The sequence below is a fragment of the Haliotis asinina genome, chromosome 1 (genome assembly GCF_037392515.1).
Source record: "Haliotis asinina isolate JCU_RB_2024 chromosome 1, JCU_Hal_asi_v2, whole genome shotgun sequence".
In the NCBI taxonomy this organism is placed as follows: Eukaryota; Metazoa; Mollusca; class Gastropoda; order Lepetellida; family Haliotidae; genus Haliotis; species Haliotis asinina.
The window spans coordinates 73,185,512-73,322,875 of record NC_090280.1 but is presented as its reverse complement, the minus strand read 5'-3'; the positions used below and the strand labels follow the sequence as shown (position 1 = coordinate 73,322,875).

The 137,364-nt window shown below is 39.2% G+C and overlaps 1 protein-coding gene across 2 annotated transcripts; it reads right to left on the bottom strand.

The window, feature by feature from the left end:
• Positions 1–62,579: 62,579 nt before the first annotated feature.
• LOC137296951 (BCAS3 microtubule associated cell migration factor-like) lies at positions 62,580–124,305 on the bottom strand. 2 transcript variants are annotated; one of them, XM_067828872.1, is made up of 22 exons: positions 124,141–124,305; positions 120,088–120,148; positions 119,060–119,135; positions 117,997–118,097; positions 116,869–116,950; positions 115,994–116,057; positions 114,904–115,014; positions 113,841–113,917; positions 113,557–113,633; positions 113,229–113,312; positions 112,669–112,836; positions 111,698–111,928; positions 108,044–108,137; positions 107,454–107,597; positions 105,211–105,495; positions 104,521–104,683; positions 104,052–104,149; positions 103,747–103,847; positions 101,205–101,395; positions 100,271–100,401; positions 96,476–96,649; positions 62,580–70,828 (listed from the first exon to the last, which is right to left on the bottom strand). In XM_067828872.1, the coding sequence occupies exons 1-22, from the start codon at positions 124,206–124,208 to the stop codon at positions 70,539–70,541; spliced, it is 2,871 nt and encodes a 956-aa protein (XP_067684973.1). In that variant the 5' UTR covers positions 124,209–124,305; the 3' UTR covers positions 62,580–70,538. The 2 variants fall into 2 exon arrangements, with proteins under 2 accessions (XP_067684973.1, XP_067684982.1); XM_067828881.1 differs by having other exon boundaries at positions 62,580–70,739.
• Positions 124,306–137,364: the final 13,059 nt, after the last annotated feature.

The window sequence follows — 137,364 nt, the reverse complement described above, 5'->3', positions numbered from 1 at the left end:
TGTACACACAGATAGTCAAACGTCTTCAAACATTGTGTATGACCGGACACACAGATAGTCAAACGTCTTCAAACATTGTGTATGACCGGGCACACAGTTAGTCAAACGTCTTCAAACATTGTGTATGACCGGGCACACAGTTAGTCAAACACCTTCAAGCATTGTGTATGACCAGAACCACAGCTAGTCAAACGTCTTCAAACATTGTGTATGACCGGGCACACAGACAGTTAAATGTCTTCAAACATCGTGTTGACCAGATACATAACTAGTCAAACAACTTCAAACATAGTCAGTGACTGAATAACCAGGTGCCCGGAACCAGTGTCACATTCAGAATATCAGGTATCGTGGTATTCATAAATATGAATAAGTGGCCACATCTTTATTGAAATGCTAGAGATTGCCACGTTGTTGTTTTTGTTCATCGTTTTACTGGACCAAGACTGAACTAAAACTTTGCTAGAAACAAATAACTCAAACTAAATTGAAGAAAAATGATACAGGGTGAGTTCAAAGTTTCAGAAATTGAGGAAATCTGGACTTGATTCATTTAGTCCTTTTGCATTGCAGATAGGTTGAAGGGAAGATAATGGGGTTCAGGGACTGTGAGACCTGGGGCCTAAACAGACCTAATATACATGTCCGATTTTATGGAAATGGCTACTATCTGAAACACTTCACAAATCTCCATCATGCTGGAATGCTGTTGAAATGAGACATCCATTCCACGGAAGCCGTCTTGTTTTCTTCCATTTCAGCCTGCCAGGTGTCAGCGTATCAAAGGGAGATAATCAAAACGGATTTTCTTCACAGGAAGGTAGTTATGGCTGCAGGGACCTTAAACCAACAGCCTCCATCATAAAGTAACAATATTCGCTTCGACTCGGCACTGAACCTCTACTTTTATTCTAAACATACCTTTTATAGTAAGATAAAACATCTTTCAACTTTTACAAACATACACGTTCCATGAGCCCTTAAACGGAGCACGTTCGTCCCTCCCGAGCATCCTGACATGCAACCGGCTTACCCAAACTCCATGAAACTGTATTAATGATAGACTTTGGCTTTGATCAACACTATGAGCAGAGGCTGCGCATTTTTAGAGGCGAGATGCAAGGAGAGAAAATAAAGTTTACGAGAAATTGTTACGTGGATTCTTGATGCCGTTGAGTAATGAAATTCCGTGTGGTCTCGAGGAGTTGCCAGCTTGAAGGTAGCGTATAGATTGTGGTGCTTGGATTATGGGAATATTGTGATATCTGATATCTTTAATACATATTAATCTATACTGGGGAAGGGGGAGGGAGAGACTGGAATGGGGTGGTGGAAGGTGATGGAGAGGCGGTGGGATGGGAAGTGTGTGACTTCCTGGCGGTCGGCGATGCATTTAAATTCCAAATTTTGTGGACAGAGCTTTTTAAGCATTATTTGTGGGACCAAGCACTGCACATTGCACACTGACATTTTCTACTAGTAAGTGAGTGAGTATGGTTTTCCGCCGCTTTTAGCAATATTCCAGCGACACCAGAAGTGGTCTTCACACATTATAACCAGGCAGGGAACCGAACCTGGGTCTTCGGTGTGACGACCCAACATTCTAACCACTGGGCTACCCTACACTTTCTGTGGAGACTGGACAGCTGCGAAGCCAGATGCTGTCTAAAGAAAACTAACTAGTCTGTCACACAAGCAATGAAACAAACATATCCAAGAAAGCACATTAAATGTGTGGCAAGTCCAGATATACAACAGTTTCTCGAAATGAAAACAATTCTCAAGGCTCCTTTTCATTATGATATTTTTGTTTTTATTACGAACTGTTTATTCTGTAAAATATATACATTTAAGAGACTAACTATTACTCTGTCTTGCAACCTAATACCCTATAGTCTGAAACATAATAATGTTTTTTTAAGTATGTTCTTGACAATTTACCCTTTTATGTAAACAAATCCATACACAACGGACAAAGTCTGTCATTATGTGTGTCCTACGATGTTCCATACGACGCCATACTGCCGACATATCTCTTTAGGAAATGTTCTGCTCCATAAACGGTTTTGAACAAATGATTTGATCGTAGCTTGCTATTATTTTGTGTAAGCAATCTGTTTTCTCCCACGTCTGAATGCGATGTGATTAAACGTCACAGGCCTACATTCCACGTGCAAAAAAGCAGTTCCTGGGGTTTCGGAACTCATCTCTCTGTAGGGTCAGGAGTCTGATGGTGCAGCTTGCAGACATATCTGTCTGGCAAATGGGAATCGTCAAGACATTTTTCGCTAATTCATTTTTGAAGAATCTTATCAACTGTCGTTTCCGGTATCGCTGTCATGTCTGTCGTACACTACTAGTACCTCCTTGACGTGAATGTGTAGTGTGACCTCCCTTGGTCGTGATTGGATACGGTGGTCAATGTTTCGAGACAGTATTTCTTTCGAATTGTATACCGGTTAGCGCTATATGTCCAGGGAACATGGACAGACATCATCACCGAGTGAACAGAAAGAGAGCAGAGCATTACTTGAACACGGGGCCGAGCAGCGACAGCCATGAATGAAAAAAGTTAGTGAATCCAACAGACATGCGGTACCAGGACCAAGTCGGGACTAGTCACCAGTCAAAAAAGGACCTTCAGTCCACAGAGGATGATCGCGGGACCATCAGTCAACACAGAACCAACATAGGCCCAACAATCAACACAGAGCCATCATAGGACCGCCACAACACCATTCGTCAACACAGAACCAACACAGGTCAATCAGTGAACCGAGGACTAACATAGGACCATTCGTCAACAAAAGACCAACATACACAACCATCAGTCAACACAGGACCTACATAGGACCACAACAGCACCATTCGTCAACATAAGACCAACATACACAACCATCAGTCAACAAAGGACCTACATAGGACCACCACAGCACCATTCGTCAACACGGAGCCAACATAGGCCAATCAGTGAACCGAGGACTAACACAGGACCATTCGTCAACATAAGACCAACATAGGACCATTCGTCAACATAAGACCAACATAGGACCACCAGTCAACACAGGACCAACATAGAACCATTCGTCAGCATAGGAACATCAAAGACCGTTATTCAACGCACTTTCAAAATAGCACCATCAGTCGACGATGTTGTCGACGTGGTACACGTCCATGAACTTTGCGACGTTAAACGCTCCTTCACCATTACACAATAATGAGATGCAAAATATGAAAAATACTCTGCCCCCTCCCAAATCGTATCCCGTACAAGAAGCCACACGTATACAGTTTTTTAGGTCAGTTGTCCTGAAAGGCGGACAGGGGACTGACGCATTCACAGGACGTTGCTACCACACCTTCCTGACCGCCCGGTCAGCTACACGTTTACTTGAGACTGGTGGTCACATACGTTCTTCCGTGCAATGTTATACAATTGCGCTTTTCAAAACTGTAAACTTGAGCTAAGGAATGAATTCAACGATTATCATATTATCTGACTCTACCACTTGTCATGTTGGTATTTGTTCCAGTTTCCGTATCTGTGAATCAGACTTGGTATATTACCATCCACATTCTCTCCTACAATTTATTTACAATGCACCTGAAAATATTTCTTTCCTTAAATCAAACACACGTAAATCTACGAGTAATCAGGCACATTAATACATATCAAATTTTACGTCAGTCAGGTGGGATAATACACAGATTATCTTGAGCCTATTTAACTTGTTAACTCAACACAAAACTTCTTAAACCGGGTGTTAAGAAAGGCCGCCAGCCAATGCCCCAAAGCTAACATAAAACACGAAATCTAAACGCCGTAAAACCAACAGCCATGAGCCTCAGCAGCCTGACTTTCCGCAGTTCTGCACAAACTTCAAACAGTCACTTAGGTCTCATCGAGTACAGATCTAAACCTTTGCTCCGTTCACTCAACCGACAAACCGTCATAAACAAATATTGACCTAGTCAAAGAGCGACGCGTACCCATATCAAGTCAACGTTTCTGTAGTCCGAAGGGCTCTCAATGAAGCATCTAGTCTTAATTATACTCATCACTGCGGGAGACAGTGTTATTCAGTAAGCAGTGTCACCACCATTCATTACATACAATGATCGCACTTTTTGACACTTGCACATGGATAAGTCAGAGTTTTACCTCCTTTATAAGTTTCAATGACGATGTTTTGGGTGAATCACATGCGAAAAGTGTCGTGGAGCGTTAGCCCCATTCACCCGTCTCCCGCCATGTTTTGCTGCGGTTACGTCTGGCCCCAAACGTGTATGAAGTCATTAACAGATTAGCGAGTCACGCCCGTAAAATGGATGGCTAAATGGTAGCACTGTCACTCTTAATATGGGTGATGGCACTGTCAACGATGCGGGGAGCTAGAAACGTGAATAGGGAACAAACCGCATGGCCTCGCCCCAATTGTGTATAACGACGGTGACAGTGACGGCAAGGTACTGACGTCTTCTGTTATTGCGGTTAGTAGGTAGTTGTACAGAACTTCACATGAGGACCTCCCTCTCGTGATAGTAATGTCAACTATCGGGGGTTGTTCCGTGCGGTTTCTGAGATCACAAACCCGTGTCTGTTCACTGTCACAAGTCCTGGCATAGACTGAAAATGTAAATCTATCTTGTAGGTTTTCGCATATTAATTGTAATTATATTTGAAAAAGGGATGCAGTATTAATAAACAGATTGGCAGTCTTCCAGCTGATGAGCATTATTTTCCGCAACTGTGAGCACTGTGTGTATTCGGTTGCATAATTTGCATCAGTTGCGTGTTTTGTATCAGCTGGATGAGGAAGATACACGTGAAGTGATGCTGGTGGTATTCAGGAACTGCTCTAACCAAACCCATGAGTTGTTTCTGCTTACAAACAAAAGATCAGTGCACGTGAATCTGGGATTCGAACGATATCCAGATCCTGACATGTTAAAGGGACGCAACTCTACAACATGTTCTGCAGCGGCACTGAGCTTTATTTCCTGATTGAACCAGTCCCGTGAGTTGTTTGTACGATATTCAGCTCCTGGCATGTTAAGGGACTCAACTGTGCAACACGTTCTGCAGCGACACTCAATTTTTATCTGCTGCTCGGTCTAAACAAAACAGTCGTTCGTGCGTACAAACGAACTATCGGGATTCGCGAATGTGGGATTCGAAATGCAAATCCTGACATGGTAAAAGGGGTATAACTCTGTTATCACGTCCGACCCGCAGTCTCAGACATGCTCATTTGTAAATTGTTGGAAAAGATACTTTTTTTACAGTTTCAAGACGGACGTTTCATTCATATTTACTAACACCGGAAACGGTTTACAATTTACAATTTGATGTATCACTGTGTACCGCAAGAAATGAGCAACCGGTAGACTAAGGCTTAGTCTCTGAATGTATATAATTGTGAAAGTAACAAACCCATTTTAATTAAAAAAGCGCCCCAGGGAGACCAGATATTCAGAACCTAAGGAAATCCAGACTTGCTTCATTTAAGGCTTTAGCACTGCAGATAAATTTGGCATTGAGCAAAATAATGAGGTTCAGGGACTGTGAGACAGACTAAACAACCGGGTGAATGTTCTTTTGCGAACATTTGATCATGTCGAACTGCAGGGAGTCTAAACATCGTCGAGTTAGCCTAATGATTAAAGCGCCCATTCCTCCCGATTCCCCACATGGGCACAATATGTGAAGCCCATTTCTGGTATCACCAGCCGTGATTTTGCTGGAATACTGGATGACAGAGGCGTAAAATCATATTCCCTCACTCACTAAGAATCGGTCTAAAACACTGCACCCATGCCGTGGATGTCATTTAATGAGGCACTAAACTTTTATTGAATTTTAACAACATTACGTTACAGTTTCATAACATAACTTTAAATTTATCAGTGAGATGATCTGGCATCCAGTCCCTGAAATAAATATGCCCAAGAAAGCCCGTGCAAGTCTATTATTTGTGACAAGTCTAGATTATGACAGTTTCTGAAAATGAAGAAGTCTCAGGACTCCTTCTCATTATATTTTATGAAATGAAATAATACAGATTTTTCTGAAAAATATTTTCATTATTGAGATAGGATGTTAGTCTACTGGTCAGGTCACACATACATTTGAAATGCACAAAATGAGATCATGATATATTCATAATGTCAACAGATGATAATAAAGACGTATTGGTCTCCATATGAAAACTAAGGGATTCCAAAAAGAGATATGCCCTTGTCCTCATTGTCGACGTATGCATACGGATGTACCAAACACTGAAGGCGTGGTGTTCTCAATGAAAGGATGTATGGTTGTACGCTGGTGACAGCATCACGTCAATGCTTTCAAAGTATGTCTGCATTTGATGGGGCGGGGAGGGGCGCCTGGATGATTACAGCGTGCTCGTAAGGCTCGACTGGGTTTGTCACATGAGTACGTACAGCGCGTGACACCCAGTTCCGGTGCAAAATCCTTCTTTCACTTACAATGATAGAGTTTACCATGTAAGTTAAACATGCTGATTTGTGTGACAGGAAATTGATTTTCAAACAAACAAAAATAAAACGTATGATGACAGAGTTGAGAAAGTGAGTTTTTAGCAATATCCTAGCAATGTCGAAAAGGACAACTGTAATGGGCTCTATACACTGTGTCCATGTGGGGAATCGAACCCGGACGCTCGGCGTGACGATCGATCGTTTTAACCACTAGTCTACCCGCCTCAAGACACATACAAAAGTTTTGCAGTCATAACACGTAAAAACACGTTTTCGACGCTGATTAAATCGGAAAGTCCGCAGTCAACTGAAATAGAAAATGAGTTTGCTAACATTCTTGTACTGGCATCCGGCGGTATAAATGAGATGCAAAAACAACTTCGTTCGCGATCGTACAAGCGACTGTGATAGAGATTAGGCACTACACGGTCATGTAATCATCCGCCATTCCGTACTACCAAAGTAACGGAGCCCAACAGAATTATGTCCCTTTCATGAGCAAGCATCCGTTGATCGGTCACATCAATGCCCTGATTATAAGCATTTGTCAGTGCGCACAACCCTAGAGTTGGGTCTTGGGTTCCACGAAACTTAAGAAATTTGTTTGGTTGTCTTTTTTAATTCAGTCACCACCAGTATCAGGCGTACCACACAAACGGTGAACAAATCATCAAAACTGAACTTATATACTCCAAAACTGAACTCATATCCACCAAAACAGAACAAAAATCAGCAGAAACGGCCACGATATCCTCTAAAACCGAAAAAAAAAACCTGTAACGGAAAAACTAATCGTTTGAAATGGAAACAAAACTCGCGTATCAGCTTCAATAGCGCCCGAGAACGGTCACCGCGCGCACAAAACGGCAGTCACAGCATCCAAAAACGGCAACCACTGCATCCTGAAACGGCATAAATTTCGTCACATTTCATCAAATTTCATCACTGACAGTACCACTCAATAACTCACTCACCTGAAGTACAGGTCTCTAAAATATTCTAATGGAAACGAATAAGAGCAAGTACAAGTGTTCCTTCATTCTTTTCCAGGCTTCCTCACAAGCTTTGTGTTCCCTTATTAGTTTCCATGAGTATATAGATTAAAACTCTACGTTTTAGCACACCGACCAACAACGAGCCCTTTAACGCCATACGACATAAATCCCTGGTCCCCCAAACCACCATCAATAATTAATTTGAATAATCACCTCACATGGCCAGTAAAACAAATAGTTGTTCCACTCTAATAAACAATCTGAGGAGATTGCGCACGATATCAGATAATATTTCAAAATTTCATGGACAAGTGTCAATAATTAAACGTTTAATGTCTTGTTAAACAAAGCTGCAAATTGTTCGAACGTAAACAACATCTCCGTGTAACCAGTACCAATTTTATGTGCGAACGGTTACAAAAGCCATTTGATATCGTGCACGTTTGCCCTGGTTATGAAACAGAATCAGGAATTCTGCTATACAAACGCGAAATAGATGTGTTGTATTGATCTGAGTTTGATGTACCGTTTAAACGCAATCAGCGTTTAGTCGCGATCATTGGCATATAAAGCAATATGAACGGGAATTACACAAATGGGTAGTTTTCACATTTACCAGTGTCATTCTTAATCTTGTAAGTTGATTCAGTTCACATTAAACCAATTTGAAACGCTTCGTAAAATTTACAATCCATGATAGTGTGGCAATCAAAGACAACCCTAACTGCTCTCACGTTTATGTAAGAGCGAATAAACGACTCATTTCAAGTAGCAAATCTTGGACCAAATTGCAGTACATGTTTACTAAAATACCACAAACCTACAGGTGCCAGTCTGCCATATTGAAAAATCAAACAATTTAGATGTGAGGTAGTGAGTGAGTTAAGTTTTACGCCCCTGTTAGCAACATTTCAGCAATATCAGGACGGGGGACTCAGGAAATGAGCTTCACACCTTGTACCCATGTGAGGAATGAAACCCGGGTCTTCGGTGTGACGAGCCAGGGCTTTAACCACTAGGCTACTCCACTTCTTCTTCAAACAGGGAAAATCAGACTCTGACAACCATCATGTGTGTGACGTGCGATGATTATATCTTCGATTATATGCCAAGGATCGGTACACGGTCCGGTTCAAATATCGATTGGATCGACATTCAGCCATGAGATCAGAGACATGTCAAGGATCGATAAACAGTCATGACATCAGAGATATGGCATGGGATCAGAGATATGTTAAGGATCGATAAGCAGACATGACATCATTGTCTGCTTGTATATATACCATGAAATGATAAACAGCCATATCAGAGGTATGTCAACGGTTGATAAACAGTCATGAAATCAAAGATAGATCAAGGATCTATAAACAGTCAAGGACATTACAGATATGTCAAGGGTCGATAAACAGACAGGGCATTAGAGCTAAGTCAAGGGTCGATAAACAGACAGGGCATTAGAGCTAAGTCAAGGGTCGATAAACAGACAGGGCGTTAGAGCTAAGTCAAGGGTCGATAAACAGGCAGGGCATTAGAGCTAAGTCAAGGGTCGATAAACAGTTATGATATCAGAAATAAGTCATTGATCGATAAACAGTCATGAGATATGTCTTGGATCGATAAACAGTCATGATATAGAGATATGACAAGGATCGATAAACGGTCATATGACACCAGAGATATGTCTTGGATCGATAAACAACCCTGACATATGTCATAGATCGAAAAACAGTCATGAGATCAGATATATGCCATGGATCGACAGACAGTAATGAGTTTGAACGTATACCGTGGTTCATAATGAACTGATTAATACTCAGTAACGGGTAAAATATATCATACTGATTGGTATTTGAAATTTTAAACTCATTGATATGTGTCAGTGTTGTAAACACTGTAGAACAGTGTCGCTGGCCTTGTACCTCGTTGTGGGACGTTGTGTTAGCCTAGTGGTTAAAGCGTCCGCCTATCGCGCTGAAGGTCCGGGTTCGATGCACCACATTGTGTGACATACTGGTGTTCCCAGCCGTGATATTGTTGGAATATTACAAACCGCATCACAAAACCATACTCACTCACTCACTCACTCACTCACTTTTAAGTTGCTTCTGTTACGCAACACCTCACATTGTGAGAAGATCAGCGACAGTGTGAAGATCACTGTTCTCACATGATCCCCGGTCTACGCCCAGTTTGAAAGGATGATAACTGTTGCAGATGAATGAATATTATTATCGTCTCTCATTGTTTTCATATTGCTTTGCCATTCTATTTGCACTGCCATTGAATTTTTGCTACCATCGTAATTCCTATCGCAGTGGTTTGTATAAGTCGGAAATTTTAGTAAATATTAACGGACGTAAATTAATTTACTTCTGTATCAGAACAACTTTGGAAGTCTGAAGTCGTCATTTAGCATTGAACATACATTCAAAGAGTTTACCGAAGAATGTTCTGTAGCTTCCAATTTTGAAAAACGACCACGTTAACATTTTCATATATCTATACGCTTGTGGACCCCTATACAACCAACACATTCATAACCATGGTACGTGTTGACTGCTATCTGGAGTAGTCACACCATTTGTTGACATTGTACGTTCAATTGATCGGGTGCGATGAAATATTTGCCTGTTTGTTTACTGCCCCAAGTATGTAACATGTCGCATTTATAACGAGTGAGTTTCAATCTTACCTCGCTTTTAGCAATATTCCAGCAATATTACACCCGAAATTTGCTTTACACCGATGTAGGGAGTCGAACCCTGACCTTTGGCGACATGAGCGGTTAAACCACCAGGCTAGCCCACAGCATTTGCTGACAACAGATATATACATCATATCTTAACTACACTGGTTCGCTTTCTGGCCTATTCACTGCTACAGGAATTCAAACTGAAAAGGTTATGGTAGGGAAATCCACTGTCTTATAATATTAGTTTAAAGATATATCCATAGTGGTGACGTATTTCGCGTATTTAAGCAGCTGGTCTGTTCATGTGAAGCCGTGTAGCATTAGGGATGCGTGGTCAACGATGACAGGGTCAAAGGTACTTTATTCCCCCTCAACACGAAAAGCCAACATACATAATCTCTGGTTCTCGTGAATACTCGTCAGAAGTAATTCACATCGGCAACCGAGAATATTACATGAACTTCTCTCCAATATATGAAAGGTATTCAATCACACGGGATGTACACATGTAATGATGACGTAATACACATGTCACTTTTTAACACTCAGTTCTGGCAAGGGGCACCGGAAGTACTTGACGTTCGTGATAACAAATGATAGCCGCGGGTCAAAATCGATAAATCTGAATCATTTATACCGATTATCGCCTTGTACGATACATATGTAACAGTATATGGCACGGTAGCTGATTGCAATTGCACTATGAAGCGTTTGGCGTCGCTCCCTTGTAAAACAATGAACAGTTGAAATAGTAGATTAATTGACGTGAGCATTATTGGGACGTTGCATGGGTGTGGATGCAGGTTGAAGAAACTGCTGTCACCGCAATGGAGCATTGTCATGTGTGTGTGGCTACATCATTCTTTAGCGCTATCACTAGGCTCGTGGGTGATTCTGGATAATGCTAAAGGCAAAGGAAAGTGTTTCGTATTCAATAAAGGTCCAGGACGACAAGTATATCACGTGATCCGAACAGAGGCTGAACGTCGTATTAGTTAATAATTAGCATTTGGCGCCAAAACAAGGTTTGTTTAGTTTGTTTGTTGTTAGGTGTGGGTTGGAGAGTGTATGGGGGTGGGGCTGAAGACCCGTATTCGATTTCATACCTGAGAACAATGTGACAGGCCAATTTCTGATGTCTCATGCCGTGATATTGCTGGAATAGTGTTAAAAGCGGTAAAAGTTCTAAAATCACTCACTCACTCACGCGCAAACGTATTGTTGAATCTACAGCAGATAGGGTTACGTGTTTAACATATTTATGACATGGCAGGGTATCGAACCTCTGAAATTATTCCTTCCAAACAATCTTGTTTTTTTGTGATCGTTTGCTTTTGTTTTGTTTTGTTTTGTTTTGTTTTGGGCAGCGGAGGCGGACAATAAGAAGGATACGTACGATTAATGACTATTTGCAGATATAAATGAATATGTATAGAGAGAACCATGAAGATCCGGGTTAGAACTAGTCTACAGTAGCCCAAGCTTGTCATGAGAGGCGACTCACGGAATCGGGTGGTCGGGCTCGCTAACGCGGTTGTCATCGCATCCCATTTGTGCAGATCCCTGGACTGTGAGATCCATACTTCATCAAGTACAGACCGCTGCCATATAGCTGGAATATTGCTGAGTGATAAACAAATAAATACGGAGGCAGTTTAGCAGCAGGTGTGGATACAGCTTATTTTTAAAAAGGTGGATGAGCAGGGGTGCATACTTCATGCTCATCGTTTTTATGAGAGTTTCAAAGGTCATTTAATAAACTTTCGGGGCAAAGGGGATGGGTCCACAAACCTACCCCACCCACCCCCGCTGATCCAGTCCACGAGCATTGATCATTACATAGATAAATAAATACACAAAATCATGACACAACACAGAGACATAACAACTAATACCATAATGAAACAAAAAATCAAATATTCACAGAGGGAAACTTGTCACTTTGATTTATACAGCTTCACTAACAGAAGATTGTAAGATTTCAGCTGACAAAAGAAACTGCTCCCACGGCATTTTCAAGGCAAACCAGTTTTAAATCGATGTAACGTACCGATGGAAACTTGCAATAGCCCATTTAGAAATAAAACATGCTATAGAATGAGACACGGTTCGCATTTCAGTGATATTTCAACTGATGCCAGGACGGAGATTTAATATTTAGTGCTTTAATATCTCTCGTTGTCAACTGCCGTCAAGTTATGTATTTCTAAGATTGCTTCCTAGCATCCCATCACAGCTTTGTCACGCGTTAAATGTTTCATTGAAGCTACTTTCTTTGGTAAAGTGGAAATTCTATCTCATCGTGGTTGGTAACGCAATTAATAACAATTTGTGTTTAAGCATAAAACCTGCATTGAGAGTCATTATGAGCCGGTGAGTTACCGAGAAACGGGAGGTGCGTTTGGGAATGACCGAACATTTTGAGGGAGTAAGCTAGGACTCCGATAAAAACAATAATTTCGCCAAGAGAGTGTGGTGAACATACGGCAATGTTAAAATAAGAATTGTTCAAAGAAAAAAGGATGTAAATTCCTTAGCCTGTTGTAACATACTACGGCTTGGGCTGTAATATGCTAGGTTTTCAAAAATGTGTAGAATAAATATTATGGAATTTTCGGAGAGTCAGTTTTAGCCTAAACAATGTTGTGAACGCTACTTCAAAATGGCGCTTATCGTTGATGTTTATAACTTTACTACAGCGAGTATTCTTGGGACTGCTGAAGCAAGGAATACTGTCACGTCAGATTCCGGCTTGGTGATACAATCGTAGGATTCTGACACAGGTAAGGGGGGCAACTCTGCACAATAATATGTGGTGCTGTAGTCGACATTTCGGAGTTGGGTGTGTGTGTGTATTGGGGGTGGTGGGTTGGGGGCGAGGGGGGTGGGGGGCTCGGAGAGATTATTGTTTAACGCTGTCTCTCCTGGTAATCTGTGGTCAGTTTACAGAACAAACTAGTGGTCAGGTGACAGATGACCTGACGGATAGTTCAGCTTGTATCAGCTGATCAGGGATTGTCATGACAAGATAATGAAGACGGGATCAGCGATACAAATGTCCACCTATTGTCCTTCTGTCCGACAGTCAGTGTAAGCAATTTCACGCCAGCTGAGTTCAAGTGACATGCCTCCATCTTGCAAAATGGCCGTGCCTTTTTCGTTATCCTTATGCCTCAGGGTAGGAGGCCAGGACAGCTAGATATGGGGGTCATTCGAGGACTTAATTGTTTCCAAATAGACGAATAAAGAGACATTTGCCGTTGTGTAATATGGTTCGGCTGATCTGTCAACTGTTTTGATCGACATTGTGATCGGATGAGATTTCGTCTCGTTGTCTGTGTTTCAACTCGTAGGTCGTCTACGTGCTTTAGACATGGGCCCAGTCTATGACTAAGCACTCAGTCAAACCAGTCGGATAGGTGTACACTTGTACTGGGTTTGACACGAAGGAGATTGATCGATGATAGGATAGGGATTAATTAAAGGTGAATTAAATGTGTTTGCAGCCCAATTTGACTCGCGAGTCGTTTGATGGACGACCACGCCGAACCGTGCACTGGTTACCGTGTTTGAAGTCGTGGGTTTGGACTCGTTCTGAAAACGAGGCTGGTGAGTGCTGCCAAAATATTCGGCTAATAAAAGGAAACAGAGAACGATGTGTCGGCAACGAATCCTTGGCTCATTAATCCCACCAGCGATGTGACTACATGAACCTCTCCAGTGAGAACAAGCCGCCAATGGGCGTATAAATTATCATTTCTATCGGATTCCTCTTGCAACACGTTTACCATTCTGAGAGCAAACCGCTATAGTACAATAAGTAGAGTAAAGCGATCCTTTACCCGTAAACAAATGTCTCATTGATGACCTCGACCTTCTGACAATATAAACATTGCAAGTTTGTTTATAGGTCAGCTATAGTTTCACAGAGCTATCGTTGCGCTACGACTGTCGTAAGTCTATATTACAGTAGGGGAGGTATGACCATGAGCTAAGATAGCTTTGTGAAACGGGTCCCATGTTAGAATTGGTCTTCAGGAGCCCATGCGGGTTCTAACGGGACCTGATGGTCTGACTCCCTCATTTAGCTGACACATGTCATCGTATTCCAGTCGCGTAGATCGATGGTCATGCTGTTGGTCAATGGACTGTCAGGTCCAGACTATTATTACTTGCAGACCGAAATCATATAGCTGCAGTACAACGTTAAACAACAAGTAAACAAATGGTTAATCATCGCAGGGATGAGAAAGTCGCAGCACTCGGTGCGCCCAGCGGCAGCAAGAGCTCTTCCCGGGGAGTAGAGATGTGGCGTTGAGATTGATATCCAATGAAGGAAATATACGCGCCTTGAGCATGTGGTAGCTGCGTGGATATGTGCGTTATATAAATATCCAATAACTAAACATAGGTAATAGCAATTCTAATAATTCTAAGAATAGGTCCTACTGTGTTGATCATAAACAACAGCCTACGCTTAATGTACCTTTGTGTTAAGGCACTGGTAAGGTAAAACACTGCTACGATCGTTTAGTATAGACGGACCCAAGAGGTTACACAGTCCAGGAGTGTTGGTGACGGTATTCAAGGTTAATGTACGTACAGGGCCGTGAGTGAACATGTGGGAAGATGTAGCCCGAGTATATCGCCCAAACCATGGATAATAAAATAAAAACATGATTCCAACTCAAACTGAAAAATGATTTGGCATGTCTGGACTGCATCAGATCCGAAATTTCCAAAGAGATTTCCAGGTTCCACCTTGGATGGTTAGCCCGTTAGTGGGTTCTTTCGTTCATTCATTTGTTCATTAAGCGTCCTCATTCATTCAAAATATATGTTTTAAATAAGTCCACTTAGTTTCTTGGGCTCCATGTCAGCCTGTTGTCGAACTTATGCTGCCCTCGAAGATCCTGGTTTGAACTGATTTCAGTAACCAATGACTACCGTAAGCGGTGACTAACGGAATCGGGTGGTCCGTCGGGCTCCCTGGCGTGGTTGACTACATGTCATTGTATCCCAAATGCGATTGATGCTCATTCTGTTTACCACTGTTTAACGCAATCTCAGCAATATTCCACCTATATGACGACAGTCTGTAAATAATTGACTTCGGACCAGACAATCCAGTGATCTTGGTCAAGCATCGACCTACACAATGGGGATACGATGACATTTGTCAACCAAGTCAGCAAACATAACCACCCGATCCCGTTACTTACAACAGGCATGCGTTGTTGATGACCAGTCTAATCCGGATTTTCACAGGTCCAAAATGGGGGAGGACTCTAAACTGAAGACTGGTGTTGAAGTTATGATGTTCTTGTAATGACAAGTCAGTCTGTTGTGTTTGCCTGTGTGTATGTCTGTAAACACCCACGCATGATTAACTTAAGGATTATGTCCCTGTGATAATCCTGACGAAGTATACTTGTCATGAAACAAAGTGGTGATCATAGATAATAGCTCTCGTGGCATGCGCGCTTCAATAGACCGTTTACTTAATCTTTTCTATCAAGTCCGTTTGAACAATTCCTCTCGTCAATTTACATTCCGAAGATTCTCCAAGTTTGGGGCGAGGAACAAGGGGGAGTTAATAATGCATATAGCTGTATAGGATTCCCCTGTCCTAGGATACAGGTTTCACGGTGCTTTGATTAATTTTTAAATCTCATTTACAGATCTCTTTCGCCAGATTGCACATGTTCAGATGACCAAATTCTTCTCATTCTCGGACCTGCACCGAGTAGCTTACTGGCTATAGGTTTCTGTCATTAACTGAAGATCCCGGTTTTATTCCAGTGGTAGGGGTGGGGGTAATATTGCTTTTAAAACATATCTGTTGTTTGTTTTCTTTTCTTTTGCAATGCGTTTTTTCTCCTGTCACTCTGTCAAACCAGTCAAACATAGGTTTACACTGGTACTGAGTGTGACACGCAGGCGATTGATTGGTCGGTGAATCGAATTGCAGCTCAGTTTGTTATGTTCGGTGGTGCTTTGGTTTACCCTTTGATGTTGTTTTTCTCTTTCTTTTTTTATTACTTTGCATTTTGTATTTTAGAATTTCCTTAGTTCTTGGTCCCAAATAACTTACTACCTACCTGCCTGTTTACTAACTATGTCTAACTAACTATAGTAACTACCTTGATCTGCAAATTCAATTCAGTCTGTGAAAGTCCATTTCTTGTGCCCTACGGGGCGGTGGGGTAGCATAGTGGTGAAAGCGGTCCCTCGTCACGCCGAAAATCCGGGTTCGATTCCCCATATGGGTACAATGTGTGAAGCCCATGTCTCATGTCCCCTGTGGATATACTGCGGGAATCTTGTTAAAAGCAGCGTAAAAACAAACTCACTCACTCACCCTTGTTCGCTCCGCCGTAATGCTGGAACACTCTCGTTCCTCATTGCAAAAATGTTAGCAAAGCGTTACCTGTTCATTTGTCGTCGATGCGAGTGACCCTAGGATACCACGTGACAACCTCAGAAAAAGCGAGCTGGAAATTACAGTGATTTCTTTTAAGATTTTAAGATAAAGGAGAGACATAATCGACACCAGGCACGCGAGTCGGTAGTAGAAGCCTCCAGCGTGGGACTGGCGGCATAGTCCACACAAAGTACAGTGTCGATCCTATGTCCAGATTAGCGTAGACTAGGAAATGGTTGTACATCTTTGATACGGTTTCCAAACACGAAGTACTTGACTATACATTCACAATTTGATGTGAACATTATCGACTTTAAGTCTATGTATGTGTATTCGTTGCATGCGTGTATACTACATATAGTACAAATTGATTGTGTGTGTGTGTGTGTGTGTGTGTGTGTGTGTGTGTGTGTGTGTGCTTGCGTGTGTTATTCTTTTGATGCCCAGAAGGATGCATTATATTAGTTACGTAACGACCTCAATCTCAGTCAACAATTTCCGTCATCATCATAAATGTGTGCTATTTCATTTTTTTACTCTTCTCGACAGTACCCTTGCGATGGTGCTTTTCATTTTCGTGATGACTTTAAACCTAAGGACGCCTACATTATACCTTCATAACGATGCCTAATCGCCATAACAATATCCGTATATCCAAGTTGTAGGCTAAATCAAGTGATATCTAGAGGAACTGTTTTGGGGGTTTTCTATTTCTCCTGAGACCATGTTCTCCTTAAACCTTCCACAAACTTCCTGCAAATCAGAACACCCAAATCAAATACAACGCAATCGGAAGAAAATATGTCCTAGCAAACACTTCATTAAATGAATAAATAAATAATCAGTGCCTCTATCCAAACAACCTTGGCAGCTAATATGTCGCCATGTTCTCAATCTGTCGGTTGACATTTACGATGTTCGAGACTTCGGAAGACCATATGCGAGGAAATGCTCTTTACATCCAGAGCTCTGCCGAATGGACGCTCCGCAACTCGTGGTCCTATTAGCTTTCGACGTCTTGCACGTGCAACACGAGAACATTGATCTCCACGCAACAAAGCCTTTAACCAATGACGATAGCAATTAGGCCTCATTATTTCGGCGTATATTGCTTTTAAGGAGGAAATTAGTCTATGGTTTTCTTGTCTGTAAAATGGTAACAATGAGATTTTAGCGGAGGGCGAAACTCGGTACATATAACTGTACTATGGTCGTAAACAGACATGTTCCTGAAGGCAGCGCGTCCTAAAGGGAGGAAATGACACGCTTCGCCTCATGTGTCCTACCAGGATAAATGGGGATGACAGACGTATCAGATCGTTCCTTTTGAGCCCCTTCTGGACTTATGGTCTGTGAGTGATAAAATGGCGCTGAAGTGACATAAGCGAGAATGGACGAACCTGACGCCATTTTGATGATGCAGGGGCCGTTTCAATGTCAACTTGAAGACTATATCATCATAATGTTTCTATGAAACGGATAGCCAAGATATATGTGGTTTCTGGTAAATTATAATGTTAATTTTATGTAATGAAGGTTCGGTTCCTTTTGGCTATTATCAAAGAGTTTTGTAATTATTGTAGTGGGAAGACTATGATACGCCCCACCGGTGGGCATGAAAATTAGGCAGGTGTTACAAAGCGATGAAACGAAAAAACGGCTACGGATTTAGACAAAATGACAATAACGAAGTCTGGATGGTATAAATTTCTCAAGATTCGCGAGAGAGATTTATGATCAACCGTGATAGGGGGAGCACAGGAAGACGTTTGATGAGCCATTTTGAAAAACAAAGTCTGGTCACAGAATGATGTTTTTATTAAAAGCGTTTTTGATGGCTATTTTACGTTTTTCTTTGCGGGCAGCAACAGCAGGAACCGCTTGATTTATTATCTACGCAATGTCTTGGTAATGTTGTAATATCCACGATAATTAACATGAAAATTAGTACAAAACGAGCTAACGTATAAAGTTGGCCTCTCCAAGGAACAAAAGCAATTCTCAAATTAGCTAGGTTCAATGGTTCATTCTGGATGTGATTTAAAGGATTTTTTATATAAACTGTTTTACTTCTTCGTGGGTGGGGACATGGTGATAATAGGAGGGAGGGGAGGGCTCAATGGGGAAGTGAGGTCGATAATTTGAGTATGTCGGAAAGTTAACGAGAAACCAATACGAGTGGAAGAAAACACTTTGTGGTGTATGTGTGTAAGCGTTCGATCTGAATGCACACATTTATTTTCATTTATTTATTTTTTTCCGCTTGAATCATTCCCATGTCCTGCCTTTGCAAGAGCTCTGTGTCCGCCTCCGTTGTTTGGAAGGAATAATTCAGAAGTTCGATACCCTGCTGTATCATAAAAATGCTAACACCTTGGCCTATCTACTGCTGGGATTCAGTGCTCCATGAAAGAAGGAAGAAGGTTAACAATATTTCAGCAATATCACGAAGGAGGACGCTACACATGGGCTTCACACATTGTGCCCATGAGGGAAATCGAACCCGGGTCTTCGGCGTCACGAGCAAACGCCCTAACCACTAGGCTACCCTACCCTCCTCTACATACGATGAATTATACCGTAAAAAACATTGTAAATGACTGCGTTACTTTCATCTGTCAGTATATCACATGTTACAGTACCGCCCATTGCACTGATGCATAGCAGGACAAACGGTGCTTTAAAGACTATCATTAATCACGCGCGCTGTTGACCAGTGTCCAGCAGCTTAAGCTGATGACCACGCCTGGCTCACGGACAACCTTTGATGTGGGCACGTGTGCACTAACACTGATGATAATGTGGTCATCTGGTCACTTAGAGTGACCATTACCGCCTCATCATCACCGTAAGCGCTTCTTATTGCATGCAATGCGTGACTCTAAACTATAGTTCTTGGATAAGCAGTGCTTCATTATCGGATTAAAGAGGGCAAGTGGTTATTGTAAACTCGGAGAGGGGACCTCGTTGTTACAAACAGATGGTCAAGTGGCACGGTCCCACCTATTTGTAAATAATCATTATTAGTATTAACTAACGTCCATGGTAATATAGGTTACATTGGCGTAACGACTTCATTGCAGCTTTGGAACACGAGTAGATATGCGATCACAACACCCGACACTTAATGCTTCACACCCGGCGGCTAAATTGGAAATCGGGTGGCCAATATGGTAGCTGCGTGATCCTGTTTCTGTGATCCGGTTGACAAGTGCGGGTGTAAATGGGCCTTCACACGGTACCCGGTACCACTAGTTGCCCCAACTCGTTGTATGCGATTAATTGTACAAACTCGGCATTAAATACACGAAAACACTCAGACAATATATAACAAAAGACAACAACGTTTGCATTTTTGTGGAAGGTTAACCATCTTATAATCACTGTTATTTTACAAAACCTTTATTCAAAGTGTTGTAACCTTTAATTTCTTGAGCTGGTTCGGGAACCTTTATGTTCATAATAAAAGCAAACCCTCAAAAAGCGTAAGCACTGTGTGTAAGACTACTGGCCTTACTAACGAAAGTGTCATTAGTTGCTATCAGCACCAAATTTTAAAAAGGCAAACAAAATTTTAAGTAATCCTACTCACATACTATTTCCGGAATATTGCCAATATCTGTGTTTTGCGTACTATATTGATGCATTTTTATCCTGATTATTTTAAACTATAGTTTTACGAATATCATTTGCAATCTTATCTGTGATGTCACTTATCTTAATATGGCGTCTTGCTGCAAACAGTTCTGATATCGCGAGATCTCAGACCAAACGCATGCGAGTCACTTCCTGTTCGGTGTGTTTAATTTCAAACTCAGGGTGTTGACAACCGAAAGCTCTGGCTTTGCAGTTTAAAGGAGTTGTAGAGTTGTAATGAACAGGTTTTTATCATATCATGGTATAAAATCAAAACTAATTTATATGTAGAAAATAATACATGTCGTCCATGTCTAGCTCTTTAAAAGTCATAAGGATATGAACAGAATTCTTAACGGCTTAATGGTTTTTGGGGTGTTTTTTTTTGTTATTTATTTTGTTTAGCTTGTTTTGTTGGGATTATTCATAAAAACAATGTTCCCGAAAAAAATAACTCTTAAACAAAATGTAACAGTGTGTAAATAAATGTCATTTTAATGTATTAAACTTCATTATTTTAAACTTAGGTATAAAACTTTATCATTTCTAAAATGGTCTGTGTTAACACTTGCACAGATTCACTAACGCACTGGTAAGCTCGTTGCAGCAGGCAGCTTGGGGTCTGTTGTTAAGAGTAAGTAATTTGTGTCAGGTTCAATCTCTGCACTGGCCTGTTGTCAAGGTTTCCATTGTTTCATAGATTTCAAGTTAAAGTTTTGTACTGCCTTTCACCTGAGGCAGTCCACGTTCTTCTCCTTGGGAGCACCATCGGAGCACACGACCCGCACATTACGCGGTAAGTTAAGTTAGATCTTTTCACATCAAATTACAGTAGGGCTATTAGGATTTAGTATGTTAGATTACATGTTTTAAGAATTAGTGACTCATCATATTTAGCACATTTTAAGTGTTTGTGTGTAAATATATACATATTTAGTATGTTAAACCAAATATATTATGTATTTTGTACCAGTATACTAGTATACTTGCATGCGATTATTTGTATTTTATACTATGCTATGATGTGCATCATGTATATATATCATGTATATGTATATATAGTAGGTATATGTATATTATTATGTACTAGCTATTCTATGACTGGCATGATACAGTAATGTGTATCATACATGTTTACTATAAGGTTTAGTTCACATATTTTATGTGTGTGTTAGTGTCAGTACGTTAACATTTTACGTGAACGCTGATGCTATTCATGAAGTATATCTGTATATACTAGCAGCATACTTAGGCAGTATTTCGTTTATTTCGCTTCACTGAGATGCATTAATTAACTGTTGGCCTAGTCTGCCTGCGTCCCTGAGACGAGGTGAGGTATTGTCTTTAGATTGCCATTGTAAATATTTGTACGTATAATTATCATATATGTCAGTAATGATCAGAGTACATGTCTTTGCTTAAATCTGCATGACTGCCAGTTATCAGACATATCAATAGTGATAATCATATGTGAAAGACACGAGGTAATTTATGTATATTTTATCATTCAGGGCGTTTTGTTAGTTCCGTTATCTGGACTGACAGCCAACTGGGGATCTCCAAGTCCCACATCATGCCAGGGCCGGAGTAAATCCCTGGAACCCCTCACAAGTGTCCGTCTTACATGAACCATATAGGAACAAAAAATGTTATTTGGGCATGCTGCGTTGTAAACCGCCGGCGACCGTCTGACTCAGAAAACAAAATTTCAGACCTCTGCCCAGATTTGGTGATTTCAGATAATGGCATATCATAGCCAGTGGTTCTAAAATGTTCTTCGGTTATATACTAATGGTCAGTAGTAACAACGGCACATTAGCAATAACTTTGCGAACTACGCAACAGATGGGACGAACATCTCGCTACTGGAATGAATTTCGTTTACTCATAACGTTGATATATTACATTATCAGAACATGCTCGATGGGCATACTTTTATGGATTATTTCTACAGTATACATCGCCATTACATCGGTAAAATTGACAGTGACCCAAACCATGAAGCAGAGATTTTTAAGAAACCACAGTACTCCGGACGTGCAGTCTATAATGTATGTGCATGGACTCTATTTAGTCTGTCTTACAATCCCGGAACCACGTTACTTTCCTAACAGCCAGCCCTCCCTGCAGTGCTAAGGCCCTAAATGCAGCAAGTCTTCATTTCAGGTTCTGAATTTCTGTGTGGGGCTCCTTTTCAGTTTAAATGGGTTTATGTGGTACTGTCAAAATCATATATATTCATATATATATATATATATATATATACTAAGCGTTCGTCTTGGACAATATTGGGCATAATTGATTCTAGGCTGTATAACAGATTACCTGAACACCGTGATATTGATTGCCAGTCCTTGGATCCCATCTGTCTCCAGGTGAACATATATGCCGTCAGTAGTTTCACAATACGCAATGCTTATCCTTGCATGAATAACACTTACATTGCGTCTGTCGCTCCTTTACCAAATCAAATTTAAGAGAAAATAAAACTAGCTTATTCTGGCTTGAAAAAATATCAATATTTCAAGAGGCATGAATGTATCTTCTAAACTAACATAAGTAAGCTCACTACACAGTTTCCGGATAAAGAATATGAAAACATCGCTTCGGAACGAGACCAATTTTCTTGGTAGCTAGATCTCGCCGGATGTTATTTATTCGAGAATTTGATGAAGTGTTTAGTGCATGTCTGTGCGATCACGTGACCGGTTCTTCCATAAAATTGATCATTTTGCAAAAGTAACACTCCAAGAGCACTCTCCCACGTCACTCATGTTCGTACTGGAACATCCACAGTGCACATCAACATGACCACTTTGAGCTGAATCACATTTAAAGGTAATATACTGAAGTATTTTACAACAGGATATGGCAATTGGTAAATTGAGATGGCGACTGGAGAAGGAGGTGGGAAGAATATGACCTGCTCACCACGCGCACCACTTCGCAGACCATCGCGAGAGATTCGTCGCCAAACTTTCCCAACTCACCACGGGGCACTCGCAAACATGCACCAGATGAAAGCCGATGTGATTGGCTTTTGGGGGAATGATAGGGATGTTTAATTAATGTAAGAGACTTCTTACTGAGCAAGAGAGGCCCAGAGCAGCGTCAACCCCAATTGCTTCCGACATGCATCATGGCGGACGTCATGGCGGTCATCCGGGTACTTATCGTCTGCTCTCAGTCTGCGCGTCTCCGTGAGGAGGGCCTGAAGGTTACGAAAGCGACGCCATAATTTAAAATGAGGGTAAATGAAGAAAATTAACTCTGTGAAAAATATCTAAGCAATCTGGACTGCAACAAACATAATCAAATGTGACCTGTAGGCGCTTCCGCGGATGCCGTAAGTCGGTTTAGGTGGTCACGTGATGCGTTGTTGTGAATGGAAATGCCCCCAGCACGCTTGCGCTACAAAATTAACAGGCGAATGCATTTATTACGCACATGCCGTGTCCGCAAAACTAAATTTCCTACTCTACAATGTTCCCAAGGGAAACTGTGAGAATCACTGTTGAATTTCGCAATCTAATCTAGCTCCCTTAACTCCTCTTTAACGCCCTGAAGATCGTACTTTCATTGCAGGTTCATGCAACTTTTAGCTGTTGGGCCTTGTAAAACTTGTACAAGTCTTCACTCTAATATCATCTTATATCAAATTTAGTACATGAGAAAGGTAGTCGAACACATATTGCTTGAAATACTATTGGGCATCTTTCTTTAGTTCTGATCGCTAGGTACTATTGTTAAGGTATTATTACCTGTTTCCTCATTTCCAACAGTGATAGTATGAAAAGAAGAATTCCACGCGATTGCACTTTGAAATATCTGCTTAAAGGTCAGATCTTTTATTCTCAGGAGAAAACGGTTAGATGGAAAAGATGAGGATGCGTTTTAATAATGAGGATTCTGGATAAACGAAGAAAATCTTTTTAAATATTTTTAAATATTCATTGTGAGAAGTCATAGAAACCGAACGAAGCCTTTTAAGCGATAAAAATAACATTGCTATTAGGTTTTTACAGTTTTCGTTTTGAATTAAAGTGTTTAAGAAAAATACGGACACTAACTATCTGGAATAAAGATTTTGCGTGAGATGACAGTGTTCTAAAAGACATTTTTATCTGATTTAACGCCAGAAGAATAAAAGGATTATGTTTCATTGCGCGATGCCTGTCTTTGACTCAATGCAAGACATCGTAAGGAGCGAGTCAGCTGTGACATTATCTTTCTGTAATTTAATGTGCTCGTTTGGTGTACTTAAATATGGTGTACATAAAATTGTACTGTCAAGATCTCTTTGGAATGGCTTTAACCGGTCATGCCAGGATGACCAGTTGCAAGAAACTAACGCCTTAATGGTTAAATAATGATGATGACGATGATGATGATGATGATGATGATGAAGTGTCTGGATTGTAGGAATATTCACTAGAATAGATATGGTCAAATGCTGACTTTTGCGCGTTATTACTGATAGTCTAACTTTAAAGCATTGTTTTTCCGGGTATGCACCGGTGCAATTGGTGGTACTGTAACATGTTAATCGTCATATGCTGACAGAAGAAAGTAACTCAGCCATTTACAATGTTTCTCTAAGGTGTAATTCATCGTACAGTGGGACTGTGGGGTAGCCTAGTGGTTAAAGCGTTCGCTCGTCACCCTGAAGGTTCGAGTTCGATTCTCGACATAGGTACAATGCATGAAGCGCGTTTCTGTTTTCCCCTGCTGGAATACTGCTAAAAGCGGTGTATGATCAACCTCACTCACCTTACATTAGATCCCCGTGGAAGAACAGTTTCTGCAATGCTAAAACCCAAAATGAAGCAAGTCTAGATTTCCTCAGGTTCATGTTCTGAATCTCTGGTCTACTGTACCATGCTTGTTGTTCAACACGGATATAAGGTTAGGGGCTAAACTCTGTGTGGAGTTGTCGTTCTCTGTCATCAGCGTCTGGATCGTCCAACACCTGATGACTGATGACAACCAAAGCAAAAAAGCATGCAGATTACACGTTTATTTTTCTGTAAGCTTGGATCACTTTGTAAAGTAACGCTCCACAAATTCCATCCCAAGTCACTGGTGTTTGGCCTTGACCGCCGGCGTTGCAAACTACGTGAGATTAGCAACTAAACTCTGAAATGAACATATTTTACAGAAACTATATTCATAAAACCGATCAAAGATACCCCAAACGTACTTCATTTTCATAAACTGAAACTGTGGTAATCTAGACTTGCACAGACTGCCTTGGGTATATTTATTTCAGGATCTCTATGAGAGAATATGCCTGGATGGCATAGTCATGTTAAACTGCGGTTTTTGCGTCTCAGTTCTCTCGGAGCGATAAATTCATCCACGCACGCACACGCACGCACGCACTGACATACCTCAGGTCGTTTAGAAACAAACATGTACCCAATAATTACTAAAGCCAATACAACTGAAAATGAAAAAGATCTTTGGATTCAATCCTGTTCACTGCATTTTATAAATATAGTATAATGTTAGTCTACCTGACACTTTGTAAATGATGTTTTCTTAAATATAAAAAATAACGACTTTTCGCAGTTCTTACTTAAGATTACTTTCCTTGAGCCTAAACTTGCACAACATTCTCGGAGGTAGTAATCAGTAGTTTAAATGATCATACCTAAACCATATAAATGATACTACTTACAGACTGGCGATCTGTACCTTTTATCTCGTATTGTCTCTTTAAAGGACAGAATTACTATACCTACATGGGCTAAGCATTAACTACAGCCTTGGAGCAAGGGTACTTTGTGTCCATCTCTTACAGTAATGTAACGGCATGACGTTAAACAGGCCCAGAGTTTCTCCACGTCTTAAACTCCAATCTCACTGGCTTTCTTTCCAGCTTAACTGTAGCCTCAACGCTTCTAACAAATCGTCAGACACTGAGAGTTGAGACTGAAAGTGGATGGGAGAGGGTGGGGCGTGTGCTGTGATATTTACAACAGGAAGCAATGGCCACAGACTCAGACGGGAAAAAGAGTTTACACATCCATTTGATGGTTGTTAAAACCGAAGAAAAAGCAGGGCATATTTATTCGTTGGTACTGTATTTTTACTGGATTCTTGGTTGTTTGTTTTCTCTGTCAAGTTTTGAACCTTAAGTTTACAGTGTTCCAGTGACTGTTTTCAGTAGAGGAATGGTTTTTTTTCGCTTGGTGAGTTTTCTTGATTCATCCTGCCTTTCATGACCATGTGTGAAGTGAATTTCAAGCGTCACTGAGCACTAAAAGGTGGAAGGAAGGCGCTATACAAAGTTTAGATGTTGGCATGAATAATTATCCCTATCGAAACTTGAGTAGTATATGTGTCTAGTTTCCTCGCCTAGGGGCTTCAGTTATTAAAAACCATTTCCAATTTGGATTCCTTACAAAACGTCTTCACTTCATATTGACATTATTTTCGTCAGACCAAAAGAGAACGCAATGTTTCCGATAATCGTCCTCATTCAAACGTCGTGAAGTACAACTAAACTGATGGCGTACGTAGCATAAATAATTCACGGAAGTGAAAAAAATGGTTATTGATGGTTCCTCCAAAGCCTTGGGTTCCACGTCGACCTGCAGCACAACGACGTAGAGACACAGACGGCGCCCGGGAAACAATATAGAGTCAGTCAAGACAAATTGGAAACGACATCACTCTCATTTCTGATGATTTCCGTACGGAAAGTAGCATCTACTGCGCGCACCTTTGGCAATAATACCACCAGGGGGCGCAATAGTGCAGAGTTCGGGTCGCGAACTTTTTCGAAATGGTCGCCATCCCTGCGAGGAGCTTTGACAGCCTGGATGATAGGTTCTGTAGTTAACTATGGCATGGCTAGGTCTGAAGTATTTGTGTCGTAATTTCTTACCAGGTTTCCTCAATATGCAAGGCGCCTTGGTAAACCAACGCCTGCTGAGGTGCGATTATTTTGGCGGGAAACCAATCGCAGGTTCCATTTGTCAGGGGCAATAACTCTGATGAGACCCAGACAACATTCTTAGCGCCATGCATCCCGGAGTAACGAGATTTTGTACATTTGGGACGAGATGAGGAAACGGGGCAATAACATGATTTCACCGTCTGTGAATTTGGGTTTATCATCTGTTCTCATCATTGTTTCTATTCCCAAGTTAAAATGCTCTAATTCAATATTTAAATACGTTTGTGCTGATTGGGGTATCTATCAGTTGTCAGTGTCCAAATTCAGACAAAACTGGGGGCGGATCAGCAAATACGTTTTACATGTGATTTAACCTCAATAACACTGAAACCAAACACATAGGTAGAACAGGGAATGGTTTTATTTTCCGTTAAATGTGAATGAAGTTGGGGAAACTTTGGGGAAAAAAGTCATCAAAAGTTCATTTTTGACATAGAAAATCCACAAATTGAATAACAAATGCAAATGATTTCAGAGTAAGTGACGAAGTGACTATCAGATTATGCCCATCACTGTACTGTGTCGCCTAAAATATTACCGTGAACCCAAAACAAATCTCTAACAACACAACATGGTTTTCACACCGGCGACACAGCTGGAGAAGATTGTGGTTATAGGAAACTGATAGGAAAGATTACAAAAGAAATGCTGCGTAAGGTCTTTGTTGTAAACTGTTTCAAAGTATTTTCGAGATTTCTTTAAGAAGTTCATCTAAGTTCTATTAAAGGCCCCTTGTCAATCAAGTTCCACTGTTATGAACTGCTTTTGCAACTTATACTGTGTAGCATCAGGTTACTTTTTGTAAAATATATTTAAAGGCTCATATTCGTCATAATGCCGATGTGACGTGAAGCCCAACTCAGCTCAACATTTATGAAACAATATATGAAACCTCGTTCATACATTTATGCCCATGACGTTGCTGATTGTCTAAGCAGATGGAAACGACGCTGAATTAGTAAACTAGTCGTTATTATTGACATCTGGGTGGAAAATCTGGATTTTACATATAATATTATGTGTGTCAATGTTAGCTATAATCACCCTTGTACATATCGGTTTGTCTCTGATTGCAAATAACGCACAAACAAACAATACTTTAAGTGAACGACATCATGTTTCCTACATTTCCAGAGGTTACGGAAAGAGACGAGGTTTACCGACTGTCGTCCCCGCTGGACTTTGACTGTTCCAGCCTGGTTCGCTAGGTCTGCTGTGCCTGCGCTAACGCTCCAACACTAACTCCCAGTGAACCAGGTTGGACCGTCTCGTTCCCAGCCGAGAGCGTAACGAATGTGTCGTACATAACGACTGGTGAGTTGTGTGGTCGTTATTGCGATCGTTTTCCACGAGTCTTGCGACATCATTGTGTTTCCTTACAAGCCCGATATCCTAGCATGGATATAATCGGTGTCATATTTTAAATCCATTTTGGGTTCGTGCGCAGCCACTCATGGACTCGAACATTCCTTTCGACTCGAGCTTATATATTCTAACATGGCCTTGAGAGCACTTTAACAGGACTCTTGTGGACTGGCAAGCATTATAACATAAACTCTCAAACGGACATGTGTTTATTGTAACATGAACTTGGCTGCATTCTGACATTGCTTCTCGTGGACTCGCATGCGTTCTAACATGAAGTGTCAGGCTAACTTGCGTCAATTCTAACACGGACTTGCGCGGATATATATATTTCAGTTACATATTTCACGCAGATCGAAACTCGCACAGAAAAAAATGATTATGCTTAAATTGCTACCGTTTCATTTTCTATACGTTGTTTTAATTTTCTAATTATAAATGTATTTAAACCTGAAAATTACCGCTAGTACTGACAAGCGTTTCCAAAACTACGTTGTTACCATGGAAACGAAAATATTAATGTCAACACACACTGTTAATTAGCACACTGTTTCTGTCATTCGGCGTCACCACAATACAAGGCCAACAAAACGGCTTCTATATGAAATTGACACGTAGCATGAACTAAACAAATGAATTTCATCTTAATCTCGCGGAGAGTTCATTGTCCAAAGGTACTCAACGATGCATCACGGGAAATGTAATGACCCATCCTAATCTCGCTTTATCTTGATGCTAACGTTCTCTACATTATTAAACCGGGATTATTAATTATTCATCTCTTCCGATGATCGCCCCGAATGCAAATGCCAGTTCCTTCGGCAAAGGTGTTGTGTCGTTCGCGAAATGCTCTGCCCCGGATTAAAAGGCAGTTCTTCAGCTCATGGTGTACGCTTCTCGTGGCTATGTACACATTATAAATGTTTCAGCGTTACCTGTGTCTCATGGGGATGGACTCCTCATCCCTCTCGCGAATATGAGACGTGCGACTCGTTGATTCATCGAACCTGCGGCTAATATAAACGTTTCGTTATCTCTTAAATGTGGCAGGTAATCTCCCTCTTATCTCCATCTATCTCAGCCCACGATAGCATTGCACCCCGATCTTGTATTTTAATATGTCTATTTATTTGCTTTTGAAATAGCTTTAAAAGGCTACTTGCGTTTTTATCTCTCATGGGTTTAAGACGGCACGGTATCATCGGCCGTTAAAAGCATTTTCTGCGCATCTTATGATTTATAACTATATTTCTACTTATCTGCAAACGTGGATATTTTACTAAACATTTAGATGTGAAGATTGTAAACACAATCAAGTCAAACAGTTTTAGCACAGTTTTAAGTTTAAGCAACGGTATCTTCATACGAAAATACGATCTCAAACTGGCAGAGCACGTGACATATTCTTGATGTCAGGTCATTCTTAATTTTTAACGAAATTTGTTTATAAAAATATTGCTTTTATCTACAGAAATTGTGGACAAAAAATCGAAGCTAAATTAACTATCTATTACATCTGGATGTAAATATTTGTTATAAGCCAGTGTTGACGGACTTCAGAATTTACTTTTGGATCATCATCATCATCATCATCATCATCGTCGTCGTCGTCATCATCATCATCATTATTTAACCATTAACCAAAGCGTTAGTTTCTTGCAACTGGTCATCCTGGCATGACCGGTTAAAGCCATTCCAAAGAGATCTTGACAGTACAATTTTATATCTTTTACAACATAAACAACAGTAATAATATTGCAATATTCGTGAAAAATGTCAAATTCGTGTCAAATGTTAAGAACCACCAAGTTATTGATGGGTTCTGAAAGAAGAATCAGAAATATATTTTCATTTTTATGAATTCATCATTATTTTATTCACTTTAATTTTTAGCGCTTGACTTATCATAAACATAATGTGAAAAGGAACAGGACCAACAGAATAGTCCTCGACTGTGCTGAACAGAAGGCTTACTCAAAGAGTACTTTCATAATAAATCGCCATTTTTTCACTGAGGAACGCTAGTATTTATGAAATATGGCCACAACAAAGGCTTTTAGTCGGCTAACATAATCCCCAGACTGTTAAAATTCCGTTAAACATTTTAAAATTAAATGTAAATTGAAATTATTGAATTGTGTTTCACCCGTTGAGAATTTCCCAGCTCCCGCTTGGCCCCTCTGGAGGCCTATTTCGTAATCAAAGTCTGTCATGCGCAGTGGCTTGAGTAGCCTGACTGTCCATGCAGACGATGGCTATATGGGGTTGTGTTAAACATTTCTTTCATTAATTTGAAACATTTAAGCTTTTTGCGGAGTCCTACTGGGTGATTCCTTTTTTTGTTTTAGCGAATTATGGCAGATTTGACGTACTTATTTAAAGACATAATTCTCACATGTTTCTGAGATGAAATAATGTGCGTTAAGATTTTCACGATCCATATTTGGGTTTGGAGGTTTGAAACGATCCCTACATGAAAAGCACTGGGTGCTCCCATTTTCGTGGCGTAATAATCACATGGATCCTTTTACGCACAATATTGTATTAGAGGAACAGATCCGCGTCTTTCAAATGCAGGGCTGTAGCATGTGCAACGGATCGGGACTACTTCTTGTAATGGCTGTCCGGGTCAGAGGTTATGTTAGTCGACATCAACTATTATTGTAGCAGGGAGGCACCGGTCGATCATTCTGCGCCAGACTCTCATTCGACATTTGTGATTGGCTTAGTGCTTCGTGTGTATAATGACATAAATATAATTGTCCAATCAGCGTCCGAGCGTGTCATTAGCCCGTTTAAGGGCCCCAAATGTGTATAAGCGCCGCGACCGTCGTCAACAGATGGTATCAAGGGTGTGTTTTGTAGATTTTACTGATTATGTAGCTTTCAGATTAAAGTATGACATTTAATCATCCCATTATCAAAATAAGGACTTTGTCATCAGTGAAATGACTTTTGGCTCGCGAGACAGTAATTGTTTCATCGTATCAACAGATATGCCAAATTATATTAACGATTAAAGAGAAGAGCTGTCAATGTTACGACGGTTGTAATTTACAACTTAACAACAAGAAGACTACAGTTTCTTCTTAATGCAGATTCTCTCATGAAAAGATTGTTGCGGATATTTGAATCTGTCAATATGAGAACCATTCTTATTCTTTATATACATTTTGGAAGTATCTATACATGGAATTAAATTTATGTTGATACTTGTCTCAGGTACCCTAGATACCGGATGAACGATGGTATCGTAAATTTGGATGAACGTATGTTTCCGTAGATACAAGAGAAAACAATTGCAAGATATCAGAAACAGTATCACAGATATCGGTCAGAACTAAGGCGCCATGGATACAGAATTAAACTAAGACTTCACAGAATCTGGGTGAAAGCATGGTGCTATGGATACTTGATTAAACCTCGGTATCATAGATACTCAATAAAACGCGATACTATAGGTACCAGATCAAACAAGGTACAATAAACCAGATGAAACCAATGCAACATAGATGCCGGATTAAACCGTGGTACCGTGGATACGAGATGAAACCAATGCATTATAGACCCTGGATGAAACCAAGGTATCATCAATACCGGATGAAAGCAAGGTGTGAAAGATAGCGGATCAATCCAAGCTACCACAGATACCGGATAAAACCAAGGTATGAAAGATAGCGGATGAATCCAAACTACCATAGATACCGGATGAAACCAAGTTTTCGTAGATACCGGATGAAATCAACCGTGGGTATTATAGAAACCGAATGAAACCAATGTATTATAGATACCAGATGACCCAAAGTATCACAGATACAGAATGAAACCAAGGTATCATAGATTCTGAATGACACCGATCTATTTCAGATACTGCAGGTGGATTAGACCAAGACTCATAGATACCGGAAGAAACCAAGGTATTATAGATACCAGACAAAACAAAGTATCAGAGATACCGGAAGAAACCAAGGTATTATAGATACCAGACAAAACAAAGTATCAGAGATACCGGAAGAAACCAAGGTATCATAGATTCTGAATGACACCGATCTATTTCAGATACTGCAGGTGGATTAGACCAAGACTCAGAGATACCGGAAGAAACCAAGGTATTATAGATACCAGACAAAACAAAGTATCACAGATACAGAATGAAACCAAGGTATCATAGATTCTGAATGACACCGATCTATTTCAGATACTGCAGGTGGATTAGACCAAGACTCATAGATACCGGAAGAAACCAAGGTATTATAGATACCAGACAAAACAAAGCATCAGAGATACCGGAAGAAACCAAGGTATTATAGATACCAGACAAAACAAAGTATCAGAGATACCGGAAGAAACCAAGGTATTATAGATACCAGACAAAACAAAGTATCAGAGATACCGGAAGAAACCAAGGTATTTTAGATACCAGACAAAACAAAGTATCAGAGATACCGGAAGAAACCAAGGTATCATAGATTCTGAATGACACCGATCTATTTCAGATACTGCAGGTGGATTAGACCAAGACTCAGAGATACCGGAAGAAACCAAGGTATTATAGATACCAGACAAAACAAAGCATCAGAGATACCGGAAGAAACCAAGGTATCATAGATTCTGAATGACACCGATCTATTTCAGATACTGCAGGTGGATTAGACCAAGACTCAGAGATACCGGAAGAAACCAAGGTATTATAGATACCAGACAAAACAAAGTATCAGAGATACCGGAAGAAACCAAGGTATTATAGATACCAGACAAAACAAAGTATCAGAGATACCGGAAGAAACCAAGGTATTATAGATACCAGACAAAACAAAGTATCAGAGATACCGGAAGAAACCAAGGTATCATAGATTCTGAATGACACCGATCTATTTCAGATACTGCAGGTGGATTAGACCAAGACTCATAGATACCGGAAGAAACCAAGGTATTATAGATACCAGACAAAACAAAGTATCACAGATACAGAATGAAACCAAGGTATCATAGATTCTGAATGACACCGATCTATTTCAGACACTGCAGGTGGATTAGACCAAGACTCATAGATACCGGAAGAAACCAAGGTATTATAGATACCAGACAAAACAAAGTATCAGAGATACCGGAAGAAACCAAGGTATTATAGATACCAGACAAAACAAAGCATCAGAGATACCGGAAGAAACCAAGGTATTATAGATACCAGACAAAACAAAGTATCAGAGATACCGGAAGAAACCAAGGTATTATAGATACCAGACAAAACAAAGTATCAGAGATACCGGAAGAAACCAAGGTATCATAGATTCTGAATGACACCGATCTATTTCAGATACTGCAGGTGGATTAGACCAAGACTCAGAGATACCGGAAGAAACCAAGGTATTATAGATACCAGACAAAACAAAGTATCACAGATACAGAATGAAACCAAGGTATCATAGATTCTGAATGACACCGATCTATTTCAGATACTGCAGGTGGATTAGACCAAGACTCATAGATACCGGAGGAAACCAAGGTATTATAGATACCAGACAAAACAAAGTATCAGAGATACCGGAAGAAACCAAGGTATTATAGATACCAGACAAAACAAAGTATCAGAGATACCGGAAGAAACCAAGGTATTATAGATACCAGACAAAACAAAGTATCAGAGATACCGGAAGAAACCAAGGTATCATAGATTCTGAATGACACCGATCTATTTCAGATACTGCAGGTGGATTAGACCAAGACTCAGAGATACCGGAAGAAACCAAGGTATTATAGATACCAGACAAAACAAAGTATCACAGATACAGAATGAAACCAAGGTATCATAGATTCTGAATGACACCGATCTATTTCAGATACTGCAGGTGGATTAGACCAAGACTCAGAGATACCGGAAGAAACCAAGGTATTATAGATACCAGACAAAACAAAGTATCACAGATACCGGAAGAAACCAAGGTATCATAGATTCTGAATGACACCGATCTATTTCAGATACTGCAGGTGGATTAGACCAAGACTCAGAGATACCGGAAGAAACCAAGGTATTATAGATACCAGACAAAACAAAGTATCAGAGATACCGGAAGAAACCAAGGAATTATAGATACCAGACAAAACAAAGTATCAGAGATACCGGAAGAAACCAAGGTATCATAGATTCTGAATGACACCGATCTATTTCAGATACTGCAGGTGGATTAGACCAAGACTCATAGATACCGGAAGAAACCAAGGTATTATAGATACCAGACAAAACAAAGTATCAGAGATACCGGAAGAAACCAAGGTATTATAGATACCAGACAAAACAAAGTATCAGAGATACCGGAAGAAACCAAGGTATTATAGATACCAGACAAAACAAAGTATCACAGATACAGAATGAAACCAAGGTATCATAGATACCAGACAAAACAAAGTATCAGAGATACCGGAAGAAACCAAGGTATTATAGATACCAGACAAAACAAAGTATCAGAGATACCGGAAGAAACCAAGGTATTATAGATACCAGACAAAACAAAGTATCAGAGATACCGGAAGAAACCAAGGTATCATAGATTCTGAATGACACCGATCTATTTCAGATACTGCAGGTGGATTAGACCAAGACTCAGAGATACCGGAAGAAACCAAGGTATTATAGATACCAGACAAAACAAAGTATCACAGATACCGGAAGAAACCAAGGTATCATAGATTCTGAATGACACCGATCTATTTCAGATACTGCAGGTGGATTAGACCAAGACTCAGAGATACCGGAAGAAACCAAGGTATTATAGATACCAGACAAAACAAAGTATCAGAGATACCGGAAGAAACCAAGGTATTATAGATACCAGACAAAACAAAGTATCAGAGATACCGGAAGAAACCAAGGTATTATAGATACCAGACAAAACAAAGTATCAGAGATACCGGAAGAAACCAAGGTATTATAGATACCAGACAAAACAAAGTATCAGAGATACCGGAAGAAACCAAGGTATCATAGATTCTGAATGACACCGATCTATTTCAGATACTGCAGGTGGATTAGACCAAGACTCATAGATACCGGAAGAAACCAAGGTATTATAGATACCAGACAAAACAAAGTATCACAGATACAGAATGAAACCAAGGTATCATAGATTCTGAATGACACCGATCTATTTCAGATACTGCAGGTGGATTAGACCAAGACTCATAGATACCGGAAGAAACCAAGGTATTATAGATACCAGACAAAACAAAGTATCAGAGATACCGGAAGAAACCAAGGTATTATAGATACCAGACAAAACAAAGCATCAGAGATACCGGAAGAAACCAAGGTATTATAGATACCAGACAAAACAAAGTATCAGAGATACCGGAAGAAACCAACGTATTATAGATACCAGACAAAACAAAGTATCAGAGATACCGGAAGAAACCAAGGTATCATAGATTCTGAATGACACCGATCTATTTCAGATACTGCAGGTGGATTAGACCAAGACTCAGAGATACCGGAAGAAACCAAGGTATTATAGATACCAGACAAAACAAAGTATCACAGATACAGAATGAAACCAAGGTATCATAGATTCTGAATGACACCGATCTATTTCAGATACTGCAGGTGGATTAGACCAAGACTCATAGATACCGGAGGAAACCAAGGTATTATAGATACCAGACAAAACAAAGTATCAGAGATACCGGAAGAAACCAAGGTATTATAGATACCAGACAAAACAAAGTATCAGAGATACCGGAAGAAACCAAGGTATTATAGATACCAGACAAAACAAAGTATCAGAGATACCGGAAGAAACCAAGGTATCATAGATTCTGAATGACACCGATCTATTTCAGATACTGCAGGTGGATTAGACCAAGACTCAGAGATACCGGAAGAAACCAAGGTATTATAGATACCAGACAAAACAAAGTATCACAGATACAGAATGAAACCAAGGTATCATAGATTCTGAATGACACCGATCTATTTCAGATACTGCAGGTGGATTAGACCAAGACTCAGAGATACCGGAAGAAACCAAGGTATTATAGATACCAGACAAAACAAAGTATCACAGATACCGGAAGAAACCAAGGTATCATAGATTCTGAATGACACCGATCTATTTCAGATACTGCAGGTGGATTAGACCAAGACTCAGAGATACCGGAAGAAACCAAGGTATTATAGATACCAGACAAAACAAAGTATCAGAGATACCGGAAGAAACCAAGGAATTATAGATACCAGACAAAACAAAGTATCAGAGATACCGGAAGAAACCAAGGTATCATAGATTCTGAATGACACCGATCTATTTCAGATACTGCAGGTGGATTAGACCAAGACTCATAGATACCGGAAGAAACCAAGGTATTATAGATACCAGACAAAACAAAGTATCAGAGATACCGGAAGAAACCAAGGTATTATAGATACCAGACAAAACAAAGTATCAGAGATACCGGAAGAAACCAAGGTATTATAGATACCAGACAAAACAAAGTATCACAGATACAGAATGAAACCAAGGTATCATAGATACCAGACAAAACAAAGTATCAGAGATACCGGAAGAAACCAAGGTATTATAGATACCAGACAAAACAAAGTATCAGAGATACCGGAAGAAACCAAGGTATTATAGATACCAGACAAAACAAAGTATCAGAGATACCGGAAGAAACCAAGGTATCATAGATTCTGAATGACACCGATCTATTTCAGATACTGCAGGTGGATTAGACCAAGACTCAGAGATACCGGAAGAAACCAAGGTATTATAGATACCAGACAAAACAAAGTATCACAGATACCGGAAGAAACCAAGGTATCATAGATTCTGAATGACACCGATCTATTTCAGATACTGCAGGTGGATTAGACCAAGACTCAGAGATACCGGAAGAAACCAAGGTATTATAGATACCAGACAAAACAAAGTATCAGAGATACCGGAAGAAACCAAGGTATCATAGATTCTGAATGACACCGATCTATTTCAGATACTGCAGGTGGATTAGACCAAGACTCATAGATACCGGAAGAAACCAAGGTATTATAGATACCAGACAAAACAAAGTATCAGAGATACCGGAAGAAACCAAGGTATTATAGATACCAGACAAAACAAAGTATCAGAGATACCGGAAGAAACCAAGGTATTATAGATACCAGACAAAACAAAGCATCAGAGATACCGGAAGAAACCAAGGTATTATAGATACCAGACAAAACAAAGTATCAGAGATACCGGAAGAAACCAAGGTATTATAGATACCAGACAAAACAGAGTATCAGAGATACCGGAAGAAACCAAGGTATTATAGATTCTGAATGACACCGATCTATTTCAGATACTGCAGGTGGATTAGACCAAGACTCATAGATACCGGAAGAAACCAAGGTATTATAGATACCAGACAAAACAAAGTATCAGAGATACCGGAAGAAACCAAGGTATTATAGATACCAGACAAAACAAAGTATCAGAGATACCGGAAGAAACCAAGGTATCATAGATTCTGAATGACACCGATCTATTTCAGATACTGCAGGTGGATTAGACCAAGACTCAGAGATACCGGAAGAAACCAAGGTATTATAGATACCAGACAAAACAAAGTATCAGAGATACCGGAAGAAACCAAGGTATTATAGATACCAGACAAAACAAAGTATCAGAGATACCGGAAGAAACCAAGGTATTATAGATACCAGACAAAACAAAGTATCAGAGATACCGGAAGAAACCAAGGTATTATAGATACCAGACAAAACAAAGTATCAGAGATACCGGAAGAAACCAAGGTATTATAGATACCAGACAAAACAAAGTATCAGAGATACCGGATGAAACAAAGGTTCCACACGCGAAAACTTTTACGGATGAAAACAAGGCACCCAAGGATCCGAGATGTCTTTTCCTATGTTTACAACTTTATCTATAGCCACAGTGGCTTTATTGTGGTGCGTTTATATACGTCACCGATACAGGATACGACATTGCTATTGCACAGTGTTGTCCATATGAACTGAGTGAATAGAGTTCACAAATACCTGTTGCGGTGAAATAAATGTATCTCGTTGTGTAACACATCTCTTTGTATAATTCCGGTTTCTCCACTTCAGAGTGATAATATTGTAAACAAAAGAGAATAAAAACATACAAGATTCGATTTTGCTTTAAATACCATTGATTATGTTAAATTGTTATGAAAATCTATAGTAAACTGCGCTCAATAGTTTTCAGCTCTGTATTGAAATTTGTCACGGATACGCACATTGATTTCTTCGTGTTTTTGATCGATTTATTCTTTTTTATTTATATTAGTCTAGAAGAATACCATGAAAGGTCGAAACCAAAGTAGCGACGTCCATTCGCGTGTTCGTATGTGCGGGCGAGTGCGTAACATTGAACAATCCCGTTTCAAGTGTGTTTGATCGTGTCGCCCATTGTGTTACCATGCAGTAGTTTACGATGGGTAACCCATTCTGTCCAGAGTTGCCACCCTTGAGCACACCGGATCTGAATCCGCTATGTTTTCTCTGAACATGTGAAACCTATCTGGGATTATAAGACCTGAAGTAATCTTTGGAAAAAATGCAATAATATTTCATGGCAATAATATCTACATGTGGAAGTAGCTTCACGAAAAGTCAGCTGTCAGTCTATGATTGTGTATTTCCTCTAGTGTCAACCTAACACCAAGGAAACGATTAAGATTTGTTGATACATTTCCTCGTGTGTCTTTGAAATGATATCAATAAGTATTGTGTGATCGCGGGATTTATATCATGTCCAGCAGTATATATTCTGTCGTCTTAGTAAGTGTTAAACAAAAAAAACCCAGCGTATTTGTGTATAATTGTTTTTTAATATCAAACCAATACGTCCTATGTTTTCCATGAGATGTATCTGCAGCATTAGAATTCGATAGACTATCGATTATGGAATATTCATATAGAAACTTATATGTGCTTTGAAGAGTGAGTGAGTTTAGTGTTACGCCGTAAACGGCAGTTTTGGAAGATCAGTTTGTCACACGGATCCTTATGACATGTATTTAATGTATTGCAAATAGGAAACTATTTCTGTTTAATTTAAGTTACGTTCATACCTTTGTAGAATTGATCTCCAGTAACCCATGCTTGTCATTTAAGCGACTAACGGGATCGGGTGGACAGGATTGCTGTCCTGGTTTACATCTGCCATCATATCCCAATTGCGTAGATCGATGCTCATGCTGTTGATCACTGAACTGCCTGACTCATACTCGATTATTTACAGACCGTCGCAGTACAACTGGAATATGGCTGAGTTCGGCGTTAAAACAAAGAAACAGACAAACAAACAAACAATCATAATAACACATTGACTTGAATCATGATGAGAGCGTACATGTATTGGCAATTGAGTTGAATCTTGAAGAAAATGTTCTGGTGCATGGGGTGTGGGGTGTATATCGGGAATAATAGAACTCCCTATCACCAGAACCCACGTTTCATCCTAGTTCCACCGTGCTCCTCTAGTGTGGATCGATCCTCTCTACGAAATCCAGTGGTTTGCCTGCTCCAGATTGGAACCAACTGCAAGTAGAAATGCATAGATTTGTATGTGTCCAGTGGGTTACCTGATGACATCACAACAAGAGGAAAGCGTATAATCGGACGAGGGCACAAGCTGTTTGGAACTGAAATAGAAAGGTTTTTGAAAATTCACAACTTACTGCAACAATCAAATCCGTGGAAGCATTTCCTTTTTCAGTGACATTTAGGAAATTGAGACGTAAAATACAGAACACACTTTAAGGATAACAACATTTTTATTCCGTGAGTGGGACAATCCCATACAGATTCTTGTACCGTTGTGACGCTGGCGCAGACCACTGAACTTTGTGTGGTCAACGGCATGGAAGTAAAGTTTGAGGGTAATTTTCAAAGCAACAAACATTAACACGGACCATTTAAAAATGCTACCGTGACTGTAAGCCAATTACGTTCTTTCTTGCATAATATTTGTCGGTCTGTGTTTGATACAAAAAAATCCCCAACTAAATCCAAGCTGGGAGTTTAACTGGGCTTAACTGTACAGAGCAACAACTGTTTAAAATCTCGTTTACGCTTTTGAGAAGTAGATTGTTTGTTGTAGTCTAAACAATACATCACGCTATATGTCTGTTCTCACGCACACACTCCGGAGGTGATAAAATCCACTTGCGTGAGTTGTTTTCCAAGCGTCTCCTGTTGCAAAGGAAACCAACAGTGTTCACAAACACGCAGGGAGCAAAGTACTGCTTGACAAATTGCATGCATATGAAACTGTTGCAGTCAACAATAGTGTTAGAAACACGTATTCATATGCTTACCAAAGACCAGGGGACGGTTTTGAATTGGACTCGTCCACGCAAGGAGATTCAAATGCGGAACTCTTCAGACCGCGAAAGTTGCAAATGAGCACCAAGTGTAGTTGTCGGCCATTTTGAAAAAAAAAACAGATCGGCGATGACAACACAGTTTTCCATACCCAACAAAGTTGGTTGAACTGTATGAAAGGTATCAAATCGAAACGAGGTGTGCTTAAAGAGCAAAGGTCATAATTGATAATTCTAAAGCTGGATTACGCGCCATCTATGGAAGATTAGGTATCATTAGGCATGAACGACGAATACTATCACAACCATCAAAGATACATGCCTCTACTTTGGTGGTCTTCCTTGTGCAGTGGTAACAGATAACGCATAAAGGGGGTCTTTTTTCACTTTGGGCTGGTTCGCTCCTCTGTATCGCGTTCGCGAAATAACGTTATCGGCGAGACTTGGAACGATAAGTGTAGTTTTACTAGACGCAGCGGAAATGTCACCTATAGGCTGATAATGCATGCTTTTAGCGTTTATGTCGCACACATTTATATTACAAGTTGAACATCATAATAATTCATTTTGACGTCTCGTGTGTACGCTCTCGCGTAAGTGCAAACACTCGCCTTCCACTTACAGAAATGGGTGTTAATGTTTTTGTATTTACGTGGTTAATATTATACATTATAATATAATATTGATGATTTGTAGGAAGCGCGAGCGCTCGATTTCATTGTAATCTATTTCTTGATTCAAAATGTTTATATTTAAATGTACACATTATCTAGATACATGTATTTGCCTGTGTGGCAAGCGAGCTGTTAAAGCGCTTGCTTGCCACACAGTATGCCACGGTTCGATTCCACCCACAGACGCATGACGACAGTAGCTGCCGCCCTATAGTATATTACTTGATTGTTCCAAAGCGGAAAAGGCTACCCGTGAAAAGTTGATTTGGATGTATATCGAAATGCATCCCACGTTTCTTTTATAAAAGAACTTTGAAATATATTTCAAAAGTAAAAATTGTTTCAAAACTAAACTCTAACCAACAGCAATCAAGACCGTGAACCATAATGCAACATGAAATCCCCAAAGATGAATGGTGGTACAAAAAGGTAGGACACGTTAACAACTGTCTTTCATGTTGATTTCATTTAGTCAGAAGCGCACGAAAACCCGGATTTCTCTAACGTATTCCGACAGTTAGTTTAAAAAATTAATTACTGTGTTATTAAATTACGATTATGAGACATATTTTAAGATCTCAGGAAGTTTGGTAAAATGTAAAGAATATCATCCTGGCCCAGTACCCTGCTTGACTCGAGAAATAAACGTATTGACAAAAAGTTTCAAATTTTCACAGGGATGTCGTCTTTCATCGGTGGAGAAAAATGAGCTTTGGTAATTATTCAAATCATACTTTTCTCGCTGCTGCTTCCTACAATAACAGGATCTTTCTGCATGGGTAGGAATTGGTAATTTCCTTATAAAGATTCTGCTATGATCAGAAAGCCTTGATTTTTAGCAAGTAATAAAAAACCACGACAAATGTCTCTGTCCATGGGGCTTGAAATAGGACGAGATTGCCGCGACATCAAAGTTGCTTCCCATCTGATCTCCGATTCCAGTTTTTCACAAATATGATTTTCGTGGTTTCATATTTCTGACAAAATGGTACCATTATGTCTCCCCGTGCCGTCAGCTCCGGGTAAAGACTGGCCGAACTCGAACAGAAGCTAGACACACTTTTTAAAACCCCATTTCCGTTACGTTAGCCGCGGTTTTCGCTTCATTTGATCATGTGATAGCTTCGCGAAACGCACACACTGCAGAGTTGGGAAAAGGATGTTCGTTTCGTTTGGCAGTCCACATTTTCAAAAGACCTCTCGCGAAAATTGTTGGTATCCGTAACCTGCTCAGGCCCCAGTTGCCCAAATCTGTCACAACGTACAGTAATTATTTCTCAAGTTCTTATGACACCTATAATTTTCGCTCTTCCTTCGATAGCGATATGAGTCCAAATTGTGGAAAGAAAAGGTTGGATGAGGGACTCACCGCGAGGTCTGTAATTTGAAGCGAGACAACTTCGAATTTTTACAATGGCGGCTCTAACTTACAGCCGGGTACCGTAGGCCTCGCTATCACCGCCACTGCCACCCAAGTTCCGGGTCACGTGACCTAAGCTAAACCTGACGCCAAGCTGATGTTTGAAGTGATTGTGTTATGGGTTATTGTTACTGAATAGTATTTATTTTCGGTTTTGTTTGTTTAACGATATCATTGTCAGTACTTTGTTCGAATATGAAAGCAAAATATTCCAGGAACTTATATGTGCTTAGGCTGTAAACTCCCTAGGGAGAGAGTGAGAATGCCATGAATAGTGATTTTAATCACTTTTGTCCTCCCTATTTACTTTAGTAGTAAGAGTAGTAGTAGCAGTGATAGTAGTAGTAGCAGCAGCAGTAATAGTAGCAGCAGCAGCCGCAGCAGCAGCAGTAGTAGTAGTAGTTGTTGTATTTGCTGTTTTTGTTATTAATAAGTTATTGTCTGTTTTCTAATCCATCTATTAAAGCGGGATTCACCATAGATATTGATACTGTCATACTTGCCTTCTGATATAATGGGTTTGGGCAAACATATACACATGATTAGCAAAAGGAAATATTATAATCGAACCATTTGTATATTCTGACAGAGATCATATACCGGTATATGGTCTCTGATTTAGTGAAAAATTCTAACTATACAGGCGATCTGTTTCACATGCATGCTTGCAAATTAGGTGCGCTACAGTTCAGAGAGTTTGCTTTGCCCTCAAATAACCCATCCTCATTTTTTTCAGCCTTCCAGAATCTGAGAAATTAGTGTAGAAACAGCCGCGTTCGTAGACAATGACTTCAAATTGCTGCATGCTTTCCTCACGATAAGATCAGCCACAGGGCTGATACAGCAGATTATCTCCCTTGCTCCCCACCTCCGCCGACCTCGCTGTCATCTGGACACAATAACACAGGCATCTATTTCAGTTTCTCAAACACAAGGTATAATTATCATCAACAGCGAAGAAACACACACTGCCGATTTACAATGACAACTTAGCAATCATTGGTTTCGGCTTTGTTGTCCGTTCGTTAGAAGTTGACCCGACACCCGTGTCCAAATCGGTGATTGGTTAGTTTGAGCGATTATCTCCCTTTAGAGAGCTCTTTTCCGTAATAGGTGTAGGAAGGTGTCAAAAGCCAAGGTGTCTGCGTAGTGTGAACAGGTGGTAGACAAGGGCATATACTAGGTGCAGAACCATTAGTGGATTAGGTTAAATTATTGCTTTGGCGCCCTTTGACCCGTCTTCATTTATCCGTCCGTTGGACCCACCCATTCGCTAACACCCCGCTACCCCTGCGTCGTAATCTTGCTAGGGTGATAATGTCGTAAACTACCCCATCACCCACGCTCTGTCTGGTTCCCATGTAACCCTGCACCTATGGGTGAGAGGTGCTCCCCTAGCTGCCTCCGTCTGTGGCCATTCTGCAAACGTATAGCGTGGCTTGGATTTTGCTTAATGTTTTGCTGGAGACCAAAGTTAACTGCAATTGCACAATCAGATTTTAATGAAGATTTACAGGGTTTGTTGAAAGGTTCAAAAGGCTTGCGAGAATATACCTTTATGTCGTGGGTGTACTGTTTCTGAAATATGCTGATGGAGGAGGCACCACGTGTTGACTTCAGTCATCAACCTGCAACAGCAGATGTTTGTACCACTTCCTGCACATGTACTAGCCATCGTGACGAGCCAGGATGAATGTATGTGAACTGATTATTGTTAAATCATTCAATGGACAACGCAGAAGCAAAACATATATCAGGTCCTTGAATGACATGAAGAAGTGATACGTAGCAACCCTTGCTTCGGAATCGGGTGGTCACGTTCACTTACCTGGTTGAGTTATATCATCGTATCCCAGCTGCGTAGATCGACGCTGAAGATGTGCGTCACTGGATTGTCTGGTCCAGAATGGATTGCTTACAGACCGTTGTCACATATCTGGAATATTACCGAGTGCGGCGTAAAACGTAGCTCACTCACTCTTTTAGACCAACAGATCTTCGTTAGATGACGATGAAACGCACGTAGGAAGCCTGTGAAGCTTCCCAAATCGGACATAACGACCTGAGGAGGACATGAAAAGAATTTACTGTGACCTAATTAAGTACCAATGATTTAAGATGATAAATCACAAAGGGCCTTTCTTTCACATACCCATATAATTACTTTAGTCTTGATAGATGTAACTGTGATTATGAATCATTCGTTTGTTACTGTGCCACCAACCCGTGTCTCTGCGTTTTAGAGAAGGGTATGTTTGGCGTTGGTTACTAAGAAAATAGTTTGAGCTTATACTTGACAACCAGTTGATTGAATACCTATATTAAAGGATGTTGTATGAATAATCTGTGTCGCTGAAAACATCTGGGTTATATTATCGTCCATTCAGTTGCCTTTACTATATTAGGACGTCTTCAACGCCAGTGTTCCACTTCGACTTCATGTTAAATCGACAAACGGTAAAAATAATGCACAAAGTGGTGTTAAACTTACTAATTGTACGTTTCCCGTCTTCCCTCGTGGATGGTATGTGTAAAACTGTCTTTGGAACATTATCTTTCAGTTAGTGGTGAACAGCAAATAAATAGGTGGATAAACATTCATAGACTTTCCCACCAAACTACAAGAAAACGCGTCATCCATTCTTTGGTTTCAGAAGGTTTCTTGTTTAATCTGCATTATTCCAGCTATATGGCAGAGATCTGTTAAAAAATCGAGTCTGGACCAGACAATCCAGTGATCAACAGCGTGAACATCGATCTCTGCAATTTGGATACGATGACACATGGAGTTTCTCAAGGAGCTTGACGTGCTCTCTCATAGTCATTTATTAAGATAACCCATTTGTCAATATTTCTTTGTGATAAATAAAGCCATAAGCTTCTGCTACTTTGTGAGTGTTTCTTGATGGTCCAATTAGCTCTAATTGATGGCATCATTTGGGACGTTCCGAAGAACCGTTGGACTAACGGACGGGTTGTATGGCGTCACGTACCGGACAACTGTTTGATCATATGCTTATTTCTCCACATAAATACATTAATTACCTACAAGGTAAACAAGTCTGAGGACCGCCAGTGTGTTTACCCATCCGCCGGTAAATACTTGTCAGAAGCCGGAGAGATTGTTCCGTTGTATTCAGATGATTTAATGGATGGTTCTTCTCACAAATGTTGGCTGTGAAACAGAAAGATTCCGATATGCCGTGTTCTTTTGAAGAGGATATAATATTTAAAGGCTACACGTTGTGAGCTATCGAAAATGCGTTTATCACTGAACAACCTGTGTCATTTTACAGCTCCGGTGTGTGGCCGACAGCCGTTCGCAGTGCGTTTCTAACAAAAGCACCGTGAGTTGAGAGACCAACTTTGCAGATTATCGGAAATGCCCAAATCTCGTATGATGTGGGTTCTTTGATGTGGACAAATATTGTTCTATAAAGAGTTACAGATTGTGCAGACTCTTGCCAGAAGAGAGCTCGCATTGATTTCACGATCCAATATGGCCGTTCATATCTGCGGAACTTCCCCCTTGGCGCCCCCTAGCGTCGCGACAATAAAGTCGTAAACGACTCGTAGATTCCCGTAAAACTCCTGCAAATGGTGTAAAGTACAGGCTGAGACACTCCGGTGACTTGATCGTTTTAGATGTGTTATTTTCAAGACAAAGTTTTTGCCAGAGAAATGGTTTTAATCCTAACTACACAAGGATCTATAAAACCATCGCAGTAAATATTTATACTTGCAGCCAGGACTGGTTAAAAAGGTCTTTAGCCAACCTTAAAGTACAAGAGTTTCTCCCCAGTGCTGTAAAGTTTACTGTTTGTGGGCAGCGCGTCAACAACCCCGACCGTTTCCATATCACAAGATCGGGAGAACATAACATAGAACGTGACAAGCATTGATGATAAAAACCATGAAAAATAAAAATTTTAGTATGAAAACATCTGCTTCAAGATATCAAGAATAAATGTCTAATTAAAGAATGTTCGATATCAACTCCCCAAATGTTGCTTTCTTCTGGCATGTTAATGGCACAGTTCCTGGGAATATTCAATATGGCAGCCCCCTCCCCGTAGACAAGAGCGCAGTGAAACTAGGAATCAGATAAAACTTGTTATGTTTATTCCTTTGAGAGACGTGTAAGGGTTCCAGGGGACGGTAGTGCCAAATGTTTTATCTGACACCTCTCCGAAATTATCTCACAGACGTATGAATATTTCAGGTATTATCTTAATACGTCTGTGTTTGCAACATTCTATATATAGGATACTAAAACTTACTATTTGCTACGGCTTGCAGAAGCATCAACGTTCTCTTTTCTGTCCTACGCAATAAACTCAAAATGTGGTTAAAGGGTGTTTTTGGACTAAGGCACCAGCTACACCATGCGAGGGTTGTGTCCCTTTGTAACTTCCATGAAACGTGAGTAAGGCTATGAATTTTCACAAAAATCCACGTTACGTGTTATAAGCTGTTTAAAGTGATGCCAGGCTCGGAACTATCAACAGTTTTAGAAAGAATTCTTCAAAACATAGAAAGTCTGTCTTGTGTGATTAATTCCTTTGGTGTCATAGTAATTAGAAGAATTATTTCTCAATGAAAAGACTCAAAGACTCGCAGGAAGTGACTGTCTATGAAAGGGTAGAATTATGCTATTTCTAGAACAACATATCACCAGGTATGTACAAGATATAATAGCTTGGTGTTGAATAATACACACACACACACACACACACACACACACACACACACACACACACACACACACACACACACACACACACATATATATATATATATATATATATATATCATAAACAGAAGCGACAAATTCCTGTCAACATCAGTATCCAAGGCAACGAGGTCCTGCAGACGAAACGTCTTTGATTGGATAAGCAGTTCATCAATAGAGTGAGATAACCAGATTGCATTGTAAGATGTCTTACTGAACGTTAAATGAAAACCAATAACAAAAATAACGGTTGCGCTACTGAATCCATTAGATATTTATCATTTTTAAAATCTCTTATCTTAAACCTGAAAGAAGTGCTCTAAAATTGTATAGATTTGTTTAAACTATATACAAATGTATTTTGGAAAATTGTTCTCTTTTATGCGTGAATACATTAAGAATAACAAGATTTCTTCGATGACCTTTGACCAACATTGTTTTACGCTGTGATTCTCAGACAGCCAGTCGCTGTGTGTCCTACTCCCCCAGTTAATCAACTCTCCATTTTACTAGTTTAAACTCCCATAATCACACACTTCAACGCTATCCAGTTGCGCAATCAACGTAAAGCACCGCCATTACTGTGTTTAACGCTGGGCCTACTTTGCAGCGCATGACGAAATAAGCGTGACAGGGCACCATATTCTTACGCGGGGCAGTTCACATGGAGCCAAGCGCGCGCCGGCCAATCAGATAGCACCAGAGATAATAGAGAATCTTAAACTTCAATAGTACCACTGTAATTATTGAATTCTTTGATTTCTCAAATTTTCAATTGGATCTTTACTTTTCGTTTAACTAACTGAAGTACAAAACTGGCTTTGGCTTTGTTACTGCGCTTTAACGATAAATTCTTCTCGATGGCGCCGGGGAAGCTTGAATTCAAAGCGAATTTGAAACCTCCAATCAGGATATGGAAGTTGTATCTTTTTCTTTTAAATGTCCTTTCTGCCTGCGCTTTGTTGCACGTTGAAAAACGTGAAGCAAAATTAACTCCTGATTTCTGTGATTTAATTGGGTTCCTTGTTCATGTAACAAGACAGCGTCTTTCCATGTAATGAGCTAACGAGAGCCTGTTACTGGGAAAGCATGGAAGTGGTTGAATGAAACTTTGAAGACGCCTGAAATAAAGTTATAATTTACTGCCCTATTAGGCTCGCTCCCATAACCATGTTTGTACATTGTAGCAATTTATCAGTGGATTAAATGTGTTGAGGTGTTCGGATCCGATTGTTCTGTGAAAGAAACAACTGCTGCATTATTAACGTTTGAATATCATAAAGATAACAGAGCATACGGTATACTGACATTACCTAGTTGCCGAATCCTGGTGTCTTTGGGGGACTATTAATATCGTGAAGTGGGAAAGGGTGGCACAGTACACTCAAGCTTTTCAATGCGATGTGACCCGCAGTGATACCATGATTATTCCCATATATGTGCTTACATGCAAACAGTAATATTTTACATTAAAATAACACCAATGAACATTCATGATTATTCCCATATATGTGCTTACATGCAAACAGTAATATTTTACATTAAAATAACACCAATGAACATTCGTGATCATTGCCATGCACACAATGATAATCCACAAGGATGCAATATATGTATCAGAAAAATATCATTCAACAAAAGTTCGCTGTAGACATAATTTCCCTTGACTCATCAACCCTGCATATGAAGCTATCATTCAGCAATAAGCCTGTGCAAACATCAGTTCCCTTCATTCAACAACAAACCTGTGTATAGAGCAAACGTTCAATAATAAGCATGTGTAGGAAAATAGCTATCATGCAACAATAGGCACGTGTGTGAAAATACCATTCAACAGTAGGCCTGTTGGTGAAACTACTATTCATCAATAAATATGTATGTGAAACTATGCGCATTCATCAGTTCCTGACATTCAACAATAAGCATATATATCAAATTATTATCATTCAACAATAAGCATATATATTAAATTATCATTCAACAGTAAGCATATATATTAAATTATCATTCAACAATAAACGTGTATATGAAGCTATTATTCACCAGTTCATGTCATACAACAATACCAAATGGTATACGCATGTATATCAAACTATCTTTCAACAATACGCATGTATATCAAATTATCATTCAACAGTACGCACATTAGGCTATCATTCAACGATAGGCATGTATATGAGCTATCATTATACAATACACCCGCGCATGCACCTCCTCCTGTAATTCAACATTACCCACGTATATGTATTAATTCTCATTCCCCAGTAGGTCTACACATGCATTAATTCTTGTCCTTCAACAGTAAGCATGTCCTTTAACTCATATCTAAATGTTCACAAACAATAAACATGATCATGCATTAATTCTTGTCATTCAACACTAAGAATGTATATAAATTCATTCCTACTTTTTCACAAACAATAAACATGTTCATGCATTAATTCTTGTCCTTCAACAATAAGAATGCACATACATTCATCCCTGCTTTTTCACAAACAATAAACATGTTCATGCATTAATTCTTGTCATTCAACAACAAGAATGTACATAAATTCATCCCTGCTTTTTCACAAACACTAAACATGTTCATGCATTAATTCTTGTCACTCAACAACAAGAATGTACATAAATTCATTCCTGCTTTTTCACAAACAATAAACATGTTCATGCATTAGTTCTTGTCACTCAACAACAAGACTGTACATAAATTCATTCCTGCTTTTCCACAAACAATAAACATGTTCATGCATTAATTCTTGTCCTTCAACAGTAAGCATGTCCATAAACTCATATCTAAATGTTCACAAACAATAAACATGATCATGCATTAATTCTTTTCATTCAACAATAAGAATGCACATAAATTCATCCCTGCTTTTTCACAAACAATAAACATGATCATGCATTAATTCTTGTCACTCAACAACAAGAATGTACATAAATTCATTCCTGCTTTTCCACAAACAATAAACATGATCATGCATTAATTCTTGTCATTCAACAATAAGAATGCACATAAATTCATTCCTGCTTTTCCACAAACAATAAACATGTTCATGCATTAATTCTTGTCACTCAACAACAAGAATGTACATAAATTCATTCCTGCTTTTCCACAAACAATAAACATGTTCATGCATTAATTCTTGTCATTCAACAATAAGAATGTACATAAATTCATTCCTGCTTTTCCACAAACAATAAACATGTTCATGCATTAATTCTTGTCACTCAACAACAAGAATGTACATAAATTCATTCCTGCTTTTCCACAAACAATAAACATGTCCATGCATTAATTCTTGTCATTCAACAACAAGAATGTACATAAATTCATTCCTGCTTTTTCACAAACAATAAACATGTTCATGCATTAATTCATGTCATTCTACAACAGGCATTTGCATTGATACCATTCAACAATAAACATGGACACGAGGCAATTCTCACCTTAATCCCAGAGTGGAAAAGGAAAAGGTGATGTGATGCAAAATGTAAATGCAGAAACATTTTAATCGTTGATCGAGTATATGTTGACAGACATTTCGTTTTATTTAAATTTATTTATCTAATCCAAACTATTGTTTTACTTATCTATTTTGGAACTTCTACTTCAGTTAGTTAGTTAGTTAATTAGTTCGCTAAAACTACTCTCAGATTAATGTTTGAAAAACAAAACAAAATATTGAATGTCATTTTTTGTTATATTGTGTAACTTTTTGACTGCGATCTTCCTCTCAGACACCCTGAAACCAACTCAAAATCTGAAACATGAGCCGTAGAATATACTAGATACGAAAAGATTAACCAGTGTGACATAGCATAATGCATATGGAAAGCTACATTATGCCAAAACATATTTATTAAAAAACAGATATGGTCAATAGTCAAAGAATTTTCAAAATCCAGAGAAATTAAAAACAAGAGAATACTAGTAGAAGGCAATTAAGACCACTCGATACGCAGACTTTAGCTTGAAGCACAGCATGCGGTAACAATGATATTCAGCATGATGGGTTTCTCAAGATATTTCTTATTAAGAAAAACTATGTAAAAACATTAATTATAATAATCGTTATAATATTTGTCATATTTGTTTTTTCATGGAGTTGTGTATGTCTGTTCCATTGATTTTCTGAAGAAAAACACGAAAATATTGCAACCCTAACAACAATGGTGCCATTTTTGTACGTGCTAAAGTCCATGTAGCATTATCCTGAAGGTACACTTAAAGTGAAGCGAAAATTACAAACTGTTGAGAAGAGCTGATACATCCGAAATTAACTGTCACATAATCAGGCCTCATCCCAACGCTATAAATCATTTTTTTCAATTTCGGGGCGATGTGACATATGTCAACTTTGCCGAATCTCATGCAGAGCACCAAAAATTAACAAAAAATGATACCTAGCTGTAGCCCGAATGGTCACGTGATAGGCTCATAAACTTCCCAAGCTGTCATCAGCGCGACAGGGGACGAGATTTTGCGAGAGTTGTGGTTTTACACGAGACTGTTATCAAGCAACGGCGCTTTCGATGTCTTGTAGAAAGCCTTTTATTGTTTGCGAATAACCTTACTACGTAACGAACACAACACGCTAATAACTATTATAAGACTATTGGGAATAATACTAGAATATCTGGCTTGCGATTTTATATCCATTTTATCGTCTTTTTGTCTCCACGCGAAGTGCCATAGGAAACAGCGTCTTCCAACTTAACGCTCAGGTGGGGATAGCTAAAAGAGGATATTAAGAAATGCCTCCAAACGTAATTTCTGGGATTATATTCAAAGAGTGGATCACGGAGAGATGTTGTCAACTTGTGCAACTTTTTAGCGATGTGTTTATTGTCTTGATTGCGTGTTTCCGTCCGGTTAATTCTCGTTAAAACATCATACGTTCTCCGGATTTTACAGTTACAACGTCTGACCGTCTCGACATTTTAGAAGATGGAAAATTCTGAGCGATGCCAATGGCAGTTTATCACAGTTTTAAACAAACGAGACAAAGAGGTCAGATTTTTTCGGATTAGGAGGTTCTATATTTGACATGGAACCCAACAGTGACATGATGCCATGGTCTAAAAAATCAACTTCACGAAAAAAATCTTAGTTTAGAAAAAGCACAATTTAGGATGACGTCGATGTTTTAAGTAGGATCTGAAACGTGAACTTTAAAAAAAACAAATCTCTCTTATTGTAAACAAATATCAGTAGCAACAGTAAGAGCTGTTGTAAGAGTTGGGTTGTACGTATGACCTTTAAAAACGAAAGAAATCTCAACTTTGCCATTAAATAAAACAGATACTGAAAAGGTTTTGTTCAATATTTTAGCGTGTGTTTTTGCAAATCCTATTTTTCTATGTGTTTATGTGTCTAAACCAATAATGAGTAATGTTTTTATTGATTGTAAGTGAAACACATGGACAGTACATCAGATGAATCATGTATGTGGGATTGCTTAAAACAGTGTCATATTCAAGTGATAGATCAGAAATTGTCTATGTCTGATTGATATTTTTTAAGTGATGTGTTTACCATTAGGACCATGTGCCAGGAAATCAAGTTCTGTTCAACAGACATTGTACATTTACTTTATATCAAATCCATACAAATTTAACAAACGAATGTTTATACTTATAAGCAAAGTACGGCAATGTACGACAGCGCAACAGTGAATTATATAGACCAATATTTGAAAGACCAGCACCCAGTGTGTGAAATAGTTTCAAATTTTTTTTGCCAGCCGCCGGGCTAGCCATGCCTGAACGTTACTAGCCCACACAAACAATAATTCAATAGCCAGAAATTTGAATGTTGAAACTAAGCAAAAGATTACAAATATAGATGAGAATCAATTTTCTCGGCATGATATGGAATTCATCAGTGGCTTGCTAATATGATTTTTTTTTCTTTTTTTTTTTTTCTTTTTTTTTCTTTTCTTTTTTTGAGGCCATAATCTTTCATGATTTAAAGTGTATTTTAACCGAACATGTCGAAGAGAGTGATATATTTGGAAAATTATCCTATGAAAATTCACTAGACTGTCGTGCCAATGACTTACTGACAGATCAGACAGACAGGTCAGATTTACTGACCCGAGTTTCTTTATCTAGCCAAGGCATTGCGGGCCTGTGGCTATTTCGCACATTGCCTTTACTATTTGAACCTTGAACCTATTTTATTTTAATTTAATTTCAGAAACTTGTGGTCCAGGATAGCTATCCACAACACGCTAGTAGCGCTACGATATTCTAAGTCCGTGATAAACTATAGAGTTACAACAGGTCCTAACGTTACGAAAGCTTTGTGGATCGGTACACAGGAACATTGAAGTGATACTTCTTCAGTATGATTGTTTGGGATTAGTAAAATTACCGTTTTCTATATATTTACGATTCGTCTCACTAGGGAAGCTACGAGAGGACCGCACAAGAGTAATAGGCTTCACGCATAATACCCAAGCGGGAATCGAACCCAGCTCTTCGGCGTGATAAGCGAACGCCTTAAACATTAGGGTACCCACCGCCCCATAATGGTTTGTAGGTGCCATAACCTTGATTTCCATGACATCAGGCTGAGATCTACGTATGTGCTGGTTTGTACACATGGAGCTGACACACAGCAGGAAGAATGAAAGCCTGTTGCAATGGACTTTACATCTTGAAAGACTCCGGGTTCTGTTGTTAGAATGTATTGAACAATATGAAACGACAATATGTAAATATTGACGAAATCATAAACAAATTCCATGTTGTATTTTCCTTCCTTATGAATACCTTTTTACATATTTCGTTGGCATAAATTAAGCCAATTTCGGTACTGAGTGATGTGGATTAACTACCTTTGATGAAGTGGCGACTAACAGGACAGGGAAGTCAAGCTGGCTGACCTGGCTGACCTGGCTGACCTGGCTGACACAGGTCATCGTATCCCAACAGCGCAGGTCGATGATCATGATATCATAGACTTTAATTTCTATATTCGAATATCTGCAGACCACGTCGGTTGGGGTAGATGTGTGGTAAAAGCGTCCGCTCGTTACGTCGAAGACCTGGGTACGATTCCACACATTGGGTACAATGTGTGAAGCCCATTTCTAGTGATATAGCTGGAATATTGCCAAGAGCGGCGTAAAACACAGCCAGCTCACTCACTATTTGCAGACCGACGTTGGGTTTTATTATTTATTGAACAGCAAACATACAAAGGTTTATTCGTATAAACCTTTGTGATCGCTATATATCTATGCAGAAGAGGTGTGGAGGTAAAATATCCATTATATCACAGGAAACATGGGAATTGAACAGTATTTACATAACCTTTGGGGAACAATAGACATTTTGGTTGATGAGCAATTACTTGAGCTTCCTTCAACATGCGTATGCGATTTAATGGACTGATATCAGTTCCCATGGTAAATAGATGAATACATTACAGGAAAATCAACGAGAGGTTGATTCCAAAACCAGAAATATAAGAATTGCTAAATACCACCCTTTCCAAACGCCGTATGACTTCACCCAACCTTCCACCACCTACCCCAACACTCATTACTCACCCCCACACTCTTACCTATGGATGTCTATATACTGAGGGGGAAAAATAAGGGATCATATGAAGGGACATGTGTTCGATTACGTTTTTCCAAGGTTTCTCCTCAAGTTTTGTATCGCACAGCTTTGTATCAACTCTAGTAAGTTAAGGATCAATGTCATGTTTCCTACTACCCCTGCAGAACCGGGTTGGAACAGGTCTTCAGCAACCCATCATTGCCCCAAAAGACGACCGTATACTTGTCGTAAGAGGCGACTGACGGGATCGGCTGGTCAGGCTCGCTGACTTGACTGATACATGTCATTGGTTCTCAGTTGCTTAGATCGATGCTCAGGCTGTTGATCACTGGATTGTCTGGTCCGTACTCGATTATTTACAGACCGTCGCCACATAGCTGGAATATTGCTGAGTGTTGCGTAAAACTAAACTCACTCTCTCACCCATGTTTCATAATTAGATGCTAGAGGTTGTTATGCCGAATATGTTAATTCAATCCCATTGTTACTTCTGACGACTGAGCACCAGAAAATATCTTCAGTTACTGGTTCAGTACATAGGAATGTTTCTCTGCAAGCAGGATCCAAACAACTTCTACTCCGTCTCACAAGTCCTCCATTAAACAGTGAGGAATTGTTCCCTTTCCTTGGAATTTATAGACGCCGGACATGACATAGGGACGCAACTCTTCAGGGCAAATCAGATACATCCTTGAAATGTTAGAAGACAAATTATCATCTATCATTTCAAGAGATTACGTACAAAGCACCCCAAAATGTACAGAATGTTTAAACTGATCATGTGTCAGGTTGGGTCAACTCATGTTTGGCTAACAACCCCCCCACCCCTACCCCCCCAGCTGTAATAATGCTAAATAATGCGCGACGTAAAACTCACTCACTCACTCACTCAACAAAATGGCCATTTTCTCTCCATTTTCCTCGACTTCTAAGTATAAATGACCCGTCGAGTTCAAACTGAAATACTTCACAAAACGGCGACTAAACAGCTTGACTTACTTAAACTGCGCGGCAGAAGATAGGCCATACACATGCTAATTCATTGGTGGCAGAAACCAGAAAGACATAAGGAAAGGGTATGCGATGGCCATGTGTATGCTTTGTAGCAATTTGATGCATGATTCTCGTGCAATTCATGTGCATACAGTTTACAGCTGGTTCCCCGAGTTAGTGGAGAAATTCATCTTCGATGTAATCTTTCTTAAGTAGTATACGGCACGCGCATTAAATTGTGTTTTGGACTCGAAGATTGTAGCATTTCGGTGAATGCGTTCAGCCGAGTAGCCTTTGATTGGGATTATTTGTTAGCATACTAGTATTTAGTGCATTTAAAAGGCACATATCATCTCTAATGGCGTCGGGGGTTATCGGGAATGATATAATAATTTATTCATTCAGATCATTCCCTTAGAACAAACGTAATAAATTGCCCTAAATCGCTGGGGACGTTGCTTGCTTGTTAATATATGCACCTAGGTACCAAAACAGCCATTTAGATAAATGTACCAACGTGCTTTTATCGAATAGCAGATTAATAACTCTTTTGCATGGTAATCAGGAGATTATCGACAACGCCATCGATAATCATATGGTTATTACCGTGTTGGGCTTTGTGATTGGTGGATGTGCCTGATACTATCACGACTGGTCTGCCACAAAGCTGTCACCTGGCACCCCTTGTGTTAACTGATTGATGACACCCAGCACGTGTTTGGGCTCCCGTGAAATGTCTTCGTTTTTCTTAAGGTCAAGCTATGAAATATTAAGAAAAATGAGATAGTGGAAACTGAAGAGAGACCTAGCTATTAGGCAACGTAGGTGATTACTGTACAGAAAGACTACAAATGATAAAAATGAAAAATAAATGTGTTCGAGAGTTTACTTTTTACGCCGGTTTTAGGAATATTCCAGCAATCCTGGGGATACCAGAAATGGGGTTCAAACATTGTGTCCAGGAACGGAATCAAACTCGGGTGTTCGTCGTGACAAGCGAACCATTTGAGCACTAGGCTACCCTTTCGAGACTAAGATGAACTACAATAAACTAAGATAAACCTATTCAGCTATGGAGGTTATTTTTTTTTTTTTTTGGGGGGGGGGGGACTATTTACGTGTCAGATGAACTATTAAATACATTCTCGTTTGAATTAAATATTATAACTAAATGTTCCTATATGTCCTGTCACTCTAAGATGGTGACCACTTCATACTTGTGAGTCAAGAATTTCGAGATTCCCATCCATATACCAAATATAAGCCCTGCCCCTATCGTAGACGTCTCTCTTCCGAAAACTGAGCTTGGGCCCTTGTATTCTAAGAAAATATTAGACAACCGACCATTTCAAAGTTGTGAGTGAAAATGTGAGACTCTCCCATCCCCACCGTCACCATCATCCCCACTCCCACCCCTCTCTGTTCCGAGAACTGAGCTTGTACCCTCCTTCTCTTTCCACAGACTCGGTACTATCATTTCACTCGTCCGTTTATCCTTTTTTTCCATCTGTCGCTGTCTTCTTTGTCTCCTCAGTTTTCCGTTCTTGGCAACTGTAAAAAATCGACAAGCCTCACAGTGAGCCAATTAATAACTACAAAACGTTATCATCTCCAGGTTGGGTCATGTTACGTCTTCAAAATATCAAATCTTTCAAAGAACACTCTCAGACGACATCTTAAAGGTTAGGGGTCGCGAAAATACCGCTCGGGGACGTTAATGTGGATAGAGTCTTCTATTCATGCAAAATAGATGTAAATTGGCAAGTATCTCGCAATCTAACCCTGACCGCAGTTGAAGCTGGAGGGGGTTCAGTTGCTATCCAAGATGTCATAGACCACAGACCAGTGACGAAATCTAAAGACCTTTCACTTTCACACATTTCTAATTGACTGGCGTTATCTCCTCAGATTCATCAGATCAAATCAGTCAAGAAAACCAGGATGCGGTTTCATCCAAAACCTTCAAGCAGACGACAATTGGAAGAAAATTAGAACACCTATTCATACACAATAACTCTACCCCATCGCAAACCAGACATGGCATCTTTCCTCTCCATATATTATATTTTTGCAAAACACCAAAGCAGCGAAATTCTAAACAACTACTTATTGCGGTGTAAGAATTGTTTAGATGATCAAGATATATGTATAGGCTACGTTCGAACAAATCCGGTCTTATTTGGTACATCCCCTACAATATCTGTCATCAGCTGCACTAATCCCTTGAGCTCTTTTTTTTAAAAAAAACGCCACCCGACAAGAGAGACCGTCTGCGTTCTCTGAGTGTATGCCTTGTAGATCGCGTATCACATAATCATATGCACTGCCGACGATCTGAAAATCGCGTTTGTTCGTAGTGTTGGTCCACCACCAGCCCCCATCCCGCCAGAAGTCCCAAACAGACGACAACAAAGCCCGAGGTATAGAGTTTCTGGCCACCGTCTGCAAACGTGCCTATCCCCCCAGGTTTGGCCTATTGTTGTCGACGCCTTCCATAATAGGCATATCGACAAGGGGCTCTCAATGTCTTTATCGCACGACACACGAAAATAAGACACCAACGAGCCAAATAGCTCCTTTATCATCAGCCCTTCATCGATACACAATCAAAGCTTTGGGGAAATCATATACCTCCGGCCCCTTTGTGCAAAGGTGTGCGGGGTGGTATCTTGTTTAAAGACAAGCGTTGGCTTTTCGTCCCAAGTGCCATCTTCGATTTAGCGTAAATGCTTTGTTTACATCAATATAAACAAGCTAACAAGCAGATACACATCTTTGTCAATGGTGGCACGAAGTGTTTCTCATGGTATGGATTATATGGTGTTCCTTCGGAGATGGCAGTCACTGCATCTGTATGATTATATTGTTTCTGGGCGGGAACTTCCTCTGTACGACTATATGAAGCGCTTATCATATCTTGTCATAAATCATATCGATTCGTGATAAGCAAGCATTACCTTAAAGATGGTGTATTGAATTGTCGTCTCTCCAAGACAGGTACGTCGAGGCACTGGTTTATGCGTGACTTGTCTCCGGGTTGGAAAAGATCTGATCAGTTATAATGCATTAAGTCTCAGGATGCATCTCAACAATAGTTTACTAGTTGCATAAGTTACAGACGTTCTTTTAACCTTTACTCCTTTTGTCTCAGAGTATATGTAGTCTTAAACCAGATGCATCTCAATAGTAGTTTACTAGTTGCATAAGTTACAGACGTTCTTTTTACCTTTACTCCTTTTGTCTCAGAGTATATGTAGTCTTAAACCAGATGCATCTCAACCGTAGTTTACTAGTTGCATAAGTTACAGACGTTCTTTTTACCTTTACTCCTTTTGTCTCAGAGTATATGTAGTCTTAAACCAGATGCATCTCAACAGTAGTTTACTAAGATCTTTTATGGATAAATCTTCTTTTAATCTTTGACACCAAACGTTTCGGGGTTATTTCAGATCACTTCATCCAATGACCCCGAAACGTTTTGTGTCAAAGATTAAAAGAAGATTTATCCATAAAAGATCTTGGTCATCTGTAACAACGTCTAAATGCTGCTAAATGACATCAACAGTTTACTAGTTTCATAAGACACACGCGTTCTTTTAACCGTTAATCCTTCTGTCTCAGAGTATATGCAGTCATAAACCAGATGCATCCAAACAATAGTTTACTAGTTTCATAAGACACACGCGTTCTTTTAACCGTTAATCCTTCTGTCTCAGAGTATATGCAGTCATAAACCAGATGCATCCAAACAATAGTTTACTAGTTTCATAAGACACACGCGTTCTTTTAACCGTTAATCCTTCTGTCTCAGAGTATATGCAGTCATAAACCAGATGCATCCAAACAATAGTTTACTAGTTTCATAAGATACACACGTTCTTTTAACCGTTAATCCTTCTGTCTCAGAGTATATGTAGGTTCTGGTTTGAAAACAGATGGTATTTAATTATATTGTTATTCCTTGTCCAGATGTCAATAACAGCTGATGTGACGATAATTTAACATCTGTAAGCAACAGCGCTATATTTCGAATCCACTGATCGTTGACAAGTTTAGAAATCACCAATTTACGTTGTATGGAAGACGGCACATTTAATGAATGAAACAACAAAAATGTTAACACTTTAATCAGTTAAGTTTAAGAAACAGTTTGTGGACAGATATTAATCTAGAGCAAGAAATTTACAAGCTGATTAATCTTGTTACATGTTTCACTCGTGGTCGGCCAGCCTGTTTTTGAGGTGTTTTTTCGTCACGCCGAAGACCAGGATTCGATTCTCACTATTACCATATCCACTGACCGTAATGTTTGAAAAATAGAGGTCGCGTATGTTTTATTGAAGGCGACGTATTTACTGATTGAAGCAATAAAATGTGAACGTGTTACTTATTTATGACCTACAGACATTGTGCGGACATATAGTAATCTAATACAAGAAAATGTTCTGGCCATAGGGCATCAGATCTTGTTACATGTTTTAGTCACGGTCGGGTACCGTAATGGTTGAGTTGTTTATAGTTCAAGCCGAAAACCGGATTCGATTCTCACTATTGCTGTTGTATACTTGTGCCTCATTGGATGGCGGACAAGTGTGTATGGCAATCCTGGTTTGGTACGCTGGAAGTCAAGCCCGGATAAGTGGTGCTCAGGACGCCAGATGACACTGAACGCTGATTTGATATACCATTGTGCAGTGTATGAAATAAGGCCCGACCGCTCGACCGCCCGATACGGGACAGATTTCTGAGGGGTGGTCGGTCTAACTATTCAGCCAGCTAGTCCGATTACAAATAACAAGTTCCAGTAAATTCACTTTATCTTAGATTCTATTTAATAAAATTCTATTTAATAAAATAGAATCTGGACTCTGACTGCAACCCAGAGTCGGATGTCTCTGAAAATGACCGTTGTGAGTAGTTAGACAGTAAATGCATGTCTCGGGTGCATGAAATTATTCACCGTATCACTAAAAACTGGAGTTATTTTCTTAGGACTGTTTGGTCCGGTTAAATGCATTTGGGGCTGGTAATATTTTGAAGTAGTTACCCCTGATGTCTAGCTGGGTTTTCGGCTTATTTCATACACTGCATTGTCAATATGCGGTTTATAGCCAGGTGAAATGAGTATTACGTGTACATTGTGCTCATATAACGATGTAGACAGGTTAACTTGTACATAAGTAGACGGTATCGAACTAGCGAGCTGTCCCCCATGGCGGACGCGTACCAGCTGTACTACTGGGGAAGTGAGTTCGTTTTAACTGCCCGTTTGTGACAATGAATACATCAGATTACACCCTAGTGCCAACAGTTGGTGAAAACCATTTACACAGACATGCCTCCTTTATCAGAACATCGACATCCTGGAAACTCGACAATATTAAGCTGAAATGAATAAAGTCATACATGCAATGCTTCATTTATCGAAAACCAGGATACAGCAAGTGAACTTGTTACCAGCAGTGAGAGCTATACACTGTTGATTCCCGCTTATACTGGACAATGACCATATCTGGTGGGATTTTTCTTGGCTGTTTTTGTTGTTTACGTTTTTATACTTATTGCTATAACAGGCCTAACTGTCCCTATACAATATCATGGTAGTCCGTCATACGGACACAGAAGCAAGTATATCCAAGAAAGCCCATGCAAGTGTATAATATATGGCAAGTCTAGATTTCCAGTTTCGAGAAAGTGAAGAAAGACTTTGGCTCCTTTTTGTTATACTAGTATTTTAGGATTGTTTTTATGATTTTCGTTCTATAAACATGTTCATTTCAGAGATTTGATGTCAGTCCGAGTGAGGCAGCATTGCAAGGCGAGTCCTTGGCTGGGTAATGTGTTTGATGCTTCTGCGAGTTTCTAGGACTTCACTCCTGCCGCAAGCACATGTGACCTCACCTAGGGAAGTGAGTATTGCCTCTGTTCACCCAGCAGAAAATGGGTACCTGATGGGATAAGTCATGTGACTATAACCTTCTAGTGCCTGACAGGCAGCTTGGACTGTTCAGGGTAATAATGCCAAGCTGTTTATTAGCATTTTGAGCATGTCCCTTTGTGGTGTGGGGTATTGCTAGGAATACTACACACTTTTATCATTATTATAATGCCATGACCAAGAATTTAAACATGTCTTTTAAGCAATTTATCTATAACCTTGTGTTTCTGAAAAGAAAAACTGTTAGTAATCATGGACAGACCCATTATTTCTGTCCAACAGCCAAAGTGACCTAATATACCTTCAACAAGTTAAGTACTATCTGAAAAGTGATTTATTTCACAAACAGTATATACAATAAAGTGCCTTGGTCTAAGAAAGCACAACAAATTCACATTTTACAAGAATAGTGAGCTGGAACTCATGAACAGCCTTACAGAAACCTGGGAAAATATCATGGTATACCCGTTTGTACAATAGCCTGGTACAAAAAATCAATAAATAAATACCAACTCGTCACACAAATATATCTTCCATGTCCTATGTAGCACAAGACATATTGATCAACATACAGAAACAGTAAATGCAAAATAATATTTTGGTAAGAAGGAAATGGTTCCTAAGTATTCTCTGGTTTCAACTGTTACTGACTTTTGCATCAATGTACAGCTTTAAGGTAGAAATTATTCAGGAATGTATCAAAATCCTTGACTTTCTCCAAGAAAGGTACAAATGGTTCCAATATACAGAATGGTTGAAGAGGTGGGTTTAACAATGTACTGTACTGAAAGATATACCAGGGTGCCCTTGCACAAAGCATTCTTAGCGTTAAGGTGACCGTAACTCTCATGCCTTAACATGAACTTTAGGTAGCCTTAGTGCTAAGGTACCGTAACTCCCATGCCTTAACATAGACTTAACATAGTCTTAGCACTAAGGTTAACAGCACCCTGGGCATGAGAGGTGGATACTAGACTTTGAAGAAATACACAGTGTCACTTTAGAGTATACTTCCTTGTAACCTACAAACCCCTACTAGGGTAAGATGTTAATTAGACCATGGTTAAAACTGGTCATCACATCTTGGTACAAGTAAGGGAAGTAACCACTTGCCATTGCTATACCCCAGACCAATGGCGACTATCCTTCTCTCCTCAAACATACATCTTAGACAGGTTCAAACCTGTCTAAACACTTTATTATTAAACATACTCTCTGCCAGACTTCTCAGTAGGAAAGGGGCTGAGCAAATGGTCATTTCTGTTAATAGTTCAACGTTAACAAGTCATCAATTTTCCAATTTTACTTCTGCGCTACAATCTGAAATAAAGCTGAAACTATATCCACATGAAACAAATATTCAATATACATGTGCCATGAAAACATGTATGTACAATTACAGTATAGTAATATCATATTTTAGTCATTTCAACATCGTAATATTGTGTCTTAAACACGTAGACCGTCGGAACAGAAAGTCTTTCACTCTGACTACATACATTCACATCATTAAAATATGGTATTCCTGCAAATAGAAACAAAAACATTGCCATATAACAAAGATCACAGAACTTAGCACAGATATTTACAATTTCTATCAAGCAATTTTGATTACTTGATGGACTTTATTAAAGTATAAAACCCATCAATAAAATATATCAGTCATAACAATATTCACTAAAACATTAATCATTGTGGAGTCAATTAAAAAATGTTCAGGATGTTAAATCCAGTTCTGATGTTACAATATGTCCAATTTGTCCAAGTTCTGATAAAATGTTCATATTTTAAAGAGAGTTATTTTCCTTTAGCTAAACATTTCTACCTTAGTACTTAAAACTTCAATTTGAATTAAGTCACTGGTATTCACTATGATTTCCCTCTGCTCAAGAGGGATATTTGTGAAAGGAAAAGGAAATTTCAGACGCCTGTTTCACACAAAGATGGTTAGAGAAGAATCAGAATTCCAATATTTTACTGCTGACTTACAACACAGATCAATTTGTGGAAATGGGTGAGCTAAAAACATGTTTACATAGCATCTGTATTATATTAGCCACTGACTCAGTGTGTGGAGAGTAGCCTGCCATGTTCACCTAATCATTGTGAAGACAAACATTTGCTTTCATGGCTTCACAAGAAAACACGAATTAAACCTTGGAAGTGGCTGATCATAAAATTCATAAGAAACATGCATTTGCAAGCAGGACTTCTCAAGTACATCAGAAAACACTGGCATAGCTTAGCAGATACACAAGGCATACATACCTGGGAGATTACAGTATGCAACAGGATTGAAATTTGGGTACAGTTCTGAGATCATGGGGGATGCTCTGTTTTAAATAAATGGGACCATTTTGACGTTTAAAATACTGGGGCCTGTTTCACAAAACTCTCGTAAGCCTAAAATCTCGTAACTTTTCTCGTAGGTCTTGTACCTGGCATACTGTAACATAGGAGGTGCAAATGCTTCGAGGAAAGTTACGAGATCTTAGGCTTACGAGAGTTTTGTGAAACGGGGCCCTGAGCAGTACACAGACTGGTCTTTGGACACAGATATGATTGTCACGTTCATTGTGAGACTAGTGTTTAAGGTGCAGGCTATGGTTAATGTAGTGTTATGTGGCTGGACTAAAGTTTGGGTTTAGCTTTGATGCAGCTTGATCAGACACTGAGATTAGACTATCACTTAAGCCTTGGGATTGGTACTATAGTAGATCTAAGGTCTGTGTTTGAGGTCAGGATTTGTGTTCCAGGTCTTGGTCTGTGCAAATATCTTTGATGTGGATGAGATATCCAAGTTGTTTCCTATATGTTGTAAATAACATTCTCATATTTGTCATCTTGATCAACCTCTGCCTTAGATGATCAACGGATCAGGATGCAATGGTTGATACCAGGGGCTGATTCATGATTTTGGAGAAGGGGGTGTACATATATCACGAATTCCAAAGGATAGGTGAAATACTCCTCAGGGAACATTTTTTTGGGGGGGAAAAGGGGAATGGGTGAGTAGGTTGTAAGTAGGGCTGGATTTGCATCTATTTTCAAAACAAAATAATATTCATAACTATAATCAGCTAACAACAGTATCTGGTCTCTGCATGTTATACATATACGGATGTTTCTGACATTTAGTTCATGTTGACATTTAGTTCATGTTGACGTTTTAGCAGTGGCATTTGCTTGCCAACTGCTTTCTGCAGATTGCTATCCAACTGACTACAGCCATCAATAATTCAGGAGTACTCCTCTGATCAAGACTGGGCTTAAAACGTGCTCAGATAGAACTGCATGATGGCTCATACAGTGTTAAATACCTTCCATTCAGTCATTTACTTTCACTCACTAACTCATTGGAAACCTAATCACAAAGTACTGTAAGATTGCTGATCCAGCTCGCTCACTCACTCACTCACTCACTCAAAGGACAAGCAGTACATCATACTGAATACATCAGCTAGAGGAACCCTGTAGATCCAGCATCTTCTATAGCAACACTTACCTCTAGAACATAATGCAATGGTACTCTGCAAGATGTTGAGTATACTACCTGAGCCTAGATTTTCGAAGCTCTCTTAGATACTTTGCAGATATCTTAGCTGTAAGAGGTTTTCGGAAATCTAGGGCCTGCTCTTCATGCTGTATTTCAAAGGCATAAATCTGAACAACGTCCATCATTTCCCACATTTAGTAGATCTCTAGGGACATAAAGACTGCAACGAAGTTTCTCTTGAGCTGTTCTGATTAAAAATGAAGGTAAAGTGGTGGTTATAACAGAAATGTTTTTCACTGTATTACATCTCATCAAAAATTTCAATCATTTACTGTGAAACTTATCTGTGACCAGTACAGTTACAAATCAGTCACCTAACATCATTTTAAGTTAATCTACATAGCCTGGCTCACTGAAACAAAGGATCATGCTATCCTAACTTGTAATTAATGTGTTGATCCCGTTGATCCATGCACCAATTATCCAGGCGTAAAATTTGTTGGTTTGTTGTTTAATGCATCACTCAGCAACTTTCAAGCCACATGGCATCAGTGTGTAAGCAATCAAGTGATCAAAATCATGAGCATCGATCTACGCAATTTGGATATGATAACATGTAAACCAGGTCAGCGAGCTTGACTACCTGATCTGACCAGTTGCCTCTTAAGCCAAGCATGGGTTGCAGATGATCAATGCTAGCCTGGAGTGTCATGCATAAGTGTCATGCATAAATAGTAAGGCAACATTTTTCAGATATTTCAGGTTCCACTTTCACCAGTGACAAAAGCCATGATGAGAAATATAACTAATATTGTTTGACTTATATTTATAACTGACATATATTTATGACTTACTTGCATAGCATGATATTCGTAATAAGCAAACAAGCCTTCCTACTTATTGTTTCATGAACTTTCAACAGAATCTGCTTTCTTTGGTTCATAAACTGCCTGACCCAATAACTTCATGCTAAAAAATATATTGTACATAGCAAAATTATTAACAATGTTTTGACCAATCCACAGTATCAGTTAGGTTCCCAGTTCATATGGGCTCAATAATAGAATTCTGGGAAGAAAAATGTTAGCAAAGCAATGAATATCAGACATTAATCTTAACAACCTAATCAACATGACATGGCTGACATGTTGCCGATGTGACTATTAATATTAACTCACTCACTCACAAATACCTAAACTCCTGGATCATGTCTTGCTTAATAACTGTATCGAAAACGATTGGCACAAAGCTGTCAGGTGTAATATTATTGAAGCAGAAACAAATTTTACAAAATAAAATAAAAATGAATTTTGAAATCAAATTCACAAACCACAAATTAAACCATATGATACATCTTTAGGAGAAGTCAATAAATGTCTCAGTTTGAAGCTGAAGCTATTATCCAAATCATATCCTCGTTCTTGTTCATATAGCCTAAATCATTTTCAGTGTACGAGAAACTTGGCAATATTTCTATGAGAAAAAGCTAAAGAACAGCTTGACGGACTCAAATAAGTTGCCTCACAAAACATAATTCACCTGACATTAAAATCATTTACCAACCCATAAACTGGCATATAAAATATGAAACTATATTCCCACATACATATTTCGATACTTTACAGGATATTGACAGGTATGGAGCATTTCTTCACAAGTTCAGTTAGAGAGTTTAATGATCATAAAGTCACAGAATCACTCATTTCCCAACCCAAATCCCCACAGTCATCAATTTCAATGAAATTGACACAAATCATTTTGAAATGAACAACGTTAATTTCAATTCTCAGAACCATAAGAGCCAATTCCTCCGGTACCATAAAACAAAATGTATCAAAGACTTGACATCAGTAAATCATTTTTTCTCCTTGTAATGACCTTTCAATCAGTCCGAAGATATGAGAATGTTGCATTTGAAATAGCATTTGTGGAAAATAAAACTCCACCGTGATAAGCACAGCGCAATTGAACTGATGTCTATTTCTGAATAATACAACAGATGAGATGGCATGGGTTGACAGTGATGTGTTGAGAGAGCTATGTCACCGATTCTTGGGAGAAAACGTTCATTTGAACGTACCTGTCAAGTGCAAGATGGGCTTTTTACACATCATACTTCTTTAAGTGATTGTCATTAAATTCATAATTTATAACTTATCTCAGTTTCTGCATTAGGTCTGTCAGTTGAAGTGATTCCTGCCATTTAATTGTCCTTGTCGCAACAGATTTTAAAGACGCCATCAAAAATGTAGATACTCTTGATTGTAGATCTGCTGACAAAGTGGTCATAAAGTCTAAGGGTATGCTTGTTATACATGACTGATGTTTGGTACTTTGTTCGGACATGTTGATAGAACTATTGGTTGTAACATACAAAAAGTGCAGGCTTATCACAAAGTATTGCTGGTTTGATCAAAGCAGGTATCAGTGTATAAATCTAAGTGCTTCTTAAAAGTACTTCACTGCTTGTCATATTTATGACTAGGATAGGGTATCATTTAACATTTCATAGTCAGCATTTACCCAGCGAATCAGTTCCACGTAAATCGGGAGTAAGTACTAATCAATGCAGGCTTTTGTAAGTAGAAGTGATGTGGCCATTTCTTATATTTTTTTATATTGATTTTCTGAGGTATTAGTGATTTTTTTTGCTTCTGTTTCAGGACAAAGAGGCTTTTTGGAGTGTTAGGTTCAGATGTCCTAGAAAATTGTGATTGTGATCAACTTAAACAACTAGGAGTAAAGTATTCTTCAAATGAAAAAAATGAAAAAGGAAACCATAATTTGAAGTATTCTTCTGAATGACAAGTGAATGAATTATCTCCCTTCCTTTAGGGATCTGTACAGAGCAGCAAAACTTCGCGATTGAGTGGGCGAGTGAGTGAGTGAGAGACAACAGAGAGGAGAGAGTGGGTCAGGGACAGAAGGAGGGCAGGAGGGAGAGGGAGAAGAGAGTGAGTGAGTTGGTTTTACTGCTATTTTGAGGAATACTCCAGCACTATCATGGCGGGGTACACCAGAAATGGGCTTCACATATTATCCCCTGTGGGAAATCAAACCTGGAATGCTTTAACCACTAGGCTACCCCACCATCACCCTAATCCACTTTAAGACAATAAAGTCCCCAACGTCACCACGCTCCTTGTGCACCATACAGACCCTTGAACAAATATACCCAACGTAGCCCAGGAAAGTCAAGAATATGTGGCAAGTCTAGATAAACCACCGTACTGAAACTGAAAAAAAGCCTGTTTATCATTATATTTTAGGCCAGACCAATTTTATTCACTGTTTCACAAATGTTTGCCCTCAGAAAACCTAAAGGCAGGGGGGAGATGAAAAAAAAAATCAAACATTAGTTTTTCAAAGGAATTGTGTTTCAGTTTCACACTCACTGAGGTGCCCGAAGCACTGATTTCTAACACACATTTTGCTAAAACATTTCAGTTTCAAGTCCAAGAACAGACACCAGTGTTTTAGTGTCCAACAAACTGCCTTGCATAGTTAAAGTCTCATCCATGTATATCTAAACATTAGGTTTTGATTTTTCAAGCAGACAAAATATAAAAATACAACCAGCGGATCCATAAAACAAGACATAACATTAGTCTGGCCTTATGAAAATAATTTAACACTGATTTATTTGTAAACTATGTCCACATCCAAGACAAGGTGCTGGTCTACAATACTCCAAGACAAAATGGTTTTGAATCGAACAAGCAAGGTGTCTATACCAATGAGGTGATGGAAGTGGCTGTGTGCAAAGTAACTGAAACGTTGGGATTAGAGAAGCTCAGTCTGTGTCAACCTTAATCTTAATATTTTGCGTATTTTCCAGATACTTCGAAGTACTTTCTGTGATATGTGAACATCTCATTCCTGAAATTCAAATGTCTGACTGCCTGCTAGCTATTGCTGTATTGTTGTATTGATTTCAATAAAGGTCAAGATGTCTGGTTCAGAGCTGGAGAACATGGAGGAAGGCAGATCATGTTGGTGCAGTCAGATGATTTTAGAAACAGAAGGTCAAAATAACTGACATCATAATTCAATGACAGTCATACTGAACATCTATCATACGCCATCCTCATGTGTATCTATACAAATCCACTAAAAATTAAAGCATCTATCTCGATGATGCACCCATGGGAGTGAGTGAGTTTTGTTTTACATACAGTCAGCAATATTAACCTTAGCGATGGAAGCACAGTAGGGAGGCGTGAAGTCTCTGTTATGTTTGTTTGGTGTTGCTCTTGGCAATATTCCAGCTACATTGCCATGCTCTGTAAATAATCAAGTCTTGACAAGACAATCCAACGATCAACAGCATGAGCATCGATCTATGCAACTGGGATACGATGACATGTGTCAACCAAGTCAGCAAGCCTCAGACTACCTGAACTTTTTAGCAGCCTCATATGACAAGAATGGGTAAAGTCTCTGTCAAAACCATAAAGTTACCACAACAGAATATTACAATTAATGCAGATCATTGGATATTTGAGACTTTCCCTGCATACTACTGAATCTATGGACCTCCCATATTTTCAATATTTAAACTAAGGTTATGACTAGGACCCTTCAAGTTTTACTCTTAAATTTCATCATTCAAGCAAAGGTACCCTTCAGTTCAGTGATACTGACTTTACATCACATTGGCAAAAGACACACAGCAACTGCGCCAAGGTATTAACACTGAAGCCTTAAGTACCATAAACTTTGAAGACTGAAAGCTACTACTTGAATCACCATTGATCACACTGTAGCTGTTATAGAACATCAGGGAAACACAATAGTCTCAGTCGAGTTGACAGCTTTCAGGGAGATGAGTGTCCGCTTGTCAGCCCAGCAGGTCTGGGGAGCCAGAACCACCGCCTGGAAACATGTCCAGTCCAGTTTCTGTGAGTCCTCGTGGTGGCAGAGGACATCCGCTGGACCCAGAACTTGTACTGAGAGTCTCATTGCTGCCATGGAACACATCTGTAACAGGACAAGTGTCAGGATTAGAACATGTGGACTTGTGGACCCGGAACTGGTACTGAGAGTCTCATTGCTGCCATGGAACACATCTGTAACACGAAAAGTGTCAGGATTAGAATACGTGGACTTGTGGACCTGGAACTTGTACTGATGATCTCATTACTGCCTTGGAACACATCTGTAACAGGACAGCTGCCTTGGAACACATCTGTAACAGGAATATGCATGTGATCAAAATGACACACCAGCTTATGCCAAACAGGTAATGTGTTCAAAGCCAAATGTTTCTCATGACATCATACCACATACAAAATGATGTTGACACACAAGCTAAGCAACCAATACAGAACATTGCACCGTAGCTCATGTTTGTTTGTTAATTTTACATCTAAAAAAACAAAACTTAGGGAGAAACACTGTTATGATGTGTGATTTATGTTCAGGAAACCTGACACAATGAATGTAAAGACACGGGCCAGCACCCATTGAGATATCCCCTTCCCACCTTGTGATCAGGGTTAACAATGTTACATGCAAATATTTTGACACAAATAACACAAATATTTGCAAAGAGAGATATGCTTGAAATCATACCAGAAACTTGTGACCACTAATTTGTGTTATTAAAAAACACATTCGGAGATCATCCATTTTATATTTCTTTTTTTCTTTGATCTGCAAACAATAAAATCTGTGGATACATAGCGACTGCAGTAGACAGTCCAGTGATCAACATCATGAGCATCAATAAATGCTGTAGGGATAGGATGACATGTTTCAAACAATCACCAAACCTAACCATGTGATCACTTCTAAAGAAGCTTTGATACACTGGAACTCACAAATAATTAAGCATCCCTGTATTTGTTTTCAATGATAGGTTTTCAACATCTACATAAAACTTCTCACAGTGACTTTTTCTGACCCGTATGACCCTTTCACTCAACAAAATGATTAGAGTATATGTTGATTTTATGAAGATACTTGCTCATTTAAAAAGACAACACTGATTTTCATACAAAACGATGTCTGTACAAGTATGGCCCTGAAACGGTTAATGTTGAATTTATTGGTGAATGTGAACAATCAAAACTAACCTATCATCACACAGCATGGTCTATACACCAACCTCCTGCTGGCTGGCCAAGCTACCTATTAAGAAAGATATGTATATCAAGATGACTCAGATATCACACAATGTGCCATGTCCTGAGGCTGGCATATTTCAAGACCCCAAGTCAGAATTAAAAAAATAATGCTATTACGGACATACTCATCATCATTACCGAAATGAACAACATGAAACTTAAAACATTCTATTAATTTTTTTTTCAGGAGCAATACTTGTTTTATTCTCATAAATATCAAGGTCATTAAGAATGTCATTAAAAATATCCTTGTGGTCAAAATAAGTGGAGACGTCAGCTTATGCAGTAGAACCCTGATATTTTGGACAATGGTCATCTATTTTCAGATAAGCTGTATAAATTAACAAATTTCTAGATCGCCATTTCATGGGTACATAGTCCTGAAAATAAGATTACAAACAGACTGACGAAATAATAGTACTTCTGAAGGGATGCTTCCTGCACGGGTAAGGTTTCTATTTTGGTGACATTTCTGTATTGGCGAGGTCCCTGGATTGGTGAGGTATATGGATTAGTGATGATCTAGGATAGGTGAGGTTTCTATTTTGATGAGGTTCCTGGATTAATGAAGTTTCTGGACTGGTGAAGATTCTGGATTGTTGAAGTATCCATTGTTGAGGTATCTGGATTGTTGAGGTTTATGAATTGGTGGAGTTTCTTGTGAGTAATGAACTAATGAGTTTCTAAACTACTATGCTTCAAATGCTAACTGAGTTTTAGAAGTACAACTCCACAGTGTCATATCATCCACAATGGCATCACATTAATCTGTGTGGTGTCACATCTCATGGTGTTACACTAGACTTCATCAGATGTCCCATCAACCTTCAGCATTTACAATAGATCTCCATTGCAACACACTTCACAGAAATGACAGGGTTCGAAATTAACACTTTGAGGTAGCAAATTTACATCCTATGTGCAGAAGTATAACATTACTGCTTCATAATGTCTGATAATGGACAGTCATCATTTCCTGAAGCGCAAGGGTGATAAAACATTGTCTGCTAATACAAGTAAAGGTATTATTTTTTATAACATGATAAATACAAGTACGCAGAGGTACTTAACACACTATAAACTGATTATATCATGTATATTACGCAACAGGAAAAAGTGCTGCTACCAGATAGCAAGTACTTGTTACTGCACAAAAATGTTAATTTCGAACGATGCATGATGTCACATTAGACCTTCATGTCAAACTGCACCTCTGTGATATCACATTAGAGCTTCATCATGTCAAGCTAGGTCTCTATGTTATCTACCCTTGAAGGTGCGGGGTAGAATAGGCCTGTAGCAACTCATGCTTGCCATAAAAGCCAACTGTATGTTTGTCGTAAGAGGTGACTAACAGGATCAGCTGGTCAGGCTCCCCGACTTGGTTGACATATGTCATCGGTTCCCAGTTGTGCAGGTCAATGCTTATGATATTACACTGGATTGTCTGGTCCACACTTGATTATTTACAGCCCACTGCCATATAGCTGGAATAATGCTGAGTGTGGCATAAAACTAAACTCACTCACTTACTCACTCTCTAGTATCACATTAGGGCTTCATGTCAAGTTAAATCACCCTGATATCACATCAGAGCTTCATATCAAGCTGGACCTGTATGATATCACATCAGTGCTTCATATCAAGCTGGACCTGTATGATATCACATCAGTGCTTCATATCAAGCTGGACCTGTATGATATCACATCAGAGCTTCATATCAAGCTGGACCTGTATATCACATCAGAGCTTCATATCAAGCTGGACCTGTATGATATCTCATCAGAGCTTCATATCAAGCTGGACCTGTATGATATCACATGAGAGCTTCATATCAAGCTGGACCTGTATGATATCACATCAGAGCTTCATATCAAGCTAGACCTGTATGATATCACATGAGAGCTTCATATCAAGCTGGACCTGTATGATATCACATCAGAGCTTCATATCAAGCTGGACCTGTATGATATCTCATCAGAGCTTCATATCAAGCTAGACCTGTATGATATCTCATCACAGCTTCATATCAAGCTGGACCTGTATGATATCTCATCAGAGTCTCATCATTTCAAGCTTAACCTCCATAAATAAACCTGATATGTGCTTCTCACAATACATTAGGTCACCTCTTGTTTTCCTAGAAAAAAGCATTCAAGGTTTTGGTTTTGTTAGTAAGACCTCTTCACAGGTTTTATTTTTGTAATTATATCCTCCTAACTAATCAACATCAATATTTAAATGATATATGAGTGTTTGAAATCAATTGAAAAACACTGTTTAAGATTAAGTTCAAAGTGCAAATTTTTTCCCAAGCAAGATTCGCACTGCACTGTTTTACTCTCAGTTTTGTAGACAGACACTCTACCACAGGGCCACTGGGTCAACGAAGGAAGTAGGGTTGAATTATCTATTTTATAGTTACTGTCAATAAATTGATTTTACTTGCGTTTCAGTTATTGTTATGAAGTTTCATTAAATAATGATCTACATTGTAATTATCCATCATTGACGGTATATATGTTTGAGAAAACACTTCTCGGTTTTGGTAAACAATGCCACCAGGCTTGGGAAGTCCCTCCCCTCTGGTTTTACATTGTCTGCCAAAACCTCAGAGGCATGTTTTCTCCAATACATCACATCAGACCTTCATCATTCCAATCAAGACCTCCGTTCCACATCAAACCATCTACATGTGGTAGTGTGCCGTACTGTGTGTAGAGCTCAGATCACTACACAACGATGGGCATGGAGTGAGTGCTCTTGGATGGGTGACCATGTTTGGCAGCTGACTCCTGAGAGTTTCTAAAACTTGAGTCCTGCCCCACAAACAAATACATGTGATACATGTGGTCTCACCTTAGGCAACAGAGTTTGCAAAATTGCCTATGTCCACCTTGAAGTAAAACTGGGTACCTGGGCCCACTTGCACAAAGTAATCTTAGCACTACAATGATTGTAACTCCCATTCTAAAACATTGGCTTAAGACAGTCGTAGAGCTAAGATCACTTTGTGCAAGTGGGCCCTGGGTGTGATATGATGGCAGTCTGAATTTGAACCTTCAGTTTCTGACAGGTGACTGGTTGTATTCTCCTCTGGGAGTGTTCTGGACTCACTGACCAGGGGTAATATGTGAGCACTTTGAGCATGCAATATGCATGGATAAAAGTGCAAAATAAATGGGCTATTATTAATATTATTAAAGGTTACATGCAACCAAAAAATCAAACATAATTAAAACACAATTATCACTTATTCGTGACATACAATATACATTGCTGTTTGTAAAAAAAACCAAATAAACAAAATCATAATTACAATCGATTCGTGATTCAAAAGTGCAATATTTTTTACTTTGGCTTACTTCCCTCGAAACGAAGCCCTCGGGAGACCAAACCCAGTCACTGTGGGTGGGTGTACACTCAAGTGAAACGATGGCTTCCGATTGGTCAGTTCATTTGCTGATTTGCTGAGGGCTCATTATGTGTACAGAAAGATGATGTGCATTTTAGAAGTATGGTGAGTCACAAGAAAGTAAGATTCTTTATGGATAACAACTTTTATTGTACTTGATGCATCGTTTCAGCATGGATTCATATACCGTTGTGAAACAAAATCATATACACTCGAAGAAGCTGTTTTCCATAAAGAATGTATATTGAGATGTTGGGTTTTGTAAATACATGTTCTCTGAATTTGCATTCGACCAAATCAAAAATCATCTCAGCAGAGATGGTGAACTACTGCATGGCTGGAAACTGTCATTCATCCAAGTACAAAGCAGGACTTGAAACTGACAAAAGTTTGCACCAGTTTCCGTCAGATCCAGTCATCCAAGAAAAGTGGATGTAGTTTGTTTGCAACCCACAGACATAAAAACATGTCGTGTACAAGTATCACACCTGCCTTATTGCATAATGTGGCAGAGACAGGACTCAGGTGCACTGGTCATAGATCAATTCATTTTGTTCATGGCGTATAGCCTGATAGGAGTTAAGTTCAAATTGCATGTGGTCAATGATTGAAGCTGTGTATTGCATATTGTCTTTAGCAGACAGGCAGGCAGACATATAGGTGTCATTAAACCAGACATTGAGCTTTCTCTCTGACAGAGGCTGCTTACCACAATCAACAAGTTTTTTTTTATGTAACGAGTAGATTATTTACACATCCCAGGTTAGACTACTGCTCATGACCTCATACTCCGGGCATGCATACTGTTTCAAGCTCTGCAAACCTATTCACTGTGCATGCATTATGGGCGCAGCGCAGCACAGCTGTTTAAACCACTTTTCCCCCAGTGCTGGGGGAAACTTAGTGAATCGTTTGAACTCTGATTTCGCTAGCTTTTTTTTTCATCGTGTTTTTTTTTCAACTTTATAGGTTGAATTGGCATTTAGATGATTTGTTTCGGTAAGTGCATACCGAAAGGTATGAGAATCTGCAAAGTTGTGTTTTACGTTGCATGTGACCTTTAAGCTTTACAGATTAAAGACAGTATGCAACAGAGAGTCAGGCTGATAAGGCTCATCATCAGCCTGGGGTCCTCGCCAACTGTAAGGAGCTAAGATGACTGCAGTATGTGACAAAACACTGCATTCAAGTTTGTGTCCGTTTCACACAAATAATCAGCTTTATGTTTGATTGCTTTAATCTTGCATAAAAGTGTATGATTTGCCTCAACACTTCAACAACACTCAGAATGCAGCATCGACTTAATGTCTGAAACATTGTTATATGCGGTAGTAAACTACATAAGTATTGAGTCGATATCATAAAGTACTATTCCCACCTGGTTAACTGTTGAAAGAAGTCTGAAACAACACACCTTTTTTGTTTATCATGGAAAGGACAGTAATGAAAGGCGTCTGCATGTGATTAGCAATGGTCTTGACCTTTTCAATAACTCAAGGGCTGCTAGTCTTAGTTTTCACACAAGATGGGAGTGGTTTCCCTTGGCAAGTTTATATCGTTGCCATAAGTCTGCCATGCCCAATGTATTTACTTTTGTGACATAGCTCCACATACGTAATTGTCCATCTGGATTTTGCCTTAATCTATGACTAAAATAATCAACAGTTAGATAATGTGCAAGAACAACTTTCTTTCTGATTCTACTGCTATAATCGAGTCGGTATAGAGATGAGGGGTTTTAATCAATGCATTTAAGAGATAAAATAAGTATTCATCGAACAGGAAAATGCACTTGCTCAGGCAAGTGAAATTTGTGTGAAAAGGATTTTCACATTCAGAAAAATATTTATCAATGGTTTGTTATCATTTATCAAATAGGGTTACATGCAGGTGCTATATCATAAGGAAATTTTGTATTAATTTTATGTTTTAATTTTCATAATGATTATATCACTAAATCTAGCCCCAGATGTGTTAATGTATTTTTCTGTATTTCAATATTTTCCAAAAAATGGATTGGTATTTCTGTGGTTGCAGTATCACATTTTTGGTAAATAAATCAAGACAGTAGGAATACAGAAAAATATAAGTTATATTCCACATATGGTTTTGATTAAAGATTTGTGTTTTGACGGATTTTTTTCAAGCAAGGTGCAATCAAGGGAGTTGTTATGTTGTGTGCAGTAACCAGTTCCACATTTTATTTGCACAGCATGCTATGCGCACTAGCAGACAACTGCAGACAGGAGTCGAGTTAAAGACATTTCTACCTCCAACATTGAAGAGTTAGTTAAGATATCATCTTAAAACCATGCTGTCTTAAGATCGTCTTTGTGCAAGTGGATTAGGGTAATTGTATGGTGATTGTAAAGTTGATTGATTGATTGTAACTAAGATTGCTCTGTGCAAGCGGGCTCAGGGAGGTTTGGTTTGAGACCAGGGAGGTTTGGCTTATGAGACAAGGATTTGAGGTGAGACTGGTGTCACCCCCAAATTGAAATCACATGAAAAAACATCCCAGTCTCACATCAAACTACCCCAACCCAGGTCTCACATCAAACCACCCCAGCCTCACCCAAAACCCTCCTAGGTCTTACCCCAAACCTCATGTAAGATCTCAATAGGGTCACCACAGGAGATATGAATGGGTGAGAGGATTTCAGATCAGTAATACTTCCAGATTAAAGTGTGTGGGCATTTTAAAAAAAATGGAACATGTATAAAAGATATTGATGTGAAGAATGGATTGAATTCTTTGTAATTTGTGACTTTTGAAAATTAATCTAATTTCTATCTTTCTTCATTTCCTTGAAATGTCTTGTTTCATATATGTCATTTAGCAAAGGCACATTTTGAAAATGCTCATGATCCTTTTTTAACTTAACATAATTTTTAATATGCTTAGACACAGAATTATTCTTGAATATCAACCACTTTCCCTGCCAAAGTCCAAATTAAGCACCATGAGAGCCTAATCTGCCAAAACCCTCTATCCACCACACAGGAAACTCATAACTTGCACCCACCAAACAATGGAACCAGGTGCTGAGTGTCACTTCACCAACATCAATTACAAAGAGTCAACAACCTGTTTGAATGTTGCTAACAGTAAAAAGCCCTGCCAGTGGCAAAAAACCTCACCAAATATTAGACAAAGGCTTTGTAAATTTAAGACCATTCCCGAGTAGGTGTACATGGACAAAATACATCTGATATGGATTAATAGCCTGCGTAAATTTTAATTTCTCTATTTATTTGAAAAGCGTATTTTCAGGGTAAATTTTAATTTCTCTATTTATTTGGAAAGCGTGTTATCACAGCAACTGTTTCCTCTGTAAATTAATTCAAATGAACAAAACGGCTTGAAAATGTCAGCAAAGAGGCGAATGTGTACTGTCAAATCTGTTCAATTTGTTCCCTAAATCATTCTTTAATGTAAGGTAGATGCCTGGGGTGATACTCAAACAGGATATTTCAGTGTAACTGTATTGATTTCCCCGAGCACGTAATGAGGTCCGAAACTTGCCTATTACATGAAAAATACATCTGGAAGAGAAAAGAAAATAATTCCTACATGACGAATGTCAGCCGTGACACAACACAAATATGATTAATCCGTTTAATTCAGAATCTATTTTATCTGTATTTGAACTTTGACAAACATGACAAGCGAACTGATGTTTCAGAGCAAAAATCATATCATCCGAGTTGGAGAGGAATGAGGAATGGTGCACTGTGTTAGGAGAACTGCAAACAACTTAGCATGAAGTCTGTCCATTATTTCAAAATTACTCACGTTAGCAGGAGAATTATATGTGTGTTGAGAAACGTCAACACTGGGCATTGATAGACAATGTCGAAACCCTAATCATTCCTTGATTAAAGTCAAACATTAAAACAATAAGAGGAATCGGCGTAAATCACCAAGCTTTCTACATGTTAGAATACGAGCTCTCTACATTATTATTTCCACTCGTGCAAAATGATATTATCGCCCGAGTTGCATTATAATGTCGCAGGCTTGTCTAGGGACTCGCGGGAAACTTATCATTTTGAGCACTTCACCATGCTATTACTACACGCATTACTTTACACAATGACTTTCTGCTGGCTGAAAAGCTCACTTTAGAAAGAGAGAAGGTATTCTGTTTTTACACTCCATCCTAAACGGCTAAACAAATACCATGCACGGCTGGCGACCAGTTGACTTATGGAATAATATCACGCGAGTCCGGCGTAAAACCCAGCCCTTAATATCTGAAGCAACTTAGTTGCAAACTAGTGCTCTCAAAGCGCTCTTTAACTCACGAGTGGGTCCTACAATTCTCCGCATCCACACAATACCTTGTGAAGGTGGACAATACCAATTATCTCCCTTTAGCAGCGATGGTCGGTAGATAGTTTCTCCCTAAAGAGGGCCTGAATCTCATATGACAGGCCGATCGTTGAGCCATCATTATTTAGCTTTTATGTCAGTGATGAGGAGAACAGGGCTCCGGCCCCTTTCTTTGTTGACGAGAGTGCGACCTTTGTGACACAAGTTGACAAAAAGATTGGGACAAATTATAGGTTTCATCGTGTCAACTCAAGATGTCGCAGTTTGATGACTCTATCTGTGGTGGGAAGGGATGGTGTCCTTAAGTTAAGACTGTTTTGATGAACGTTGCTGGCCTTATGGCTGAAAGTTTTATGCATCTCACAAAAAAGTATTTTTTTATTCATGGCAGGCATTCTTTAAGAATGTTGTTTTTCTTCTTCTGGGGTTTAAGGACTGGGGAGAGAGTTTGGGAGTGTGTATTTTCCTCACAAACATGATAACATATATCTCCATGGAAACAACAAGGCTGACTGGAATGGCCTAAACAGGAATGAGATGGGTAGGTAGGCTTTAACACATCGTGCAAGAGGCCACAAGAAAATGGATATATTCCTGAACTCATGTGAGGAAATAAACCCAGGATTTCTTCATGACAAGCAAACACTTTCACTATAAGGCTACCCAATAGGCCTAATAATTAAACAGTGACCATATTATGTTGCACGTCATTTCAATTCGAATGAGTGAGTTTAGTTTTACACTACTTTTAGCAATATTCCCTTCATATCATGGCAGGGGACACCAGAAATGGGCTTCACACATTGTAACCACGTGGGGAATCAAACCAGGACCTTCAGCATGATCAGCAAAGGCTTTAATGAGAACGGTACCCCAAATTTCCCTCGTCAATGTGGACAATGGTCGCAAACACATATAAGGGATCAGGAACACTGAAAGTGAACAAGGTGATTGATTTTATCATTCAATCATAATTAGAAGATTAATATTAGTATCAACAGGTCACAACATTCATGCTTAATGATTTAACACACTGACATTTTTTTTAATATTTCTGATAGCCGGACATGGCCATAGTTTCACTGCAAACAAAATATTTATCAAAGAGGAAAAAAAAATAAAAACTTTTGAAAAACTTTTGAAAAACTTTTTAACTAATTTCTAACAGATCTTTTCGGTCACTGAGTTTTGTAATCGCTTGCGTTCTTTGCGTACACAGAGAAATTGTACCTACCTCTCTCCAACTCAGTTGGATATTCTGCCACTCTCCAGTAATTGTAAAACTATATTAAAATTCAAATGTTGGTTTTACCTGATTATTATACATTTGATCTGTAATTTGAGACAGACTGCAAGTTGCCATGTTCATGTGCTGAAACAGAACCTCTCAATATACATCAGTTATTTTATCTATCCTCTGTAGCCTTTATCTGTGGCACACGGGTCCGCTTACTTCTAATTCTAGTAGGATTGGTGACAGGAAATAATTCACCAGTACTCAAGGTATGATTTGACATTTTTGTATGCAGCCATATAAGATCAGAATTATTGAGTATTTACAAAACTCCAAGCATACTTGTACACAAAAGAGTTAACAGGGAGTGACTTTTCACATTAAAATCTGTACCTCTGTCCTAATGACATAATACACGCTAATATTTTGTTTGCCAAACAAACCAAAACCACCAAAATGAATCTATATTCTCTGAAGCCAAAGAACATTTTCGCTTGGCCTTGCATAATATTACATGTCAGCTTGACAATGCATGTTCACATGACATTATAGTGAAGCTGTAGGAATCCTGTCATTTGTAATGCATTGACATCACTGTGGAATGATGAAATATTATCATCAATAATAAACAGAGTTAATTGCTACCCTAAATAACTAACTGCCATATCCATGACAACTAGCAAAGATTGTCCAGAAAAACAACATGGAAGAAGTTTTCATTATTGATTAAAGAGAGCTTTGTATAAATAAGATATTAAAGATGTCCACTGATCAGTATTTAGAGTATTTAACATTTTGCAGGATAGATACTTTTAAAAATCTGTTTGATGAAATCTAACTTTCAATTGAATAATTAGGGTATTTTCAAAATCTATTTCATTTAATCCAAAATTCCAGTTTAATAAAGAAGTGGTTGTTTTTAAATACCTTTCACATAATCTGTCTTTCCATTTCAAAGAGAAAAGGTACTTATTAAAATCTGTTTAATTTAGTTTAAATTTCAAGTTGAAGAAAGAGAGGGTTTAGTATTACCAGTCTACATTCTGTTCTACTTGATACACTTATTGCATACAGATCAAAATACATACTGTACTATCTCTCGCTGTCTTAAACCTGATGGATAAAAATACCATAGTTTCTTTACATTAGCGTGCAGTGTTTTGAACAAATGGATGAGATATTTCAGCTTTAGCCAGCAGAAAATGGGTACCCAGTGGGATAAATCATGTGAATGTTACCATTCTAGCTCTTCCTAGGCAGCTTGGGTTATCCAGGGCAATAACACGCTGTGCTTGGGTGTTAGCGTTAGGAGGATTCACCTAATGAATGAAGTTTAGTGTATTATAAGTGTACTTATTCTTATTACATATTTTACTCAAGTCCAATAGGCAGCTACATTCATTGTTGAGGTCAAACGGTACTGTGACATGACAACGATGTTGCAACATAATGATGATACACACCCACATCAACTTTTGACAAAAAACAAAACATAACCTGTAATTAAATTTGAATTCAATGTGTGCTTGCTATTTAACATCCATCCTTCTTTGTTTGGCATTCTAGAGGTTGGGTAGATGAAGAATGAGGACTATTTTTATGGACATACAACTTCTTTATTCTGTATAGGCGACATTTGGACATGGATTCTAAAGTCGTTGTCTAGCAAGTGGTTGACAACATTTAAAATATATGTTGAAACATCACCTTTTCAGAATAAAGAAGCTGTATATCCATCAAAATAGTCCTCATTCTTCAGCATCCATTCTCCCTTGATAAATTACATTTTAATTTTAACTTCAGTTTTATTAGTTCATTGTGGTGATAGATGGAATTAAGATATGTTGCTGAAGGACTGGACAGGACAATAGTGTTGCACAGGAACATATACTCAATCATATACTGGTCTGATTCAGCACAATCTTCAATACTCCCTAGGGTATATGATGAATCTCCACTAGTATCCTTGAGGCGTCTATGGCTCGGCCTGATAACTGTATTAGCTCAGTTGCTGGCTTTTTATCCAATCAGGTGTGTAAGCAGGGAAGTTGAACACATCAGTTACAAATCATAACTCACTTGTGCTTCTTCAGTAATCAGTAATGTCAAGTGGTAGAAGGAGTTCTTACATGGGTTTTTGAAGATTTCAGACCTGTCAGTTTGTCCGTGTGACTTAAATCTTTCTGTTGGCTGCCACCATCCTTATTGACACTGGTAAGTGGAGATTTATCGGAATAAATGCCCAGGAGATTATTGACAATGCAGCTGTACATGCATTTGTACACCTTGTGTACACCTTCCAAGAGAACTCTATGGATCCTCTGATCATTGATCCAAATCTCAGATCCTCCACAGATTTAATAATCCATCAACCCCAAGCCTCATGATTCCACCCAAGTATTCGACATTGAAACTGTGGTTCAAATCAAATGACAGGACTATTCTGTCTGCTACACTGGCACCCAACACAGGGCTGAGTGGGTTCACTTTAAATGTACAGTTAAGTAAGTCTCTGTGACCTACTGTCCCTTCTGTTGATGGGGGATTATGTAGATGACATCATTACCATGTCAGTTTGCTGGTGGGAGTTGATTCAGTCATGTGATCAAGGTGTCTGACTTCAGATCAGAAGGTCTGTGGTTTGAATCCCAGCATGAAACTCAGAATTTTACTACCCATCCTGTTGTGCTTTCTTCCCAATACGACTTCATATACAACTATGTATCTGATATATTTCAAGGAGTGTTGAATCCGTCTTTCTCTCTCATTCAAATCTTAGGAATGCTCCTACCAAATAAATATGAATTATCACAATTAATGCAATATGTGAGCGTGATTTTAATGACACTTTTAGCAATTTTCCATCAACAGCACAAAAGGGGACACCAAAAATGGGCTTTACACATCATACCTACGTGGGAACTGAACCTGGGTCTTCATCATGACAAGTAAATGCATTAACCACTGGGTTACCCCACCTCACTCAATAATACTGCTTCGTTACGTTATGGCCGAGATAATGCCGATGTGACGTTACATATTGTCACTTACTCAATAATAGTGCTTCGTCACAATATGGTTGAGATATTGCCAATGTAATGGCACTCACTCACTCAATAACAGTGCAGGTAGTTATGTACAGACTCATAACATGTACCTTCCATACCACTGGCAGGTGTCATAGTGTAGCAGCATTCTGTTAACTCTATGATCAATTATTCACCAACTACCCAAGATGAGATTCCTCACTGGGGACAACAATACTGAGTCCTACATCCATAAAAACACATGAAGACGGACAAATATTCATGGCTTGCAGCCAAACAAAGGATACACATGCTCAAAACATATTGTGCTATATTTATCTTTCATAATCCAGCATCAATCATAGATTGGGTTTTCAAAATAAAGATTGATTCCTGAAACTTCCCATTATACAACAAAAGGCAAACTGAAATATACATTCAAGAGTGAGTGAGTGAGTGAGTGAGTGAGTGAGTGAGTGAGTGAGTGAGTGAGTGAGTGAGTGAGTGAGTGAGTGAGTGAGTGAGTGAGTGAGTGAATCCACAAACACTGGTCTTGTACTGACAGACCTAGAAACAGAACTGGGTAAATCAGGATTCGAATCTTGGACCACAGGCTTTATGGCACACCCAAGGCATGTAACTCTGTACTGCGTCACCTCAAACGACATGCCCACGAATGCCCCTACACCACACACATCTGTTCATCCAAATTCATTCTATTTGAAATTATATGACACAGTAAAACTCTTTTACTGCAAAAGAATACCTTACATATTCCAAAGTTGCCAAACCGATTAAAATAGCAGTTTGTGGAATGGCAGAACTCAGCATACTTGCTGCATTCTCCAAACAGTTTCTACACTTGTGTACCTTTTCACATCCCCCACACTGAGGTACTATCAAGATGTACTGGAAATCTTTTGGGAAGTAAATAGAAGCAGGTGACTGGCTAAGCCAGAAAAACTAGGTGCCAATTCCATTTAAATTTAACACAAATTTATCAGATACAAATATGTCTTTCTCACCAAGAGCTACCATTGTTAACTCATTGTGCATCTGTTGGTGAGCCTCATTATGACAAGTGTCACGTCATTATCTTCCTGTAATCATGGTCTAGAGGCAAGCTGTCATGGTTAACCAGCTCAGAGCAGTTTGATTCTGTATCTGTGTCTAAAGTAACAATGATTTCATCTTGAAATCTGAACTTAGCCATTTCAATCTCAACATATCATAACACTCATTTCAAAAGGGCCTGGAACTAACAAAACTGAACTTAACCACTTCAATCTTAACACTTATTTCAAGAAAGACTGAAACAAATAGGATGGTATGTTAGATGAGTGGAGAAAAGTTCATCTGGTGCAGGTCACCGATGCTTTAACACTTTGGAGACATGTACAAGTGAGAGAGTGAGTTAAATTTTACACCCCTTTAAAACATATATCAGCAATATATCATGGCTGGGGGCACCAGAAATGTGTTTTCATCCAAAGCTACCCATGTGGGGAATCAAACCCAGATCTTCAGCGTGACGAATGACCGCTTTAGCCCCTAGGCTTCCCCACAGCCCCGTTCAAGGAGGGGTAGGGGGTGGTGAGGTAGCCTTGTGGGAAAAGCATTTGCTTGCCACACCGAACAGAGCCTGCCAGTGTCACACAGACAAACTGATGGGCCTGAAACATTATAAAAATATCTGCATGAACTCTTTATACCTCCTCACATTACTGTTTATCTGCGAGTTATGATAGAAGCTTTGTGTTTAGTATGCTCAAAGTTCCCTGTGTTGACACCTGATTAGATGAAGAGCCAGCAAAGGGTGATAATACAATGATGTATCCAGGGCACTAGTGGAAATAATCAAAGATCAATTGTGTTCATTATATCAACCATCAGTTTACAAGTCACTGTCATATAGCAGGAATAATGGACAGTTTAACAGAAGACAAACTATCACCTATCAATAGCATTCAGACTCATTCTCTTATAATTCCCTACCCTTGCTTAGTACAAATCCCTAAACAGCCTCCAATGAAACCCTTTCCCTGCTTTTCCAATACCCCTTCACACACCTTTACCAAGCCACCAACTCAACCCAACCCACCAACACTCCAACAGAGACATCAAGAAACAAATACAAAATGAAACATATATGTTCACAGGTATAAGAGATCACAGTTTAATATAGCAATTTAGATTTTCTCAAAAGGGTTAAATGAATTACAAAAACCATCAATAATACATTTGATCTTTATCCTGATTAAAAGAATGATATGTATATACATCATTTCGAATAATGACAGCAAAGTGCTGTTTACCAGCAAGATGGAGTAAGGGAGGTAACTCAGGCAACTCAGCTTAGCCGTCTGTGGACATGAAATTGTTGCTGTTTTATGTCACTTGTTACTGTTTTAAATATACCAATATCCTTCGTAAATCTACATGATAATGATTAAGAATTTAACAATACAATAAAAGTATGTTTTCATCCAAAGCTGGATCAAGTAATACAAATGAGTCAGCATTCAGAAAATTACACTGCTCTGAGAGACAAAGAGAGAGTTCTCATATCAGATCTAATATTTCTTGCTTATTTTGTCAAAAAATTAATCAAGGTTTTGGGTTGAGAAATAACAGCTACCAACAGACACAGCAAAGATAAAACCTGACCAAGTTATGTTATTTCAAATGACATTTCAGAAAGCATCAAAAGTTCACTAATACTTACTGGTCTTTATGGAAGCTTCAACTAATACAAACTGTTGTCAGGAATGTAAACGTTTTGTCTCTAGGTCATATTTCATCTTCAAAACAATTCCTTGAAGTGTCACACTATTAATTCCAGACATTACCGCCATTTGTTCTTGTGAATATTCATATTCCTGTCTTAGTACAAGGACACTGATGGGTCATCTCAAACTGACTTTCTCCACTCATGTTGTAATGGTCTCATACTGGATAAAATCATTTCAAGAAATGGATCACAAAGAACTAATGTCATTGATGGCATTACAAGAAAGAGTTTTATCTTCTCAATCATCAGTCTACATGTGTCCTTACCTTGCAAACCTTGTGATATGTTATTACGTTACAATGTATGCCTCAAATCATCCCTAATACATTTTTCATTGTTGATTAGTGTTTTTCTGTTGTTTTGTTGAGGTGTTTATTGGTAGGTCAGTGTATTTAATAGGACTGTTATGATTCAGCAGTGAAGTAAGTGAATATTCATGTTTTAAGATGACTATAATTGAATGTGTTTGGATTTTTGTAAAAAACATGAGCCAGTGAGTGTGGTTTTAAGCCACTTTTAGCAATATTCCAGCCATATCACAGCAGAGGCACCATAAACTTGCCAAAAAGTCAACGACCCTGGTTCGATTCCCATCATGGGTGCAATGTGTGTAGCCTATTTCTGGTGTCACCTGCCACAATATTTATGGAATATGACACTAAAGAAAAATGTAAAACCATACATAAACGACAACCAAGCAAACAGTTAGCGTCTGTCTAGTTACTTGTTTCTTCCCCCATTACAATGCAACCCTAATTTTCTTCATGATAATACAGTATTATCTTTTTTTCATCTAATCACGCCAGTTTAAACAGTGCACTGAAACCCTGATAATCCAGATAATAGCATTATCAAGTCTGTGCATGGCATTTAAGATTGATACACATCAATGTAAAGACTTACAGATGTCAAGTACTGTAATGTAATCACCTTCTAGATAATGGTGTTAGTAGTTACACTGAACATGGCTCATACTGAGTTTAGATGTATAAACATAGAACTTTCTCACCTTGTTGTTCAAAACACCAACTTCTAAATCTCACTCAAAGCAGTCAGTGTTTCAGATTAAACTACCCGATGATGATGATGATGACGATGGCGATGAAGAGGAGGAGGAAGAGTAGGTGGAGATGGCCGATGATGATGATGATGATGATGACAAGGAGGAGGAGTAGGTGGAGAAGGATGAGGAGGAGGAGGAGGAGGAAGAGGAGGAGGAAGAGTAGGTGGAGAAGGATGAGGAGGAGCAGGAGGAGGAGGAGGAGGATGAGGATGAAGAGGAGGAGGAAGAGTAGGTGGAGAAGGATGATGAGGAGGAGGAAGAAGAGGAGGAAGAGTAGATGGAGAAGGAGGAAGATGATGATGATGATGATGATGATGATGATGATGATGATGATGATAAGGAGGAGGAGGAAGAGTAGGTGGACAAGGATGATGATAAGGAGGAGGAAGAGTAGGTGGAGAAGGATGATGAAGATGATGATGATAAGGAGGAGGAGGAAGAGTAGGTGGAGAAGGATGAGGAGGAGGAGGAGGAAGAGAAGGATGAGGAAGAGTAGGTGGAGAAGGATAATGATGATGGGGAGGAGGAAGAGGAAGAGGAGGAAGAGTAGGTTGAGCAGGATGATGATGAGGAGGAGGAGGAAGAGTAGGTGGAGAAGGATGATGATGATGAGTAGGTGGAGAAGGATGATGATGATGAGGAGGAAGGGTAGGTGGAGAAGGATGATGATGACGATGATGGTGATGAGGAGGAGGAAGATAATGGTGGAGAAGGATGAAGAGGAGGAGGAGAATGAGGAGGAAGAGGTGGTGGAGAAGCATGATGATGATGAGAAGGAGGAAGAGGAGGAGGAGAAGGAGGAAGTGGAGGAATAGCAGGTGGAGAAGGATGATGAGGAGGAAGAGTAGATGGAGAAGGATGATGATGATGATGATGATGATGATGACGACGATGATGATGATGATGATAATGGTGATGATGAGGAGGAGGAGGAAGAGGAGTAGGTGGAGAAGAATGATGATGATGAGAAGGAGGAGGAAGAGTAGGTGGAGAAGGATGATGATGAGGATGATGATGATGAGGAGGAGGAGGAGGAGGAGGAAGAGGAGTAGGTGGAGAAGGATGAGGAGGAGGCGGAGGAGGCGAAGGAAGAGTAGGTGGATGATGATGATGATGACGACGGTAATGATGATGATGATGATGACAACGATGATGAGGAGGAGGAGGAGGAAGAGTAGGTGGAGAAGCATGATGATGACAACGATGATGAGGAGGAGGAGGAGGAAGAGTAGGTGGAGAAGCATGATGAAGACAACGATGATGATGAGGAGGAGGAGGAAGAGTAGGTGGAGAAGCATGATGATGACAACGATGATGATGAGAAGGAGGAGGAAGAGTAGGTGGAGAAGGATGATGATGATGAGGTGGATGATGATGACGGCAGCGATGATGATGACGATGGTGATCGTTTGGAGACTTAACATGTGCTTTCTGACATACTGTGTATTTCCCACATTGGATCACCGGGTCATTTAGTGCTTCATTGAAGAGGTTGATTTGACCAAAAGGTGGGGCAGCTTGAAGGGTGTGTTAGCGTTGCAAAGTTAAATTTGTCTGAATTTTAAATTTTGAAATTTGTCAGAAATTATAGGTTGGATGAACTATGGGATGGTTGGTAGTTGTTTTGTTTGAACTTATGTTTTGTTTTTGTATTAACATCATTATTTTTATGTTTTCGTACTACTTGGTTATGGGGTATTACAAGCAATCTAAAAGGAAAGTTTTAATAAGAAATGTGCTTCAGACTTTGAAGGTTTGGGTGTGATTTCATGGACGATGTTAGTCTTTGAATCTTAGGCGTGTGTTTGTGTCCACTGAATTCTGGAGCACTAGTAAGTCATAGTATGTATTTCATATGAGGCAACATTACTGATAAAATGACTAAGGTGGGCACTCAGAAGTTTGACGCCTGGATTGCTCCTGGCATCTATTTCTCCACTGCTATTACCAATCAGTGCCAATTACCAACGGTTTGCAGCCATTGTTTGATCAGAGCAGACTGAGTCACTGACCAGGGTACTGATGCTGTGTCACTTTCATCATCATCATCATCATCATCATCATCATCATCATCATCATCATCATCATCATCATATTGTTCCTCATCTGAATCAAATTCAACATTCATCATCATCATCATCAGCCACCTACTCTTCCTCCTCATCATTGTTATCGCCAGTGCCATTGCCATTGTCATCATCATCATAATCATCGTCACTTACCTCATGCATACTCAAGACCCATGACACCTAAGTATTAACATAACACGAATTTCCATGTGCAGTTGTTACTATTTTAACATCCAGATGCAGTGTTAAGAATGTAAACTTATTTCCACCAATGAAAAACTCTTGATGTAAGCAATCTATAACGAGACCCTGAAGCTTTTTTCGGTGTGAATTCCATAAACATAAAAAATGGTATGCTCTAGTTCACAAGCTGGAAAATTTGCTAATTTCTCCTAAAAAAGAAACTTGAACCACAAATATGTTAATCTCATAAAAAAAACAACCTGTACAGATATGCAATAAAAAAAAAGAAAAATGTGTACATTTTTTTCGACATGGGTTTTATCTATCACCAAAAAGACTGACATTCGGCTGTGTAATAAACACATTCAAGTGTAACTATTTATGTGCCATTAACACTGAAGAAAACTACATGTCAGTCTCTCTGTAAAGGTCTTTCCTCGTTCTGCTCAATACAAAGTAATTTTCAATAGTCCTGTACTGAGATAAACTATGCTTTGCACCAGAAGTACTGACATTCCGAACTAAGCACTATAACTAAGTTGTTCCACGATTAAAGTGATTTCACTGTTAACAAATGTCATAATTGTGCAACAATAATCGGTAGGTATTTGTGCTATTTTGTGAGACGCCACCGTACTTTGAACGAACTGAATGGTCTCGACAAAACGCTAATATCCTACGATTCCCTTTTCATCTAGATGCCGTTTGGGGCTTTCGACAAAAGTAGGGTTTCACCTTTGACCTGAGGCTCTCATTACATCACATTGATGCCAGCTTGGAACCCTTGCATACTCGTCTATATTAACGTGTCATAAATTAATAGGTGCTTGGGGTTTAATATTCAATTGAGACAAGGGTCAGGCATGGGGTGCATGTATTGAGGGTTTGGGTTTGAAGGAGATAAGATCTGAACACATGAATGTATAGTCCTGCTGGGCTTCTTCCCAAGATGCCGTTCTGCTGTCGTGGCATAATACACAAGCTCTAATTCCCTTCAATACTTTCTGCTGTAGATAAAACCAACATTGTCGTCTCTGTCATTGTCGATGTCAATATAAGTACTGAAAATTGATCATGATTCATAATTACACTGAACCCTCGTAGATCTACGTGTGGAAATACTTCACGCATCTAATGCATAAAACCTGTTCCTCAGTTCATTGTCCACACCCCCGGAGACAAAACAATCAGACACTAGCACTCGACAGGCATAATGGCCGTTCAGCCGTGGCACTCAAGCACTGTTCCCTTTCAATTTCCTTTAGAGTTTGTCGAAAAACATAGGAAATGTTTCCAACCATTGAGCATCAGCACTGACTGACTCAAATGTCCCTTGTCGCCTGGGCATCTGTCAAAAGAATCTGAGTCAAAAAGTTCGAAGGTCGAATAAGATGAGCGGGAATGACAGAGGTAAAAGGACTCCTCTCGGCTCATCCGCATGAAAAGAACTGTCGGAAATGACAAGGTGTCAGAAGTTTAATAGAGCTGGCAAGTTAATCTCCCTGGTACATCACACATAGGGCTTTGTTCAGCGATAAATGGAGGCGTAATATTAGGTAGCAAAAGCACAAATATGGCTAATAATCCGAATGGAAATATGTCAGAGCTGAACCTTTGCTAGATAATATTTGACTCCTCTTTTCTAAACAGCCTGTAATTAGTGTCACAGTGTGCTCCCCCGCGGCTTGTAAATATATGGGAAGGTGGAAGTCTTTTCATTCATATCTACATCTATTGTTGTCAATTTCATGTCATGTATATTCTGACACATGCTTGAATTTCTCAATGATTTTTCAAGAAAAAAAGCTTTTTTGTGGTTTACAGAACAGCAGTAATGGTAATAAAAGGTTTAATTGAATTTATACAAAAAGACTTTTATAGTTGATCTAAAAACATTACATTCTATAAAAAAATACTTGGGAAAATGATCAATATTTCAGCTTGTGAAAATCACATGCACCAAAGTTCTCCAATTATATTTTCTGTACACTGACTATTTTAAAAGTACATTCTCATATTTTTATTCACCCTCCACAAAATAAGTTGAATAAATATTTTTAAAAAATAAATAAATTAGAACACATTTCTGAAAATTGAAAAGTGCAAACTATTCAAGGGCATGTTTCATTATAAGTACGTTGATATCAACAATAAAACGAAAATCTCCAGAATAATTGTTTTATTTACACAGTGACTTCAACCGTACTTCCTCATGTGATTAATTTCTCAATATTTGTATGAAGTTTTATGGACAAGCTGTTGCTTTTCAAAAGAGCATTGATGTCACAGGACACCCAGCTCGTAAAGCTGACACAGGGACTTGTCATTTTTGTTAAGTGCTTTTGACCAATACATAATTACAGCCTAATCTTCCCCGTGTGTTGACTCATACATAATAACAACCTCATTTAGTTATTAAAAACTGGCAAAGGAAATTATCTGGTATTTAATTGACATGTGTGAGCAAACCAGATTTTGAAACTGATGAAAAAAAATGCCACTGCTGTGATCAGAAAATCTCGACTTGGATGTTTCGAGACTGTCAACACGCATTTTAGAATAAATACACAACAACCCTCTATAATAATCGTGAATGTCGTCAAGCAACGTTTTGCCTCCGATGACAGGTTGAGGGAGCGTTGAAGCTCTATAATTTAGTTAACGCTGGTTGATTTCGCAGGGAGTAATCAGTAGAGCAATGGACGAGCTAGACCTGCGTGCTTTGTAACCCATGGCTCATAAACTTTGGAACAAAGCAAAGGATTGCGCGGGTTAATGAATGCTGCACTATAAGTGGTAATTTCAGAATTAACAAACATGGGGAAATCATCAGCGCTCGTTTCAACACAGGAAAACATAAAGTGAAAATGACAGGCGTACACTTTCTGTCACTCACGAGATGGAAGTTAATGATGAGACAGCTCAGGTCAGATACGACCCAGGACTTGTAGCTTTCTTTCAACTACCTGTGTTTAACGACATGTTTGGATGGTACACTTCAAACGCACCCAGTACACAGCAGGTCACCTTCAACCAAACCAAGGTGATTCCGCGCACATTAACTCTCATCACGGAAAATGATCAAAATTAAAGTTGTCTTGTTGCCGATTTAATTAAACCCAACTGTGCAGAAAACAGTTATCATGAAGGGCTGCAAAATACACCTCGGGCAGATGAAATTTCAAAAGTGCAAAATTTATGTGCCAAGCCTAGTTTAAAAGCATTAAACACTTCTTGTGGAAAATGACATTTATTCTGATTTAATGGAAAGAAATCACTGCAAAATGATTACAAGTAAAAGGTAATTTAAGTTCAACTCTTCCAGAAATGATTTTCACGCATGAGATGTTGGTAAAAATAAACTGTGAGGATATTTGAAAAAAAATTGAAACATGTTGAAAAGATAAATAACAGAATATGAAATTGAAAGTTTAAAAACAAACTGCTTTGTGATGAATGGAAATGGGTAAATTCATTCTGAAAATAAGTTTGTGTTTACACAATTTTAGCAACATTCCAGCCATATCAGGGGCCCCTTTCACTAAACTCTCGTAAGCCTAAGGTCTCGTAACTTTTCTCGTAGCATTCCTACTTCCTATGTTATGGTATAGGAGGTACGAATGCTACGAGAAAAGTTACGAGATCTTAAGCTTACGAGAGCTTTGTGAAAGGGGCCCCAGATTAGAAGGCACAAGAAATAGGTGCCTTGTACCCATTTGGTGAATGGAACCTAGACTTTGATGTGAAAACCTATTGGGCTAACCCGCTATCCTGTAATGGTTAATTGTCATAAGAGTATAAACAGAAAATTTGAAATTTGGAAATAGAGACAACTGCTGAGTTTTCTCTAGTTTCTTTTCGAATCATTTCATAAATATTGAAAACAGCTTAAGTTAATGTTGTAGCCTTCTGTTTTTGTTTCTGTTTTTAGAGGGATGGAGCTATAACTTTTCTCCTCTGTGCATGCATTAATGTGTGGATTATAGTGCTCAACAAAGGGCCATCATTACTGTCAGCAGTATTAGTGGCAATGGCGGTAATAAGATATTACTCTAAAAATAAGAATAGGAGAAGTATGATATTTGACTCATAAAATGTGCTTGCTAAACAGTGCCGCAGCCATATTTACATTGGTCTTTTCAGACCTAAGCACCAAGTTATAACATTAATGGAATCTCATAGTGAAACTGTATATTTCTGGAACCAGCTTATTTCTTTGGAAATTTTAAATAATGGCTGCATATTTTCTAAGAAATCAGGGGAAGCTTTAAAAGATTGATATTCATGAATACTTTTGTGCTGAATCTGTAACTTCAGGTACTTTCGGACGATAATGATTGCACTTACCATTAATGAAATAAAAAATGTTTACATTTGGTAATGAAATTTGGTATTAAAAATTGGTCAACTAATCTCTAAAACTATGACAATTAAATGAACAATCAAAATAGCACTTAATCATGACGATGAAGCAATACCAATCTGGTACAATTGGAATCAGTGATGTTAGGTGGGTGAGTAGGTAGGTGGATGAGCGAGTGAATGAGTGTATCTGGACCAGTTAGACCAGTATTGTATTATGCTATTGTGATGACCCAATATCAGTTTTGCAACAACCTCATTTTGCAGCAAGTGTGGGGAGACTAAATGATTTGGTTCTCCTCAAATACATAATTCCAGAACCCTGTGAGAATTACATTTCCTATAGCATTAGGTCAACAATATTCTTCAAATAAAACAGTAAATACCTGAGAGTTACATGAATCAGAGAGACAATATAATATAGTAGATACTGCAAGCAGAAACTGAAATTACTAAACAGTTTTTTATGTTTATCATTTTTCATACAACATTTAATAAGCTCCTGGCAACTGCTTTTCTCAAAAAACATTTCTTACATCTTTATGATATTTTTTTTGCCTCAAGTTAAATCTAGAACACACTCAAGAAATCATCTGAGATGCTGCAAGGCTGAGGTGTAAGGGAAGTAACTCTGCCTGTCTCTGACCTCAACAGAAAGTTCAGTGTGAATGGAACGAGAGTTCAAGTCCATGGTGTATAGGGAGAATAATAAACAGGCTATTTCTTCTAAACCTATTTTGCAAATGAAACTTATGTTATGCAAAGAGCTCACTTACAGTTTGTGGGAGGCTTTTTACAAGTTAAGACGCTTATAAATCTGTCTAAAGCAAACATTGTAAAAAATTAGCATATTTTTTCCCATCAAAACAAGGCATATCCTTTAAAGTGTGAGATCAAATCAATAAATGGTTCCAACACAATTCGTTTTATATACAAAAGCAAAGATCAATGCTCATGATGTTGATCACTGGATTGACTGGTCCAGACTCAATTATTTCCAGACTTCCATCATATAGGTGGAATATTGCTGAGTGTGGCAGAAAACAAACACACAGAGACATAACCATGGTGATGCTTAGATTTGGACCCACAGTTTCTGGCACTGGAAGTAAGCAAACTCTGTAGAGCAGATTATGCCACCTGAGAGGATGGGACCATCCCTAAATGTGTCCATAGTGTAGGTCAGATTTCAGGTAGATTTCAGACATAAAAACATCAGCATTTCGTTTCCTGTTGTCTGGACTTTAAAGAACTCTTAGACCATTGAAACAAGAAAAACACATTCCAGCTACAGTAGAAGCTATGTGGCACTCATTGGGATTGAGGAAATAATCCGTTTTAGAAAATGTGCTGGATTGCAGAGGTGATGATAAATGTACAAGTCGTGGATTTTGACTTGGATTTTATGCTGGTGATGACAACTTGCTGGATTAGACAGATGCAGGTTTTGACAGCTTCTACTGTGTCACATGTTTTCAATATACCTTTATAGCTCACACTCAGAAAATATCTGAAATCATTTTTTGATGTCCACAATCTTAATACAAGTGTTTGTCATAAATATGGCAATGTCCTCCGCTGCTAAAGAACCATAAAACATTGATAATACTGACCTTAAAAATAAGGTCAAGCCCACCAAAATGGACTGGACAAATTTCGAAGACATTAGGTACAATAGTTCATGAGATATTGCGTTAACAAGAATCTGAAAAGTGACCAAAGTGTTGTGGTGACCTTGAAAATAAGATCAGGGTCAGGTGTTTGTGTAATGCCTTAGTGTAGGCTGTCACCAAATTTAAAGATGTTGTGTACAATAGCTCATGAGATATCACGTTAACAAGAATCTGAAAAGTGGCCAAAGTGATGTGATGACCTTGAAAATAAGGTCAAGGTCACCAAAACTGACTGGTGTCTGCATAATCCCCAAATTTTAAAATATTGGGTACAATAGTTCATGGGATATTGTGAAACACAATTGGGGCATAGTCCCTGTTCCACATTGTGGCAGGGGACAATAAACAAAACACTGATGACAGTAACATTCAGCCAAACTAAAAACATTATTAACTTAAATGAAAATTGGTAAGCATTGAAACCCTGGTAACTCACCTTCCCTCATGCTGGTGGGTCCACAGTCCTTGACAGGAGATTCCACCATGGCATCAGCCAAAGTCTCCCGGAGACGATCTTCTTCCTCCTCGCTGCTCCGGGGCTGGCGGACTAGGTTCGACTCCGCCCACCCGCATAGAACATCACTCAGATTCGGAGACTGGTCAAAACTTCCTGCATCATGAAGTCATTGCTTTACAATCAACTTTTGAAATATTTGAACCAAACATAGGCATGCTCCATACCATTCCAGCTAACCTTTCTAACTGACTAATCAGTACAAAGCTTACTTAATCATGCAAGGTAGCATTTGCACATACCGTTTTCACCTCAAAGTTTGTACTTTAGTGCTTCTTATCACTATCTACCACACGATAACTTCCGAACAATAAATATGGTGAATGCTATTACTCACAACAGTGAGTAAAGAGTCCATGAAAATAGTGTTTTTGTTAATATTCCAGGATGCCATTTTGCGGAAACAGTAAAAAGCACATAGTAACTATGTCAACAAAAACTCCTAAGTATATGTACTGCAGGTCAAATATCTGTGTTTTATGCAGATTTTCTTTTATTGAGAGATCAGTTTCAGTGACAGAGTACAGAAAATCCAAACACATTTTGCCAGTCCCGCCAAACCAAAAATAGTAGCTGTTGCCTGTTTGGTTATATCCGTTCGTCAGTCTCACATTTGATTCGATGGTCATTTGTCACTCAAAGGTTAACTGACATGACCTTCTATTCACAGGCCCTAGTATCACTGCAAGGATTAAAGATTTTTTGTAAAGATATAAAACTTTTGAGATGACCCCCAACTTGAAACTCTTCACAGTACAATATATCTCGACAAGGCCGAACACTTCAATGTACCCTACCCGCATGCTTTGCCGATTGCTATGCTTCCATCACATGCAATCGATCTAAAACTTCATCTAAACATAATCATGGATGATTATTAGCCTATCCATCGCCCCTCAGGACACCTACCAGTTCTTTATTGTTATTTCTACAAGTCGACTAAAAGTCGATTTTGACCCTCACCTGAACGATCTTGACACAAATGGTGAACGATAACAACAAGGACAACAAGGCCACATAAAGGGGGTGTGGTCAAAGCAAGCCCTCTCATTGGTCCACGCTTGCTATTGTCTGCCATTCGTATCAAGATCGTCAGGGGTCATCTCAAAAGTTTAATATTTTCAAAAATAATCCTCAATCCTCTCAATGACACAAGGGATTGTGTTTCTACTAGATTTCGACTCAGTATGGCAGTGTAACGAATAGCACTGAGCCTAAGTTTACTTAGACTACATAGCATTCAGGACAGATTGTTTGAATCTGACTCATAAATACTCCAATGCACCATCATCCTACTAACTGAACTATTGCTTCCATGAAACATTCCCTTGATCAACTACTACTACATGGCGTAGGTCTATAGCTGACTATCAGGCCATGACATTATAGCTGCCACGAAAGTCCTGAGTTTCATATTGAGATTCAAACTCAGACACCATGTCCACATCACCCAAGATGTCAACCACATTATCTGTGTTATGACACCTTGCCCTGTTACATACTTCCCAGCCAAATGAAGGCGCATTCCGAGCCTCATGGTGAGGTAGTGAGATATTTTGTTCAAATTCAGTTTTAAAGAAAACATTTCTCATTCCTTTACTGGGATTCAAATCATAGGCCCAATGGAAGTTGTTTGCCTTGTTCACACAACCAAAGAGGTCGGCCCCTTCAACAAGCTGACCTGCTCTCTATGGAATCCATTAGACTGACTGATTGCTGCTTAAAGCTGCATTCAACAATATTAAGCTATGAGGCTGTGGTCTGTAAACAATCACATTAAACGTCTACATATTGTTTTCTTGTGAAATGATACAATATCTCATTATCATTTGTAATATATGCAAATGATTATTAATAGGCAGGGTGCATTAATGTGTTAATGTTAAATGCCAGCTATTGTGTCATTGATGTATTATTCATGTTGACTAATGAATATGAAAGTAGGAAATTACACTGTGAGTATCACATACAAAGGAACCATTGAATTGTTCGTATTTGTGTAGGCCTTCATGTGTAGTCTATATTATACCATCATATGTTAATGAATTATATATTTTAATTTGGCACAAAATATTTCAGATTTTCGAAGTAAAGAAGTTGTCTATCCAAGTGTTCAGGGGTTCAAAGTACCATCTCCCAATGCCCGGGAAAAGTCAGTTTTTATTTCAGGCAATCAAATAATGGTATCTAACTTGTCCATGGGCTACTAGACAATTTCTGTTTACAGTTTGAAACTGCAAATAAACTTTTATTTTATTTCATAACAGCTCAAAATGTAGCTATTAAATTTCACAATGATCGTAAAGTAGAGTTACCTTTCTTTGCTGTTTATCACTTCTCTATAAGTAGTCCACTAAACATTAACATCAAATACCATGTTGATGTATTCTTTCATAATTAAATAATCATGATTATGTCATAAAAATCAGGACAAGTTACTTTCTTAAAGTCATTTGCCCCATGGCCACTGGCCGCTGCAAAGCAGCGAAAGTACCGCCCTGGGTGACCAAGATGAAAATACAGTTGTCCATCAATGGAACCAAGAACCAAGAAAAGTTGGTACCGCTTAATCAACTCAGGAAGCACAAAAGCAAGCGGTCAATTACATCACATCATAAGCTGACGAACTTCCTACTTCACCACACTGCATTGCACTGCCCAGTCTTCAGAATGCAAATGAAATGAATGCAATACACATACAGTATTTGCATTCTCAAACTACATCTCAAAACATCATTAATTCTCCACTAGGGAGGTTCAACACATGTTCACTGTAGATGAAATGACGAGATTTTGCTTCTGGCACATACCTGCACATGAGCTATAGGGGAGGTAACTCTGGGTGCTGGGGCATAAGACATCAGAAAAAATACAGGGGTGTTTTTTCAACGGTTCAACATTTTCATGAAAATGTTACCAACAGAATTTATTAAAACAAAGTTCTACCTGTCACAGGATATTTGTAGCAGTAGTAAATGCAGATATGTAACCCAAGGAGGACCTCTTCAAAAAAACAATGATCTTTTGTGCCAAGTCCAAGATTTAGCTCCCTTGACTTTACTTTGATTATCACTGTATTGTGCAGCACATTTACTTATACGCTAAAGCATAAGAATCTAGAGTGCACACATTATCTTGAACCTGCAATGCATTACTAATATGTATATTAGTTGATGTAAGTTATTTCTGGTATAAAAGGATGTGGGTGTGTGCAGCTTTAATTATTATATCTGTTATTAATATATCATCGTGTTTCCTGGGGCCTTTGATTTTATCGTAACTAACTTGTGCAAGAAACATATCACATGTGCTGAGGGATTGCCATACTGTTATGGATGTTTTTTTTGTTTTTCCCCTATCTATACTTGCTGCTTTGTTAGTTTCACTGACCTGTGAAGATCTAGGTTAGAACTGATCTTCAGTAACCCATGCTTGTTGTAAGAGGCAACCAATGTGATCGAATGGTCAGGCTTGCTGGCCCGTTTGACTGGTGTCATTGATGCTCATGCTGTTGATCACTGGATTGTCTGGTCCAGACTTATTACATATTATTTACATATAGCTGGAATACTGCTGAGTGGGGTGTTAAAAAAAACCATTAGTTTCATACTATAAAGATGCTGTCAGGAACTTGATGTGAAAATCAAGTGGAATCAAGTCTTATAACCCCATCAAGTGGGAAGTGCAACTGTTACAATAGACAAGAGTGAAACTAACCTGCTTCTATAAGGAGAGCCCCAGCAGTGTGGGTGCGGCCAGGAGATGGGCTGTAGTCCGTGGTGGAGGATCGCCTGTAGGCTGGCCTGGTCATCGAGATGGCCACAGGGCTGGATCTGGCTTGATGGATTCTGGATAAGTCAGTGAACCTTCATCATCCTGCTATGTTTGAAACCAGCATAATGCTGAACATTGAGATTTTTCTGGGCTACATCTTGTTTTACTCTGGACCACAGCATTAGCCTTACAGTTCAGTTTCAGTCTTACTGTTCAGTTGTACCTGATGATGGGGGTAGAACAAGCCCCGAAACGTTATGGTCCAGAATAAAACAAGGAGTTGTAATGCAGTTTTAATGCCCATTAAGCATCCAGTATAATGCTTCCTTTGAAAAACTTCATCATCCTCATTATAATGCTGCTATTGTTAAGCTTCATTATAAAGCCATCTATGTAACTCCTCTGTGTCATGCTAACTTTGCATACCCCCCATATCATGCTTAAGATACCCTAATCACAATGCCAAATTAGGAAACCCTCAGTACAATGCCAACTTTGGAAACCCTCAGTAAACCTTACATAATTCACTAAATTTTCCACTTTGGTCAAATTCAAGGTAACATATCAAATTTTGAAACTTGGTACGTTGTTGTTTAACACCGCACTCAGCAACATTCCAGCTATGTGGCAGCAGTCTGTAAATAGACAGGCAGGTGTGAGTCTGGACAGGCAATCCAGAGATCAACAACATGAGCATCAATCAACGCTACTGGGATTCAATGATGTGTCAACAAAGTCAGCAAGTCTGACCATCCAGCAGTCACCTCTTACAGCAAGTATGGGTTCTATAAGACCAATTCTAACCCAGATCTTCACAGGTTTAATTGTGAAGGATTTCCAAAGCTAATTCGAAATCATTGCATTCCAAGACACTTACTTCAGACTTTCAAGATCACATTCGTCTGCAGCTATGTCCATCCCAGACACATGAGCTTGTGTCTCAGGACTCTGGGACAGGAGGGCAGAGGACGTAGAGGACAGAGTGGTGGTGTTCTGATAGGTCTTGAAGGAGAACTGAGGACCCATCCACAACCTCCTGTGGGGCCCAACATGGGTGATGATTTCAACCTGCAACACAAGGGTATGAAGTACATAGAGTTCCAAAACATGTATAAGACTAACAAGAAGAGCTCTATGGATGTAGAACTTCTTTACTTCTTTACTATTACTGTGAAAGAGATTTCATTGAAGCTACTAACACTGCTATCAAGCAAGTGATAATCTACACACTCTACCGTACATCACCTCCCTGTCGTTAAACAGTCAAGCAGTCTTAGTCCTATTGCTTTATTGACTACAAAATCACTGTTTTCCCCATTTAATCCTTCCCTACTTAATTCTGCTTGTGTAAGAATTGTCTTCTTGTGTAAGCATCCTCCAGCCTTGTACATCAGCCTTACAACAATCAACTTATCTTTAAACTTTACTATGTATACCAAGAGAGACAAACAAAGGATCACAGGAAAATTCAAGCGTTCCTTTAATATACTGAACATCATTGAAAACGCACCACCTGTAAATTTTGAAATAAGGCAATAGAATCTTTTGGAAATGGAAAATTAATGGTGGGAATTTTGATAATAACACACTAGATCGTAAATAACGCTCTACAGTAAAAAACGGATCGTTCGAACATATAATCGAACACATCACATGAAAACAACAAAATTCATGCACATCACACACGAAGGGCACAAATTGCATGCAGAAAGCATGCTGTTCAGGGGTATAAATGACCTTCGGCACAAAACCGTTCTCATTTTCACAGTACTTTCGTAAGTAAAGTTTTTTTCACCATGCCAAGATTGTCACCAGAGGAACGAGAACAGGCCTTGGGTATGTTGCAGGTCGGCGCTTCAAGCAGAAACATTGCACGACGATTTGGGTGTCATCATTCGACCATTCTGAGGCTTGCTAACAGATACCAACAAACAGGAACCAGCAGGGACCGGCAACGCCCAGGTCAGGCACGTGTTACCACCCCTCGTCAAGATCGAGACATTGTACGGCGCCATATTCGGGATCGAACTTTGCCCGCTGCCAGAACCGCCAACGCTGTCCAGGGTCGACGTGGTTTGATCAGCGCTTCCACCGTCCGACGCCGTCTCCGTGCGGCAGGGTTACGTTGTCGACGCCCTTATGTTGCACCCATCCTGACTGACAGGCATCGCCGTGAATGCCGACAATGGGCTGAACAGCATCGTGTGTGGTTGTTACGACGTTGGCATGGTGTGGTGTTCTCCGACGAGTCGCGTTTTCACTTGCGAAATGCTGACGGGCGTCTACGGGTATGGCGTCGACGGGGTGAACGTTATCATCAGGATTGTGTTGTGCAAACCGATCGGTGGGGTGGAGACAGCATTATGGTGTGGGGAGGGATAAGTTATCACCACAGAACCGCTCTGATTGTTTGTCGTGGCAGAGTGAATGCCGTTTACTACCGTGACAACATTCTTCAGAACAACGTCGTTCCCTTCTTTCACCAGCATCAAGATCTGCACACATTTCAACATGACAATGCACGAGCCCACACTGCACGTGTTTCGATACAGTATCTGGCTAACAACAACATTCCTCTACTTCATTGGCCTGCATTGTCACCAGATTTGTCACCCATCGAACACTTGTGGGATTACATCGGCCAACGCCTCGCACGTTGTCCGCAGATCAACAACCTTGGGGAACTCGACAATGCCTTGCAGCAAGAGTGGAATGCAGTGCCTCAGGACTTTATTCAGAGACTTATCCGTTCAATGAGGAGACGTTGCACAGCTTGTGTTGCTGCTAACGGGGGTCATACACGCTACTGACTTTCCATTTTGACCCCATCTTTATTTCATTGTCAGCTGCATTAAATCTTCACTGTTTTGCTTAATTGTTTTTTGCTTCTTTTCTTTATCAAACATTGGTCTACACAAATATGTAAAATTTACATAGATTGCTCACTTCTGCTCTTAGAAATCCACAATTTTAGGGGTGGTGCGTTTTCAATGATGTTCAGTATATTTTCCAGTTTTCATCACCAGCTTTGAATAGTGCTGTGGTAATGAAAACTGAAAAACATTAAAGGAACACTTGAATTTTCCTGTGATCCTTTGTTCGTTTCTCTCAGTATATATACATAGACTGAAACATAAATCATGAAGAATGTGGCTCACATGATTATTTTTCAAATTAATTTCACTAATATTCATACATGTCTTCTAACGCAACATAATTTGATTGCTTGTGTAAAGTAAAATGAGGATTCTGAGGATTTCTAAACACTATCAACAGAGATATTCCATATATAAAACACTGAGCCAATGGGTGATACTTGACGGAAGTCAAATTAAAAAATAAATGAATGAAAGTTTTTTAATGAAGATCATAACTAAGTTGTGTCGCTTTTCAGCTTCACTTCACCAATGTCTCAGTACCTGGGACAGCCACTGTTCGTCAAGGTCGTCCTTGGTGCTGTGGTCAGAGGAAAGGCTGTCTCTGGAGTCATGGCGAGATACTGGATCCATCTCGGACATGTCTGACAATTAGACAGAATTATGTAAATAGGGCTATCTAAGATATACCATTCTACATTAAATACAGTAAGTAGGTGTTTGGAGATTGTTGACAGGTGGAGGTTACAGGGGTGTGAGGGTGTGTGTTTGCTCTATGTAAAGACCATTAAATAGGTGACAGATGAGGCAGTACATCGGATGTATGTCAACACAGGACAGTGACTGACCTGGGAAAAGGGTGGGCTGTTGACTGACCACAGCTTCACTGGCCACCACGAGGGGATTGCTGGGCTGCTGGGGCTTTACTTCTGTCGAAGTTTTACTTCTGAAAACAAACACAACTTCAAAAGTCTTCATGGCTGACACACAGATGCATGGCTGCTCCCTATCCAACACTCCAAGTATGATGACAAGATGGCTGCTGTTGCTACTAGACATCTGTGTTTCAGAACACGTTTCTGTTCAGTACACCAGCATCATGTATGTGTAAGTCTGCATTATTTATGCACAACTCTGCATCATTGCATCATTTATTACTTCATTAAATTGGTGCTAAGTGACCTAGGATCAACATTGGGAGAATCTAACAAACTGAGCCCAGGATCAGACTATGAAGGCATCATCCTCATCAAGTGAACCAGTCAGTTTTCACACTTATATTTGTAAAATATCAAGTAAAGAGACAAATCAGTTCACCTCTGCAACAACCACTGCAGTCTGCCAGATACGCCCAGATCTAGAGGACTGTCATCTGCGACCCGATCCCCACCAGGCCGAGCCCGGGGTTCCAGACTGTACTCAATCAGACTCCCATGCTGCCCCATGATAAACAGGGACTCAGCTGGTTTCTTTGTACCCTCTGGAAAAAACAACACCAGTAGCTTATCAAATGTATATATTCCAATAATGGTAGCCAAAGAACAACACTGAAAGACTTCCAGACTCGAAGAATCATGTAAGATAGATATGTCACAATATAGTCACAATGAAATTGCCTTTCTGTTCACATGACCTACGAGTCATAAGTTCTACTTACTATTCCCCTCACCTGCATATGTCACCCTTACTTAGTACTGCTTCAAAATATCAGAACATCTAACCACACTATTATATATATGTGAATATGACACACTCGGTACTTAATTAGAGTATGCATTTTGAGTGAGTGAGTGAGTGAGTGAGTGAGTGACAGAGTGACGGAGTGAGTGCGGGAGGGAGGATGGGAGCCAGCGAGCGAGCAAGCATGGTGGACACCTGAAATCAGCTTCATACATTGCACCCATGTGGGCATTTGTAATAAGGCTTTGTAAGAAGACTTTGTAACAAGCTTATAATTGGAAACCAACACAAACCACTTGATTGATCCTTATTTAAAGACTCACTCACCTCTTCTCTCCACAGTGAGATTCTGTGTACCAATGGATGAGACCCTGGGTACCGCAAAGAAAGCAGCCACACTGAAAATGCTGTCACTACTGGTGGCATGGGTCGGGCTCTGTTGCCTGCCCCCTGTCCCCACCCCAGGACCAATCCCTGGCAGACTCAGCTGTTGTTTGAGCTGAGCCAGGGGGTAGATGGTTGTGGGGTGGGGGTAGGGGGGTAGGCGGGGATTACCCATGTTGTTGTTCAGGGCGTTGTGTCGGATCAGTGTTGGGTACTGGTCTGGAATCCCTGCAAATTTGGAAGTTCCATGTCAGGAAGAACATGTCAAGAAGAGTATAATCTGTAAACCATAGCTTGTCTGTTGTTTAATGTTGTACATAACAATATTCCAGCCATATAAAAGCAGTCTATAAATCTCTAAGTCTCAACCAGACAATCCATCTAGAGATCTTTTGACCAATAACTCATACGGTTAGCTTGCCATTTGATAAGACGCCAACAAAGTTCATCACTTAGCCTTACCATCTGGCCAAATTTTATCACCAGTAACAAGCACATGATTAACGAAGGGCCATTACTAAAAACAGGAAACTAACAAGAAAAACGAAGAATCCAATATCATGGAGAGAACAAAACAATGCCTAATATTGGGCAACAGCTGGCACCTTTGAATAACTGTTTGAAATGCCATGACATTCTGTTAGGAATAAGTTGAATATCCCAGTTCAAGAATAAATTTACGTAGATCCAGTACATCTTTTACGTCAGGGATAAATTATAATAGCTCCAGGGGTAATGATGATTTTAAGGGGAGTTCACCCATTTTGTTCTGAAGTCCTCAGTTTTATCTTACCTCACTCATAAATGTCATTTACTGACTGGACTAAGCACTCTTCTACTATTTTCAATGTACCCCACTTACAAGCAAGGTACACTGCAGTGTACCCCACTGTCAATGACAGCTCAATCGATACTTAATGGTACTTCTTTATCTCGAATAATATTGAATAACACATGATGCACAGAAATTACCAATGTTTTGCGAATGCAAACTGATGGAAAAAACATTTTTCTTGTTTCATCTTCAAAATCTAGTGATGGCTATGAAAACTGCCTCGCATTCTAAAAAATAAATTTTGACAAAACGTTTAAATGTTGTCCCTGTGAATAGGAAGGGATGGGAGGCTTCACTGATTTCGTACATGATGTAGGGGGGTCACTTACTTTGTAAAACAAAATTAGGGTAGGGATGTCATTCACATTGCACATCCTTCTCCATAAAACTCATCATCAGCCCCAGGAGTCATAAATTATGAACAGTCCAGAAGCTCAAACTGTAACTTCTCCGTAACAATTTTTACAAGTACATTCCTGTGTTCAATAGGCAACTCACACAGCTAGATACAGGCATATTACAAAACTCTATCACCAATAAGATGTGATGCAGCTGAGAATAGCAAATCATCAAAGTGACTTAATTCCATTAAACAACCATCATGTTTTTCTATCAGTCCCTCCTGGATTCTGCGGCAAATTTTTAAGAATTCCGCGGCAAATTTAGGCAAAGTTTGCATCATATTTTTCAATAGTCTGCAAAACATTCTGCTTAAAACATTTAGAAAAAACAAAAAAAAACATTATACAGACCTTCAAAGTTTAATTCTCAAACACAGATATAAAATTAAGTCGACAGTACACTTCATATCTTGAGTAAGTTTGAGAATTAAACACTCGCTGAAAGTTATTTGTCTCCTCTCACTTGTAACTTTGATGCAGACGAACAACTTCCGGTTTCATGCAAATAACAATTTTATATTTAAACAAAATCTGAAATAATTTCTATTTTCAAAATGATCAATTTTGAGAATGTAATTGCTGTTTCAGATTCATCTAATTTTACTTGAAACATGCCTAAAACTTGCTTTATTATTAAAGTATCTTTAATCGTAATTATTTTGAAAATGTTGTCACAATAAATCTGTCTGTTCGTTTTATGTGTAACCGATCCTACTTCTGACATTAACTCAACTTTTCGTTTCGGTTGTCAGTCAGGTTTCACTCAATTTTTAAAATAACCCAATTCCGTGGCAGAAAAGTGGCAAATTCTGTACGGATTCTGCACTAAAATGCATTTTCCACGGACCAGACATTTTTCTACATGGAAAGGTAAATTCAGCGATATTTTTCTGCAACCGCTGAACCGCGGAATCCATAAGGGACTGTTCTGTTGTGACTTCATTATGTACCTGATGAGCCGGGACTGCCAGACAACACTGGGCTTCGACGTCCCGGTGAAGCATGGTCAATCTCATCCAGACCAGCACTCTTGTGAAAGCGGCTCATCCTGTTGACCACACGAGGACTGCAGTGGGTTCTCATGCTTACTGCACCTGTAACAAGACACATGGTCAGTTGGAGTCCACAGTATAACTACATGACTATGGATTATGTTGGTTTGAAAACTTTGAAGTCTAATTAGTGTTGGTTTTAATATTTACCTAAAAAGTTGTAAGTAGGTTAAATTGTAAATTATGTGAGTGAATGTGTTCTTTTGGCAAGATTCCAGAAATTTCAAAACATGGGACACCATATATGGGCTCTACACATTGTACCAATGTGGGAAATCGACCTCTAGCATTGCTTCAACCAATAGGCTACCCCATCACCCTACAATCTTCAAAAAAGAAAACAGAGTAGAATAAGACCAGGAGAATGAATAATACAAAGAATAAAGGATAAAACTGTGACCTCACTAGGAAGAAACAAGGCAAGGGTAATCAAGACGAAGTATATAATTTGGATAGATATTCTGACTTGCAATAGACTGTTCTCTTACCTCCATATGGAGTGATAGGGAACACATGAGTTGTTCCTCTATGTGTTGTCACAGCAACCCAGCGAGTGTCAAGTGTGAAGGTGATGTCAATGACCTGAAATTTAGAACAGATGAAAAATAACATTCTTAGCCAAGGTCCTCTAAGCATGTGAATAAGTTCCTTGTGAGGAGCTACAGGGATGGACCATTACAACAGTAGTGAATAGTACCTACATTCAAAGACCTACCTTTGCTGTGGAATCTCCTCTGCGTAGAGTATACAGATGATGAACTGATCCCAGTGAGGAGCTATAGGGGTGGACCATCATGTACAGTAGTGAATAGTACCTACATTCAAAGACCTACCTTTGCTGTCGTATCTCCTCTGTGTAGAGTATACAGATGATGAACTGATCCCAGTGAGGAGCTATAGGGGTGGACCATCATGTACAGTAGTGAATAGTACCTACATTCAAAGACCTACCTTTGCTGTCGTATCTCCTCTGTGTAGTGTATACAGATGATGAACTGATCCCAGTGAGGAGCTATAGGGGTGGACCATCATGTACAGTAGTGAATAGTACCTACATTCAAAGACCTACCTTTGCTGTCGTATCTCCTCTGTGTAGAGTATACAGATGATGAACTGATCCCAGTGAGGAGCTATAGGGGTGGACCATCATGTACAGTAGTGAATAGTACCTACATTTAAAGACCTACCTTTGCTGTCGTATCTCCTCTGTGTAGAGTATACAGATGATGAACTGATCCCAGTGAGGAGCTATAGGGGTGGACCATCATGTACAGTAGTGAATAGTACCTACATTCAAAGACCTACCTTTGCTGTCGTATCTCCTCTGTGTAGAGTATACAGATGATGAACTGATCCCAGTGAGGAGCTATAGGGGTGGACCATCATGTACAGTAGTGAATAGTACCTACATTCAAAGACCTACCTTTGCTGTCGTATCTCCTCTGTGTAGAGTATACAGATGATGAACTGATCCCAGTGAGGAGCTATAGGGGTGGACCATCATGTACAGTAGTGAATAGTACCTACATTCAAAGACCTACCTTTGCTGTGGAATCTCCTCTGTATAGTGTATACACTTGATACATTGCCCCTAGTGAGGAGCTACAGGAGTGGACCATCATGTACAGTAAGTGAATAGTAATTCCATTCAAAGACCTACCTTTGCAGTCGTATCTCCTCTTTGTAATGTACACAGATGATGAACTGCCCCTAGTGAGAAGCTACAGGGGTGGACCATCATGTACAGTAGTGAATAGTAATTCCATTCAAAGACCTACCTTTGCTGTCGTATCTCCTCTTTGTAATGTACACAGATGATGAACTGCCCCTAGTGAGAAGCTACAGGGGTGGACCATCATGTACAGTAGTGAATAGTAATTCCATTCAAAGACCTACCTTTGCAGTCGTATCTCCTCTTTGTAATGTACACAGATGATGAACTGCCCCTAGTGAGAAGCTACAGGGGTGGACCATCATGTACAGTAGTGAATAGTAATTCCATTCAAAGACCTACCTTTGCTGTGGTATCTCCTCTTTGTAATGTACACAGATGATGAACTGCCCCTAGTGAGAAGCTACAGGGGTGGACCATCATGTACAGTAGTGAATAGTAATTCCATTCAAAGACCTACCTTTGCAGTCGTATCTCCTCTTTGTAATGTACACAGATGATGAACTGCCCCTAGTGAGAAGCTACAGGGGTGGACCATCATGTACAGTAAGTGAATAGTAATTCCATTCAAAGACCTACCTTTGCAGTCGTATCTCCTCTTTGTAATGTACACAGATGATGAACTGCCCCTAGTGAGAAGCTACAGGGGTGGACCATCATGTACAGTAGTGAATAGTAATTCCATTCAAAGACCTACCTTTGCAGTCGTATCTCCTCTTTGTAATGTACACAGATGATGAACTGCCCCTAGTGAGAAGCTACAGGAGTGGGCCATGATGTACAGTAGTGAATAGTAATTCCATTCAAAGACCTACCTTTGCAGTCGTATCTCCTCTTTGTAATGTACACAGATGATGAACTGCCCCTAGTGAGAAGCCACAGGGGTGGACCATCATGTACAGTAAGTGAATAGTAATTCCATTCAAAGACCTACCTTTGCAGTCGTATCTCCTCTTTGTAATGTACACAGATGATGAACTGCCCCTAGTGAGAAGCCACAGGGGTGGACCATCATGTACAGTAGTGAATAGTAATTCCATTTAAAGACCTACCTTTGCTGTGGTATCTCCTTTTTGTAATGTACACAGATGATGAACTGCCCCTAGTGAGAAGCTACAGGGGCGGACCATCATGTACAGTAGTGAATAGTAATTCCATTCAAAGACCTACCTTTGCAGTCGTATCTCCTCTTTGTAATGTACACAGATGATGAACTGCCCCTAGTGAGAAGCTACAGGGGTGGACCATCATGTACAGTAGTGAATAGTAATTCCATTCAAAGACCTACCTTTGCAGTCGTATCTCCTCTTTGTAATGTACACAGATGATGAACTGCCCCTAGTGAGAAGCCACAGGGGTGGACCATCATGTACAGTAAGTGAATAGTAATTCCATTCAAAGACCTACCTTTGCAGTCGTATCTCCTCTTTGTAATGTACACAGATGATGAACTGCCCCTAGTGAGAAGCTACAGGGGTGGACCATCATGTACAGTAAGTGAATAGTAATTCCATTCAAAGACCTACCTTTGCAGTCGTATCTCCTCTTTGTAATGTACACAGATGATGAACTGCCCCTAGTGAGAAGCTACAGGGGCGGACCATCATGTACAGTAGTGAATAGTAATTCCATTCAAAGACCTACCTTTGCAGTCGTATCTCCTCTTTGTAATGTACACAGATGATGAACTGCCCCTAGTGAGAAGCTACAGGGGTGGACCATCATGTACAGTAGTGAATAGTAATTCCATTCAAAGACCTACCTTTGCAGTCGTATCTCCTCTTTGTAATGTACACAGATGATGAACTGCCCCTAGTGAGAAGCTACAGGGGTGGACCATCATGTACAGTAGTGAATAGTAATTCCATTCAAAGACCTACCTTTGCTGTCGTATCTCCTTTTTGTAATGTACACAGATGATGAACTGCCCCTAGTGAGAAGCTACAGGGGCGGACCATCATGTACAGTAGTGAATAGTAATTCCATTCAAAGACCTACCTTTGCTGTCGTATCTCCTCTTTGTAATGTACACAGATGATGAACTGCCTCTAGTGAGAAGCCACAGGGGTGGACCATCATGTACAGTAGTGAATAGTAATTCCATTTAAAGACCTACCTTTGCAGTCGTATCTCCTCTTTGTAATGTACACAGATGATGAACTGCCTCTAGTGAGAAGCCACAGGGGTGGACCATCATGTACAGTAGTGAATAGTAATTCCATTTAAAGACCTACCTTTGCTGTGGTATCTCCTTTTTGTAATGTACACAGATGATGAACTGCCCCTAGTGAGAAGCTACAGGGGTGGACCATCATGTACAGTAGTGAATAGTAATTCCATTCAAAGACCTACCTTTGCAGTCGTATCTCCTCTTTGTAATGTACACAGATGATGAACTGCCTCTAGTGAGAAGCCACAGGGGTGGACCATCATGTACAGTAGTGAATAGTAATTCCATTTAAAGACCTACCTTTGCTGTGGTATCTCCTCTGTGTAGTGTATACAGATGATGAACTGCCCCCAGTGAGGAGCTACAGGGGTGGGCCATCAGGCGGAAGATATGAAAGTTGTGTCCCAGTTTACAAGCAGTCAACAGCAGCGTCCCACTTTGATCAAACCCCATAGCAGCAACTGGCTCATTGGCATGTGCATGAAAGTGGGCAATCAGACCATCGCAGTCCTGATCATCATTCACATGGAACTGAAAGAAATGAGTGTGTGAGTGTTCATCATTCCCTGGTTGAAACTTCATCAATGTTTGTCACAAGTGGCATCTTGCTCCCCACTACATGTCAAACTCCACTATATCCAGTCATGTTTTCAGATGGAACATTCCTAAGCTACTACCCTAGCAACTAGTGCCCTAGATCCTGCTACATAATGAGCTGTGTTTACATTAAGATGAGTGAGTGAGTGAGTGAGTGAGTGAGTGAGTGAGTGAGTGAGTGAGTGAGTGAGTGAGTGAGTGAGTGAGTGAGTGAGTGAGTGAGTGAGTGAGTGAGTGAGTGAGTGAGTGAGTATGTTTGGTTTTACATTGCTGTTAGCAATATTTCAGCATTACCATGGTGGGGAACACCGGATATTGGCATCCTACATTGTACTCATGTACAGGTCTTTGGTAAGACAGGCAAACACTTTAACCAGTAGGATACCCCACCACACCTCACAAACAGGAAGCTATGTGGAATAGACAGCATCCCTTACGTAACATTGTCTAGGAAAAATACTTTCTACAGTCTTATTAAACTGTTCAATTCTTATGAATACAATTAGTTCCACAAGTTCATCGATTATCAATGACACAAATGTGATCACTAAACCAGTAATTCAATGAGACACACCAGCACTATTTAGAATGTCACATGTTGGGTCCATATTGAATGTAAAAAGTAGCATATAAGAACACTAGCATCTTGGGTACATCTGGGTGATTTCACTCACATGGCTGCCTGCTACAGTCTGCATGTCAATGACAGATACGATCCCTGGCCTGTAGTTGTTGTCAACTTGGGAAGTTGTCTCCCCTTTCTTGGCAATCGGTGCACTCTTGTTGCCGGTCACACTGCTCATCATTGCCTCACCAAACATCGTCAGCCCTTTGAATGCTCCCTGGGGCAGGATACAAACTTTGTTTACATAGTTCTGGTATAACACTCAATTCTAAAACATCTCATGGTCATGAAGAAAGCAGGTCAAAAGTTCATAAGAACTGTCATTCAAACATGTCCAATAAAAAGCATTTCAAAGATACCTGTAATAACAATAGTACCATGCATGGCTGTAACAATCTGAAATCATACTGGTTTTCTGGTGGTGGTTCGTCAAGGTACAATGCTCTAGTTAACACTGTCAGCCCATACAGTAATACTTCTCCCTTACACCCACTACTTGTTTTATTCCTGATGGCAAGGTAATTACAAGTATCACTTTTTAACATTGTTTGCTATGCAACCGACACCAACACCCTGTCCCTCTCATCCACAACAAAGACAGTATCTCACCTTGGCTGCACTGATGACTGTCGCAGCATAAGACTGGGCTCCGTCTCCTGACATACCACCACACGACTGGTGCATAGAAACCAGCTGAAGTCAAGAGCAAAAACAAATTCACCATAAAAATTTCAAAACAACTACCTCTGACTAAAACATAATGCTGACCCATGCATCTATATCAAAGTTAATCCATAACTGAATATAACAGAATCAATATATCTATGTCATTTCAAACAACTAGACAATCTGTAAGTTCAACGAAGATAAAACAAACAAATTATCTTGAAACTGATACAGTTCCTTCCCTGACACATGTCTGATCACTAATCATTACCCGTCTGTCAGCATACGCCAGCCATCTTGTACCCAGAGCTACAGGGTTAACATTGGGCCCTGGACATGGATAGCAACCTGCAATGAAACAGTCACTTGTTAGAGAAACAGGTTCAGTATTTTACAATAAAACAGACATAAATCTTCAGTCCTAACTGTTTCCACATAGACCAACATATACATGATAGAGTGCAGAAGGATCAAGATGACGATACATCTTTATGCAATATTTTGCGGTGATAAATGTCAGGTGATGAACTATTAACTTGGTGACAAGCTACTGACCTGATACCCAGAACAGCTCGCGGAACTGACATGTCTCATACACTGCCAGCTTCTCTTGAAACACAACCACAAGGAACCTGGAGAATATTTGAAATGGCAAGATAAACTCCAAAAGAGACAATAGTGAAATGATGCAGAAACGAAAATCAGTTGCACAGCTGTAGAATCCCATTGTTTGAATCACGTATTATACAATCATAACTTCATGATATACTTAACAAAACAGCACTTCATAAATGAATGTGGGTGAGTTAAAATTTTACATGGCATTTGAGCTGCATGTACCAACATTTGGGCTGGGGCAATACACAATGTCACGATAGGATACATATCACAATATTTTACCTGCGATACGATACGTATCATGATACATAAACCTTGAAAGAATGACACAGTATTAAGATTTAAACTGATTTATTTCAAGGTATTTGTTTATAACAATAAACTAAATTCTAATAAACAAGCAGGTAATTACTTCATATTTGTGTATTTTTCTCTAAATAAGTACTTTAACATGTTTAGGATAATACTGCTTTGGAAAAAAGTCGTTTTGAATCAATACACCAGTCAACGATACAATAGCTGTATCAAACTTGAATGTATCACAATGTATTGGTGCATTAGCTGTATCAAACTTGAATGTATCACAATGTATTGGTGCATCAGTAAACTGTCCTAACCAACATCTTCCTTCACTTCATCCACTGTTCTCACAACCTGGTAGGTGCTGTGAATTGTCCTAACCTACACCTTCCTTCACGTCATCCATTGTTCTCACAACCTGGTAGGTGCTGTGAATTGTCCTAACCTACACCTTCCTTCACGTCATCCATTGTTCTCACAACTTGGTAGGTGCTATGAATTGTCCTAACCTACATCTTCCTTCACTTCATCCATTGTTCTCACAACCTGTTAGGTTCTGTGAATTGTCCTAACCAACATATTATTTCCCCATCATTCACTGTTCTAACAACCTGGTAGGTGCTGTGAATTGTCTTCAGTCTCTGTGTATAGCACACTTAGACACAGCCTGAGTCTTAACATGTCACCCAAGGTCACTCACCTTTTGTTACACTCAATGTTGAGGACTGGCAGTGTCTTGAAGGAGATATGGTGTACCTCATCTCCAGATCTCAGTGAGACTAGCTTCACACTACAGAACGGCTGACCAGCACTGGAACACAATACAACTATCACCACATGGATGTACAAAGTGAGTGGTAGCAGACACAATGGAGATTAAGGTGTCATTCGTTATGCCAAGGTTAGCTTGCTGGTTATTTAAAGCCACAGTCAGCAATATTCCAACTATATGGTGGTGGTCTGTAACATAGTAAATACTGGGATACGATGACATGTGTCAACCATGCCGATCCCGTGAGTTGCTTACAACAAGCATAGGTTGTGGAGGACCATTTCAAACCGGGATGTTCACAAGTTCGTGGCAGGGTTCCAAGGTTGATTCCCCATTTGGTATAACTAAATCACCATGAATGAGGTTCATTTCTGGCGCATCTGCTGGACTGTGAAGGGTTTATTATGGTGTATGCCCTATTAACCTGTTGATCAATAATAGAATGTTCACCATGCTCTAACAAATCTAAGGAAGTACTGATCGTGAATGAACATTAATCCAGCTTTTTGACATCTACCAGTATGTAAGCATGCTTTCTGACCGGTCATATTAATTGCTCTGCCTGGCATTTTTATATACTCTCAGACAAGCAAGTGAGTGAGTATGCTTTTATATCACTTTTAGCAAAATTACAGCAATGTCACTGCAAGGGGCACCAGAAATGGGCTTAACACATTGGACCCAAGTGGGGACTAGAAGCCCAGTCTCCAGTGTGATCAGTCAATGCCTTAATGGCTACCCAAACCATCCCTAACCAGTGATGGATATCATGAACAACATTCATATTACATTTAATTGAACAAGCAACAGGTCAAAACATCCAAATCCATAAAGTCACCACTTAGACCATGCCTAGTATTTATAGATGCAACAGGAATCAGGATTCTCTAAATGGTTCAGAATTTAGAATGAGTTTAGAGCATCTTTATATAGTGTCTTCTGAAAGATACATCTCACGTCTCAATGTGTGTAGCTGAAACATGGTACATGATGTGATCACACATGTGACGGGTCGTACCTTGAAGAGTCACACATGGCAAACAGAGGTCTTTTTCCGCCAAAGGAGTCAATATCTGCAAACACTGCAAAAAAATTCATATCTTTAACCATTTAGAGCAAAGTGTTTATTGTAATGACAGCATTATCTTATAACATGCACTATTGTAAGGACGTAACATGGGTGGGGATTGGGAAGGATTTTCTACTCTGACTTAATATGTTTACATTGAACTCTTTCAACAGTATCAATTTTCCTATTCCCTAATCAGCTATGCAACATGGGTTGGCTGAGGAGGAGACGGGTTGATCTAAAATGGACATCATAGACACCCCTAACCCCAACGTCATCTACAAAATCATTGCCACCCACCCCACCCTCTCTAAAAATTCAAAAGCATTTGTATATACAATGTTGATGACCCCAACCACCTCCCCAAAACAAAAAGGGTGACCCTCCTTAAAATCATTATTACCCCCCGCCCCCCTCCTCCCTAGTCATAAATTATGAACACTCCCTTAAATCCGTGAAACCAGGATGCACTTTTTTCAAAATATTTTGTTTTGTTTGTAAAAATCCTGCTAATTTTAACAACTCCACATACATGGTACAAATACAAAGTATCATCCAAAGTAATTCTGCATATGACATTTATCACTGATAAAAGGGTTGCCATAGTGACTAGTTCTTCACATTTGAATTTGAATTTACAGCTAAGAACAACATTCAGGAACTCAATTTGAAAAATGAATATTAGCTGCTATATGTAAATGTCAGTGGGGCAACAATCAAGTTGAATGTCTAAAAGATAGATTTAACATCAATTTAAAAATTTCAAAACTTAAATGTGGTATTGCACAAGGAAAGCAATTTGATAAAGGGAGATAACTCATTACCTGGTTCTGGCGTTGGTAATACCCGAAGTATTCTCACTGGTCCCTGGCGGAGCGACATCACTTCCTGTGCCTCGCCATTGCTCTGAAGATGCAAAAACTCCATTAATTTCAAGCAAACAAATCTCCTTGTCCTATGTGCTATGAGTTGATAAACATGGTAAAGAGCAGTTCATGCATAACTGTTGTCCTATAACTATATTCCTACTGTCTAAGCAACACTTCACTTCCAAACCATTGTTTGTCAGGACATTGCTGGACTATACCTGACGCAATCTGCTGGATCTGTCTTGGGTGATGATGATACCAAACCAGAGCAGACACAAACAGAATTAACTCCATGGATGCCAATAAAATATATCTTATAATATCACTAATAGCAGTTAAACCTAATTGATATTTTCTTGCCATTAGTAAAATGGGATACAGGGGTGCCCAGTGGTTAAAATGTTCACTTGTTACACCAGATACACAGGTTTGATTTGTGTAAAGTCCATTTCTGGTGTTTGTAGCCATGATATTGCTGAATACTGCTCAAAGAAGTGTAAAACCATCCTCACTCACTCATAACAATAGACCTAAACATTTCAAAATTGGGACAGGCCATTTCCCATGTCATCCACCCAATCGCAAATTTTTACTTGTTGTCAAGCATGTTCAGTGTCATGCTCCCATGTGAAGAGAGTCACATGTCATCAGTCTGGTCACAGCTGAAAACAGAGCTTGATGGAAGGAATGTTTGTGTCCAGTAAGTTCTGTTTTCATTTCTGCAAATGTCCAGAACACAGATGGTCAAAGAATTGTCTCATGAGCCTGTGAATAAACATTTCCTTGGGATTGGGCAGAGTTTACTCAGAGTTTACCTGATGCATCATCCATGAAGGTTTTTCAAATCTAATAAAAGGTCATCCTATCACACAGGCTCACTGACTCGTGTCACATGACACATGTCATCCGTTCCAAACTGCACAGATCGATGCTCATGCTGTTGATCACTGGATTGTCTGGTCTGTACTCAATTATTTACAGCACTGCCATACAGCTGGAATATTGCAGAGTGAGGCATAAAACTTAATTCACTTACTCATCCTATCAGAATGAAAGATGTGATTCTGATGAAACTCAACTTACTGTCACATGCCATATTTGGACGCCGTTACTGTAGCCGATGATCAACAACAATGGAGGACCTCCCGGCTCATTCACATGGAAATTGGGGTTGTGGGACAAATCTGAAACAAACACATCGGCACTATGACATAGATTGTTTGACGGTGTGATTTAAACATGTCCACACTGTGTGAATTCTGTGTCAGATTAAGATATCTTCTTCACAGCTACTGAGAATCAGACACTCCTAAATATATTGTAACTAGACTGTGAAATCAGGACCTGTCGAAGATATTGCTCATCTTGGCAAGCACTTTCAGTCTTAACTGTGTGGTACAGTTTATATCATAGTGCCAGTTCTCACAAGACATTGATTAATCAGAGCTAAGTAATCGATCAATAATTGATTGTAACCACAAACCTCACAACAAAACTAATATTGGCAATATTTAAACTGGATACAATATTATAACACTGTGCAAACGAAACAGGCACTGATTGATACCATGATCAAAACGATCGAGGAAACTGACTGTGGTGGTTTCATGTAGTCTTGTGCTCAGAGCTCAAGTCACAAATCAGGTGAAGTTAGGAAATGTTGGTCGTGGAGAGTCCATGGATAGGTGATCATGTTGACTCCTGAGAGTTTCTAAGAAGCACATCATGTGGTCTCATGTGGTCTCATCTTAGGCAAGTGAGTTTGTTCACCCAGCACAAAATGGGTACCTGGTGGCATAGGTCATTGACTTCAACCTTCCAAGCACCTTACAGGAAGCTTGGGTTCTCCAGGGTAATAATGTGCTGTACTTTGATTGTTAAGCATTCATCTAGTGAATGGAGTGGAGAACAATATAAATGCATTTATCATTTTATTGATTATTTCATACATGCATGCTCATCGATTGTTTCCCACGCTCATAAATAATCGCACAAACGACTCATTGATCATTCGATAAATTGCTCCAGCACCACTAAATTCTATAGATTCAGCTGGACTTACTGCTGTGTAAAACAACATTCACTCTCTCTTATATTCAAAACGTTTCCTTATTTTTTAAGGAAACAATTAATTGTATTGCCTTACCATTCACATCACATCTCTCAAACTTCACCCATAGAATCTTGTCCTTGTCATCTGTTTTCTGAGTTCCACTGTATGCCTACAACAGCAAAAAATATAACACAATAAACATCAGTGAACATACATTCATAAATAAACATAAACATATGTGAAGAAACATCAGTCAGTAAACATGGGAAATAAGTGTAAGTCATTTCAGTTATACACCATTTTAGCAATAACGCAGCAAGGGACACCAGAAATGGACTTAATACATTGTACCCATGTGAGTTATCGAACCCAGGTCTTCAGCTTGATGACTGAATGCTTTAATCACCCCACTGTGCCTCTTTGGAAATAAACAGAAACAGGGCCCTGTTTAAAAAAGCCCTCTAAGCTTAAGATCTCGTAACTTTTCTTGTAGCATTCATACCTACCATATTGTAACATAGGAAGTATGAACGCTATGAGAAAAGAAAAAGATCTGAGGTTTACAAGATCTCTTTGTGAAAGACCACACATAAAAACTTGATCTGTCACACAGATTTTTAACTCGATCTCTCACATAGATCATTGTCTGGTAAGTTGAGGAAGTGACATTTCCAATCACCATTGAATTTTACAGTTGGCCGAAACATCAGGCCTGGGCCCTCCAACAGAATCTCTTAGCTCTTTGATCAGGACTCCAAAGGATTGTTTATATTCTATTTTAATCTGCTACCAGCTTTTGACCCAATTTAATTGTACATGAAAGTTGGTACCAGGGCACTGAGCTCAGTGTTGGCAGTCAGGAGTTCAGCCATGTTGCTACTAGTTTCACAATCATCAGTTAGCTGTCAAAAACAATGTCTCCTGTGATCAATGGCTGCCAACTCTTTCTGGAAAATATAATCGGAGGTTGTTTCCGCATCCAAGAATCATTTTACATGACTTACATTTTCTTAAAACTAATTATTCAAAAGATTATGACCTAAATATATTCCTCTAACATATCAAACCTAACAAACTTGTTAACATTTTTTTTTTCATTTGATTGGTGTACAATGACTCACCTGTACCTGGGGCACCACATCAGCAATCAGGTCCACCACACTCTCCACCACAGACTTGTCACTGTAAGAAAAACAAATAAGGATAGAATTGTGGCTGAAAATATCTTACAATGATTACTGTCAATCAATACTAATCATATCACTCAGACTAATCACGGAAATCACATACCTACCAAAGTAGTGATGTTCATGTGATGACAGTGATGTTTAAGTGATGCAGTGCAATTTGGGAGTAGGTGGTATATAATGGAAATCACGTATCTACCAAAACAGTGATGTTTAAGTGATGCGGTTCAACTTGGGAGTAGGTGGTATATAATGGAAATCACGTATCTACCAAAACAGTGATGTTTAAGTGATGCGGTGCAACTTGGGAGTAGGTGGTATATAATGGAAATCACGTATCTACCAAAACAGTGATGTTTAAGTGATGCGGTTCAACTTGGGAGTAGGTGGTATATAATGGAAATCACGTATCTACCAAAACAGTGATGTTTAAGTGATGCGGTGCAACTTGGGAGTAGGTGGTATATAATGGAAATCACGTATCTACCAAAACAGTGATGTTTAAGTGATGCGGTGCAACTTGGGAGTAGGTGGTATATAACGGAAATCACGTATCTACCAAAACAGTGATGTTTAAGTGATGCGGTGCAACTTGGGAGTAGGTGGTATATAATGGAAATCACGTATCTACCAAAACAGTGATGTTCATGTAAAGCCAGTGATGTTTAAGTGATACGATGCCGTTTGGGAGTAATTTGTGTATACTGTCACAAACAGTATTTCAGTGATTTGCCTTTAGTACTCAAAAGTAAAAACCTTTACGGCAGAGATCCACACCTCTATAACTGCTGTTCATTTCAGCAGAATCAATTTCTAGTTCTCAAGTATTATAATTATAACTTTTAGTTGGTTAGATGTTCAATGCAGCTTTCAGCAATCTTCCAGCTATACAGCGATAGCCTGTAAATAATCAAACCTGGACAAACAATCCAGTGATCAACATCATGAGCATCGATGTACTGAATTGGGCTATGATGACATGTTTTAACCAAGTCAACCAGTCGGAGCACTTGATTCCGTTATTCGCCTTTCAGTAAAGTTGTGGGTGTCATCAGCGCGATCCACACCTTATGAATGAGACATTTTAATTACTGCAAAAGAATAAGTGTGTGCGATGTTTTTGAAACATAAAAGTTTCAGATCAATGGTTGGAACAGTTTCTGTTCAAATTGGACATGGACATGGCCAAAGCAACCACTGCATATTATTATTAGTATTAGTATTATTATTATAGGATATTTATAAAGTGCATATTGTCAGGCAACTAGTGATGGTTCAAGATGCTGGCATATATATTTCCCCTGATCACTGGATGTCAATCTCAGCGGCTCATTGTAGTATCAGTCTGAAGTCCCTGGGGAGGATACAACCCTTGCTGCCTCTAGGCGCACAGAGTTAATTGTACCAGTCTCATCCTATCGAGGTACTCATTCACAGCTGGGTGGACTGGGACACATAGTCACAGTACTTTGTCCAAGTTTACCCCACGTTGCAACTAGGTGTTTGAACATATTCATATGGCCAACAACTGGTCATATTATACCAACAGATTCGTGGGTTCTGTTAGCGTACATTGTTGTGTACTGTTCACTAGAGGTTGTGACAACACGGTAAAAGTCTGCACAAAAAGTTGACTCCAAAGTTTTTATACCCGGTCACAGGTGGCCTCAATCCTGACACCTCACTGGATCACTACTCTGGCACTTTAGCCAGCTTGCCCACTTTACATCTGAACACAAACATCAATACAGTGGAATTTGTCAAACCAACCCAGACTCTGTGCAATGCGTTTTTCTCCACAATCTGGACTACTCTCTGAGTCCCAGCAAAACTGTTCTTAATTTATCATTAAAGCTTGCTTTGTAACCCAGACTTTCTCAATTACGAATTACTGACTAAAATAATAGTCCTGACATTATAGTGACAATCAATTGCTACGAGAACAATGCTTTGTAACTTTGATGAAGCTGACTTAAGTAACAGTCAGCTGAATAAACATCTCTGTTACTTCTGATCAAATGAGGTAAATTAATTAATTCTATCAACACACACTAATTAGTGTCCCTGTCATTTTACTCAGTCAGTTTGCAGTCTCATTAATGTCCAATTACTTGCTGTTCGCACATTCACTTGAAAATGAACAGGCTCCATCTAAAGTTTGTTGGATATGATATGATTTTCATAAAAGTGATATTTGATGTGAATTATGTCAATGTCTTAAACTTGAGGCTTCACTTACTAAACTGCCCCAAACAGCCTGTCCTTATTACTGCAAGTGACACATGGGAATGACAGTCATTAAAAACCTTGTATTAATGAAGGTTGAAAGAAGCATGCAACCTAGTTTAAAGAGCATGTGAAACATGTTTTGCTTGTTCATCATGTTCCTACAATGTAAGTCGGTAATATAGTCTGGTTCATAATTATTGAGAATTTTTCTTCTTACTTTGAGCTATCCTAACACATCAACTGATTCACTGATACTTAAAACTAAGTAATGGTATAAGGGAGGTAACTCATCTTGGCCTACTGAGTATAGTACAATTAGAGTTACCTCCCCTGAATTTGTAGCAGACGTCATTTCCCTCAGCACTGTCAACAATGTCTGCTGAAGATAAAAGAAGGTTGATTTTTGAGTTGTGTAATCAAGGAATTGATGATGTAAATACATTGGCAGAGAGAACAGGAACTCCTCTTTCTACTGTGTATAGGATTAGGAAGAATTTTAAAGAGGGAAAGGATTTGGGGCACCAGAAAGGAGCAGGGAGACCCAGAAAATTGGACTTCTCAGATCGCGTCCGGCTGGGAATTTTAGCGTCTAAAAAGCAAAGGGCAAGCATCTCCAACATCAGGTATGAAATGATAGAAAGGGGATGAACAGTTGTATCAAAATCTACAGTTAGAAGAAATTTGATTGATCTTGGATGGGAGAAAAAGACTGGAATTCCTTCTCCTCTCATGAAACAAGAACATAAAGACAGGCGTGTTGAGTGGTGTTTGGCACATGAAAACTTTGACTGGGAAAATGTGATTTTTACTGATGAAAGCTCAATATGGGTATATCCCAATAATGTGAAAATATGGACAAAGTCTGCATCAGCACCGTTGTATCGACGATCTAAATACAGCCCAAAGTTTCATGTATGGGGAGGGATATCCTTATTAGGAACGATCCCGCTGTGTGTGTTTGAGGGAAATCTGACAAGTCAACGCCACACTAACATATTAGATAATTTTCTCCTTCCAAGTGCACATGTGTTTTATGGAAATGACTGGATTTTGCAGCAAGATAATGATCCTAAACACACCGCAAAACATGCCAAGCAGTGGTTTCAGGAGAAAAATGTGACTGCATTACCATTTCCTGCATATAGTCCTGACTTAAATCCCATTGAGAACATTTGTGGGATGATGAAGGAATGTGTGAATCAAAAGGGGTTGACAAAAATTGAAGACATGAAGAGAGAAGTGGTCCGATACTGGGACAGCATAACCCACGAGACACTAACCTCTCTGATAGGAAGTATGCCTACCCGTCTTAGACTGTGCCGTGAAGCTCAAGGAGACTTGATAAAATATTAAATTGTTACCTACACAACATGAAAAGGTCAGTTCACTTTCACAATACATTCAATTTTATCTGATTTGTTCTCGTTTAATAATATGAAATGCTTTAGCTATTCTCAATAATTTTGAACCATACTGTACGTCCTAACACGATCGTAAAATGAAGATACATTATTAGCAAATGTGATCCTGTAAACAACCAACAACAGCACTAGCTTAATTTTCATTCTTTGTAACTCTTATACTTTATAATGTTATTTGTACCATTTCTATAAGACAATAAACTTCCACAAAAGATAAAATCGGACACATAGCAAACAATACGAAGATTGGGATAAAAGTAAACTCAGAATATAAACATTTCTGTCATTTCTGTCTTGTATTATTAATAACTACGGGCGAAATTGGTATTATTTGCACCTGTAAGCTTGGGGCCTCACTGATGCGCAGCTAAAACGGGATGTTCTTCTCGGAGAATCTGCGGCCATTTCGATCTACACGATCAAGCCAATTTAAGGGACTAAACATCCACTTGTTACTTGAAAATACTTCGTCCTTACATTTACAGCTGATGTTTTCGTAGGAAGTGACGTCACATGTTTTCGTCCCACAATGCAGTACTGTCAGAATGGGCGGTAACTCTTGTGTGCACATGATTCTGTGAACAAGATTCCACGTAATATACACACTGAGTCTTAGCAAGGCTGGTCACATGGAACTCTTGGGAGGATGCAACATATGTCATATTTGGGATTTCACTTTCACTCTTGGGAGGAGCCAGTACAAAACCTGTTTTTGCAGTGAAATGTGGGAAAGAGTTCCTCCCGTATCCCCATCTTTTTACATAGTACATTTGCTCCAGTAGAGTACTCCACCGGGGTAGTATTCCAACACTGAAATGCATAATGATTTTCATCTCTTTTCTAGTTTATTGAATGCAGATATTTATGGCCAGGTATGCATGTCAGTTTGTAATTTTGGTTTATGATGGGGGTAGGGGTACAGACATGTGCCAGCTGACATTATCTACAGGCCAAATAATCATAGTTCTGAGGTAGCCGAGAACAGCTCCTCAGTGAGAGAGACATGAAGAGAGACATTCAAACGACGTGGAATCTTACATATGCTCAATAACTAAAAAATAGTCATAACGTTGATGTAGCTGTAGCAGAGATGCTCAATTACCATATTTATCACAACCAACAATTAAAAATTATTGAACGTGAAGACATGGTTACTAGTACGTGTATTTGTACCTTATTTGTTTGGCTGTTTGTCGATACAAGTCGGTTGGGTCAGATCTCGTGAAGACACACAAACCCTCTGGAAGTGCTTGTCTTATCGAGAAATACCATAGTAGAACACGTTAAGGGCTGTAAAAAGGTGGACGAGCACCGATTTTGCTGCATAGAATAGAAGCAAATTAAGAAAGTTGTTGAGGGTTTATCGTGTATGTGTGAATCTTAAAATTCAAGCTGCTTTTTATTCACCTAGAATAAAAAGATATTCTAGGTGATCAACCTACTCTCCGAGCATGTTTTAACGAAGTCCTTCACTATGATTTTCTGATCTTGGCTACATTTTAGACATATTTAACATATATGAAAAAACACTAAAGTCTCAAAGTTGGAGAGAGTCTAGTTCAGTTTGATACATCAAGTCATGCACGTTTGTGCAGGAAAGAAAAAGTAGAACCTGAATTTCAGTGTTTTAGCTCTGGGGAGGTTATTGCAATCTTAGCTTGTGTTAATGGATGAGGGTGAAATAAATAAAAATGCCTTCATGCCTTTGCCACATTTTGTTCACAAGAAAAGACACTCGGGACAGATAAGTGTGTGATATCCTTAGTGAAGAAATATAAGTCCGGTGTTCCACAACGGCACCAGTCTTAAATTTGGTTGATACGAGGTGACAATAGTGAGTGCTTGAGACATTGAAGTCATTCATATTTAGGCGTTGCTATCCAACACTTCTCCAACGTTTTATAAAGGCGTTCCGATCAATTTCGAAAGGTTCGATGTTTACTGTATATCCTGCTGAGCTTTGAGGAGTGAACTGGCATGTTTTACGCCGTTTTTAACAATATTCCAGCAACATCACGGCAAGGGGACACCAGGCTTCACATATTACACCCATATGGGGAATCAAAACCAGGTCTTCAGCGTGATGAGCAAGTGCACGCTTTAACCATTAGCCTCTTAATGAGTAACGGGCGGGGATTAAGCACAAGGCTACCCCACCGCCTCAAGAATGGGATGAAGGTCTTGCCAAGGAAGACACCAGTGATTTGTTTCTTTCAGGAGGTATCTGATGCTGCGTTCATTCGAGACTATTAAGACTTTTGTCATTTGAGGGGCCCTACTTGATATTTCAGACCAAACTCGAGAAAGGAGTTGGATTGTGGTGCCTCTCCTGAGCAGGGAGCCTATATAGAGGGGGAGAAGAAACTCTTCGAAAAGCCGCTGAACGTATGTCTTGGGTCGTTACGTAACCAGTGTAGCCAATATGGTGGCAGCGTAGTATTTATGATTGAGACCGGTTTATTTTCAACAGCTGATTAAGTTTGCTGAGTGTTGTAACAACTGAAATCCAACATGTAGAAGATACGTTTACTAATTGGTCACTTCAGTTTAAGTCAAATAATTGGTATTAGTGTCCGTATTAGGACAGTAGATTTGTAGTAAAGTTTCAAGTCGGTAAGTTGTAGCTCACTGGCTTCTATTCTCGATTCACAGCGAAGAGAGACTAAATTGTGCCGGTAAAAACTTCTTTCACACATTCGCTTAATTTTTAAAAGGTGAACATACCTTTAGTTGAAAGATATTTGCAAGTAATAGTGACAGTTTGTTTACTTAAAAAAATGTTCAGGAGTAATTGAGGTGTGTGAAAAATATGACATTGCACCATTGAAATACTATACGCCGTTGTTTGAGTGTTTCTATTTATTACTTCAAAACATCTTTCACATACACCTTTATTTGTTATGAGGGGAATATACTATCAGGTGAAATGTGTTTGCAAGTAATATAGTAATAGTTTCATAATCTAAAACAAAATGTTAGGGTGCATTTGAGGTGTGTGAAAAATATGACATATTGCCTATCTGATGTGATTCGCCATTGGTGCTTGAGGGTTATAGTTCCGTAACGTCTTTCTTTCTTGTTCATCTTATTATTTGACAAAACTGGAAAGGTGTTTTAGAACGCTTTCTGAGAGTTAAATGATACAGGGAGAGAACAGGCGATATATATATACATAAACTAATTAACAAGTGATGATAAAGACAAAGGGTTAACAATGGATAGAAGGATAACATGGAAGCCAGTAGTGCACAGAGCCTAGTATACCTCACTGGCTTACTTAGTTATCATCACTTGTTAACTTGCATTTATTCTAGGCTCTGTGCACTACTGGCTTCCATGTTATCCTTCTGTGTTCCAGTATTAAAGAAGTTTTCATCCATATACAGTTATCCTGTGAACAAAAATGTTTCAAAGTAGATTTTTTAAAATGACAGCCGATGTTAATACGTGTTCTCGCGATACTTTTGCGTTCTTTAACATGTTCTAGGAGGGAAGGCCGCGGTGTATCAATTATTCTTTCATTCATTCACATATGTACTTCCTTTTATTTTTTATTTCGTTCATTCATTCACATAATTCTTGCTCTTAATTCTTACTATAATTCATTCATTCATTCATTCATTGTAAAATTCCGACTGATACAATAAACTGGCTGAAATTCTGTTAAACACAACTGAAGTTGCGCTGGGAACGAGCCAAATCCCTGTGTGCTTTGGAGCATGATGAGGCACACGTTAATTAGTACAAATGGTAAAGAAAGCAAGCGAGTGACCTATCCCTGTTGTAGAGTATCCCTGCTCTAAGGTAGCCGAGATCAGCATCTTCAGGTTATTCAGAAAGTACCGTTCATTTTGATGGATGATAGCGTCCGAGTTACTAAAGTGTTAGAAGTAAAAATATAGATCCATTTGACAGAATACTGTGACTTCGGCAAAAGGGGGTTGGCTGAAATGTTCTCTTGTCACGCCGAAGACCCGGGTTCGATATATTGCGCACACGGGTACAATATGCGAAGCCTATTGCTCGTATACCCAGTCGTGATATTGGGGGATTATTGCTTAAAGCGTCGTAAAATCCAACTCGTTCACATTCAAGAGCCAGCATCAGTTGCATGAGGTGTTCTTAATATTATTTACTTCAGAAAAGAACAAATCCATTACTTTCTGATGTTGAATATACACTCACGGACGACAATCAGCTAAAGAACGTGCTTGTATCGACCAGTATTGGTCATGTTTCAGATATTGATGGATTTTAAAATATGTAAAGGGACCTGTTCTTGATATTGATTTGACCCTTGAAGATCCGGGGTAGAATAGGTCTTCAGCAATCCATGTTTGCCACAAAAAGCGATTATGCTTGTCGTAAGAGGCGACTAACGGGATTGGGTGGCCATACTCGCTGACTCGACTGGCACATGTCATCGGTTCCCGATTGCGCAGATCGCTGTTGATCTCTGGATTGTCTGGTCCAATTGTCTTGATTATTTACAGACCGCCGGCGTATAGCAGGAATATTGCTGAGTGCTGCGTAAAATTAAACTCACTGATATTGTCGGTTTTCATTTTTAAGAAAAAAGTTGCCTAGCTTGTGTTAAGTCATCTGGTTAGCAATGGTTACGATATAGGACTCATGTCAGACCAAGATTTGGAAAAATGTTAAACGTCAAGAATACTCTAAAATGTACCGAGACTGGAAGATTCTTGTTCAAAAATGCCCCCAAGGACTGCGGATTTTACGACGCGCCCCTGTCCTTCCCAGAACAGGTCATGTGGTTCAACGTTCTGTTCTCGCGAGAAACATTGGTATTTACGAATACGTAAAAAAATGGCTGGTGTCTGAAGAAGAGATTAGATTTGGAGATCAGTTAACGCGTTTGTATCCTATGGTGCATTGTCCCTTTGTGGAAAGGCCGTCCAAATATGAGTTGAACATCGTTTTGGTTCCATTCACAGTTTCATATATTCATTAAGATCAATGACGACACATGTCTTATTTGGAATTTCACTTTCTTGGTGAAGTACAAATTCTAGTAATTTTTTTTTGGTTGTGTCCCATCCGGAATTCGAACCCGCACCCTCAGAGTCCGGCACATAATCGCCAGCCCACTCAGCCACCGCGACTTCCACCAGTCTCGGATGGGACTCAACCAAAAACAAAAAGTACTAGAATTTGTACTTCACTAAGACAGTGAAATCCCAAATATGACACATGTTGCATTTGGCCACTTTCTAAATGGCATTGTGTAATCATAGATCAATGACGAGTTCTCAGATTCCCCCCAAAACAGCCACAAGATCGGTGGATTGATTCTTGTCCCGAGGAAATCCCCATTTGAATAAACAAATACTATAAGTAACCTAGTACTGAAAACTGTCAATGTTTTCAAGGGTACAAGATCAAATTTACTGTGTTGCTGGCGGGGCGTGACCATGATATTCTTTATTTGTATTTGCGAGAGACCAGTTCTAATCCGGATCTTCGAGGCTTAAAACTAAACTCAATCCCTCACTCCTATTACCGTCAGGGGCGGTGGGGTAGCCTGGTGGTTAAAACGTTGGCTCGTCAGGGTTCGATTCCCCACAAGCCCACTTCTGGTGTCACCAGTGATGATGGAATATTGCCAAAAGCGCCCTAAAACCAAATTCACTCAGTCTTCAGACGAAGAAATTACATTTTTTATTTGCTACTGAATCAAAAACAATATTTCTCCAAGGACGCATGTATAAAGTCACGAAACTAACTCTATATCTTGGACTGTAATCATATTGTCGATTAACAAGTCACCTTGCTTACATATTTAAAGAACAGAATCAAACCGACACTGGTATGACACATTTGTTTGGTGTTCAAAGCCGCACTCAACAGTTTACCAAGTAAATTGCAGCTCTGTAAATAACAATCCAGACATGACAATCCAGTGATTAGCAACATGAGTATCGATCTACGCAGTTGGGATCAGAGGACAACAGAGGGATGCTAACAAATCATTCAACAGTTTGTACAAAACGGTAAAGGGAAGCCTCCCACCGCATATCTTAATTTACCCCTGAATGTAAATTGTGAGAGCTGTGCACTGTGGCAGCTGGTCAACATATTGGAGGGGCGGTGGATTAGCTCAGTGGTTAACGCGTTCGCTCGTCACGCCGAAAACCCGGGTTCGATTCCCCACACCATTTTTGGTGTCCCCTGTGATGATATTACTGGAATATTGTTATAAGCGTATTAATCAACACATTGGAGTCTTTATTATAACTGAAGCCCACTGACCCATAGCACACGTTTATACAATGTTCAACAACAGAGTGGAATCTTTGGAAAAAAGCATGACAAGTAAACGAAGCTGTATTTTGAACTGACACACGGTCAGCGGTTAGCAATAGGTGGTTAAATATGTGATTCGTTGTTTCGTGAAATAGCTGGGTAGATATCATGATTTTTGGGATCACGTATTTGGACAAACGTAAAGTACTTAGTTAACGATGATTTGTGCTCTTTACGTAAAACTGACCGGTAGACTTAGCTCATGTAAAACAATGTTAGGAGAGTCTGGAACTATATTGAATCCCCAAATTAATATCAGTATAAATTTAGATTCCAGTGCAATTCTTTTGGTTGTTCAGGCCAATATAACCTGCTTAATCACTTAATCCTACTGAGCCAAGGACATATTTTTCTCAGCATTCAAAAGGGTAAGGCCTTATCAGTTGAAAATCGTTTAAATAACACCAGATGCCATTGAAAGGTTTATTGCTTGTAAGAACAACGACTATAATGTCTTTGAAAAAATGGTCTCCACTCACTCACTCGTTTCTGGAGCACAACTCAAAAACTTCTAAATATCTTTCTGCAAAACTTGGCAGATATGTAGAAGAGACCCTGAAGTGGTGCCGTTTGCTATTTACAGATTTTTGTGATATATCATTTTCCTAGTTTCCATGGAAACGATTCTTACTTAAGTCTCAAAATGGAAGGAAGGGCTTCGTTTCCGGAGCACAACTCGAAAACTTTTTAATATCTTACAGCAAAACTTGGCAGACATTTGTGGTAGACCACAAAGTGGTGCCTTTTGCTATTTACATTTTATTGGCATTTTTATTTTTCCTGGTTTCCATGGAAACAATTCTGACTCAAAATGGAGTGATAGGCTTCGTTTCCGGAGAAGACCATTTGATATCTTTCAAAAGATCTAGGCAGATATATGAGACAGATCTTGAAGTGATGCCTTTTGCTGTTTACAGATGTATTTCATTTATATTTTTCACAACTTCCATGCAAACGATTCAAACTTAATCTAAGAAAACATCAAGTAACTGTCAGATGATTTATCCTTTCAAATATGTGGGGCCGGGGGGATATGTCGTCTTCTGATGACTTTTGTTGTTTATTACTGCAACTACAGCTATTGACTATCTTTTCTCTGATGACATCGTCCCATATTTGAACCTTTGGGCCTGTAGAATTTTAATCAGACAAATTACATCTTATGCTGTTTAGTATTGGCTTGCAGGTCAAATGTTGACACACCTTGTCAGACAAACCGCACCTGATATGGTAGTCAGTTTGCTCAATAGTCATGGAGTGACTCTCTCCTCGCAATCGTTCTGCCACTTTTCATTTTTTTTCAGGCATGTCTGTACATCTCTAATCAGACAAATTACATCTGATCGTATATACTACACATATAGACCTTTTGGTGTGCTATCAGCCTACAGCCACGTGTGCCTTTCTTGAATTTATCAGATTAAATTATCAGATTAACTATATCTGACTTTATGTATCATTGGCATTTAACCATGAGGTTTACTTTCTCTGACAAATGTTGTGCCATTCTTTTTCTGTATAACTCCCAGATAAATTATATATCTGACTTTATACAGATTTATATAGCATTGGCCCGTTATAAACAGCGAGCCTTGAAGATTATTTCAAACAAATCTGAACAGCCGTAGCAATACTTCCTCATGCTTTCAATGTCCATCTCCTCGAACCTTGCTATGAATCCTGTGCAGTGTGGTAAAGACTGCTTATACCCCACATGGATGTACGTGTTATGCTGGATTAAAACCAATCCCGTAAAGTACAGATTTGAGTACTTTTGTTGGGTTGAGTGACATTCAGGATTCGAAACCACTCACCCAGGCACTTACATGCTACCAACAAAGGATGGGACTCTTCCCAACAAAAGTACTAGAATTTGTACTGTACTGAAAAAGTGTAGTCCCAAGTATAACACGCGTTATTAAAGTACTATAGTTTTTCCTTCGGTAGGCTTTTGTGAAAGAATACAATAGAATTGGTGAAAACGTTAGTATTTAGTATGCAAGTCTGGTTGTTTGGTTTGTTGGTTTACATCGCACTCAGTAATAATCAAACTGTATGACGTCGATCTGTAAATAATAGAATCTGGACCAGGCAATCCAGTGATCAACAGCATGAACATCTATCTACACAACTGGGAACCTATGACGTGTGTGAACCAAGTCAGCGAGTCTGACCACCCAATCCTGTTAGTCGACTCGCATGAGAAGCATATCGCCTATTTATGGCAAGCATGGGTTTGCTGAAGACCTACTTATATGTAATCTTCACATACATGTATGGCACGCATACTGAAAATCGTGCAACATCGTGTCTGATATTTCAAACTAATGTCACTGTGTCACAAACGTTCAGCACAGTTGTTGTTCATTGTGTGGAACAATCCCGGGACAGTGAGAGTTGAGAGGCGTCTCATATACTTTATACGAACCGTAAATTACAGAAAAATATACATAAATGTATATCTCATACATATTAAAAACAAGTACACGAGTGAGTGAGTTAAAATTTTACATAACATCGGCAATATTACAGTCATATTGCGATGAAAACAAGGTAATCAATTTTAAGCATCTGTCTACAAACAGTAAAACTAACTGGACTATCACAGAAATATATATTTAAAACTAGTATGGAAATCTAAAATACTTTAACAACAGAGACCGATACAAAATGAAAACAGGTTCTAGATTGCCAACAACTGAATGTGGATCACCATACTAGGGTCCATGGGGACTTACAGTACATCTGCTTCCTGCATGGTCACTAGCTGGATTTACACCCTTCAGCTGTTAAACATTTAGACACAGCTAGTCGTAACATTACAAAGACACATGTTCTACGATTAAAAATGTAGACAGTTTTAATTACTTGGAATGTTTTGGAACTTAGGCACCCATCTTGAGGATACACCCACTGACAATCTAAGTTACTAACATACTAAGTTACTAACTTCCAATCATAAAATATTTATCTACTTACAAGTTATTTAAAAAATCCAAGTCTTTAAAAACTACAGTAATCCAATGAAAACTGATATTATTAAAAAGACCTTTTAGTTCGTGATGCAAAATAGTTATGCCTTTTGATGGATTATCAAGCGAGATATTCTTGATCGTGATTCTTTCATCACAAGGGATGCAAAACGGAGGATCCTCACCTTTCAACAGGTACTCAAGAGGATACTAGACTGACCAACATGACGTCATTGCTTAATAACGTCTTCAAATGTGGACTGACAACTCAAGTACGCATAACCAATAGTTGGTTCAAATTCATGTAATGTACCTATTTCCTTTTGAGTGTCACATTTCTCTGCATCAGGTCGCGCATGTAAGTTGTAAACAGCAGTTTTTGTCACAGATTTGTTGAATGCTCATTAAGCTGTGACGTCAGACATAGTGTTACCAGAAATTCCAGCATGTCTTGGTAACCAACAAAATACGATGTTATGTTGCCCAGTAGCAAGAACGTTATATAAATCAATAATTTCAATTAAAAGTGGATGTTTAGAGGAGAGCGAGAGAGAGAGAGAGTCTGAAAATATGAAGAACTGTGTATATTGGTATATTTAGAGCTGTTAGTATGGAATTTGCATCTGCTGAAAACATGGAGCCATCCTGTAATCTTGAAGATACTGTTCTGACTCCAATGACAGTGGCACTAGCAACCGTGTCACTAGCCGTGGAACCATCTGCGAAGAAGGACTTGAAAGTAACGTTAGTGTTTCTTGATATAGTATACATATGTTGTTCTTGGTAATTAAGTTGGTATCTACAGTTTAGTTAATGTTATGTCTACCTTTGGTGGTGCTAATTGCCATGGTGGAGAAGAAAATGCTGAGTAGGGAGCTATGTTTTCGAGACTGACTTTAGCTGCAGTAACTACAGATTGCATTCTTACTCCAAGTGGTGGAATAACTGATGATTTTTTATTGTAAAGTTCTCTACAAAGAAGATTAAGACACGGTTATTTGCAGGGTTGGGTTTAGTAGAGCGTAATGTAGAAATATACTGTACTTTTTACAGGTGTATTATTTTACACAAGACGTAACAGGCAGTCCCGGGACTGATTTCGTCAAAACTAATTTCCCAAACTGATAATATATGGGTTTTAAAGTATGTTTCATGAATGTTTGTATGTTTCATGTATGTTTGTATGTTTCATGTATGTTTGTATGTTTCATGTATGTTTCATGTATGATTGTATGTTTCATGTATGTTTCATGTATGATTGTATGTTTCATGTATGTTTGCATGTTTCATGGTTTTTTCCACATCTTATTGGGCAATAATTTAAATCACACAACAAGAAAAGTTTGAACTGACTTTAATCCAATCTATCTTACTGCAACATAGTTATATTGCTCAATGTATGTTATACAGAAACCATGAGAAGTTCAGGTCATCCGATACTGAAAGGCTTGAAGACAGAGACCTGCTACATATGAGAGAGTGGGGAGTCAAATCCTGGCCTTCCGCGTTACGAGCGAACCCTTTCACAACTAACCCATCGCCTGTTGCACATAACTAACCATATACATCAACATATTATATAACCACAGGTTACCTTTCTTTAAAAAAAGTATATACTCTGTATATTAATATACTTTGTTCAGAGTAATGTCCCTTTGGTACCCCAGAACACTGTGATTCTGGTTAGGCAGCACAACGGCGGTTGCGCAACGGATGTAAACACCCACGTCCTGCTTCACTTTAGTTATTATTCCTCAGCTAACCCGACCTAACATGATATGACTAAAATGGTAATGCCCCATTAACCAAAGCATTGAATATGTAGTTGTCTAACTCCACACTTGTTAATGTTGCGACGGTCTGTAAACAGACGAGTCTGCTGTAAACAACCCAGTGATTAAAAACACAAACAATGATTCATGGTGAACTAAGTAGAATGCTATGTAAATAACAACTCGCCGTCTGACTATGATGGTTTAACATTTAATTTGTTGCTGGAATATGTACTAAACCAGAATACCAATGAACTGGGAAACACAAACGAATGGTTACAATATAGCCGTTTGTGATTTTATGAAAATGGTACGCTTCAAGTGTAGGATAGCTTTTATCACTCTTTTCATGCCCTTAACCCCTTTACCAGATATATAACTCTGTTAAAAACAGGCATAACCCCTTTACAATATCGTGAACATTTTAGTTGTGCCAAGCTACGAAGACATCGTCTAAGACAACCCCATACTTGTCCGATGGAATTGTGGTCAGGTGATGTCATTGCACATTGATGTCAAAAGTGTGTGTTGTGTTTAGATCACAAGCTCACATACAAATATATATTTGTAAATAATATACAAATGATATACAATGGACATAACACGGAGATCAAAATTACAGGCACTTGTAAAAATTCGTTTCACCGTTTTAAATTTTTTAACAGTTCATTTCATTCTCATACTATGTTTGATAAATAGTGCGATATTAAGAATAACATTATCGTTTTGAGAAGATACTATGGATATAAAACTGGAAATAAAGTTTTGATAAAAGCGGATGTGGAATGCATTTTCTTCTGAAAATGGAGTAGATAGCATAAATAACATAAATAGTGGATTTCATTCATTCATTTCATTCTTACATAAAATAAACATATGTTTCAGGCTGAAGTAAACCTGTATGGATCAAACCGTCGGCTATCATATATGGTAGAATATCATGTATGGAAGAATGTCATATATGGTAGAATATCATGTATGGAAGAATGTCATACATGGTAGAATGTCATATATGGTTGTATGCCATATACGTATATTGTAGAATGTCATATATGGTAAAATGTCAGTCTTGATAGAAAATATCGATAACTTTGTTTCTAAAATTATATAAAAGAGATATTTCCAACGTTAGGTTCATCCAGATGAAACCCAAACCTTGAGAGAACAAAGTGTTTCTTACATGGAATGCAAGTGTGATTTTACCAGTGTTGTCTAAATGCAAAGTCATGCTATAAGCCAGCCTTGTAATTCTATTTTCATGCAAACCAGTAAGTTGTATCCAATCTTTAATGCATCTACTTTCGAAAAAAGTATATATTATGGGAGACTTCCACATAAAGTGACTTCGCCATAAACTAAACAAGTCGGTGTACAATAGCCAACGGATGGCTATCCTTTACATGTCAACAGCTGGTATGCGCAAATATCTGTCCCATGAATGAGTTTAAAAATAAATGAAGGGAGGTATTTCTAGTTTTATATGAAACAGACACAACGTTGAATAAGTCTTTCTTTGGTCTTGATACGAAATCAATGCTTTCAGAAAAATTCATTGTATGGGAAAACAAAACTCCAAGATATTTAGAATGACTATTAATCTAAAGAGGTATCCCATTTAGTTTCAACGTTTCATTTACGGATAACGACTCATCCCCTTTCTGAAAATGACAATATTTATTTTGTCATACTTAACCGATAAGTACCATGTCACAAATATTAAGTTGATTTTGTTATCTGTACAATTAGTGTCTGAAAGTAAATACCATCAGCAGCAGATAGTAGCATAGGTATTGGAGTCATATCACGGGACATTTGAATATCATGTTTTCCATTATTAGCAATATCAGAACAAAATTCATTAATGAAAGGCACCCGTGGCGAGCCACCTCCTCGTGGTGGGTAGTGGGTGCTGGGTGCTGGGTAACGCCAAGGGCTCGCCTACACCCCCGTAGTGGACCCGGGGGATATTTGGTCCACCCAACCCATTTGCTGGGGGTTGCGGCCCTGTGTCGGTGGAGGAGGGGATCCTGGTGGTTGGGAGCAATGGGAGCAGGACCAGTGTTCCTATTGCTCAACACACCACTTCGGCCCTGACTTCACCTAGACGGGAGGTTGAATGGGCCCGGTTCAACCAATCGGCTGGTCACGCCAAGCCCTGAGCATTACTATGTGTAATGTTGCACAAAATTTTGAGAATTGTAATATGTATATTATTAGGTTTTGGCCGATTTTTGGATCTTCTGAATTTCAATTTTACTAATTCATGTTTTTGCCTAGAGTCGTATGCCCAGAAAGCGGTGGCTCATGGGCAAATCTGGTGGAATTATTAATGTCTTAATTCTTCTGCTGGAGTATGTCATCCGAGTATGCTTGGTGCTGTAAGCTGGAGGCCCGCTTACTTCAGCATTGTCCTTGTGATACTCCGTGGTGGGTGGGGAGCTCGGATGATGAACCGTATTACACTAACCATGGCTTATGAAAACCCAAGAAAAA

Bases quoted from the DNA above. Each gene is read 5' to 3' on its own strand.
- LOC137296951 (XM_067828872.1), bottom strand. From the start codon at position 124,208: ATGGCCGCAGATTCTCCGAGAAGAACATCCCGTTTTAGCTGCGCATCA. The intron at 104,684-105,210 runs GTGAGTGAGTCT...TGTTTTTTCCAG, and splicing joins TCTCACTGTGGAGAGAAGAG to AGGGTACAAAGAAACCAGCT. The intron at 101,396-103,746 runs GTACTGAGACAT...CTTGTGTTGCAG, and splicing joins ACGAACAGTGGCTGTCCCAG to GTTGAAATCATCACCCATGT.